The sequence below is a fragment of the Henckelia pumila genome, chromosome 3 (assembly GCF_033568475.1).
Source record: "Henckelia pumila isolate YLH828 chromosome 3, ASM3356847v2, whole genome shotgun sequence".
Taxonomy (NCBI): domain Eukaryota; kingdom Viridiplantae; phylum Streptophyta; class Magnoliopsida; order Lamiales; family Gesneriaceae; genus Henckelia; species Henckelia pumila.
Genome location: NC_133122.1, coordinates 193,137,387 through 193,281,106, shown reverse-complemented (window position 1 = coordinate 193,281,106; position 143,720 = coordinate 193,137,387). Strand labels below are relative to the sequence as shown.

The 143,720-nt window shown below is 35.5% G+C and overlaps 13 protein-coding genes across 19 annotated transcripts in view; 7 read left to right on the top strand and 6 right to left on the bottom strand.

Annotated features, from left to right (window-relative positions):
• Positions 1-12,573: 12,573 nt before the first annotated feature.
• On the bottom strand, positions 12,574-13,836 carry LOC140890259 (probable receptor-like protein kinase At4g10390). The gene is made up of 6 exons (XM_073298019.1): positions 13,777-13,836; positions 13,524-13,691; positions 13,281-13,410; positions 13,048-13,169; positions 12,855-12,957; positions 12,574-12,641 (listed from the first exon to the last, which is right to left on the bottom strand). The coding sequence occupies exons 1-6, from the start codon at positions 13,834-13,836 to the stop codon at positions 12,574-12,576; spliced, it is 651 nt and encodes a 216-aa protein (XP_073154120.1).
• A 32,040-nt stretch (positions 13,837-45,876) lies between these two features.
• On the top strand, positions 45,877-51,325 carry LOC140890431 (probable serine/threonine-protein kinase PBL6). Of its 3 annotated transcripts, none has more exons than XM_073298206.1 (9): positions 45,877-45,990; positions 46,200-46,428; positions 46,503-46,647; positions 46,857-46,993; positions 47,079-47,205; positions 48,103-49,380; positions 49,713-49,830; positions 49,909-50,032; positions 51,033-51,325. In XM_073298206.1, the coding sequence occupies exons 2-6, from the start codon at positions 46,222-46,224 to the stop codon at positions 48,495-48,497; spliced, it is 1,011 nt and encodes a 336-aa protein (XP_073154307.1). In that variant the 5' UTR covers positions 45,877-45,990; positions 46,200-46,221; the 3' UTR covers positions 48,498-49,380; positions 49,713-49,830; positions 49,909-50,032; positions 51,033-51,325. The 3 variants fall into 3 exon arrangements, with proteins under 3 accessions (XP_073154307.1, XP_073154306.1, XP_073154305.1); XM_073298205.1 differs by lacking the exon at positions 51,033-51,325 and adding an exon at positions 50,134-50,531; XM_073298204.1 differs by lacking the exon at positions 51,033-51,325 and having other exon boundaries at positions 49,909-50,532.
• A 3,923-nt stretch (positions 51,326-55,248) lies between these two features.
• Positions 55,249-72,045, top strand: LOC140890749 (uncharacterized). The gene is made up of 12 exons (XM_073298772.1): positions 55,249-55,584; positions 57,923-58,069; positions 58,224-58,338; positions 58,431-58,525; positions 58,701-58,804; positions 59,600-59,637; positions 61,476-61,711; positions 62,802-62,895; positions 62,985-63,175; positions 63,294-63,513; positions 70,502-70,669; positions 71,685-72,045. Exons 1-12 carry the CDS (start codon positions 55,384-55,386, stop codon positions 71,837-71,839), a joined length of 1,764 nt encoding a protein of 587 aa, XP_073154873.1. The 5' UTR covers positions 55,249-55,383; the 3' UTR covers positions 71,840-72,045.
• A 1,051-nt stretch (positions 72,046-73,096) lies between these two features.
• On the bottom strand, positions 73,097-73,771 carry LOC140890258 (agamous-like MADS-box protein AGL62). The gene has a single exon (XM_073298018.1). The coding sequence runs from the start codon at positions 73,769-73,771 to the stop codon at positions 73,097-73,099; it is 675 nt and encodes a 224-aa protein (XP_073154119.1).
• A 1,321-nt stretch (positions 73,772-75,092) lies between these two features.
• On the bottom strand, positions 75,093-81,641 carry LOC140890257 (kinesin-like protein KIN-14L). The gene is made up of 20 exons (XM_073298017.1): positions 81,528-81,641; positions 81,323-81,402; positions 80,788-80,945; positions 80,521-80,667; positions 80,187-80,424; positions 79,874-79,965; positions 79,710-79,781; positions 79,241-79,342; positions 78,968-79,042; positions 78,403-78,484; positions 78,132-78,227; positions 77,880-78,053; positions 77,698-77,804; positions 77,435-77,613; positions 77,192-77,356; positions 76,830-77,080; positions 76,557-76,720; positions 75,712-76,436; positions 75,448-75,623; positions 75,093-75,345 (listed from the first exon to the last, which is right to left on the bottom strand). The coding sequence occupies exons 2-20, from the start codon at positions 81,390-81,392 to the stop codon at positions 75,266-75,268; spliced, it is 3,153 nt and encodes a 1,050-aa protein (XP_073154118.1). The 5' UTR covers positions 81,393-81,402; positions 81,528-81,641; the 3' UTR covers positions 75,093-75,265.
• Positions 81,642-82,719: 1,078 nt separating this feature from the next.
• On the top strand, positions 82,720-84,489 carry LOC140892610 (zeatin O-glucosyltransferase-like). The gene has a single exon (XM_073301553.1). The coding sequence runs from the start codon at positions 83,004-83,006 to the stop codon at positions 84,387-84,389; it is 1,386 nt and encodes a 461-aa protein (XP_073157654.1). The 5' UTR covers positions 82,720-83,003; the 3' UTR covers positions 84,390-84,489.
• Positions 84,490-85,208: 719 nt separating this feature from the next.
• On the top strand, positions 85,209-89,515 carry LOC140891290 (uncharacterized). Of its 2 annotated transcripts, none has more exons than XM_073299715.1 (5): positions 85,209-85,366; positions 85,740-85,856; positions 86,617-86,651; positions 87,418-87,518; positions 89,019-89,515. In XM_073299715.1, exons 1-5 carry the CDS (start codon positions 85,290-85,292, stop codon positions 89,103-89,105), a joined length of 417 nt encoding a protein of 138 aa, XP_073155816.1. In that variant the 5' UTR covers positions 85,209-85,289; the 3' UTR covers positions 89,106-89,515. The 2 variants fall into 2 exon arrangements, with proteins under 2 accessions (XP_073155816.1, XP_073155814.1); XM_073299713.1 differs by having other exon boundaries at positions 85,209-85,459.
• Positions 89,516-90,003: 488 nt separating this feature from the next.
• On the bottom strand, positions 90,004-93,474 carry LOC140890928 (cytoplasmic tRNA 2-thiolation protein 2). Its single transcript, XM_073299100.1, has 7 exons — positions 93,083-93,474; positions 92,190-92,538; positions 92,019-92,105; positions 91,700-91,821; positions 91,508-91,586; positions 90,444-90,835; positions 90,004-90,299 (listed from the first exon to the last, which is right to left on the bottom strand). Exons 1-7 carry the CDS (start codon positions 93,430-93,432, stop codon positions 90,251-90,253), a joined length of 1,428 nt encoding a protein of 475 aa, XP_073155201.1. The 5' UTR covers positions 93,433-93,474; the 3' UTR covers positions 90,004-90,250.
• A 3,139-nt stretch (positions 93,475-96,613) lies between these two features.
• Positions 96,614-100,533, top strand: LOC140887407 (glucose-6-phosphate/phosphate translocator 1, chloroplastic-like). The gene is made up of 5 exons (XM_073294637.1): positions 96,614-97,583; positions 97,740-97,965; positions 98,500-98,722; positions 99,345-99,558; positions 100,088-100,533. The coding sequence occupies exons 1-5, from the start codon at positions 97,083-97,085 to the stop codon at positions 100,097-100,099; spliced, it is 1,176 nt and encodes a 391-aa protein (XP_073150738.1). The 5' UTR covers positions 96,614-97,082; the 3' UTR covers positions 100,100-100,533.
• Positions 100,534-118,246: 17,713 nt separating this feature from the next.
• Positions 118,247-126,571, top strand: LOC140890518 (protein disulfide isomerase-like 5-4). Its single transcript, XM_073298366.1, has 15 exons — positions 118,247-118,567; positions 120,278-120,368; positions 120,592-120,686; positions 121,527-121,584; positions 122,939-123,123; positions 123,252-123,309; positions 123,448-123,488; positions 123,649-123,723; positions 124,377-124,433; positions 124,712-124,778; positions 125,004-125,147; positions 125,239-125,463; positions 125,709-125,858; positions 125,951-126,028; positions 126,139-126,571. The coding sequence occupies exons 1-15, from the start codon at positions 118,527-118,529 to the stop codon at positions 126,214-126,216; spliced, it is 1,443 nt and encodes a 480-aa protein (XP_073154467.1). The 5' UTR covers positions 118,247-118,526; the 3' UTR covers positions 126,217-126,571.
• Positions 126,572-127,424: 853 nt separating this feature from the next.
• On the bottom strand, positions 127,425-129,011 carry LOC140890896 (protein translation factor SUI1 homolog). The gene is made up of 5 exons (XM_073299045.1): positions 128,880-129,011; positions 128,433-128,542; positions 128,016-128,221; positions 127,884-127,937; positions 127,425-127,662 (listed from the first exon to the last, which is right to left on the bottom strand). The coding sequence occupies exons 2-5, from the start codon at positions 128,467-128,469 to the stop codon at positions 127,618-127,620; spliced, it is 342 nt and encodes a 113-aa protein (XP_073155146.1). The 5' UTR covers positions 128,470-128,542; positions 128,880-129,011; the 3' UTR covers positions 127,425-127,617.
• A 1,173-nt stretch (positions 129,012-130,184) lies between these two features.
• LOC140891871 (uncharacterized) lies at positions 130,185-132,533 on the top strand. 2 transcript variants are annotated; one of them, XM_073300539.1, is made up of 3 exons: positions 130,185-130,313; positions 131,672-131,926; positions 132,031-132,533. In XM_073300539.1, exon 2 carries the CDS (start codon positions 131,675-131,677, stop codon positions 131,906-131,908), a length of 234 nt encoding a protein of 77 aa, XP_073156640.1. In that variant the 5' UTR covers positions 130,185-130,313; positions 131,672-131,674; the 3' UTR covers positions 131,909-131,926; positions 132,031-132,533. The 2 variants fall into 2 exon arrangements, with proteins under 2 accessions (XP_073156640.1, XP_073156639.1); XM_073300538.1 differs by having other exon boundaries at positions 131,672-132,531.
• Positions 132,534-139,162: 6,629 nt separating this feature from the next.
• The window catches only part of LOC140887596 (sm-like protein LSM5), a 9,432-nt gene continuing 4,874 nt past the window's right edge, over positions 139,163-143,720 (bottom strand). For 2 of the 3 annotated variants that reach the window (XM_073294941.1, XM_073294942.1), the window contains exons 5-9: positions 143,473-143,596; positions 141,803-141,875; positions 141,651-141,684; positions 141,024-141,075; positions 139,163-139,483 (exon numbers count right to left, since the gene is read on the bottom strand). In XM_073294941.1, coding sequence (XP_073151042.1) covers positions 141,652-141,684; positions 141,803-141,875; positions 143,473-143,596 — 230 coding nt within the window. In that variant the 3' untranslated portion in view covers positions 139,163-139,483; positions 141,024-141,075; position 141,651. The remainder of the gene's footprint in view (positions 139,484-141,023; positions 141,076-141,650; positions 141,685-141,802; positions 141,876-143,472; positions 143,597-143,720) is intronic. The other variant, XM_073294939.1, reaches the window with a different exon arrangement.

The window sequence follows — 143,720 nt, the reverse complement described above, 5'->3', positions numbered from 1 at the left end:
TTGGTGTCTCCATTGGGGGCACTATTGCTGCACTACTGCAAGGAGCCTCTGTCACAGAGGTGACAGGTATCTCTTGTGCAACCACTTCTGAAACATCTTGTGGATGACTTGGAGAGGTGAGAGCGGTCGTCACTGGAAAGGAGTGAGCAATCACAACTACTTCCGGTTGAGTGACTGCTTGGACTGCGGTGGAGGAGGGGTCGACCGATGAAGAGGCTGCCACACTCGATTTTAGAGCAGATGATTGAAAGAGGTCGGCAGTGATGAGATCGGTCAGAATCCCATCTGAAGAAGAAAAAGCATAGACGTCTTCCTCACCCTGATCTTGAGTGAGAAAGGTCTTCATCATCACTTGTCCTTCCAGCACATAAGCTTGTAAACAGGCTGCTGAAGCTGGTGTGTTGTCAATGTTGAGAGCTTGATAGTGCTGAAGCAGTTGAGTGATTTGACGTAGACTATCCTGTAGTCCAGTCAAAATCACAAAGTCATCGGCAGCGGTAGAACTCTTAGATTTGAAATTCTTGACACGCTCATTAATTAACAGAGATAGCAGGCTTCCTCGAAGCTTCAAGTCTATGAGCTGTCTTCTTCCCAAAGCCTCCACGATGTCTTTAGTATCAGCAAATAGAAGCATCTTTTGCTCAATAAGGTTTAGAGATTTCCATTTAGGAAATATTTGAGCCAGAGTCAGGTGTGTGCGGGAGTGATGCCATCTGTCAAAGCGTTGTAGGTGACGCTTGACAGTGCGGAGGACGTGTGAGATGATCAGATTGAGCTCTATCGTAGCTGCTGGTTGAGCCTTGGGTGTGTAGATCATCACACCTTTCCCTTTGTCTTTGGGATCAGCTAGAGTGACCTTAGGAGCTGATAAGGCACCTTCCCGGATTGTCACACCCTTTGTAGGATGAGGAGCAGTAGAAGCAGCAGCGGTAGTGGTCTCGACCGTTGGCAGGGTAGGAGCAAGGCCAGACAGAGACTTTAGCTTCTTGTGCTGCCTCTTCTTCTCGCCTGCAGGCATAGATGACACAGCTGCTTTGGATAGAGAAGGAGATGATTTGCTGAAAGCTTGAATCAGTGGAACATTCTCACGTGATTCATCTTCAGAGTCAGATTCGATGATCAGTTGGCGCTTGGCAGACTTTTTGGTGTCGACTGGTTTGGCCACGACCGGAACCGTTGAAAGCGGTTGTGGGATAGCAATAACCTTTGCGGTAGCGGGCAAGGTGTCGACCGCAGTCTCCTTTTTGTTCAGGAATTTGAGAATCGTGGACTTGTTGAGCCATTTGGTGGGATGCAGAGGCTCAGTTTTGGAGAAGTCCACTCCAAGGATGCTCAAAATGTGGCAAATTTGCAGAGCAAATCCCTCGGATTGCCCTTTGCCCCTGATCATTTCACATAGAATATTGAACAGAATGTCTGACCAGTTTATGTTGATCTTGGAGGCAATACACGCCATGTATTGAAATTTCTCCAGTGTCACTTTGTCGTAAGAACCAGCCTTGGCCAGAAGATTCTTGGCCACGATGTTGGTCAAGAGCCTGAATGGAGCTTTGAGAGATGTCTTCTGGGCCGGCAGTTTGATTGGAGCATCAGTGGTTGAGAACTCCTTCAACCAGTAAGAGCAGTTACCGTCTGGAAGATCCGTGCATTTTGTCAAACCCCTGGAGGGCAGATCAAAAGTGCTAGCGAAGAACTGCTGATTGAAAGAGTAGGCTTCTGTCTTGATCACGCATTTGATAGTCCCATGCTCGATTTGAGCGGTAGTGAAGAACTCCTTCAAAACAGGCAAATCGCAGATGGCACTGCATTCCAGAAATTTCTTCAGTCCAGAGGCTTCAAGCATGGTGAAGACCTCTGTAATTCCTGCATTGTTTGCCTTAACCACGGAGTCAAAGTTGATTGCCAGGCAGGTCTTCTGGATCGACATGATAGCTGTAGATAGGAACTAGAGCAGAAAGTAAGCAAAATCTAGAGAGTAATTCGATGGAGCGTTTAGTGCAATATGAAAGCTTTAGCAAATGTGAAAGGTTGATATACGAGTGTAAAGAGGTATATATAGGAACCTATGGGCCATAGGGTGACGTCATGAAAAAATGTTTTTGAAATTCAAAAAAAATTTGAAGAGAATAATCACCGCGCCCAATTAATGTCAACTGGTTCAAAGCACAAGGCTGCTAGTACTAAGCCTGTCAGACACTAGTTTAAGGCGGATGATATGCCACTATTTATGGCAATGTAAAAGCTAAGCTATTAATGTCATAATGGCAATTATTCCCCCTAAACACATGCATACAAACTCAGATCTACTAAGCCAAGAATATTTCGAAAATAAGAAAACTTAGCGTCCGGTAGAGGCTTGGTGAATATGTCTGCTGCTTGCTGATCGGTAGAGATGTATTCCAGCTTGATTTCTTTCTTTAAGACATGATCTCGGATAAAGTGATGCCTGACATCAATGTGCTTTGTCCTAGAGTGCATCACTGGATTGTGAGTGATGGCTATGGCACTTGTATTGTCACAGTAGATTGGAGCTTCACTCGACCGGATTCCATAATCCTTAAGCTGCTGTTGAATCCAAAGTATTTGAGCACAACAGCTGCCAGCAGCAAGGTATTCTGCTTCGGCGGTCGAGGTAGCAATTGATGTCTGCTTCTTACTTGACCACGAAATCAGTCTATCTCCAAGGAATTGACATGTGCCGCTTGTACTTTTGCGATCAATTCTACACCCTGCATAATCTGCATCTGAATAGCCAATAAGATTAAGATTTGAATCTTTGGGATACCAAAGACCCACATTAGTAGTTCCTTTAATATATTTAATGATTCGTTTGGCAGCAATGAAATGAGATTGCTTAGGTGCTGCTTGAAATCTAGCACATAGACAGACTGAATACATAATATCCGGTCGACTGGCAGTCAAATAAAGCAATGAGCCAATAAGGCCTCGATACATGGTTACCTCGACCGGAATTCCCCCTTCATCTTTATCAAGCTTGATTGATGTACTCATGGGGGTAGATGCAGTTGAGCATTGTTCCATTCCAAACTTCTTTACCAATTCCTTGGCATACTTGGACTGATTGATAAATATTCCAGTTTCAAGTTGCTTCACTTGAAGTCCAAGAAAGAAGTTTAGCTCGCCCATCATGCTCATTTCAAACATCTCCTGCATTAGCTTAGAGAACTTTGAGCACAACTTGGGGTTAGTTGACCCAAATATAATGTCATCAACATAAATTTGTACTAGTAACACATGATCACCTTTTACAAATTTAAACAGGGTCTTATCGACCGTTCCAATTTGGAAATCATGTTCCAGTAAAAATTTTAGTAATGTGTCATACCAAGCACGTGGTGCTTGTTTTAATCCATAAAGAGCTTTGTCAAGTTTATAGATATATTGAGGATGAGTAGGATTGACAAAACCTGGTGGTTGTTCAACGTACACCTCTTCTTGAAGTAGACCATTGAGGAATGCAGACTTGACATCCATTTGATAAACTTTAAAATCCTTAAAAGCTGCATAGGCAAGAAAGATGCGGATTGCTTCTAGTCTTGCAACTGGCGCGAAAGATTCCTCAAAGTCTATGCCTTCTTCTTGTCTAAATCCTTGAGCAACAAGTCGAGCTTTGTTACGCACAACAGTGCCATGTTCATCGAGCTTGTTACGAAACACCCATCTAGTTCCAATCACATTTTGATTTTCCGGTCGAGGAACTAGATGCCAAACATTGTTGCGGGTGAATTGATTCAGTTCTTCTTGCATTGCCTCGATCCAGCTGGCATCTGATAGGGCTTCATCTATCTTCTTGGGCTCTACCTGAGATATGAAAGCTGCATGCAAAAATTCATTAATCATTTGACCACGTGTTTTTCGAGGAGCAGAAGGGTCACCTATGACCAACCCAGGTGGATGATTTTTGTTCCACCTAAAATAATTCCCTAAAGGGTTGTCATCAATTGGTTGATGAACGTCCTCGTTTACTGGATCATCATTGGCAGGAGGATCGTTATCCACCGGTGGATCCACTTCTGGCCTTGTTTGATCACAAACGGTAGAGGGAGCTGGATCATCCTTCTTTGGAGGATATAGATCACTATCACTCTCTTCTTGTAGATTTGTGTTTTCCAATCTGTGACTCAGATCATTTATGCTCCCTTGAGTTTGTTCTGTACAAAGAGTAGATTCATCAAAAATAACATGAATGGTTTCCTCGACCGTTAGTGATCTTTGATTGAACACTCGATAAGCTCTGCTAACGGCTGAGTAACCAATAAAAGTTCCTTCGTCTGCTTTGGCATCGAAGGCTGTCAAATGGTTTTTGCCATTGTTGTGGATAAAGCATTTGCACCCAAAAATTTTGAAGTATGAAATATCAGGTTTTGTGCCATTCCAGATCTCATATGGAGTTTTGTTAAATCGTTTATTAATCATAGATCTGTTTTGAGTATAGCAAGCTGTGTTAACTGCTTCTGCCCAAAGCCTTTGAGAAACATTTGAATCAGCAATCATAGTTCTGGCTGCTTCTTTTAAAGTACGGTTCCTTCTTTCAGCCACCCCATTTTGCTGTGGGGATCTAGCAGCTGACAACTCATGCTTGATTCCCTGATCATCTAGATAAGTCATAAGAGTGGTGTTTAAAAATTCAGTCCCTCTATCACTCCTGATCCTATCTATCACAGTAGATTGTTCATTTTGCAAGCGTTTAAAAAGCTTAATCAGGTGAGGTGCAGTTTGATCTTTTGAAGAGAGAAAGATGACCCAAGTAAATCGAGAAAAGTCATCTATAACAACAAGAGCATATCTCATTCCCCCTAACCTTCTTACTGGTATAGGACCAAATAGGTCCATGTGAAGTAAGTCTAAACATTTGGAAGAAGACATACACCCTTTATTTTTAAAAGTTGCTCTCACCTGCTTTCCTAGTTGACAAGCAGGACAAACTTTGTCTTTTATAAAATCTCCTTCGGGCAGTCCAGAAACCAAATCATGCTTCCTCAAGTTAGAAATGGACTTAAAATTTAGATGATTTAATCGCTTATGCCACAGCCAATGTTTATCATGATGAGCAGTAAGACAAGTAGGTGAGGAAATATGTGAGCAAGACCAGTTTACCTTGTAGGTGTTTAGGTCTCGTACACCGGTCATAAGAGTCTCACCTTTGTCATTTTTTATGAGGCAAGTGTGTTTGTGAAACTCGACCGAATGATCATTGTCACATAGTTGACTAATACTTATCAAATTATAACATAGTTTGTCAACAAGTAACACATCTTTAATAATGATGTTACCATGGATAATCTTACCCTTACCCATGGTTTTACCTTTGGAGTTGTCTCCAAAGCTGATCTTTGGTCCTTTGCACACCACCACTTCTGTTAGAAGTTCTGGATTTCCTGTCATGTGTCGTGAACAACCGCTATCTAAATACCAGGTAGTGTCCTTGATAGAAGTGGTTTTCTCGCCTGTTTGGACTTTTAGTACCTGCAAAGGGTGAAGAACTTTTGGTACCCATATCTAGTAGGGTCCAGGTCGGATTAGCCCTTTCGGGACCCACACCTGGAACACCCTTACAGGTTTGCCTGTGTGTGTGTCCAGAAATCTGTGCGGTCGATAGGCAGTAAATGTGTGTGCTTGTGAGGTTGCTGTGTGCTGCTTGACTTTTTAATCTTTATCAGTTAGCCTGTACCTCTTTTGAACTGGCCTGCAATTAAAGTACTGGTAAGGCTTCTCCTTTGACCATCTTTTCTTAGAGTAGTTAGGCTCATTCCATGGCCTTTTGAAATTAGATTGGTTTCCCTTTCTTCTTTCATTAGGTTTAGGTTTGATCCAAGTTCCTCTTTGATTAGAGATCTGGGGATCCACATATCCCAGCCCTCTATGCTTAGAACTTCGTTCGTTAGATACTTTCTGATTTTTGTCAAAGCTGCACTTATCGTGTTCATATATCGTGCTGGACCTGACAAATCTTATTTTGTTAAGATTGCCTTTGTCCAGGCTTGACTGAATACAGGACTCCATAGACTGTTCATTTGTTCCAAACCCTAGACCGGTCTTATCATGTACCGGTCTTTGGATTTCTTGAATCTTGTCAATGGTTACAGAAGATTTATTCCAAGCCTTAATGGTTTCAAGTAGTTTTTTATTCTCAATCAAGGTAGCTTGGAATACTCTTTTCAAGGTGTCGTTCTCAGTAGCCAGCAGACTTAGCTTGACCTTAAGACCATCAAGCTCTTTTTGCTGCATGCAGCTTGATTCGCTTGACTTATCTTTTAGGTCGGCTCTTTTTGCCTTTACTTCCTCGAACTCCTTGGATAGTGCTTTGTATTCATTAGCCATTTCGTGTAAAGCAGTAACCAAATCACTGTGAGTAAATTCAGGTGAGCCAAAGTCAAATACCTCCTCAGCTTCTTCTTCGATGTCAGCCATAAGGCATTCCACCTTTTCATCGCTGTCATCTGAAGAGCTTCCGGTATTGGAGTTGTCGGAGTCAGACTCGGCCCACTTGCTTTTGCTTTCGTCTGCTACTAGAACCCTTTGGTCTCTTCCTTTTCTAAGGGTCCTCTTGTCCTCCTTGCCCCTTCTTCTTTTAGAAAATTGCTTCTGATCATTGCTCTTAGGCTTGGTGCACTCTGCAATGAAATGGCCTGGCTTGCCACAGTTAAAACAAGTAGGACCATCGTTTGTATGGTCCTATTTATGATAATTTTTAAATTTAGAATTGTTTTTACGCATAAATTTACCAAATTTCTTGACAAAGAGTGTCATGGCTTCATTGCTGATTTGCTCAGCTGATCTCTTTGGAGCTTCCTCGACCGGTGGACGTATCACGGTTGAGGTTAAGGCCTTGGTTGGTTGAGAGGTAGATGGTTCATCTTCTGTTCTCATGTTGAGCTCGAACTCGTAGGCTTTAAGATCTGCAAAGAGATCATGCAGTTCAATCTTGCTCAAGTCTTTCGACTCTCTCATGGCCACTGTCTTGATCTCCCATTCTTTGGGCAGAGCTCTCATAACCTTCACAGCAATTTCACGGTTAGTATAAGTTTTACCTAAAGCAATAAGATCACAAATGATACTACTGAACCGTTCATCAAATTCAGCCATGGTTTCCCCTGGCTTCATTTTGGCGTTGTCATATTTTTGAATGGCCAAGGTGAGCTTGTTTTCCTTTGTCTGGTCATTCCCTTCACACAGCTGAGTGAGCTTCTCCCAAATCTCCTTTGCTGTGGAACATGACTTGATTTTGCTGAACATATTCTTGTCCAGTGTTTTGTATAGGATGTCCCGGGCCACATTGTCAAGATTGGCCTTCTTTTTGTCCTCAGTGGTCCACTCAGCTCTTGGTTTCTCAATCATTTGTCCAGCACCATCGGCTAGAGCTGGGTTGACCTTCATAATTTTGATAGGACCGTCTGTTATGACATATAGCATGTCATCATCCTGTGCTGCAAGATGTGCCTGCATGCGAATTTTCCAATCATCATACTCTTCTTTAGAAAACATAGGAATTCTGTTGAAAGAAGTCATGATTTTAAAACTTTAGATCAACAGTTGAGAAAGGAACCCGCTTTGATACCACTTGTTGGGATCGGTTCAGAGGGTAGAGGGGGGGTGAATACACTCTGAAACTTTTCTTCTTCTTCTTTAAAATGATCAAGTGAGGTTTAGTTCACTTAATCTGTTTTCTCAACTTCTAAAACGTTTTGAACAACTTAAATAGTGCGGAACTAGTTCAGAGGTTTTAGTGATGCAAAGTTTATAAAGCAATGTATGAGCAGGATGTAAGATAAATGGCAGTAAAGGCTAAAGCACGATTTTATGGAAGTTCGAAGGCTTAATCCTTCTACGTCTCCCCTTCTTCCACTTAGGAAGGAATTCACTAGAAGACTTTGGTTATTACAACGTCTTGTAATACACCCACTTCAGACTTAGGACTTATCCAATGCCTAATCCGAAACTCCTAGATTTACACAGATAAGATTCTCAGTTCTTATCAGACTGGTGGAAGCTTTCAGAGCAGCTTCAAGTCTCTTCAACACTGAGTATAGTTGAGTTGAGCTTCTCAGACTGCAGAGCGGTCGAGAGGCTTGGAAACCCTAGGATGATCCTTGATGATCAGATACGTGAACTATAAGCGAGGGTTTATTTGAGCAGCAGATGAATGATCTTGTGAGTGTGCTCAAGTATATCAGATGAGGACTTCTGATATTACTCAAGTGATTGAAATGTCTCTCTTCGTTGTCTCGTATCACTTGTTGTTGTTCCTTTTTTGTTGTTATTGTTGTTGTTCACTTCTTGAGCAATCCTCCCTTTAAATAGGTCAATCATCAACGTCTTTATTTTGAACGTTCTGATGCTGCATTGAATGCACATTTAATGCTCATAAATGCATTGATGATTCTGCATGAGGATCGTACACTGCAGATAACTTCCAGGGTCCAAAACTGGAATAAACGGTCGAGTGCTTTATCTGCAGTCATTCTGTGTTTTTGCCATTTTGGTACAACCTGTTGTCTTGATTTGCAGGAGTCAACAAATCTTCTGATACGCCGGTTCTGCTTTTAATAAAGGATCCTGCAAAGAACATCTTGTCACAGGTACTTGTCTCGAGATATCTTGATAGGCAGTTGGCATTCTACCGGTAGGGATATTTGTCCTCTGCTGGTTTGAATAACCAGTCGATAGGCTTGAGACTTCAACCGGTCGAGAGACATAGGCGGTTGACAAGCTTCCGGTAGATGGATTTATCCTTGTGTCTTCAGCCGATCGAGAGCAAGGGCGGTTGACAAGCTTCCGGTAGAAGTTGTAGTAGATTCCTGAAATACAATGGTTGGCAGCACATTCCTATACAATGAGTTGTTGTTTGTTATCACCAAAATATCGGATTCAACAATCTTTCAACTCCTTCATCTATGTGTAAGCTAATCTGTAGGGAGCCTTAGATACTGGTACTGCACCTGGTACAAGATAAATGGAAAATTCGATCTCCCTATCTGGTGCTAGTCCAGAAATATCATCAGGAAACACTTTCGGAAACTCATTAGCCACTGTAACATCTGATAAATTTTGTGCTTTCAGAGAAGCCAATGATCGAACCTGTCTGTCACTCTGCACTGCCTGAAATGACAACTGCCCTCCCTGAGGTAGTCTAAATGTCACCAGTATTCTCCTGAAATCGATCAATACTCCATATCTGCTCAACCAGTCAATCCCCATAATAATATCAAAGTCTGGCATCGGTAGCATTATCAAATCAGTCGTCAGTGCATTACCCTGCAACTCTAGAATAATCTCTCTGAACACCCGATTAGTAAGTAGCTCTTCCCCTGATGGGACAGATACAATGTATCCTACCTGTGACTCCTCAAGAAATACTGATTGCCACCTCATGAATGACTCAGATACAAAAGAATGAGAAGCCCTTGAATCTAACAATGCAACAATAGACATGCCATCTAATAAGATCATATTTGTCATCTCTCTCATATATTCCAACAGACCACCATGACCAAACACACATGATGCCTCAATGCAAAAATGCAGTAGCTTTACTAAATAGTCACCTTTCTTACTTTACCTCGATGCATAAATCATTAAAACTTCATAATAAGTTAAAATAACTTGCAAACTTACAACTATGTCGTGAATCTGAACGAGTTTGGCGTGGCGTGAGTAGCGCAAATCCCCTGGACCATGCTCTGATACCAAGTTGTAACGTCCTCTAATTTATTAACTTAAAATAATAAATAATAAATTTGTGAACTACTTTTTTTAATGATAATAATAATAATAATAATAATAATAATAATAATAATAATAATAATAATAATAATAAACGGGGTATGAAATATCATGAATAAATGAAAACCACAATTTAAAAATAACTGGCAGAAATCCAGTATCTTTGCTAAACTAAAATATTCAAAAACTGCAAACGTTAAATAAACCTCTCAAGGCGTACTTAAAAATAATCTGGAAGTAAGGAAAAGTAACTGAAAAATAAATAAAATACTTTTATTGCTCAAAACCTCAACCAATTAAATACATAAACTGTTTTCTTAAAAACATTAAAATGCGGTAGCTGCATGGTTATGATTTGCACCGCCAGACGACCACCACCTCTCGCCAGACAACACCACCTATTCATCATTACTTGCATCGATAAATTCTAGTTAGCCTAATGGCTCAGCAAGAAATATTCGGATATAACAAACATATATAATTGTATAAAATTTTTTAAACTGCATTTTATACATCAACTTTAAATCTTAAAACCTTTAAAATTTCAAGCATGCACACAAGCACACAATCCTGATCTTTTACTTTTAAACATTCAATCACGTCGCAAAAGAGACATCTCAACCTTTACTTTATACCTCAACATATATCGAACACCTCGCAAAAGAATACATCTCAACACACTCCAAACACATCGCAAAAAAAAAAAACACCTAGACACATATCAAAAACATCGCAAAAGAATGCACCTTAAACTCATAAAAATTATTTCTTTCCTTTCGACCTGTGGCTCAGAAACTTTCCTCAACTTTACAAATGGTCGTTTGACCAAGCTTATACAAGGATATCCAGGCTGAAGGGGCATCATGACTCAAAGGTCTACATCCACACTCTGTCTACCTCATGATAGGGGCATCATGACCTGAGAACCTACATCCACACTTCGTCAACCTCAACCTCAATCGTAACTTTACAACAAGCCATAAAAATATTTTCCTCACCTTTATACCTCAACCTCAACTAAGGACAAACACGACAAAGAAATAAACACACACCAAATACACATACGCAAGAAAAATACACACACTCGACTGAAACCAAGAAAAACTGACACAAATACGGACTCGAATACGTCAAAAATATGGTTTACACAAACACACAGTACCCACTTACACACACCAATACACATACTACACACGCATAACATACACAAAACACATTCTGCACACACACACTATCATACGCACACACATACACCCCAAATACATGGATTGTCACGTTTACAGTACGTACGGATTAGAATATTTATCATATCATATCTAATATATATATTTATTTATTTGTGTAGATATGATATGATCAAATAAAAAGAATCATACGCCTACAAGGAAACATATTGGAGAAGGATTCTTGGTCTATTTATTGAGATATGCGTGCTCAAGGAAGAGGACCGAAATATAGAGAGACCGTGAGATTCTAAAGCTTCAACATACGTACGAAGAACTGCTGAAGCTTGTTCGGTCGTGATTGCTTGAAGCCGTGAAGAACACTCGAAGATAGTTGATCGAAGAGTGTCTTTGATTCACGTGTTGTTGGCTTCAAGATTTTCTTCTCCTTATTTCGTTTTTCATTATTCTATTTCATATAGAATGTTTTTAGGAGAAACTTTATTGTTTATTTTTTCACTTGTTTTGAGAAAAAGATTTTTACAATAATCACTAGTTTTAGGGTTTGTAAAACTCTTTAAAAGTTTTTCAAGTGAAGTTTTGCCCTGAGGCGCTGCAAGAGTATTTTATACTCTTGCTTAATTTATTTGAGTCTATTTATTTGGTTGCTTGGTTATTTTATTCACGCTTATATTATATTCCGCTGCAAATTACTCAAGGTGTTATAGTAGGTGTTGTCAACACCTTGTGACAACACCTCGACCAGTTTATGTGCAACCATTATTTCCTTGCATGTTTTCAGTCATGGTAAGCGTATGTCGATGTATCCATGATTTACATGGAAAGTGTCTTAAATTTAAAATACGTGATAATGACGACAATGAATGAGGTGTTTAAGGAATTTCGAACCTTCGAAATTCGTAATAATATTTTTTTTTTCAATAAAATTTATTTTAGTGAGTGTTAATTTAGAGTTTGTATTTACTATTTAATTGCAAGCTCAAATTTTCATATTATGTGATTTTTAATCGTTAAATATACAATACAATCCGTGAGATACTAGTATAAATTTAAAAAAAAAAAAAAAAAACAAGTTGTAACTAAAAAAATTAAATCTGCAAAATGATTAAAATAGTAAAGAGTCAAGAACTAGATGCGAAGATCAGGTAAATCGATCGGTTAATTAGGGCTTCTTCTAGCTACTTCGAATTAACAAACGGACATATGCATTGTATGTCAAAATTCCTAAATCTAGAAGTGTAACCATTGGGATCCTGACTACATATGTTTTCCGAACAGTGCATATGCTGTAATGACAATAGCTAGAAATTAAAGTTCTCCCTTAACTTTTTTATATCGATCGAATGCAAATAACTTACTAAGACCACTACTTTGACTTGAGTCCGGCTAACTTTGATGCAACATCGTTAATAGTCGGACGTTTATCTACGTAATCGTTGCTGCATTGGATTCCAAGTTTTACGAGTGTAATCCCATCGGCTTCACTGCATCCTGAATTAATGATGGATTTATGAACAACATGTTCATGACGCTGACTTCTTGCCTTCGTCGTGATGTGACGGTTATCTTCATTTTGCTCCTTTTTTTTGCACCGTCTTTTGTGTTGTGGTGATGCCTTTTTTGCAGATGTGGATCCAAATTTATTTTATTTCATAATAATCTGCAAAAGAATCACACCGAAACTGTAGACATCCGCAGCTGGTGTTCCGCTTCCTACATTACACACAAGGAACAAATACATTAATTGAAAATTTTCTTCTCAACTTTAGACTATCTAGCATGATTTGTGACACCAAATGACAACAATATTGTGTCTGGTAATTATTGAAATAATCAAATCTTTTGTGAAGTAAGAAAGAAACGATATGCTTTCATAAAAATTGTAACAGTGGTATATATATTATAATTTTTTGAAAATATCATTGCCTTTGAGTAATATTTCTTTTGCCGCGTAATATGGATTTACCGTCGGCAAGTCTTTTCCACCAATTTTAGCTGATCCGAAATCGCACAAGCAAACATTATATTCCTACAATTTCAACTCGGACATGATGATCATCGATGTCGATTAAACTTAAAGATTGTTGCATAATATGGTGTTACATTAAATAGTCCATACCTCATCTATCAATACATTGTCGGGTTTTATATCACCGACCACAAAATTTTTCGCTGAAATTTCTCCAATTGCTGCAGCGAGTTGTAAGAGTATTTTGTGCGCATACGGCCATCCGAGATTCCCTTTTGTCAATTATGTAAACATCAATAATTAGCTAGTTAACATTTACAAAACATAATTTATTGTATTAAAGTTGCATACTCAAATACCAACCGTATGATATATTTGCTTACCTTCAAGAACTTCTTCAAGATTTCTTGGAACGTAGTTTAAGATTAAACAAAACCTGTTATCATCATGGTATATTCCGAGCAACGATACGATATTTGGATGGTCAAAGTTGATGAGAGCCTCTCTTTCATTCTTTGCGGTTGAAATGATCAAGAAATATCAATTTAATTAGTTATAAACATTCTCCGTTAGTTCTCGATCGAATATTCTAACATGATGAAAAATAGATTCATATACGTACGTACCTCCCAATACATTTTGTATTCATCCATGTAGATTTTCACGGCGATATCTTTGTTGTTTAGTGTTCCTTTGTAGACTTTTGCATATTGTCCCTCACCAATGAGTTTATCAAACTCATTAGTCATTTCTTTGAGTTGTTCATAAGTAAAGATTCGAGGGTCATCTTTCCTCTAATTGGAAAAAAAAAAATCAGTTTCTGAAAAACAATAGTCGTTAGAAGGGAAGAATATATAGTTGAAATGTTATGAGCATGACCTGCTGTGTCTTTGAAGCTTTTGAACTTGAACCAGCTGCCTTCTTTGATTTAGTCTCCATGGTTGATAAATTTGTTTCCGTCTAGCATATTAATTAAAACACATAAAAAATTTAATATTGAAGTCAAGCCCGAAAATGAACTTGACTCACCCTATCTTTTTTCAATATTGTAACGAAATCAAACAAATTAGACACAAAAACACACCTTGTAAATGCAACTAAGCTTCACACTTCGAATCAATACACAAACATTTCCCAGTTGTAATCGAGCAAATATTGATCAATGCCTCAATCTTATCTCAAGAACCCAGAAACAAACAAGATCATTTAAACACCAAACAAGCATTAAACCATGCAAGAAGTATGAGCCAGATTTTACGTGGTTGGAAATCAATCTTTGATTGATGAAGATTCAAAATCCGATTACAAAATTTACACCAAGAAGATTACGAAGCTCTAATGAACTACACTCACTCCTTCTCTTCTTTTGTATCGTCTCTTGGCTTTCGATCGCAGCTCTCAATCTCTCTGATCTCGAATCAGTTCTCTTGTTCTTCCGTTAGGAACCAACTTTTAATAGACCCTCTTTACACAGCAGCTAGAGACTTCTCTTAACGGCTCTCACCAAGTGGGTTTTCTTGATTCTGCTTAGGCTTGGGCTGTAGTTTGGGTTTGTCCCTTGGCCACCGAAAACAGGCTTAGCTAGGGCCCAATCCATCAAATTTGAAGAAAACTGATCCAACAAACATCTTGGATCTGGACTCGACCAACTTCTTCAAGATTAAAACTAAGGAACACAGTGCATGATGATTGACTCTAAGGTTGTATTTTATAGAGCTTATAGAAATCACTTCTCAACTTTTCATTTTGTTAACGAGAAGTTGAGAAGTGTTTCCTATAAACTTTTACAAAACACTACTAAATATTGTCCTTAATTTACTTCACTACCCCCCTACCAATTTACTTAAATATAAAGGGTACTGCAATTAAGGTGATGGAACATGAGTTGGTAAGCAAAGGCATCATCTCTATGCATAATAGTCGTTTATTTTATGAATTTGATTAATATTCTGAGTTGTGTTTTATTTACATCTAAAAAATCAGAATATTATTGTTAACCAGCTTGTTTTGCAAAACTTAGTTTTAATTTAATTATGCGATAAGGCCACCTTTTGAACCCTGCTTTTGCCAGCATGACAGCAAGCCCACTAATGGTTGTTGGAAGGGTTGTTAGTTGCGGTTGTATTGCAACCGAGCAACTGGATTAGCTGGTTCCAAGATTGAAGAGGGAAAGCAAGGTGACTGGTTCTTCAAGGGTGCCATACTGCCATAAAGGTTGGGAAAGGCTTGAAGGATTGACAACTGAAATTACACAACACAACATATACAAAGAGGAGTTAATACTGAGAAGAAGACGCTCAACAAGCAGATAAAAGGCAGAAGATCGGAGATCAAGAATAGAAGCAAAGGTTTTGAGTTAAATCTTGTTGTAGTCTTGGAGAATTTCTGTAACTTGTATTGTACTTCAACTTGTGGTTCAATAAAGAAGATGTTGGGGTTTCTCTGTGGATGTAGACCATGCAAATGATCGAACCACGTAATTTGCTTGTGTTCTTTATTTCATGCTCTTCAATCTTAAGTGTTAATGCATTTGACTTGATGGATTTGAGAGTGAATTAAGAATCGGAGATCGAACAATGGCAAAGTATCAATCTGTGAATGCATAATCTTGATTGCATTGTGTTAGTGTGATCTTGAATTCATTGTTTGCATCTAAAAGTAGCGCCGTCCGTGGGAATCAACACGAATGGGAAAAGGAACAATGAAATTCGATATAGAGAAGTTCACAGGGAAAAATGATTTCTCTCTTTGGCACATTAAGATGCAGGCTATCCTACTCCAGCAGGAGTGGTTAGATGTACTGCAGAAAACAGAAGGGACATCTATTGAGTCTAAGGACAAGGATGACATGTTACAGAAAGCTCATAGTGCCATAATCTTGTGCCTAAAGTATGTAGAGAGACATGTGCTGATGCGGTATGGATCAAGCTTGAGAGCTTGTATATGATAATCTCTTGCCAACCGGCTGTATATGAAGCAAAGGCTATACTCTTTTGTCATAAGAGATGAAAAGGCCCTGGAAGACTAGATATAAGAATATACCAAGATTTTTTATGATCTAGAAAATATAGAAATAAAACTCGATGAGGAAGGCCTTGATTCTGTTGAATGCATTAACCAAGAAATATGAACACTTCAGAGATGCTTTGTTGTATGGAAGTGATCAGACGATCACCTTAGAAGAGGTAATGTCTGCTTTACAGCCAAAGGAACTCCAAAGAAAAACTAATGCTAGCTCAGAATCTCAAGGGGAAAGCCTTACCATCCGAGGTAGATCAGAAAAACAGTGTTCTAAAAGGTGGCGTCTAGGTGTCCATCGTCTCGCTTTCTTGCTAGGCTATGCCTCTAGGCGTTTTCCGCCTAGGCGCCGCCCAAACCGCCTAGAAGCCACCCAAGCCGCCTAGGCGGTTACTATTTTTTATAATAGAAAAATCAAAAATCAAAAACTAAAACAATAGAAGCGACGCAAGAAACAAACACAGAAAGAACGAGAAGTGCAGAAAAGAAAGTCAAGCAAAAAGTTAAATCTCATATTACATATAAAGACTTTATATCTATTAATATTTATGTTGTTGTTGTTGTTGTTGTTATTATTATTATTATTAAAATTTTATAAAAATTCCGTATAAAAACTGAAAAACATAAAACATAAAAATTATATTTTATAGTAAAACTCATAAATATACCTTATTTAGGTTTTATAAAAAAAAACCGCCTAGGACCCGCCTAGGCGCTAGGCGGTGGGTCGCCGTCTGCCTACCGGCTAGCGTTTTTTAGAACATTGCAGAAAATGGTTTCGAACGACAAGAAGTTCATGTCTAGATAAAGGAGTCAGAGGAGAAGTCATAGAAGGAACACTAGAAATTTGAAATGCTTTATATGCCATAAGGAAGGTCACTTAAAAAGGAATTGTTTGGAGAGAAAGATCAGACAAAATGACCCACCAAAAGAAGATGGATCAGTTGCTGTTGCCTCAGATGGAGATATGAATCAGCAAAGGTATCTGTGATATCCAATAAACTGAGTGGATATTAGACTCTGGCTGCTCTTTGCACATGTGTCCAACAAGATCATGATTCGAGGAAATAGAGGAAGCAGATCAAGGGGTGATACCATTGTTGGTATGTACTAGAACTCAAGAAGAATCTTATCTCTTGGCACCCTTGATGCAGAAATCCATTCCTTTAAATCAGAAAATGGACTACTGAAAGAGTGTACAGAGGGTCTATGGTAATAATGAAGGCAATTAAAGTAAATGTTCTATATATTATGAAGGGCATGGACGGATCTAATAGTGTAGTAAATTTTAAGTCTTGCATGCTTGTTGTTTTTGTTGGTCCCAGGTGCGGCATTACGAGATAGAAACTATAGAAATTGAAGAATAAATTAGACACCAAGATTTACGTGGAAAACCCCCAAAAGTATTAGGGTAAAAACCACGGGCAAGATCAAAAGATTCCACTATAATATTTGGAGAATTACAATCTCTCTCTGTGTTTCCAAAAAGACACTCACTTTTTTATACAGGAGAAAAACCTATCTCACAAATATATAGAAATAAAGAAGGGAAATGAAGAACACTCAAGAATCAGATAAGAGAACTTGAGAATGGGATGCAGAGAATGCTGAGGGAATAGCTCAATTTATAAAGCTAATCCCTCGGTGTGAACCTGCAAAGCAAATCAATTTTTAATTTGCTTTGCTACATTTGCTACACGTTTTTTCTTCATTCAACTTGTTGCCATTTGCCAACCACTCTATTTGACTTTTCAAACCTCAATTCAATGCCAATTGCCGACATTTCTCCCACTTGGAGATTTGATTGAGAATCAAGCACATCTTCACACATCATTTCAATCTTGCCATTCCCGCTGCTTACGTTCCTGCTAGGCCACTTGAGAATCTACACCACTCAAACTTCTCTGTGCTTACTGGCTTGGTCAGAAAATCAGCTATGTTATCCTTTGTATGGATCTTCTGCATATCCACACTTCCTTCCTCTACTACCTCTCGCACAAAGTGAAATTGTACTCCAATGTGTTTAGTCCTGGAATGAAAGGCTGGATTCCTTGCAATGTGCAAGGCACTCTGACTGTCACAAAACAGGGGAATCTTATCTTGTTTGTGCCCAAGCTCCTCCAATAACCTTTTAATCCATATTGCCTCCTTGCAAGCTTGAGTAGCTGTCATGTATTCTGCTTCCGTTGTAGATAACGCCACAACTGTTTGCAGTTTTGAAACCCAGCTGACTGCACCTCCTGCAACTGTAAACACATAACCAGTAGTTGATTTTTTTTTATCTGGATCACCTGCGTAATCTGAGTCCACATAGCCCCTGAGTGTAAAATCTGATCCTCCAAAACATAATGCAGCATCCGAGGTACCCTTAATGTATCTAAGGATCCTCTTAACCGTGCTCCAATGCTCTTGTCCAGGATTCGCCATATATCGACTGACTGCTCCCACTGCTTGTGCAATATCTGGTCTTGTACAAATCATGGCGAACATTAAACTTCCCACTGCTGATGCATACGGTACTCGAGACATCTCCATCTTCTCTGCTTCACTGCTAGGACACATCTCAGAAGATAACTTGAAGTTAATAGGAAGAGGGGTTGAAACTGGCTTACTATCTTGCATGTTGAAGCGTTGCAAGACTTTCTTCAAATAATTTTTCTGGGAAAGCCAAATCTTCCTGTTGCTTCTGTCTCGGTGAACTTGCATCCCTAGAATCTTGTTTGCTGGTCTCAAGTCCTTCATATCAAATTCCCTAGCCAACTGTGCCTTTAATTCTTGGACCCGATCTTTGTTGGGGCCTGCAACCAACATGTCGTCCATGTACAACAACAAAATGATATAATCATCATCACCAGACCTCTTGAAATACGTACAAGGGTCTGCACTGAGTCTGTTGTACCCAAGGCTCATGATATAGGAATCAAATCTCTTGTACCAACACCTCGGCGCCTGTTTGAGACCGTACAGAGATTTGTTCAACCTGCAAACCAAGTTCTCTTTGCCTTTTTCTGCAAAACCTTCTGGCTGGAGCATATAAATTTCTTCTTCAAGATCGCCATGAAGAAATGCCGTTTTCACATCTAGTTGTTCTAGATGTAGGTCAAACACCGCACACATTGCCAATACTATCCTGACTGTTGAAAGTCGAACCACAGGAGAAAATATCTCATTGAAGTCAATACCTTCTTTCTGAGCGTACCCTTTGACAACCAATCTTGCACGATACCGCTCCACCTGGTTATTTCCATCACGCTTGATCTTATAGACCCATCTGTTACCGATAGCTTTTCTCCCTCGTGGTAGTGTAACAAGATCCCAAGTTTTGTTTCTGTCCAATGCTTCCAATTCTTCCTGCATCGCTGTCATCCACAGGGATACATCCGAGCTTTGAGTAGCCTCATGGAAACTCGATGGCTCACCATCCTTTGTTAATAGACAATATGCAATGTTGCTTTCAGTGACATAATCTGAAAGCCAACCTGGTGGTCTTTTCTCTCGAGTTGACTGCCTCACTTTGGAAACCTCTGACTCAACTAGTTCTTGTACCTCGTGCTCTGGTACTGCTTCACAAGAAACTTGATTTTCGTCTGTATTATTTTCCACCTGAATGATAGTAGTTTCTGAATTCTGTGTGCCTTTGTCTCCCTTCACTTTATCTTCCTCGAAGATAACATCTCTGCTGATGATAAGCTTGTGGACAGTAGGATCCCACAAGCGAAACCCCTTTACTCCATCAGCATAGCCCAAGAAGATACACTTTCTGGATTTAGAATCCAATTTTGATCTTTCTTGCTCATTGTACATAACGTACACCGGACTTCCAAATGTATGTAATCGAGAATAATCAGCTGGCTTGCCAGTCCACACCTCCATCGGAGTTTTCAAATCAATCGCCACTGAAGGAGAACGATTGATGATGTAAGAAGCGGTTTTGACTGCTTCTGCCCAAAATGACTTTGGTAGACCCGCAGTACTCAACATAGCCCTTGTTCTGTCCAACAGAGTTCTGTTCATCCGCTCCGCCACTCCATTCTGCTGAGGCGTGTAAGCCGTCGTGAACTGTCTTTTGATTCCCTCATGCTGACAGAATGCATCAAATTCATCACTGGTATATTCTCCTCCATTGTCAGTCCTTAAACACTTGATTTTCTTATCAGAATCAAGTTCAACCCGCGCTTTGAAAACTTTGAAGACTTCGAAAACATCTGACTTCTTCTTGATTGGATACACCCAACATCTCCTAGAGAAATCATCAATAAACGAGACAAAGTATCTCGCTCCTCCTAGGGACACCACCGGTGCTTGCCAAACATCAGAATGAATCAGCTCCAATATACCTTTGCTTTTGGCAGTAGACGTGCCAAACTTCAATCTGTGTTGTTTACTGGTAACACAATGCTCACAAAAGGGTAGAGTCACTTTTGTAAGTCCCGGCAACAGCTTCCGTTCTGAGAGAATCTTCATTCCTCGTTCTGACATATGTCCAAGCTTTCTATGCCACAACACTGTTGATTCTTTCCCCGAACCAATTGATGCAACAGCTAGTTCCGCCTCTTTGTGTGTTTCCCCCAATAATACATACAGATTTGCATCAACCTTTTTCGCCTTCATAACCACAAGTGCGCCTTTCACAATCTTCATGATCCCTTTCTCGATACGGGTTTTGCACCCAATATCATCCAATTGCCCCAAAGACAAAAGATTCTTTGTTAGGCCCTTCACATGTCGTACCACCTGTATGGTGCGAATAGTACCATCAAACATTTTGATTTTAATGGTACCGACCCCAGCGATTTCCAATGCATGATCGTTTCCCATGAATACAGATCCTCCTGAGACTGGTTCATACTGGTCGAACCATTCTCTCCTTAACGTCATATGCCACGTCGCTCCTGAATCCATAATCCATGCATCACAAAATTTGTGTCTGCCTTCCGCAACAGTTGCTGCTACACTAAATAATATTTCACCACCGCCTGAAGTACTGGCCACATTTCCTTGAGATCCCTTTTCGATGCTCTTCGTACACTCTCTCTTGAAGTGCCCTTTACCGCCACATTTAAAGCAGTAAATATTTTTCTTCTTACTTCTCGACTTGGATCTACCATATCTGTGGCTCCCACTGGAGTCACGCTCCGTCAATCTTTCTCTAGTCATCGGTAAAGCCTCTGCTTGCTTCGACGTTGCCAACCTATCTTCCTTGTTCCTTCGACGACTCTCTTCTCCAAGAACCGCAGTTAAGACATCGTCAAAATTTAAATTATCCGAAAGAACATTGTTGGTAACATTGATGATGAGCTGATCGTATGAATCTGGTAGACTTTGAAGTAGAAGCTCCGCACGTTCTTTTTCCTCTATTTTATGCCCCATAGAGGTGAGCCGTGAAAATAGAGTATTCAGTGTATTGATATGGTCGGTCATTGATGATGATTCCGCCATCCGAAGAGTATAAAGCTTTCTCTTTAGGAAAATCTTGTTGTGTAGTGACTTGACCTCGTACAATTTTGTCAGAGTATCCCAAATAACTCTTGCGCTTTTTATTTCCGAGATACTTGATAAAACTTCATCCGCTATCGCCAAGTGCAAATTGGCAACAGCATTGTGATTCATCTCATTCCACTTTTGATCGTCCGTGACGTCCGCCGGTCTATCTCCAATAGCTGCCAAGCAACGCTCCTTTGTTAGAATTGCTTGCACCTTCAATTTCCACAGCAAAAAATTGCTCCCATTGAACTTTTCTATCTCGTATTTTGCCGACATCTTGACTACAAGAATCCTGCCTTATAAAATCTTCAAAAAATCTTTTCTGATGTGGAAGATCAGTCACAGCTGCAACCACAGAGCATACTCAGAATTTTAAGAAATTTTATGCCAAGGCTCTGATACCACTTGTTGGTCCCAGGTGCGGCATTACGAGATAGAAACTATAGAAATTGAAGAATAAATTAGACACCAAGATTTACGTGGAAAACCCCCAAAAGTATTAGGGTAAAAACCACGGGCAAGATCAAAAGATTCCACTATAATATTTGGAGAATTACAACCTCTCTCTGTGTTTCCAAAAAGACACTCACTTTTTTATACAGGAGAAAAACCTATCTCACAAATATATAGAAATAAAGAAGGGAAATGAAGAACACTCAAGAATCAGATAAGAGAACTTGAGAATGGGATGCAGAGAATGCTGAGGGAATAGCTCAATTTATAAAGCTAATCCCTCGGTGTGAACCTGCAAAGCAAATCAATTTTTAATTTGCTTTGCTACATTTGCTACACGTTTTTTCTTCATTCAACTTGTTGCCATTTGCCAACCACTCTATTTGACTTTTCAAACCTCAATTCAATGCCAATTGCCGACAGTTTTTTTAAAATTTTTCTATAAAATTCATCTTATGACTTCGGTCTCTCAAGTCTCAAATATAGATACAAACGAAATATATTTTTGTTTCAGATTAATTGTTAAAATTATAATAGTTGTGTGATATGAACGTATTAAAAAGTAATTTTTTTTTAGAGCGAAAAATATATTACTTGAATAATGAAATTATTCGTTTTTGCATCAAAATAAATTGTAGTGTTGGAAAAAAAAAATTGAGACTTATTTATTGTTGTATTACTCTAAATTTATGAAATTTTCAGATGAGTTTAATTCAAAATATATTATGAATAAAATTTATTATATTTTTTTATAATAATATATAATTTATTACTTTAGGTTCAAGCTCATCCTAACTCTAATTCCTAGATCTGTCCCTGATGAAGGGTGATACCATTGTTGGTACAACTGCAAATATAAGGTCAGAAAACATGACCAAGATATGGCATCTAAGGTTGGGTCAAGTGCCATTGCTGGTACAACTGCAAATATAAGGTCAAAAGACATGACCAAGATATGGCATCTAAGGTTGGGTCATGTGAGTGAGAGGACCCTGCAAGAACTATCCAAGCAGGGATTTTTAGGAGGTGACAAGATTCATACACTTGGACTTTGTGAAAGTTGTGTCTTAGGGAAGGCAAAGAGGGTATCATTTTACAAGGGGGAAGCACACTACTGAGCACTCCCTAGCCTATGAACACTCTGGCATTTGGTGTCCATCAAGGACGGAAACTCATGGAGGTGGTCGATACTTTATGACAATTATTGATGATTACTCCAATAGGTTATGGACATTCATTCCAAAGCGTCTAAGAGAGAAGTATTTTCATTTCCATTGAGATAAGTGACACGACAAAAGATTGCCACATCTTACAAGCTGAAGTAGATATGTTGATTGAACAAGGACATTTGAGAGACTTTGTTGTTAAAGATAACCAGCAGCAAGACGACGTGCAACCTGAAGATCTTTGGGAAGAACACATGTCCACTAGAGGAGCAATAGCAGCGATAACTATGGGTCCAGCTCGTGATGACATGACGAGTAGGAGAAAAGCTATGGGCATAGCACGAGAATGCAATGTGGTCCGAGAGGATTCCGTCGAGAACAAGAGTCCCAACAACTGAAACCCCATCGAATAAATTATGCGACGTATCGAAGCGGAATCGATGATGAAGATGTTCAATCGTGAACCGTTCAGCTACCAAAGTGCAAGACTGACAGAAAATTATCAATTTTTATCTTAGCTGTTTCATGTTTTCCCCAAATATTTTTCTTTGGCTGTATTTTTTTCAGGTTTTGCTCATACCCACAATGTAGACTCCATTATTACGAGTTCAATGAAAATTCTAGTTTGCATTATCAGTAAACCACCCAACGTGCATAATTATTAACTCTAATCTCCGATACTTAACTAAAAAGTTATAAACCCGTGAAATCAATAAAAGTTATCCATGCATAAAAAGGACAACCCGGTCCTGCAGGAAACCTAAACTAGCGACTTTGTAAGAGGTCAAGACAATAAATTAAGAGGGTGTTTGGCTAAACTTATTAAAAAGATTTTATAAGCTCTTAGAGCTTAAAAGTTGTTTTACGAGCTTATAAACTGTTATAACTTATTTTAAAAATAAGTTGTTAAAGTGTTTGGATAAACTTATTTTAAACAATTTAAAGATGTTGATATGTTTGGTATTATAAGATTTTTTTGTTGTCAAAATTACCAAAAAGAATATAATTCTATGAAAATAATGTTTCGAGTTATACATATACGAAAATAGTTTTAGAATAAAACTATATTAAAATACATAATTGTTTTAATATTTTACTTTAAAAAATTTTATGTGATTTGTAATTTTTAAAAAATAATATTTCACATTTAATGGATGGAGGATATAATGAAAATTTATGAAAATATTCAAGGATATTTTAGAAATAGAGAATATTAAAATAAGATCTTTTTGAAAAAATTATTTCCCCCTTACTTTTTTAAAAAGGGTTTATAAGCTGTCAAAGAGCTTATTTTTTTACATTTTATAAGATGTTTTTAACATTTTTTTCTAAAAAAAATTTGAGAGCTTAAAAACTCACTCCCGAACACCCTCTAAGTTAAGTATGAGATATCTTACCACCCAAGAGGTAGGTTTAGGACTCTCACCTCCGATACTTAACTAAAAAGTCATAGACACTTGAAATCAGTAAAAGTTATTCAAAACTTCACGGGAGACAAAACATCAAAGTCTGATCAACTACCAAATCTTATTGTGCTAAGCATCACGATTTACTCAAAAATCATAAAGATGCACATCAAATCATAGCAAGAGTTCATAAAAGGCAACCAGGTGAACACGTTTCTCTAGGAGAACCAATCAATTCAGGTAAAACCGTCGTACCAACAAGAAAACCACCACCCCAAGAGGTTTGGCTGGAAGGAGCTACCCTAACAGGTGGAGAAGAGATTAACTACCCTAGAAAATAGAATGCGTCGACTCCAAGGGTTTAGTGTCACCATGGTTAGCAAAAACGGGAACCGAACCCAATTTCGTCCCATTCCCAGCCCCTAGCCCAACCACACCCGTAACCCAATCCCAAGCCCAACCAACTCAGAACCCAAATCCAGAACCAAATCCGATCCACCACACCCAATCCCATCTGACAACCCTAACCCAAACCAATACCCATACCCTGTACAGCCCAAGAACTGTGAACAGAAATCCATGCCATCTCCCACCCGCGACGAGACTCGGACACCGATCACCATCTTCTACCAGCTGCAAGACTCAGACATTGCTGCACCATTCCCATTTCTGCAGCACCCACCCGGGAACAACCCAATCATGACAACCGACGCAAAAACAGAAAAAAAAAATCCCAGTGGGTTCAAAACTCTAAATCGAGCCTTAGAAGCAGCGTCGTCGCCACAACCCTCGAAAAAATCCAGCAACCATCGCCACCACCCCTCGTGCGAATCCAGCAACCCAAAGAAATTACACAGCCCACACCATGCCTTAAGTCCATCTTACCCAAATCAAAAACCCATCACTCAAATAGCATACTTTTACAAAGATAAAACTAAAGGGTGAAACTCAGAATCGAGTACTGAGCACATTATTTCGAGCCCGGTGTAGCATTGTCGGAGAACCTTCCCGAGTTTCTCTCCGCAATATGCATATCCAACTATCCCAGCAAGAATGAGCACAATAATAATAATAATAATAATAATAATAATAATAATCGAGTTTCTCTTCGCAATACGCGGAACAAAAGCATATCCAACTATCCAAGCAAGAATGAGCACAATAAATTCTCAAAAAAAAAAAAATGAATGAGCACAATAAAATAAAATAATAATAATAATTAATTTAATAATAACGCAAGTGGCGATGCATGCATACACGTGGTGGGCAAGAACAAAGTGACAAGAAGGAGAACGGCAAGAAAAGGATGAGGGAACAAGTGTTTTACCCGGCGTGGCGGCGAGGATATCGGGGTTGGTAGGGTATATTGGTAGGACCCTTATCTATAAAGGTCCATCGTGTGTGTAACCTAACCAGATAAAATAAAGACTACTGGCCTACACTTTTTTATGTACCGTTCAACTTTTAATGGGTTAATTTATGCTACACCGGGAGTGTTTCTCTCCCAATTTCAATACTATTAGATCACGTGGAACTTTTATATTTTTATGAAAATTGACATATGTGTTGATGATTCAATGTTTAATATTTTACAACATCATAGGAAGAGAATACTCCAGATATAGCATAGAATAACCCTCTCAATCACCTTCAACAGTTTAAAGTCGATCATCTTATAATAGTGATATATATAGATATTAATTAAGGGTCATTAAAAGATAAGTCGGTAGGGCACACAAAATTAATCCATATATTTGGGAGGTCCCTATCTCATGTATCTAAAAATGAATGGATATATATCTATTTATATATTTAAACACAAAAAAGTCACTAAATAGTAACTTCATGTTTTCCAATTAAACTTCAATACTATATAAAAAAACAATTAATAATAATAATAAAATTATTGTGGAGAACATTAATTTTTTACAACTATTTGACACATATTCCAAAACAAAACGAATGAATGTTTAGAATTTTGCATAGACGTAAACCTGGCCAAGGGCCGGGTTGGGCCCGGAATCGGCCCGTGGTCAACGGGTCGGATAACCGGGTCGACGGGTCCAACCCGGAACCGGGACCGGATCGGCCACTAGGTTGGACCCTTTGGAAAATCGTCAACCCGGCGGGTTGGAACCGTCCAACCCGGCGTGTTGGACACGTGGCGCCCATCGGGGCGCCTAGATGATCCAACGGCCACTTGGATCACTCAACGGCCACGATTTTGTGGCCGTTGAAACCCGGCCGACCCGGCGGGTCAGCCCGGGCCACCCGCCGGGTCTACCGAAAATTTTTTTTAAAAAAAAAAAACTACTTTTTATGATTTTATCTATAAATATCCCCAACCTTCTTTCATTTTGTTTACATAATTCTCTCTTGAACTCTTAATTCTCTCTATTCTCAATTCCTTTTAATTTCTTGAATTATCAAAAATATCAAGTTTCGATTATTGGTTTATTGTAAATTGTTGATTTATTTTCATATTTATACAATTACAAATGTCCGGAGCGGGATCAAGTCATAGGGGTGACAAAGGAAAAGGAAAGGAAAAAAGCATCATACCACTCGAGGTCGAGTATCCTCAATTCAATGTCGATGGCTTTGATCTTGAATATTCCGATGATGAAATTCAAGAAATTCGACAAGAGGCGCAACAAAGACAACAAGTTGAACAACCACCACCACCACGTCATCATGCAAGTCAAGAAAGTATGAACGATCTGGCGGCCTCTCAAAGACAAACTCGAGCGATGCCTCGCCCGACATCCGATATCTTCACCAAACATTTCGATAAGGTGACGCTTCCCTCCGGTGATTTGCAAGCCAAATGCAAATATTGTTCAAAATGTTACAAATTTAAACAAGGAGGTGGTTATGGAACTTTGACGCGGCATATCGAGAAAAATCATCCGGTGGAAATTGGTATTGATCGTGGTCAAACTTAAATTCCGGCATTCTCTTCTCAATCGGGTAATGAATCTCAACTATTTAAATATAACGAAGCTAGATTTAGAGAAGAAACGGCTAAATTTTGTGCGGTTGAACAACTTTCTTTTAGTTTTAGCGATAAATTATCTTTTGAAAATTGGTTTTCTACAAGTGCAAATCTTTCTATTAGACGTATTCCAAGAAATAGTCTCACACACACAATGAAAAAGTTAGTCGTTGATCAAAAGAAAGAATTAATTAAGGAATTGTATAGTTTGAATAATAAAGTTTTTTTGTGTTCCGATATTTGGAGTGATCGTTGGCAAAGTTGTTCATATATGGGTATTACATGTCATTGGATTGATAATAATTGGAACATTCAAAAAAGGTTGCTTGCATATAGATGTTTCAACGAATCACACACGGCACAAAATATTTCGCAACTTATATTTGTTATTTTAGAAGAATATGGTCTAACTACCAAAGTTTTTTCAATGTCTTTTGATAATGCTAGTGCAAATACTTCTAGTATTAGTGAGCTTATTGAAATATGTAAACCATCACTAGGTGGCGAATTTTTTCATATTAGATGCACATGTCATATTTTAAATTTGTGTGTTCAAGATGATCTAAAAATTTTAGGCATACATATTCAACCAATTAGGAACGTTATTCATTATTTATGGACGCATCCTCAAGTTATGAAGCAATAGGGAAAATTTTGTAGAGTAAATGGTATGAAGCCTAAACGGTTTGCACGAGATGTTCCAACTCGTTGGAATTCAACATATAAATTGTTATTATCCTCTTTTGAATATAAAGATTTATTATGTACATTTTTTCATCAATTTGTTCAAACTCGTGATATTTATTTGTTTTCAAATCAATGGAACATATGCACTAGTATTTGTGAAATTTTAAAAGTTTTTAATGATGCTAGTAACCAATTATCCAGTGTTTATTACCCTACTTCACATTTAGTTTTAACACATTGTTGCAACATTGCTTGTATTTTTCATGAACATGTTAAATCTAATTATAGTGATTTATTTCAATGTATTCTCGTTATGAAAGCAAAATGGAAAAAATATTTTTTGCTCATTCCTGAAATTTTTTTATGTGCTTTTGTTTTAGATTCTAGACTTAAATTAGATGGCTTAAGTGACATGTTAACATTATATTATGAATCTTTGGAGCCTATTGCGTAAACGATTCCTTATATCTCATTGATTTTGTTTAATATCAAAACTCATTTACTTGATATTTATAATGAATATAACATCAAATATGGTGGACAAATTGTTTCACATGAATCACAATCCACTGCAACTAGTAATGTTACTTCTAAACTTACTAAAACACTATTTTTATTAAGGGAACGGACGAAACGTCCACGAGGATCCTCAAGTTCCAGTCAAGAAATTGAGAATTATTTTATCACTACTTTTGATTTTAGTGATACAGATGAGGAAAACTTCGACATTTTGAGATGGTGGTCGCAAAAAACACAAATATATCCAATTTTGGCTATAATGGCAAAAGAAATTCTAGCTTGTCCGGTTTCAACAGTTGCAGTGGAACAAACATTTAGTATTGGAGAAAATACATTGGACGAGAGACGTTTTAGCTTAAGGTCGGAAAATTTGGAAGCCTAATGTTTGCTCAATGATTGGTGACCGGCTAAATCGGTGTGATAAATATCTACTGGCAAGCGCACCAGGTCAAGTAATAGTAAAGTGGACTAAGAGTCCAAGTATCGATCCCACAGGGACTGCAGTCAATTATCAAGAATTAATTATTTAGCCTAATCTAGATAAAATATTAAAGAGCAATTTGAATTAAATAAAATAAGAATTAAAATAAAAACTTCTTAAGAAAAAAGAATTAAAAATAACTGAAGATAAAAATAAATAAAACAAAGACAACCAAGACACACGTAGGTACCGAACAAATCATGTAACAAGTAGTCGATTCAGGACTCAGATTTAATCTTAAATTACGGGAATTATCCTATCTTGTTCAAAGGACTATTTCTAGAACAATCAAACCTATTCAAATATTGATGAACTAATCTTTCATAATTCTAATCAAATTTGAATGCATTAAATATTTATGAAAATTCAGTTTACACCCAAACCGCATAATGAAACCAGATTCTATTTCTAGTCGGTTTTACAATATGTTGATTATCAAAGCGATCAAAATCAAAACCTCCTCTGTCGACTTGAAATCGATTAACATGCAAGCAAACAGTTGATCAGACTATTCACAAGACAAATATAAATCTGACAATCAATAAAATAAAATCAATCCTGAAAAATCCCAAACAAACATCCAAGTTTTCTATATAAATTTGTTCGGCTCAATCACGTCGTCTTGGTTGAAAATAAACTACTCAATAATTAAAAAATAATTCAAAAATAAAAATAAAAAGAAGAAAAGAAAAGGAAGAGAAAAGAATTCTCCCAAGCCTTGTAGCCGCCTCCTCTTGCGTTGTCTACGCTCTGGAGCTTCCGAAAACCCCCAAAAATATGTTATATCTTGTATATATATGGTCCGGGACGCCTACCAGTTAATTTTCTCTCCAAAATAGGACTTTCGGAGCATAAATCACCCCAGAACACGCGCGCGCGCACAGGAGAAGCCTTGCGCGCGCGCAGAACATAAAAACAAAGTCCTGTACGTCGAACTCGCGCGCGCGCAAGCTTGACTCTCGTGCGCGCGCAGCAATTAAAAACAGCACCGAGCGACGATTTTCAAAAATTCATTTCTCGAGATCTAGCCGTCGGATTGAGCTGAAATTTGGACAGCAGCTTCAAAGCATCTTGATATTTAATCTGACCAGTGGAGAACGGATTTGGAGTTCTCTAAAATTAAATATGATTTTTTGAACAAAGCTAGTCCGTAATTCACTCTTCAAAAATATATTTTCCTACAAAATTAACCCAAAGAGTGAAATACACACACATGCACTAAAACACATAAAAATAATATGAATGCACACAAAATAGACATAAAAATAATATGAAATAATGCATACAAAATGCACTTATCAACACCCCCATACTTAAACCTTGCTCGCCCTCGAGCAAGACATGCAAAAACAAAATGCAAACAAAAACATGAGTAAGGACGATTCATAAATGTGCAACGCCTCCGACAAGTTCAATCACAAAACAAAATCACCGACATGCTCTCAACTTTTCATAATACACCTTCGGTTTAACGTGAACGTGTGTGTGTGAAATGTCATTCCAGTTTTATGCAACTTAGATCGAATTCGTTTCAAAACTGCTTAGCAACCTATGACAATTTAGTGCAAGTTTCACTCTTCAAGTGCTCATTCCTTCCAACGACCTCTAGACTAAACTCACCTCCCTTGAGATAATAAATTACACACCTCCGGATTTTGCACCCGGTATTGCTTTAGCCCCAATAATTACCCGCTGACTTAGCTACAACTGGATAGGATATGAAAAATCATTCTATTTTTTCTTTCTAATCCCCTCGTCTATAGCCAGGATGGAGCATCAATCCCATTTAATCCGCATACTTAGCCTTAAATTTAATTTTTATAGGATTTTAATCCTTTCAAGGCCCGGATGGAATTGTATATAAATTTTTTTTATTTTGTTGCGCCCAAGATCATAAGTGTCTTACTAGAGTCTCATCAAAATTCATAGACACAATCAAGATCCACAAACCACCTATTGACGTGTAATGGTCAAACAGACAGAAACTTCATCAAATCTTTTGCTACAATTTTTTATGGGCCAGTCTAGGAATTTATTTGGTTAATTAAGTTAATGAGTTTAAATATTTTTATTTAGGCCCAGTTAATGCTTAGGAATTTATTTGTGTTAAAATACTACTTTTGGGCTTAGTTTAAGTTAATGAGCTTAAATGTTTTTATTTAGGCCCATTTATGATTAAGGATTTTTATTTAAGAATTAATTAGCAATTAGGCTTGTAATTAGTAATGGGCCGCATTAAGATTTTATGGGCTTAGAGTGAGTGATCAGCAGTCTGGACCAACCCATGAAAATTTACTAAGTCCTAAATATATATTTAATTTATTTTATGCATGAAAGTTATTTTTAAGTATAAGTATTTTTATTATGAAAATTAATTAAATATATATTACGGACATCTTTTTAGTGCATGAATACATGAAATATTCAGTTATATATGGTCATGATTAAGAGTTTATCAATAAAATATTTTTATGATGAGAGTTGAAGTGGTGTGACAGCACAGTTCAGAGGTGGTTTACCACCAGCACAGTTCAGGAGGTAGTTTACAACCGGCATAGAGGTGACTTGTCACCGCCACGTACGTTGGTTTAAGAGATTAGTCGATCAGTCGACACAGATTTAGTCACACTCACGGATATAACCATAGACTGTTTAGAAAGTAACATGCTCAACTATATTCAATAAGCTCAGTATGTTCAGTTATGATTATGTTCAGTCAGATACCCATGATATTTTTTATCATGCATGCATGTTCATGTACGTATATGTATTAGTATGATTATGTGTTTGCATGATTTTAAACCTTGTCAGCATGTGATAAAACATGTTGGGCATCTAGGTTCATACGCTTATATGGTGCAGGTGATTATGACGATTCATATGTAGCTCCTACCGGTGGTGAGAGCATATGAGTTCACTGGCAGTGGACCTCGTGACCGTCGCCTTAGAGTTTTTATCATGCTTTGAGTTATTTTACCAGGGTTTTAAACAAGTTTCATATTATTTATGTTTTTCAGTGGTTGCGATTAATATTTGATTTATGGTTAATTCAGTACGCAGGAATTATGAATTTTCAGTATAGACATTGTGTTTTAGTCCTGCATGACGCAATATTTTTATTAAATAATTGTTTATTATTTTGTTAAGTTATTTATAAAAGTTTTTTTTATTTAATAGTTTATTTTAAAAAGTTTATACATATATGTATGTGCATATATGTATAGTTAACATTTAGTTTAAAAAAGAAAAAAAATCGCATTTTATTAGTCAGAGTTGTTTCACCTTGCCGGTTCACTATAAATATGCAAATATTCGGGAGTATGACGAGAACACTGACCCCAAGGAGCACTTGTCCCGATTTGAGAATGTGGGCTCCCAGGTGAGAGCAAGCCGCGGAACGCACCCAGTCCATTACATACGGCTCCTTTATGTAATGGACTGGGTGCGTCCCGCGGCTTGCTCTCACCCGGGGGCCCATGTCCAACTCATGGTCTTTCCACTCCTGGCAGTGGGTTTCTTGCCCTCAGGTGAGAGCAAGCACGCAACGCGTGCACAGGAGTACTAGTATGCATATAAATTAATTCTTTTTTTTTGTGTAAGATATGATTTTTTTGTGCATGAAATAATTTATATTAAATATAATAAGATAATATCAAAAAATATAATATAATAAGATTTGAGTAATTTTGTTATTAATTTATTATTATTTATTTATTTAAAATAATTATGATACTTGTATCGTGAGAAATTATTGGATATAAAAATTAGTATGATATACTACAAAAATTAATTATTATATGTGTCTCAAACTTAATAATAACTAGCTATCAATGCACATGCGATGCATGTGCAATATAGTAAAAAAATATATGTAAATAAAAAATTGAGCAAGTTTAGAAATAAAGAAATATATCAATAAGTGAAAATATATTGATAAGTCATTCTTTTAAATTTTAAATTGAATGTGATAATGGATTCTATTAGAGAGAAATTTTGAAATAGAACTTTTTGTCCTTTTATCTATAGAAATGAGTTATTATCTTTTTACTTTTATATGAGTAATTTGACTTTGGTGTCATATGAACGGACCAATTCGGTTAATATAGGTGCCTCAAGTTTTATATATAGTATATATATATATATATATAATATGGATAATTCCCAAATTGGTACTTAATTCTAGGACCCGATCTTGATTTGGTCCTTCGTTTTTTCATCAACCCAATTTAATCCTCTGTTTTTCATCGTGTTTCTGCAATTAGTCCATTCATCCAATTAAACATTAAAACTAACGTTCACCTCATCTTTTGATTATATTTACTCCCAAGTCTTTTCAGCTTCCCCTCCATCTTCACCATCTTGTCGCTTTCAGTATCACTATCACAACAGCGATAGAGGACGCCGGCGAGTAGAGGTATCAAAATGGGCCAGCGGAGCGGGCGGCCCACAACCCGTCTCAACCCATCATTAGACGGGTCGGGGCTGGCCCGCCCACCTTTTATGCGGGTTGGGAAAACACCAACCCAACCCACCTATTTTAGGTGGCGGGGCAGGCCAACCCGAAGAGCTTACGTGTAAATTGGTGGATTTTTGCGGGTTAACCCGCAACCCACCACAACCCACCATTAGGCGGGACGACCCCCCTTTTAGGCGGGTTGAAAATTTCTAACCCAACCAACCAATTTTTTATGGCGGGACGAGTCAACCCGACGGGCCTAACCCATTTTAACACCTTTACCGGCGAGAAGTATCCAACAACGTCCCCGCCAAATTCCCTTTTACCACCCATCCATTTCAAATTTGTCCTGCTCAAAAACCCAGACGACGGTGTTCGCCTCCCGTTGGCCTTTGCTCTTCTTTCCAATCCACATATCGTCCACTGCACTCTCAGAGATGGCGCCTGGCGCTGCTGTAACTGTCAAAGAAATCGTGGTTCTCCCTGTAGAATCTAAAAGAAGAGAACTTGGGGCGAGCGAGATTGTGTTAGAACCTAATGGGGGGAGGGGAGGATTAGGTTCTTTGGCAACTTTAGCAATTTAAAGCGATTATACTAAACGCAAGCGGAAGACTAGTAAAGCAATCAAATATAAAGCGGTAAATAAATGCGTAAAGTAAATAAAGCAGTAAAAGAGAGATAGGAATTGTTTATGGAAGTTCGATGATAAATCGTCTACGTCTCCCCTTCTTGGTTAAGTACGATTAACCAAGGATCCACTAGCACTCGAACACTTGGCCTTGATGGCTCCAAGGATAGCCTTTACAACTCAACACGATCACCGCGCCGATACAAATCGAACACTTGGCCTTAATGGCTCCAAGGATAGCCTCAACAAAAACACTTGGCTTCACACTCAAGTGTTTACAACAATCTCACAATACACTTGGATTCACACTAAGTGTTTACAACAATAGCACAACCAACTCACAAACTATTTTCACAAATAACTCTCAAATATTGATTGAGCACTTTGGTAGAGAGAATATTGCTTGCAAATGAGAGAAGAAATGAGTTGGGATGTCTCTAAATGGTCTTGGAAAGCCTCTATTTATAGTTGGCAAAGATTTGAATTTGAATTTGTGTGCTTGGAGCGTTTATTGGGAAGCCAAGGAGTAGAGACAAAGTGTAGGCGCCGCTGCCTTCTTTTTCCATCACTGAGCAGATTTTGTGGAAAAATCATATCTCTCAATCTAACCGTTGGATTGAGCTCAAATTTGGACAGTCGCTTGAAAACATCTCAATATTCAATCTGAACGGTGGAGATTGAATTTGAAAGAATAAAACACGTCCAGTAAATCTCGGAAGTCGCAAAATCACGTTCTCACTTTTGTTCTGAGCATTACTTTTCAAAAATTCGAATCTTACAATCCATCCGTTGGATTGGTCTGAAATTAACACACAATCTTTGTAACATCCTGATATTGATCGTGATTGGTGGAGATTGGATTTGGATGCTTCCATTGATTCCAGTAGTCTTCTGAATCCGATACTTCAGCAGTTAGCTCCTTGCAGAAATAGCTACTGTTCAACATATTTGCAAAAATCATAACTCCATATCCAGCCTTTGGATTGATTTGAAATTTGGATACAGACTTTAAAACATCATGGAAATCCATGTGATCGGTGGAGATCGGATTTTAATAACCGAAGCATTCCCAGTTATTTTCTGAAGTTGAGTCTTCATAGTTCATTCCTTGCAGAAGTAAGTACTGTGCAGCTTTGTTAAAAAACTCATATCTCCATATCCAGCCGTTGGATTGCTATGAAATTTGGAGAGAAGCTTGAGAACATCCTGATATTGATTTTCACTGTTGGAGATCTGATTTGGATGACCGGAAAGTGCCCGGTGAATTTTGAAAGTTTCTGCTTTATAATATTGGCTTGTCCTTGTCCATTTCTTTTACAACTTCAAAGTAACTTCCAAGAATTTGATTGTTAATATGATCTAATCTGAAAAGTCTCACTTTAAATGGTTAGTAACAATTAACCGAGTTTTGTAATCATCAAAACATAATAATATGAGATTTGTTAATGCATTAAAAACATTAATCTCATAACACGAGATTTGTATGCGTTTAAGGCGTAACAATCTCCCCCTTTTTGATGATCACAAAACTTGGTTAAATAGGAGAAATAAATGTACAATATTAAATAAATAATTTAAATTTGCACAATATAATTGCATGAATAAAACTCCTCCTAAATTAAACAATTAGTTAAGAAGAGTTTGTTTATCAAATAACCAATTTTTTTTATTCTCTATGCATTTAAGCAAACTAACTCTCCCCCTTAGTTAAAGTATTTAACCAAACTAATTCTTCCCCTTTTTGTGATAATCAAAAAGACTGGAAAAGTATGCAAAAACATGAGAATTGAAATATTATTTCTAAAATGCAACACATAAATTTCACATAAATAACAAAATATGAGCATATAATATTGAATAAATACAATTAATTTGTATTATCCAAAATTAAGTTGCTCGAATTTTATATTAAGCTCCCCCTTAATATGTCATTATCTTTAGAATATGTCAACAAGTGATTACAACTCAATCATGCCAAGTTCACCACGCAAACGAATAAAAGTATTTTCATCTGGTGGTTTTGTAAAAATATCGGCAATTTGATTAGTTGTGTCAACATATTGAAGTTCAACTTCATTTCGTTCGATGTGGTCACGAATAAAATGATGACGAATGTCAATATGTTTGGTGCGCGAATGTTGAATCGGATTCTTTGTAAGATATATGGCGCTAGTGTTGTCACAGAAAATAGGGATTTTTGAAAAAGAGACGCCATAGTCGAGCAATTGATGCTTCATCCAAAGAATTTGCGCACAACAACTACCAGCAGCCATATATTCGGCTTCGGTCGTTGACAACGCAACACAATTTTGTTTCTTTGAAAACCAAGAAACTAAACAGTTTCCTAAAAAGAAACAAGTTCCACTAGTACTTTTCCTATCCACCTTATATCCACCAAAGTTGGCATCGCAATAAGCTTTTAAATCAAAGAAAGAATTTTTCGAATACCACAAGCCGAGATTTGGAGTATTTGAAAGATATTTGAAAATGCGTTTTAAGGCAAACAAATGTGATTCCTTTGGACATGATTGAAATCGTGCACACAAGCAAACACTAAACATAATGTCTGGTCTACTAGCAGTAGCATATAATAAGGAGCCAATCATACTACGAAAGGAAGATTGATCTACAGTTTTACCATTTTCATCCTTGTCGAGTCTGATTGCTGTGCTCATCGGTGTGGATGATGATTTTGTGTTCTCCATTCCAAACTTCTTTAGAATCTCCTTGATGTATTTGCTTTGGTTCACAAAGAACTCATCCTTGCACTGTTAGATTTGTAATCCGAGGAAATAGTTAAGTTCCCCCATCATACTCATCTCGAAGTGTTCCTGCATCAACTTAGAGAATTCTTGACAAAGAGTTTCATTAGTAGAACCAAAAATTATGTCATCAACATAAATTTGCACAATTAATAAATCATCTTTGTCATGTTTGGTAAACAAAGTAATATCAATCTTTCCTCTTGAAAAATCATTTGAAATAAGGAAAGTTGATAGTTTTTCATACCAAGCTCGAGGAGCTTGTTTCAAACCATACAAAGCTTTGTTTAGTCTATACACATGATCAGGTAATAATGCATCAACAAAGCCATCAGGTTGCTCAATATAAACCTCTTCTTTCAATTCACCATTAAGAAAGGCACTTTTGACATCCATTTGAAATAACTTAAAATTTCTAGAGCAAGCAAAAGCGAGTAGCATGCGAATGGATTCTAGTCTAGCAACAGGAGCATAAGTTTCATCATAATCTATGCCTTCTTCTTATCCTTTAGCAACAAGCCTAGCTTTATTTCTAGTGATAGTGTCATGCTCATCAAGTTTATTTCTAAACACCCATTTAGTGCCAATGATAGATCTATCATGCGGCCTAGGAACAAGAATCCAAACATCATTGCGTTTAAACTCATTCAACTCATCTTGCATCGCAATTATCCATGCATCATCTAACAAAGCATCATCTATGCATTTAGGTTCAACATGCGAAACAAAGGCAAGATGATTACAAATATTATTAAGAGAAGAACGAGTGGCTACTCCCTTCGAAGGACTTCCGATGATAAGATCCATTGGGTGATCTTTGTGAAGCGTCCACTCTTTCGGATGTGGTGTTTCCTCAATGGAAACATCTATATCATTTAGGCTTGAGAAAGCCAACTCTTCTTCGAGTAATTCTACATCATCAATGTTAGTGCGAACAATAGTAGACATAGATTCATCAAAATTAACATGCATAGATTCTTCAACAAGTAAAGTGCGTTTATTAAAAACTCTAAAGGCCTTACTAGAGGTAGAATATCCGAGAAAGATACCTTTGTCGGATTTGGCATCAAATTTGCCAAGGTTGTCCTTACCATTGTTATGTATGTAGCATTTGGAACCGAAAGCTCGAAAGTAAGAAATGTTAGGCTTTCTCCCTCTCCATAATTCATATGGAGTTTTCTTGAGAATTGGCCTTATTGATACGCGATTGATAATGTAACAGGCAGTGTTCATTGCTTCAGCCCAAAAATATTTTGGTAGAGAATGCTCACATATCATGGTCCTCGCAATCTCCACAAGTGTCCTATTTTTCCTCTCAACGACCCCGTTTTGTTGAGGAGTCCTAGGACAAAAAAAATTATGACCGATGCCTTTCTCTTCACAAAAGTTTGAAAAACTCTCATTTTGAAATTCAGTTCCGTGGTCACTACGGATCTGCTTTATTGAAAGATTTTTCTCATTCTCAACACGTTTCACAAAAGTTTTAAAATAATCAAAGGCATCATTTTTGTGGGCTAAAAACAATGTCCACGTGAATCGTGAGAAATCATCCACAATGACAAATGCATAAAGCTTTCCTCCTAGGCCAGAGTTCCTCGATGGACCACATAGATCTAGGTGAAGAAGTTCAAGGGGCATAGAAGTAGATATAAAATTTTTGCTTTTAAAAGATTTTCTTGTGTGTTTGCCAAGTTGACACGCATCACAAACAGAATCAAGTTTCAAATCAAGTTTTGGCATACCAACGACTAAGTCAAGTTTTTAAAGTTTTTCGATGGTACTAGGACCAACATGACCCAATCGTCTATGCCAAAGAATGTTGTCATCAACATTCACGGATACAAGGCTTTTTATATTTGATAAAGATAAATTATTTAAAGAGACCTTGTAAACGTTCTCACTTCTATATCCTTTGAAATTTATGGATTTGTCACTAATAAATGATACAGTGCAGTGTTGGGGAGTGAATTTGACTTCATAACCTCTATCGCACAATTGACTTATGCTTAGTAGATTATGCTTAAGTCCTTTCACTAGGAGTACATCATCAATTAGACAAGAATTAGATATACCTATTGAGCTGATGCCTTCAATTACTCCTTTGTTGTTGTCTCCAAAGGTGACAGTCCCCTTCTCCTTTGGTTTGATTGATTGAAGAAGATCCTTGTTCCCCGTCATATGTCTAGAACATCCACTGTCTAGATACCATATGCTAGGGAGAGCATTTTTCTTGTTTTCCTGAAAATAATTGATTTTGGTACCCTTTAGTTCTTTTGGGTCCACAATGTTAGAAAAGAGAGATACAAAATAGACTTCTAAGAGTTCAGTCTCTCATAGCAACATCATCGCCACTTTCCAAGAGTGCTCCCAGTAGTAGGTAGGGCATATGGCCACTTTAAAAACCTATTTCCTTGGACAGAGCAACGTTCAACAGGGAGACCAGCCGCAAGTCAAGGCATTTTTAAGCCGGTCTATATTGAACTCCCTTAGATTGTGATCTCATAATGCCAACTAATGAGTTGTTAAGTACTCTTAGGCCTCCATTTCATATAGCTCTTTTGAACATATTGATATTTCAATGATCTGCATTTATTTCTAACATGACCAGATTTGCAACAATAAGAACAAGTAGGGGTTGATCTCATTTTAGCTTTAGCTATTAGACTAGCAAAGTCTATAGACTTTTTACCATAGCCTATTCCTCCCTTATCAAAGCTACATTTCTGCATGCTAAGTAGGTTGTTCAATTTATTGCTACTCACATTGAATTTATCGAAAGATTTTTCTAAGTGATCTAAGTCATCCTTAAGTCTAAGGTTATCATGCTCCTTAGTTTCTAATTCCTTTTTAAGATTTCTATTCTCTTTTCTAAGAACCTTAACCATATCAAACATATCTTTATAAGCAAGTAAGAGTTCATCGTAAGTAGGTACCTCGTCATCGTCGTCAGAGACGATGTCATCACTTTTAGCCATTAAGCAGAGGTTTGCTTCCTCGTCGTCGTCGTCGCTATCACTCCAGGTAGCTAGTAGGGCTTTCTTCTTTCCTTTGTCCACTTTCTTCTTGAGTGGGCATTCATTGGCGTAGTGACCTTGTTGTTGACAGTTGTAGCAGGTCACTTCTTTCTCAGGTTTCTTGTCCTTTTTGAATTTGTTTCCTCGCATGAATTTCTTGAATTTTCTTGCGAAGAGAGCCATGTCATCATCGTCATCTTCTTCGACTTGTGTAGTCAAGGCTATCCCTTTGTGCTTGACATCTTCTTTCTTTGATTCTTTTCTTGTGGACACTTCTAACTCATGGGTTTTTAGGGTCCCATGTAGTTGATCAAGATCATAGGCGGCAGTGTCCCCTTTGTTGGATTCGATGATGGCGGTTCTCTTTGCATCCCATTCTTTTGGTAGGGCACGAAGAGCTCTCCTCCAAACTTGCTTGGTAGGATATTGTTCTCCCAATTGTGCTAACTCATTGATGATTTGAGTAAGCCTTCGGAACATGGTGTCAACATCTTCGTTGGATTCCATCTCAAATGTTTCGTATTTGAGTTGGAGTAAGTCGATCTTTGTTTCTTTCACTTGGTTGGTGCCTTCGTGACATATCTCTAGCTTGTCCCATATCTCTTTAGCAGATGAGCACATCGATATCCGGTTGTACTCGTTCATATCTAAGGAACAATGCAAGATATTCATAGCTTTAGCATTTTGCGAAATTAATTTCATGTCCTCTTTTGAAAAGTCATCCATTCCCTTAGGAATTTTAACCCCATCAACTATTTTCATAGGTGTATAGGGACCTTTCACCGTCACTTTCCATAGGTCATAGTCTACGGATTGGATATATAGGGGCATACGATTTTTCCAATACCCGTAGTTTATGCCATTGAAAAGAGAAGGACGATTAGTAGATTGCCCTTGAGCATAATCACTTGCTAGGTTTGCCATAAAAAGGTTTTGAAAAGTATTTTCAAATGGCTCTGATACCACTTGTTAGAACCTAATGGGGGGGGATTAGGTTCTTTGGCAAATTTAGCAATTTAAAGCGATTATACTAAACTCAAGCAGAAGACTAGTAAAGCAATCAAATATAAAGCGGTAAATAAATGCGTAAAGTAAATAAAGCAGTAAAAGAGAGATAGGAATTGTTTATGGAAGTTCGACGATAAATCGTCTACGTCTCCCCTTCTTGGTTAAGTACGATTAACCAAGGATCCACTAGCACTCGAACACTTGGCCTTGATGGCTCCAAGGATAGCCTTTACAACTCAACACGATCACCGCACCGATACAACTCGAACACTTGGCCTTAATGGCTCCAAGGATAGCCTCAACAAAAACACTTGGCTTCACACTCAAGTGTTTACAACAATCTCACAATACACTTGGCTTCACACTAAGTGTTTACAACAATAGCACAACCAACTCACAAACTATTTTCACAAATAACTCTCAAATATTGATTGAGCACTTTGGTAGAGAGAATATTGCTTGCAAATGAGAGAAGAAATGAGTTGGGATGTCTCTAAATGGTCTTGGCAAGCCTCTATTTATAGTTGGCAAAGATTTGAATTTGAATTTGTGTGCTTGGAGCGTTTATTGGGAAGCCAAGGAGTAGAGACAAAGTATAGGCGCCGCTGCCTTCTTTTTACATCACTGAGCAGATTTTGTGGAAAAATCATATCTCTCAATCTAACCGTTGGATTGAGCTCAAATTTGGACAGTCGCTTGAAAACATCTCAATATTTAATCTGAACGGTGGAGATTGAATTTGAAAGAATCAAACACGTCCAGTAAATCTCGGAAGTCGCAAAATCACGTTCTCGCTTTTGTTCTGAGCATTACTTTTCAAAAATTTGAATCTCACAATACATCCGTTGGATTGGCCTAAAATTAACACACAATCTTTGTAACATCTTGATATTGATCGTGATTGGTGGAGATTGGATTTGGATACCTCCATTGATTCCAGTAGTCTTCTGAATCCGATACTTCAGCAGTTAGCTCCTTGCAGAAATAGCTACTGTTCAACATATTTGCAAAAATCATAACTCCATATCCAGCCGTTGGATTGATTTGAAATTTGGATACAGACTTTAAAACATCATGGAAATTCATGTGATCGGTGGAGATCGGATTTTAATAACCGAAGCATTCCCAGTTATTTTCTGAAGTTGAGTCTTCATAGTTCATTCCTTGCAGAAGTAAGTACTGTGCAGCTTTGTTAAAAAACTCATATCTCCATATCCAGCCGTTGGATTGCTATGAAATTTGGAGAGAAGCTTGAAAACATCCTGATCTTGATTTTCACTGTTGGAGATCTGATTTGGATGACCAGAAAGTGCCCGAATTTTGCAAGTTTCTGCTTTATAATATTGGCTTGTCCTTGTCCATTTCTTTTACAACTTCAAAGTAACTTCCAAGAATTTGATTGTTAATATGATCTAATCTGCAAAGTCTCACTTTAAATGGTTAGTAACAATTAACCTAGTTTTGTAATCATCAAAACATAGTAATATGAGATTTGTTAATGCATTAAAAACATTAATCTCATAACACGAGATTTGTATGCGTTTAAGGCGTAACAGATTGTAAGGGACGTCGAGAACCGTGGTCAGGGATGGCGTCTTGGTGATCAACGACATTCGGCACGGTGGAAGCTCCAAGAATTTGGCCTCCGAATTGTGTAGAGCTATGAGAGGTGTGTAGGGTCGAGGCTTTCCGAGCTCCTCCTCCCATTTGAACGGCACAGACACCGACGTCTACAATGGTGGAGTCGTCGTACCTAGAAAACCATGGAATGTTCGAAAGCAAAAATATATCAATATTAAACTTAAAGGAGCATCACTGATTACTTTCATTTCATCTTGTTTACTATAGCTGAGCTGTGATGTGAGACCTCGGTTTCAAACAACTAATCTCGGGATTAAACAACAATAAGGCATACAATAAACCAAGTCCGAACAATAAAAGTTTTTTTTTTTAAATAGCCTGCGCCCGCGCGAGATGCACCCTCGCGCGCGCCAGGCCAACCCAACAGGGCCTCGGGTGAAGGCTCGCGCCCACGCGCGCGGGCCAACAAACTCGAGCCCCTCGAGTACCCCGCGCGCACAGGAGGTACCACCTCGCCCGCGCGCGGTAGGCTTGGGCAGAAATGCTCAAGCTAAAACAAAAGGGGTTCCGCGCTGCTAATACACAAATCAAACATGCTTTCAAAAAGCCTAAGATCAACAAGAATCTAAATCAATAAAAAACCAACATACTTCGATTTTAGATTACAATCTGAATGCAAACAATTCGAATAGCAAACACAACAAGTTCGAGTTCTAACATGTTTCAATCTTAAACTAGATAGACATGCTGACACGATTTCTAGACCGAGTCTCACTACTAGATCTCCCTCTTGATGTTAACCAGGTCTTCGCTGACTTGGTCCTGCCCCACCTGTTGCCAAGTACACATACAAAACAAAGCAACAGCCGGATAACCGGTGAGAATGATAATCCCAGTAAAAGCAACATAACAAGTAATACAACAGTAAACATGCTTTCAAGACAACAACGTAATCAATAACAATGAAATGAAATGCATGTCTTTAAATCGGGATATCAAATCTGATAAACGAGGGATTGCTGCTGTGCTTTTGGGATCCCGAGGATGAGATCACGTAACGACTCACCGACTCTCCCAATCGAGGTGGTGCCACGTATCCCACTCCTCTAGAATTTGAGCAACCATAATGAGTATGCTAGCACTAGACGAATTACTACAACCTAGGCCACTCAATCATAGTTCTCAAATGTCTAAACAAAAAGGGGCGGTTCTGCCCGCTGAAATCAAAGGAGGCTCAAGATGAATGCATAACAGAAACATAAACAAAATCCACATAACAAAACTCAATCAATCAACAAAATACAAGTTCCACATGCTAGAACAAGTATCGATGCAATATGTGATTTAAAAAGGAAAACTCGAGAACCAACAGTCCCGAGTATGCTATCCTGCTACGATGACTGCTTTTACCTTTCAAGGCAGTAGTTCCAACTTCTGGGAAGCTATAACAAAAGATTGTATCAATGTCTAACCAATCTAAACAACAACAAGGCTCAAGGTAATTCTCTATACCGTTCTTCGTCCAAAACTCTGAAACGAACAAAATGCTGTTAACTCTGGGCTTGACAAACTCCAAACGAATTTGTTCAGATAAAAAACAAAGATCAATAACCATGATCAACTTACAAGCCAAGTTCAACAACTCAAAAACGGTTCGAAATCCCAAAACTCAAACCGACGGCATAACGGCTATAAACTGAACAACCAGAAACACAGACAGCAGTTCAATACCGACAACAACTCGATTCAATGCTAATACAACAACAACAACGCAATCCAAACAAATCTCAAAACTCACATTTTCGAAAATGGCTTCCAAAAATCATAACAATTCCGAACGTCGCTCTATTTCAAAACCGACAGATAATAAACGATCAGAACTCTGTCGAGAACAACATACTTGAATCTAGAACGATTCTAACAACATCAAAAAACTAGAATGTACACGATCGTAGAAAAACTTACGATAGAACGAAGCTCTCGCAGCAGTGATCGCTAATCTGCCTTAAGAAATAAATTCCAACGGCCGAATCGAACTCGGACTGAAATCCCAAAGCTCAAAAGCTCAAAAATGGCGTCTACAATGGAGGAGGCGTGCTTGAGGAAGGAGGAGAAGGAATGACTTAGTCAAACCTAGACAAGATAATATATAAAATCCAATATTTGCGTTTTAGTCCCTGAAATTTCCAAAATTTACAAAAAGGACCCTGATCAAAATCAAATCGGCTCGTGAACTCTGTAATCTCCGATTAACTCAAATAAACTCATTTAAGATAAAAACGGGGCGTTACAGGTGAGGTGAGTGAGGAGTGGGGGGACATTTTATTCATCAATAGAAGCTTTTGTGTGAGAAATACACTAGAATCTTCCATGCCTTTGTGGATTCGCTTTGGTTGAGGCGTTTTAACCTGGGAGTTGGGGGACATAAGCAATGAACATTTGTTTCGATTAGGTATACAACCTTTACGGAAATTGATGAAGATAAGGTGACAGATTGGAGAGGTGAGAAGTAAAAATCTTGAATGGGTTCAACTAGAGCCGTCAAAACGGATCGGGTCTATCTGGTCAGCCCGTCCTCTCATGAAAAATTGACGGGTTGAATTGGAGTTTTACTGGCCCGTTTGGTGGCGGGCCTAAACGGGCCAACTCAAAAGGACCGCGGGTTGGGGCAGGCGGCCCGCCTGTTTTTTTAAAAAAATAAAATTTTTATTTTTTTAATTATAAACATAAAAATATTTATTTTTAAATAATGTGATTTTAAAATTTTAAAACTAGTATTTAATATATTTTTAATATCTTACATTATTATTTTTTATGGTTAAATATTTATTTATATTATTCATATTATTTGAAAATGTGATTTTTTATTCAAAATATAATAGTTAACATCAAAATTTTACAGATTTGTTTGATTGTAACATTTATTATTTGTTATTATGTAACATTGTTCATATATATTTTTCAATCTCAATTACTAATATATTTTTAAAATTTTGGCGGGTTGGCCCACCTAACCCGTAACCTGCGGCATGGTGGGTTGGGGTTTTTATGGCCCCTTTGAAGGCGGGCCTAAACGGGTTGCGATTCATGGCGGGGCGAGGCAAGGCGGGCCGGCCTGTAAGGTAAAGTCAGTTAGTTCTAACGCTTAATTGGATGGAGGGACCAATTGTGAAAACACCGTGGAAAACATAAGATGAAATTGGATCGACGAAAAAACGGAGAACTAAATCATGAATGGGTCCTAAAACGAGGGACCAAATTGAAAATTATCCATATATATATATATATATATATATATTGATTGATATAAAATCGTATTGTTTTCTTCAGAAAATATTTATCTACGAAAGTAATCCCCCAAATTCCTGACGCTGAGGCTCGAAAGACAGCCCTGAACCCTGGTAACATAGAAGGCGGGTGAGCTGTTGCAAGCAGGTAAGCCTTCTTTGAGTACTGCCGGATTTCCTTTGCTCAAGAATCTTCAATTTCGTTCTTCTATTTTGATGGAAAGTTCAATTCTTGAAACCCTACACTAGATTATCGAATTGGTAATTTGTTGGTGGGGCTAACTGCTTTAAATTTAGAATTTCAAAATTGTGTTTTGGATATACTATTATCTTCATATTTATATTCTGGTGCTTCAGCAAAACCGAAATTGGCTAAAGTATGAATCCACTCAGCCCAGTTTCTTACAATTTGTTGAGTAAGTGGACTGATTACTTCAGCGAGAGCAAATACATCGGCCGTTTCCAGGGTGGCAAGTTTTATCGTATGGTATTTGAGTGGCCTACTACAGAACATTATGTGGCGAAAATATGGGAAACTCCAGAAGCACATGCTTGTTTTTCTCGAAAAAATTTACTAAAGTTAGCGGTATGTTGTCTTATGTAATGAATAGATTTGAGATATTTGTATTGTGCTTCATGTTTGTAATTTTATTTGTGTAGGATGAAATCATTTTGTTGCGCCATGAAAGGATGCTTCGTCATCCGGGCATGGTAAGAATGTATAGATTCTGTATTGATGGTGAACATGTTGGTGCAATGTATGAGCTCCAGGCTTCTGACTCTGTGCATAACCTCATTCCAAAAGGTATAAAAAAAAATTATTCTATATTTATGAGTTAGTAGTAGCCCACCATCTGCATCTCGTGCTAGCTTTACTAAAGAACATATCATTTTTTGGCATCCTATGAATCAAGCTCTACAGTTTTAGAATGAATATTTGTCCTACAGTTGAGTGCTTGTTGATTTGAATGAATGTCATCTCTGTAGTTTACCTTAACCCTTTTTAATCTGTAGATTCTTTTACCTGGCTGCAAAGGATCAAGGTTGCCCTTGGAATTGCTAGCCTCCTCAAATTTTTGCATACCAGATATTCACAGTATTCACCTATCATAATTCACAATCTCGATGCTGCTCATATATTGCTTGATGAGGTGCATTTTGGATTGCTCTCTTCTCTTCAAAATATTTATGCTAGTGCGTAATATCAATCAATAAAGTATTTCACTTGTTTTGTAGAATGGTTATCCGCGTTTATGTGATTTTGGCATGATCACTGGTGGAATTTTTTCTAATAGGACGGTTGGTAAAAATGATCAAGTCCATGGATGTTATGGTTACATTGACCCCTCTGCTGAGGAGAAAGGTATTTCGGTTTCATATGGTACTTTCTCTACTAATGCCCTAGAATTTATTCTAGTTTGCAGCTCTGATCTTCAACAATTTACTTATCATGTCCGTAGAGAATTGAGTTTGAAAATTTTGATTGATCTATAATCTTGCTTGAATACACACAGAGATTAACGAACTGGGAATTGAGAGTTCGAATGTTATTTTTTAAACGAAGAAAGCTAGCATCTGTCTGGAACCTCCATTTTTTGTCCAGGGAATATTTACTTGATAGTCACAGCTTTTTGGTGCAAGGATCCATCAATATGGATGGATGACCTAATTTGGTGTTAATTGGAGGCAGATTGCATATAAAATAGAACTATTGCTTTCGATAAAAATAACTCTAAATTGAGACATTGTAAGAAAAAATTGTGCTTTCCAAATAGGAATGTCAGTGCTGTTGTGATTGTTTCATTGTTCAAGCCTTGAGTTGAGTCGCTGGAGTCAACTAGTGTAATATGGTTGAGGGATCAGTTATTCAGTAATACATTTTTAATGTGCTAAGAGAAAAAAAACTTTAACTTCACGAGTGTTAAAGACTCCTTTTCGATTATGTGTAGCACATCCGGCATCAAGGGTCCAAATTTAGGATGAGGTCCTGCGTTCGAAACTAAATTGTGACATTCTTCCCCCAACTCAAAAAAAAGTGTTCAGCTTCCAGATTGCCTTACCTAGTTGCACTCTCCACGTTCTTCTGATTTATAATCATAGTTTTGGTGGTCTCTGAAGCGCTTGCCTTGCTCTTAAGCGAGCAAGGTGAGTGCTTTCGACAACTATGTGTATAATGCCACAGGATCATTGTTTAACCTGTTAGGTCATGAATTTTACAACCGAGATTTATTTTTTTATTTTTTTTTGCATTTTCTCATAGGTGATTGGTCGGATAAACAAGACGTCTTTGCCTATGGGGTTATACTGCTAGGTTTGATAACCAAGAGAATTCACACGGAGGAAGACCGGCAAGCCCATTTACCTTCTGTTCATGAATGGGCACGGAGAGAGCATGAAGCCAGTCAATCAGATAGTGACATGAAAGCATTCAAGCGTTCACTTGTCCATGAAAGTTTGACAAATGATCCTGATTTTGATTCCGATGACGGGGTGGAGATCACGGCCATGGCAATGAAATGCATGCATGTATGCGCTTTGGATCGCCCATCCATGAAGCAAGTTTTGATGTCTCTGTTCACACTTCCGGTTGTCAAGAAGCATGCTCCTTTTCTAGGAGCGAACAAACCGCTCCACCATTTGAAAACTGGTTCTTGAGTTCCTTGCATTTGGTTTCCATTGGTTATTTATAGCAGAAAAAATATCTTGATACATACAAGAATCTAAGTTGTTTCTCTCGTGGTCGCAATCAGTATCTGCATTAGGAAGCCCAAGGATAACGTTATTATAGTTCGTCCCATTGTTATGTTTGGTACCATCTTTTTTCATGTTATTGTGCTATTATTTTGTTTTATAAAAGTTAGATAGGTTATTGGATGTATTTAAAATTGAATTCATGCATTTTTCTGTTTTCCCAATGAAGAGAAAAACACTTGGTATACGATACGAAATCTTTAAAAAGGAATATGGATATTGTTTTTGCGCTTTTTCACATTTATTAATTTTACCACTATATTTCATAGAGATAAATTTTAAATATCAATAGATTTCTACGGAACTTTTTAGTTTTTAAACTCTACAAAAATAATTTAGTTTTAAACTCTACTTTTATGGAATTTTTCAGCTAAGAAGATATATATATACATAAACCCGACTATGGCGTGGAACTCTGTTTTCTCAGTGATATTAATTGCGTCTTTCAATTTTTGCATCTATTTTTCTATTGTCATATTTTCTGGAAATTGATGTTTCAACAAATTTTGTCTCCTTGTGAGTATAATTTTCATTTTTGTAAACTAGCTTACACTTTACTTCTTGGACAGTTGGGCTGACTGGAAGACCGGCGAAAAGCACATTTCATATTTGATATTTCTATTGTCTAACAGATGACTAATGTCTTGCTTTTACAGGATGAGCTGGCTTTACTTGGCCACCACACAATAACAGATAACATTGTGCGAATACTGCTTTGATGGTGAACATCTTGGCATTGTTTGTGAGCTCAAGGCGCTTGATTGTCTCTATAACCTCATTCCGGAAGGTACCTTACTATTTACTTCTCTTTTTTGAAGTAGTAACTTTTTTGGTCGAGTTTCTCTGTATGAGATGATTGGCACAAACTTAATGTGTGCAAATTAAGAGAAAGAAGAGCAAAACATGTATCTATTTTACTTGGTCACAAACTGAGTTGATGCTCAGTAATTTCAGGAATCTTTGTTTTGTCTGTGCTTTGGTAAAGTTAAAATTATGTTGCATCTGGTGTGAGATGTCAATTAATGGTCAATGTTGTTGTTGCTGATCGATATGCTAAGAGGGTGGGTTTTTTTTGCACTTATTAATTATATGGCTGCTAAGCATGTGTGTTTTCTGTAGATGGTTTTACTTGGCTTCAAAGAATCAAAGTTCTTCTCAAATTTTTACATGCTGGAAATCCGAAATTCAATACATACATTGTTCGCAATCTGGATGCGCCCATATAATGCTTGAGGAGGTTTTTCCTTGATTAGTCAATTCTAGTATTATGGCATAAAGTTGTCTGTCAGTTGAAATTTATTCACTTCCCATGCAGGACTATAACCCAAAATTATGTGATTTTGGTATGATCACTGGTGGGATATTTCCAGACAGAATAAAGATAAAGGAGGAGCTCAATGGGTGTTGGGGTTATGTCGACACGCATGGAGCGATCCGAGGTATGCCATCCATTGTATTCTTAGATTTTCTGTGGTAAAGATCAAAACTGTAGCTTTGTTCTGGGACACTAAACTGTCATGGTGCACTGCTGGTTCTGTAGTATGTTTTTCTTAAAAAAATTGGCCAAAAATCACTTGTACTCGACACGTTGCTTCCGCAAAGTCCGGAGTATCAATAAGTCCTTATACGTTCCCTTGGGAGATCTTCAATGGGTTGTTCCTACGTCACAAAACAAAGTCAGAGGAGCCGGGAGGGTTTTCGGCGAAGGCATTTCGACGCTCAAGTCAGTTATTACTCAAGAAATAATAATCGAGAGTAGAGCGATATAGTGCTAAAGAAAGTATGTACCTTAATAATGAGGTGACTTGAGCTATTTATAGATGTTTGGATAGCTTTATGGGCTTAAGCCTCGTATGGGCTTTTGTAAAAATCAGGGTTTGCTCGAATTAAATATATATTATATTTAATTAAGCTTGGGCCTTAAAAATATTCGGAGTGGACTTTTATGATTGGGCTCAGGTCCAGTTGAATTATTAGGTGTAACCTATCATGTTTATTGATTTTTCTACCTAATTTTCAAGTTATTTTTTCATTAAAAAAAAAGGTACTCGTGAATCAGGCTAAACATGTTAACAAACCATTAAACTTGACATTAGGCTATTGGTTTGGAATTCGTAGCTGACTTCCATGACCAAAGTAGATTAGTTTGTTATCAAATAAAACACCAATATATGATCTTATTCTCAGCACAACATTTAGCTCCTACCTAGCAGTTAATACCACAGAATTGTCAGGTTTCATTGTTGATTTGCAATGAGATGTGCTCTTTAAATGGTCACGCGGACGAGATGTGTTTTGCATTTGGCACTATACTTTTGAGCTTGATTTTTAAAAGAGTTTTTACTGAAGAAGAAGAAAGGCTATCGCATGCACCAAATGTCAATGATTGGTCGCTTGTCCACCAAAGTTTATCAGCTAAAAGTGATTTTGATCCTCTAGATGGTCGTAGAATTACTGCCCTGGGTATACAGTGCCTCAACGATCCTGGCGATTCCCGACCTACCATGAAGCAAGTTGTGAAGAGACTGCTGAAACTCAAAGCAGTCGAGCGGAATGCTGAGTTTCAGGGAGTAAACATAATGCATTCCCCGCTAGAAAATGGCAGCCGAAGTCGGTACACTATTACGTAGGGCTGGGTTGTGTAGATTTATTATGATAGTATTGGTAGATTCTGGTATAGCATTGTATTGATTCTGGACTATTAATGTCTAGAAATCTGACACGAAAAACCCAGAAAACTAACACTAATAGCCCAGCCCATGAAGTTCAAAATATGTTCGCGCCATCACAAGATGAGATCCATTACAACATGGTATTATTGGATGTTGTGGTTATATAGATTCATGTGCTGTCCACCTAAAAATCAAAAGATAAATCGTTGTGGGCCATTAAATCGTCAGTACTTGGCTAAAACTTTATGAATTATCATTTGATAAATTTTTAAAATAATATTTTTTTTGGTCTTTACTTGGTCAAACGGCTGGTTTAAATTTATGTTTTCGTCAAAATGTAAAGTTAATAATTCTTTAAGGGGCATTTGGGGACATGAGTTTAAAATTATGTGATTTGGATTTCAATTATAGTTTTATTATTTAAAATAAAAATAGATGGCATATTAAGGTAGCGTTTGAAAAACCTTTTAAAAGCACTTCTCTCACACATTACTTATTTACACATTAATAATACAAAATAAAATAAATTTTATATGATAGAATTATTGATTGGTTTTAAACTCCATTTTAATTAACATAAATACTATGGAGACATTTTATCAGAGGTAAATTTGAATTTTATAATTTTACTTCTCTAAACAATAAAAATATATTACTATTTTCATTTTAAATAACAAAAACACTTGAAATCCGTTATTAATCCAATAATTATAACGACGTAATTCAAATTTGAATAATCGCATAACATACATGACAAAAAATAAAAATTAACATATAATTTTATGATATAATTGATAAAATTATTTATAAGTTATTATATTTTTTAAAAAAATTAAATTTACACAACCGCAAAATGTTTTAATTTTGTTACATTAGTGTGTATGTATATAGATTAAATAATAATTTAAATTTAAAACAAATAAATTCATGACTTCCATAAATAAACTAAAAAATCTTTCAAATTAAAGTTATTATTTATGTCAAATTATTATTATTTCAAATAAATCATCGAAAATGATAATATATATTAAAAATAAAAATTCATGTAATTGTCTTAAAAATTTACAAATATCTATAAAACATCCTGCGAAAGGTTTACAAAAAATCAATAGAAGTCTATTTGTAAATCCGTGAAATTCTATAAAAGTCAATAAAAATCCATCAATTACACATTAATCTATCATTTTAAAACTCTGGATTGAATACATCCCTAAAAATTATTAACATACCTAAGATTATCTAACAAATACGATTCTATTGTTGTTTGTTTTTTTATTTCTAGTAGGATTTCACCTTCAACTTTTATCCTTTCATTTCCAACTTTTCTCATTGTATCTCCTTGGACTAGACAAAGACTTCGTTTTTTTACTAGCTATGACTTCGGTATAAGTAAAAATATATATAAACTTCAAGTGTGTCTACTTTGGTAATTAATTATTTATTACTTTGGTTGATATATGAGTAATACAAAAAACATCTATCAATACGCGTTATGCGAAACAAAGGACAATATTAAGAGTCAATCATCATGCACCATGTATAAGCAAGAATTCAAAGCATGTATAGAAATAGACCGGGTTGTTTGAACCGAAATGTGCGAGAAGTCACTCTTCATACGGCTTTTTAATTTTTTCTTTGGAATAATGAAAAGTTCACACAACATATTCTCTTCTTTTTTTTTCTGGGATTTTTTTTTTTACTCAAGTGCTCATATCTCTAATATAACATCATTAATAGTAAGAAATTTATATTCGAAGTCATTTGTACACTTAGTTACTATTATTTAGGTAGTGTTTGCAACCTTTAAAAATAAATTGCAAACACTACCTTAGAGTGTCATTTCATCTTATTCGCTGCATCCTAAATTAATGATAGGGTTGTGAACATTATCCGTTCTTTTTATGTTATGGCGCCGTAAATACATTTTAAAAAAATATATATATAAGTATTTTATTTTCTTGAGCGTCTTCCCCGTATTTCAATAATTGGAGGAGGGCTATTTAATTTAGAAAAGAAAACATATAATAAAGGGCCATTATACAAAAAATTTCTTCGATCATTTGCCTATATATGAATGCTAAAATAATTAGAATTTTCTAATTGAGAAACAAATTCTCATACAAATGTTAAAATTCGAAAGCAAATGTATTATTTGAATATATATATATATAGAGTTCTTTTAAGGTGCCCAACACTATATGTCCACTTCATGCACACCATGTACAATTAATGAGTTGACCGGTACAATAGATGAGTTGACTTATACATGGTGGGCATATAGTGTTGAGCACTATAAAAAACTTTATATATATATATATATATATATATATATATATACCATTGATGAAAAATTCTTTTGCCGTATAATATCGATCTACTGTTGGTAAAAATTTTCTTTCAACTTTTTGTTGATCCAAAAATCTCACACACACACACAAGCGTTGTATCCATGCAATTGCATAACTTGGTGGTGATGTTAATAAAATTCAAATGATGTTTGGTGACATTAAATGGATCACCGACCAAAAATCTTATGCAAAAGTTTCTCGAATTGTTGAAATCAGTCGCAAGAGTATTTGTATGAATGATATCGTACAAGTTTAAATTTTTTAAAAAACAAAAAAATAAAAATAAAAACATACAAGACATCCATTTGTAAAAGTATCATGCAATAAGTTTGATCACCTATATGTAGTCAATTTTAAATAGATATAAATCAAGGGAACGTCATTTTTCTACATCAGCTATAAAAGAAAATCAAAGCTCAATAATAAGATGATAAAAGGAAATGTCGTGACAATGATATCAACTAGCAAGGGTGCAGATGAACCAATAGTAGTAGTATAAAAATTTGAGTATTCGAGCTAGTTAAAGATCGAAAAATATACCATGTATAATATAGTAAATTTAAAAATTATGTTTAAAATACTAACTGATCTATATCAACTATATTGAATAACCAAAATACAAAATTAATTGGTCAAATTAACTATTGAAACAAATATATTCTATATTACTAGTGAAAAATGCACACGCTTTGCGTGTGTGAAAGAGAAGTTTTTTTTATACATAATTTTTTAAAAAATGTAAATCATGGAGTTAGTGGAAAGTTTTTAGTAGAACGGTGGATAGAAAAAAGTTATTGTGAAGAAAAAGGGTAAAACGGGAAGAAAAGATGATGCTCTCATATAATTAGGGTAAAATGGGAAGAAAAAAAGGATAAAACTAACATTTTTCAATTTGAAAAAACAACGTTTTCTTCCCATAGGCCACGTTCTGATATCACCCTTTTCCCACATTGTTTATTTTGACATTAACATTTTATTAAATCAAAATCAAATTTTAAGTTATCTTCCTTCTATGCGCTTTTGGTAGAACTAATACGAGTTAGGAGATTTTTTATCCTTTTTCACAATATCTACATTATTCTTTGATGAATTAATATGTTCTTCCAATGCGTTGTGTTTCATAAATTTGTAATTTCATAACTTATTCTTTTATTTTTTAATTTGTTCTCTTTTCTTTAATTGTTTGTATGTTATGTTGATTTAGTATTCAAAATGTTTAATTAATGCACGCATGAGTTTGTTATTGATTTATGATTGTTTTCCATCTATATGCATGTTGGTAGGTTAATTCAAAACTTCCAATTTCAATATAAAGGTAGGTTTGGCGAAGGTTTTTATCCTTTTTTAATCAATATGCTACTGTTTTAAGAACGATAAAATTATAAGTAAATAAATATATTTTTTTTGTTTTAGATTTCTGACAATTCCTATAAATCTGTATTTTATAGATTAGAATTTAATGGATGCCTTTGCATAGAATAGACTTAAATGTTGAATAAGATAAACGAGTTTTGAAAATTTCAATTTTATTGAGAACGAGTTTTGAAATAAATAATGAGGTTTTTTTTTTAGTATTATTATAATATAATTATAATTATAATATAAAAAATTACACTTCATGCAACACTGCATCTACAATCTATCATTTATAAAATACTCTCTCGCAATCCCTAACCCCAACACGTTGATCCCCCGTACCCGGCCAAATCTTCCGCCGCCTTCGTCTCTCCGGCGCCGATTAGGGTGCGCCAACGCGAACCAACAAGGGATATGGCGCCGCCGGCAACTAACGGTGGTGAAGAAAGAAGGCAGCCGCAGCAACAGCAGCAGCCCGGCGCCAGCCAGATGCTGACGGGGATAATCAGGATAGCAGTATTTTGGTACTTCGCGTCCAAGTTCTTCGGACCTAAGCAATCTCCCATTCAATCCTCTAATCAAATCTCCAATCTCTTTCACAAAGCCGAACCTTTGGTATGTTGTTTTTTCCCCTCTTATCATATATTTTTGCCGGCCGGGCGAATATGTATGAGAATAAAAAATATTCCATTTAGTACGCTTGCAGATTCTATAGTGTTGTGCTGTATCTTTGATTCCGAAGGCTTTATACCTTTACCGGGTGCCCCACCTATTTGTTCTCCTGAATCATAGTTTAGGTGTACAGCGTTCCTGCTCACGGACGAGATAACTTATAGATGTATCTGTGTTATCAAACACAGTAAGAGTCCATATGTATTAGTTCCTTATGTTTCTCAGCTTGGAAAATAACTGAAAGAATTTAGTATATCTATTTTTGAAATGAATTGGAAGGAATCTGGGGCGGCCACCAAGTTAATGAATTAGGTATAATGGTTAATGGGTTTTAATCCATCTAGTGAAACATATCCAAGGGTTTGTGGGAAGAAATTATTCTGAACTAACAGTTCAAAGAATTCGTGGCCTGAAATTTTTGTATTAGAATGATTGTTAGCAGACTGAATTTTTTTGCTAGCATCATACCTGAAACGAGTTATCAATTGACAAAAACCCTACATAAATTTTTTTCGAACTGATTCATGGAACATTAACATTTGCCAACCTTTGACAAATGGTAACTTCTGAAATCTGATATTTCTCCATACTTTTAAAGAGAAGTGTTTGCCTAGACTATATCTTTAAGATGGAGCCGTGAGAAGAGAGATTGTGGGTGTTAAGTAGTTACATGAAGGATTTGAATATTTCATTTGTTTGACATAATGGTAACAAAAAAAATATAGCCATGCCATTAATGCTTTCGATAGAAGTAGGCCTGGCATTTAGCAAATAGACGATGAATGCAACTTTTCGTTAGCGCGATGAATTGTCCAGTGGATTTTTTTTATAAAATTTTTGATAAGAAACAATATTATATTAATTAGGAAAACTATTAATTACAATAGGCGGACAAGTGATCCGGTAACAATAAAAGTCTAATCATGACCCCACTCATATAAACAAAAGACAAAACTCAATCTCTTAATAAATCTGAGATTGAGACATTCTCAAATTTTACGTGAGACCCAATCCAAGTAGATATTCGAATTTTGATATTTTCCTATCAATCTACTCTTGAATGTTGTCGAAAATTCTTCTATTCCTCACCAACCACAAGGACCAACATATGCCATGAACCGCCACTATCCAAAAAATTCTGCCCATCTTGCCAAGAAGATGTCCAAGATCTATAGTGAATAATTCTTGTGTTGATCTTGGAATCACCCAAACCAACCTCATCTCTGACAAAGCTCTAGCCCACAACCCACTTGTAAAAGTACAATGAATCAACACGTGGTCCTGCGTCTCCCTCTCTTTCCGACACAGCACAAACCAACTTGGGCACAGAGCACATCTGGGCCACCTCTTTTGCATCATCTCCGAAGTCGTTAACTTGCCCAATATCATTGTCCAGTGGAAAATGTATCACCTGAGGCCCAAGGGTTAAACTTGTGTAGTTGTGCAAAGAACCTTATTTGGATTTGCACGCACATAAGCGGAGATATTCTCAAAGAAAAAAATGGTAGTTTGGAAGTGTCATTTTACCCGACCACTGTCTCTCTATTGGAGTTATACTTGTCACAATAGAACAAAATTAAATTACAAAGGGTCGGTGAGGCTCTCTTCTGCTAATCATGGGCACTAAACAATCAACGATATTGGTTTCCAAATGTCATCTATGATGAACTTATCAAGTAACTTAGTAAATGGGAATAACCTTCCTGAGAGTTGGTGTGCTTTTGGTCATGTGGATTTGTTTTGTAGTGGGCATTTTTAATCTGTTAAAAATTTTATTTGGAAACAGAAAGTGAATTATTATTCTAGAACTGAATCACTGAAATTAAATGTCACTTTTAGTTCCAATTTTTGGCTCAATCGATGTTTAAACCTCAGAGACGGATGGGTACCTCATAATTCTGCTATGGAGGAACAGACACACGATTAGTAGCATGTATAATGTTCTTTATGTTTCATATTTTGTTAGATCCTTCAAGAAAGCAATTTAAGATCTGAAGAAAATTGGAATGCTCTTTTAATTTTTTTATACATGTTTTCCTCGCCCCTGTATGGGAGAAAACATGTAAGAAATGCACACTACGGTCAGCTTTCTTATTTGAGCACAGTAGAAAAGTTGGCATTCTCATAGATAAAGTCATAAAGATGATATTTATAGCGAGAAAAACTAGTAGTTTTAGCTAAGGCGATACTGTCTTCAAATTTTTTGTAGCTTGAGATTTGACCTTCGCTTTGGATTTCAGCGATTTTTTTCTTCAATTGTTTCCCTTGTTCTTGTTTTCAGGATATGTGGTTATACCTTTCGGCTGAGGAAAAATTCAATGATTTTGGCAGTGAAGGAAGCCTTATCTGGCATGAGACGAATGTACCATATGCAGTTTGGAGTGCAGAAAGTGTCAGAACTCTATCATTGAAGTATTATCCTTCCGAGGTGATGGTTAAATTGCTGCTGACATAATTTGTTTTTAGAGCCGCTCATTTACTGTTTGTGGATTTTAGATGTTCGTTGGTGCTTTCACAATCATTATGTTTCTTATTCATTCTTTTCGCGGGATTAACTTGTACAATCTCACTTTTTTCCTTAGGCTCTAAAGAATAATGGCACTCTTTTTGCTCACGTTTTCTTTGCTAGATCTGGCTATCCGCCAGATCCCAATGATCCCGAGTACCAGCCATTTGCTACTTTTGGGCGAACCCACTGTGAGATAATCCTTACTTTTCTTGTTATTATGATTACAGGATATGGTCGTGTGACTTGTGTGTGGGTATCTAAAGCTTCTTTTTGTATATAGCTGTCGTGATGTATTTACCCAAGTCGAAAGCTGACAAAAGGAAGAGTCTGTTGGGGAACTCAGAAAGCTCAACTGATGATAAAACATTGTCCGAGGTACCAATAGTTATTTATTGTTTACGTGATGTTTAAGAAATTTTTAATCTTCATGCTAGTGTGTTCTTTGTCTGAATATTAAAATGTTTTTACATGGAATTATTTTCTAAACTTAATTTTGGAGACTTTGTGTGACATATCTTGCTATATAAATTTATTAATATATTTGTTTTAGGCAATAGAAAAATCTCAAGGCGAAGAGAAAGGGGATGTAGCAGTTGAATGGATCTCGTACTGGAAGCCTAATATTACGATAAATTTGGTCGATGATTTTACTAGGTATACTTATCCCTATTTTTCATTTGGTAGATTATGTTGATTTTTTAATTTACGCTAATACAATATCCCTGAATTTCATCAACACTTTATGCTCTCAGTGACATGGCACCAGATATGATGTTTTTCAAACCAAAGCGGTTTTGGATCAGCCATATTGGAAACTTTAGCCAAAATTTATGTGCTTTCCACACACACACATACATGAAGGGGTTTGAGATTTGGGGGGTGGGGGGTGGGCATTGTAGCTCTCCATTGTTTAAGGAGAGTTAATCTGAGTGGCTTAGTGCGTAAGCAATTGTCTATAACAAAATATACGAATAATGGTGGTTTCAGTGGAGTATAAAAATGTTTGAAGCCATATCGCGGATGCATTTACTTTACAATCATATTTTGTTATAACGAATTTGTAACATACAATGTCATTCCTTTAAGGTATTTATTTGACACAGTTTTACATATTCTGATAGTTTTCTTCGCATATTGGTAGTTCAGCTGCTATGGAAACCGACATAAAATTATTGTTGCGAAAAATCATTTTCCCTACAGTAGGATTTTAGCTAGGAGCAATTGTTTGTGGAGCTTCCGCTGCAATTTTAGCATTTGTGATTTGTTAGCATCATGCCACAAGTATAATGAAGTAAAATTTCTTCTTGAATCTGATGTCACTTTAGATAGCCCGGGGTTCCGTGGGTTTGCCATGTTTGGTTGCAGTTGTGGTGGTGCAGGTGTTCCATGATTTCCCCTCTGTATTAGCTGCATCTGTGTCAACTTTTCTTATTTTCGTTTTTTTTGCAGGTATTCTGAGAATGCAGTTCCCCCAAATATCGCTCCTTGTATCCTTGATTGTCATGTTTAATATTGTCAGTCATGGGTTGTGTGGTCGCCCGTTGGCTTATACTTTTTATCTCTTCTTTTTGTTTCAAAGTGCTCCAGGTTAACTTTTCTATTAAAATAAACCTTAATAGTTGAAATTATTCTTTTACAGAATTATCCCTTGCATACAAAGCTGCTATTTTGAGAATAATTGATATCTATGTTATGTTTACTTGTGTCCATTTTTTATTTGAGTTGCAACTTTAATGGACCAAACTCATTTGTGTGGTGGTCCAAGATTTGGACCAAACTAATATTGGTATTTTAGATCAAAAAATATTTTAGATAATTTTTTAACTGGTTCTTATTGGAAGAAAATGTCTGCCTTAAAACAACCCCTTGTTCATGAGTAGATTGGCTCAAATGTTAATCGGTAGTGCGACAATCAACTGAACAATGAAACCAGATGTGATATAAGATAGGAAAGGTCACAAACTGTGTGTGTTTCCAGGTGAAATCAAAACAGGTATAAAATTACTTCCTCTATGCAAGCCAGAATAGGAACAGGCTGATGTTCAACCCTAGTTTCTTTTTATATGATTGGTGCATATCCTTTTAAACTCTGTTGACTGATCTCTTGAAAATGGCCTTTAGAGAATTTATCAGACTCGGATGGTTAGTGTTCATATTGATTTTTTTGGAAAATAATTTCCATATCTCAATTCGTTTTACCTCTCTAAGCATCACTATTATGCTTGACGTGTCGTCTTTCTGCGCTTCCTTTTGTTTTGTCGCAATGCAAAAACTCTTGACCAACCACCTTTTTGCTGTTAATGCTTGTTTCCTATTGCTGGTATTGGTTTGTGAAAGAGTTGAATTCTTTTTCATTGTTTCATTTTATCAATTTATCATTTCGTTGGATCAACTCAAACTTTTAAATGTCAGTGGCTTAGGTATTTAATCACATTCAACTTTGCTGATAATGAAGCTTTTTCTTTGTCAAAGTAAGAATGTAAACCATGCCGAAGAAAGTCCATCTTTGACCTTTTCTTATCTTAATTTGCTGTGAACCTGCTAAAACTAGTTCCTTTCTTTCTTTTCAGGGAGGCTAGGCACTAAGTCCGCAGGCTAAATTATAATAATATTCTTGTGATAGACGTGGTAACGGCTTATGAACCTGTTTAAGTAGAATCTACCTATTTAACTATCACTAATCATGGGACAATCACTTGTTTTCTATACTATCAGTTAGATTTAAGACTACCGAGTTACCATGGGTCTAACCTAAAATTAACTTTTTCCACTGCATAAATTACTTTCCACTCATTTCGTCTGAGTGCACATTTGTCCAATGTACCTTTTTTTTTTAAAAAAATGCAACTATTCTATTTGATCCAGTTTATGCAACATGCCATGTATGATGATTGTCCTTTAAATTTATTAGAAATTTGGCTGGCGTAAATCACAATCTAAATGTTTGGCCATCTTCAAAGACGATTTTCATTTGAAATTCCATTAATCGTTTATTATGGTTTGCCTGATTTATTAAATGTCTTCTAGGCTTTGACAATCATTTTTAATATTTTGCTTAGTTTTTTCTCCTTTTCTGGTTAGAAATGCATTTTAAAAACATAAATTGGTTTTGAGTAAATTATTAAGTCCACCATTTGCTTGCCTCAGTTTTCCAATTCTATAACTTAATGGTTATTCTTGAGCATGCAATCCATTCCAACCTTTTATTGTGAGTTTTTTTCTATCTTTATTTCTGTGCATTTTTTGTCAGGCGGTTTTCATCTGTTTGTGGATCACAGTACAGGATGCTGAAGCTTTATTCAATATTTCTTGACTTAATTTTAAGATATGAACATTGAGCCTACCACTGGAAACTACTATCCTACCATCTACTTCAACAACTTTTGGCTACTTAGAGATAAGCTTATACCAATCAATGAGACTGTTCATGAGTTACCATTGAATTTGGAGGTGGGTCCGATAAGCATGACAAAATGGCAAATATTCCTACAGATAGATCAGTCATTCCAACTTCATAGGAGTTATGGAAGCATGATTGAAGGTGAAGCTGATGAACTTAAGGTACGATCATATTCTCCATTGTACAGCTTATACTCAACTTGAGATTCGTTCTGAGTTTCTAGATTAGCTCTGCCCTAGTGTAAGTGCTACGGAAGAATATGTTTTCCTGCAGCATAACACTCATTCTTGTAGTAATGATCGTTGTAAATTGTATAATATAATTGGAGACTCAAATGTAAGGTTGTTAATTGGAAAAATAAATCTTTGGTTTGGCTAACGACATTCGAATGTGGAAGGGATTTTTTCTAGAGAAGAAATGAAGGCATTTTTTCTAGAGAAGAAATGAAGGCATCTTATGCTTGTAATGACCAAGGGGTTGTAAGACCAAAGATGAGAAGCTATCTAATATACAATGGACTAGTTTTCCTTTGAACAAGCAGCTTTGACAGCTGAACAGTTTTCATGCTTGCAAGTATTCTTTATGGTTGCGGTTAGATTATAGAGGATTTGGATTTGGATAAGGAAGGACTTGAAATGATTCCATATCGGGATTAATTTTAAATCCACCTCAATGACTCAAAAAATAACTAATCGGGATTTGAAATGGATTGTCATGTGAATTTACCCAAACAAACCAATGGATGCTACTATGGAATCATGGATGAAATCCTTAGCTTCAAATCCATCAATCCAAAGGCTGTCTAAATGATTTAGGTGGACTTGCTTTATCTAAATTTTTTCTGAAGATTTCTCGTATCAGTTTTTTCCCAGTTCCATGCTCTTGAAAATGATGGTGGTGTATATACGGTGTTCTTTATTGTACATGATGTTTCTGTATTTTCCCAAGGGTTGATGAAGTAAAATTTGGTGGAGATCATATCTGTTTTGATATTTATGCTTAATTCCAAACTTTTGAATGTGCATGTATTAGGAAAATATACAAAGCTTCCTGGAAGCTAACCCTAACAAGACAGTAATTATGAATTTTTCCATCTAGGACAAAACCTTGTTGCTTTCACGAAATTCGATAATTTCTACGAACTTTTTGTTAATATTGCCATTTCCTATGATCAAATTCCAAAGCTATTTCACCTCTAAGTTTTTAGTTATTGATGGAAAGTAAGTTTGTAATTCACGTGGCTTTCAACAGAGAGTATTCCTGGAAGGAAATCCATACCTTCTTGCTGTTACCATGGTTGTTTCAGTTCTGCACTCCTTATTTGACTTCTTGGCATTCAAGAATGGTAATACGTTTATAACTGCATTATATTCCCTATTTTAGAAATAAACTTGCTGTTGTACCCAGAGTTGAAACATTTTGGATTCTTTGCAGATATTCAGTTTTGGAATAAAAACAAGTCCATGGAGGGATTATCGGCAAAATCTGTTGTTGTGAACTTCTTTTGTCAGCTAATTGTGTTCCTCTATCTGCTTGACAATGAAACTTCATGGATGATACTTGCAAGTTCTGGTATTGGCTGCTGCATCGAGTTTTGGAAAATTGGGAAAGCCATGCATATTGAGGTTTTTTAATGTGTTAAAGTGCTAACTGGACTTTATCTTTATCGAGATTTGGATAACTATTATTTTTAGTTGTGATTGTACTTGACCTACCATATTTGAGACTTTTTTTTTCTTCTAGATTGATAGATCTGGTAGGATACCGATGCTGAAGTTCCGTGACCGCGAGTCATATGCCACAAACAAGACAAAGGAATATGATGATCTTGCCATGAAGTACTTGTCATATGTTCTCTTCTTTCTGGTTGCCTGTTCCTCTGTTTACTCTTTGATGTATGAACGCCACAGAAGTTGGTACTCTTGGATCCTGTCATCATTTACTAGCTGTGTCTACATGTTTGGTAAACATCTCGATCATTTATTTCTTTTTTTCCCATTATCCTTCGCTGCTTCAAGTTAGTATTTATGTTTGATTTTACAATTAATTTTGGAGTGTGTTTTGGGTTTTGTTAATCTAAATATTTACGCAAGTTTGAAAATATTCTTGCTCGAAGCATGCCACTGATTATGTCATAACATTCGTGTTTGAGCTTCTATCAAAACATATTTTCACGCTAATTTGATCAATTTTGATTATATTGTTGGATTCACAAACTGAAAGTTTGAAATTTGGACTTTCGACAAGTGTTGTACTGCCCATTGTTTTGAATGAGGAGCAAATACAAATAATGAGCTCGACAGGAGAACATTGGTGTGATATTGCTCTTATGGAATGAGTTTATATTCATCTCTTTTCGTGTTGAGTCAACCGCATAACTCCTATTAATGGTGTCAACTAATTAGATTGTAGCTTATTCGCGAGAACTCCCAACCGATCGTAATCGCTCTTCCTACTTCCTTTCTTCTCTTCCGACCTCACTCCCATGGCCGGCGAGAGCTCCGGGGAAGGTTGAGCCTTCGACCTTCTCTCTCTTCTCTCTCCTTTTTTCCTTTCCGTAACCCTAGATCTGCCGTTATTTTCTCACGATAAACCTTTTTTCATGGCCACACTTCAGCCGCCTCCTTTTCCGATTCCGATGGCCGGCGCTGGTGGAGGTTGAAGCTGACCCGCTATCCCTGGCCTAACCCTAGTTTTGCCGCTGCTTTCTTCTCTTGTTTTCTACGGATCCTGCCCTTGCACATTTCATTCTATTTTCCCTTCGTTTAAACTCTTCGTCGGCCGGCACCGATTCCCGGCGGGGACGACCGAAGCCTATCTTTATCCTACAGTTTCGATTCCTGGCCTTTTCCTTTTCTTTTTTAACCTTCTTCTCAGCTTCTGTCCGCTACTTAGATTACGTAAGGTTGGGTGGTGGCCAATATGGTGAAGAGAGAGGAACCCAGACACTTTAGGGCGAAATATTATGAACGACAGTTTGCCAAGGTGGTTGAAGAGGTGAGAATTGAACAGAAACTGTTTTTAATTAGGAGGGGCTTGAGGGGAAGCTCAATTTGTCTGACGGAAAGAACGAGGAATGCAAGCTATATGCTGGAGTTAGATTTGGACAGTGCTAAGTGGCTTCGGTCGACTATTGGGGATTATATCATTAATCCCAAGGACTGTCCAGTGTTCAACAGAATTAGGGGTAAGGATGCGGTAATCTCTGTGCACAAATATGTCAATGGTAGAGGTAGCTTTCTGGAGGTGACTAAATACGCTCAAAGGGGGTTCAAGCAGCGCATTATTGTACCTAGCGGATATGCAGGGTGGGGGTGGAAATGCTTGGCCTACCACTTGTTCAGATTTGCCCGGAATAGGAATGTTAACGAAGCCCAGCCTAGAGAAAACAGGAATCGGGTTGGGGAGTTTGCGCATAATGGTAAAGTCATATCGAAGAACATTGACACTGATTCGAGGAGCATGGACGCCAAGGATAATTTCCGTCCCTGTCTAGTTAAAGATTGGAAGGGAGCTATTATTATAACTAAGGCAAGGGTTAATATCTCGTGGGAGTTGGTGCGTACTGTTTTGGGTAAAGCTGTTAAGAGGCAGATTGCGATTTTTCCGTTTCAAGCAAATAAAGCAGTGTGGTGGCCTATTAATGAGGAAGAGGCAGCCCTTTACTTGACAAGGAAGAGGTGCTTCTTCGATAGGAGGGTTACAGTGTCTTTTGAGGCTTGGAGGCTTGAGATCAATAGGGAAGAGGAGGTGTTTGATTGTTGTTGCAGCTGGGTGAGAATTTCAGGAATTCCATGGGACTTATGGACGACAGATCTCTTTAAAGTAGTGGGAGAGCAATGTGGAGGGTTGTTGGATATTAGCGAGGATACTATTCTGCTTAAAGACCTGTCTGCCGCCAAAATCAAAGTTGTAGGTCTTGTCGGTGGATTCATAAATAGCTTCATGCAGATTCAGACAACTCGTGGCCCCTTGGTTGTCCGTATTGCCATAGATTCGGTCAATTTAGCAGCATACGATGTATACGAGAAACGGTCTTATGCCCAGGTTGTGATTGAAGGGAAGACGATGTTGGCTGGTTGGGGCGGTTCGAAGAAGCCAGTGGCTGTTGGGAGCGGGATTGGGCTTGTATCCGAAGTGGCTCAGTGCGTGAGGCAAGAAGATAAAATTGATTCAAAGGCGAGGGAAGTGGGGAAGACTTATGGCCATACTCGGATCGTTGATGGTATGGAAGTTTTCGTCAATTCGGGACAGGGCATTTTCAAAAATAAAGACGAGGAGAGTTGCTTTGGTAATAGATCTTGCGGTTCGGAACCTTTGTTCGGAGGTCGACAGGTTAAGATTCTAAAAAGGATTTGTCCTAAAGGGGTTGGGGAGTTCAAAAGAGGAGTTATCCAGTCTTCGGCGGAGAGGGAGGGGGCTTTGGCAGAAACCTCTAGTCAAGGGGAGAAGAGCAGCAGGTTAGGAGCAAAGAATTTGGAGTTCGTGTACAGCCGTAGGAAATCAAAAAAACAAATTGATCTTCCTAGGGGGCAAGTGGTAAGGGGGAACGCACAGCCTTTCGAGACGGAAGAATTTGGAACGTGGGAGGATCAGGCTTTAAAGGAATTGACAGGGTTGGCCTCGGAGCAGGATTATGAGTCTTTGGAACCGGAAAGTCCGTTTTCAGCAAGCTCGGATGCTTCAGCACCGTCTTCTTTGGGGATGGAGGACATTGGGGGCCTTTTCGCATCTTCTCCGAGCGAGGTACAATTCTCTTCTAAAATTCCCCCGTTAGATCAAACTTCTTCTTCTTCTTTTTCCTTCGTTCCAGTGTTGATTTTGTCTGAGGGAGGGTTAGAGGGGGGGTTAGGGGAGGGGAGACAGCCACTGTTTGGAGAAAAGCCAGGTTTGTCAAAGAATGTTGTCCATGGTTTTGAGCACGTAAGATGCAATTTGGGGGCTGGACTTGAATTGGTACCGCGAATGGTGGATTTGGAGAGTGGTGAGGCTTGTCTTTTGGAAATGGGAGTCCGGAAGGTGGATCTCCTGGTTGAGGGTTTTAAAGTTAGTTAATTAATGAAAATTTGCTCCTGGAATATTAGAGGTGGAGGATCGAGCAATCGAAGAGGTCTTATTCGAGCTATGTTGAGGAAAGAAAGACCAGATTTGGTGGTACTTCAGGAAATCAAAAGAGGGGTGGTGGATAGAAGATTTATTGCCAGTTTGTGGAAATCAAGGTTTGTGGAGTGGGTCACTTTACCGGCTATTGGTCGATCAGGAGGTATTGTGGTTATGTGGGATCCAAGAGTAGTCTCGGTCAAGGACAATCTGATTGGGGAATTCTCGGTTTCGGTTTGTATTGAGAAAGATAGTGACATCAAATGGTGGTTTACTGCGGTGTATGGCCCTTGTAACCCAAGGTTGAGACAGAATTTTTGGGATGAATTGGCCGGTTTAAGTGTTTTATGTGGGGAGAAATGGTGTCTAGGAGGGGATTTCAATGTAGTGAGGTCTTTAAGTGAAAAATTGAATAGCACATCTATAACAACGAGCATGAATTGTTTTGACTCTCTGATACAGGAACTGGAGCTGGTTGACCCGCCTTTGTTGAACGCGAAATTCACTTGGTCTAATTTGAGGGCGGATCCTATTTGCTGCAGATTAGACAGATTCTTATTTTTGGGAGGGTGGACGGAGGTCTACCCCTTTTATAGACAGACTGTTCTTCCTCGATTGACTTCGGACCATTTTCCAGTTATTCTTGACACGGAGAAAATCAAGTGGGGACCATCTCCTTTTCGTTTTGAGAATGTGTGGCTAAAAGACACAAGCTTCAAATCCTCTATCGCCTCATGGTGGAACAATGCAACATTTCAAGGTTGGGAAGGGTACAAATTTATGCAGAAACTTAAAGCCATCAAATGTGACATTAAAAGGTGGAACGTAGAGAGCTTCGGGCTGGTGGAAGTCAAATGCGCTGATTTGAAGGAAAAAATCAAAAGACTAGACGAGTTGGAAAGTGAGGGATTAGGATCAGAGGAGGTGGCCTTCGACAGGAAGGAAGCCAAATGTGCCCTGGAAGAATTGGTGTGTCGAAGGAATCAGATTGACAATCAAAAAGCAAAGGTGAAGTGGGTAAGAGAAGGGGACAACAATACTAAGTTTTTTCATTCTCTCTTGAATCAGCGGAAGAGTAAGGCTACAATCAACAAGGTGGAAAGAGATGATGGGACAGTTACTAATGATGAAAACCAAATAGAAACAATCATAGTGAAGTTTTTCAAAGATTTGTACGGCAAATCAGAGGTGATGGGGTGGGGTATTGAGGGAGTGGAATGGTGCCCTATTGATGAGGAGATGGCCTTAGAGATGGAGAAACCGTTTTCCGAGGAGGAGGTTAAGAAAGCAGTGTTTGATTGCGACGGTTGCAAGGCTCCGGGACCGGATGGATTTAAATGGCATTTTTTCAGGGGTGTTGGGATATTGTTAAAGGAGACTTGCTGATGGTGTTTAATGAATTCTTTGAAGGGGTGTTATCAATGGCATCACGAATGAAACTTACATTTGTCTAATACCAAAGAAGCAAGAGTCCATAAAGGTGAAAGATTTTAGGCCTATCAGCCTCACTACTAGTTTGTACAAGATAATAGTCAAGGTCCTTTCTGCTAGACTAAAGAAATGTTTGTCTTCCACAATAGCAGAGTCTCAGAATGCTTTCATAGAAGGGCGACACATTCTTGATTGTTGCCTTATAGCGAACGAGATTGTAGAGGAGGGGAGGGGGAAGAAACAGAAGGGTTTGGTCTTCAAGGTTGATTTCGAAAAAGCTTACGACAATGTGGATTGGAATTTTCTGGACTTTGTCCTACTGAAGAAGGGGTTTGGAAATAGATGGAGAAAATGGATCAAAGGTTGTGTCTCGAGTGTTTCTTTTTCGGTTATGATCAATGGGATGCCTAGGGGCAAATTTCGAGGTCATAAAGGGCTCAGGCAAGGGGATTCGTTATCACCATTCCTGTTTAATTTGGTGGTTGATGTGTTGGGAAGACTGATTGATAAGGCTAAATCTAGGAATCTCATACGGGGATTGGAGGTGGGTAGAGATAAAGTAGAAATATCTCATATTCAATTCGCGGACGACACTCTGTTTTTTGTTAAAGAAGAGGGTCATCTTCGGTTTCTGGTAGAAGTGATCAGAGTTTTTTGCGACGTGTCAGGTTTAAGAATTAATTTGGAGAAGAGTGCCCTGTTAGGCATCAATTGTGTAGAGGAAACAGTGGAAGAGTTATCACGACAGATTGGGTGCAGCAGGGAGAATTGGCCCATTAAATATTTGGGGGTTCCGCTGGGAGGGAATCCATTACAAGCTTCATTTTGGGAACCAGTTTTAACTAAGCTATCCAAGAAATTGGCTAGTTGGAAGAAGGCGTTTCTATCAAAAGGGGGACGGTTAACTTTGATCGCTGCAGTTCTGAATGCGATGCCGACATATTTCATGTCTTTATTCCGAGTACCCAAGGGCATAGCGGACGAGATGGAGAAGATAATGAGGAATTTTCTGTGGAATGGGGCTGATGGCGACCGACATTGTCATTTGGTTGCTTGGGAGCAGGTATGCAAGCCCAAAGAGAGAGGGGGGCTGGGCATTGGGAATATTTGTTTGAGAAATAGGGCTTTGTTGGGGAAATGGTGGTGGAGGTTTTTGGTTGAGGATGAAACGGTGTGGAAAAGAGTCATACGGAGTAAATACGGGCTACAAGAGAATGGATGGGATGCGGGGTTAGCAAAGAATTTCACTTTCAGATGTCCATGGAAATTTATTTCTCGATCTTATTTGGCTTTTCAACAATTAGTGAGGACAGTGGTTAAAGGGGGGAATAGGGTCAGGTTTTGGGAAGATAGGTGGTGGGGGGACTCTTCCTTTCGGGATTTGTTCCCATCTTTGTTTCAGATTTCGTCGGTTCATAATCAACCTATTTCCTCTTTTGCAGTCTTTGAATTTCATTCAGCTTCTCTTTCATGGGATTTGCATCTTAGAAGGGTGTTGAGGGACAATGAGGTAGATGAGCTAAATGCTTTGTTAGGAGTCTTAGATAGGGTGAGTTTGGCTCAAAGGGTGGAAGACATAAAAGTGTGGGAAGGTGATTCCTCAGGTATCTTTTCAGTCAAGTCTTTCTTCGAGTCCTTCTTTCCAAGTAGCGTCTTCCCAGCTTTTTCATTATTCAATGCTATTTGGAAGGCCCCGGTTCCAACTAAGGTTCAAGTTTTCTCTTGGACCGCAGTGTTGGGCAAGGTGCCGACCTCGGATATGATGCAAAGAAGGTGGCCCACTTGTGCTCTTTGCCCCAATTGGTGTGTGCTGTGTCGAAATGAAAGGGAAACGCAAGATCACTTGTTAATTCATTGTTCTTTCACGAGTGGGCTTTGGGCGCGGGCCTTGACAGAGATGAGGTTGGTTTGGGCAGCTCCAAGATCAACGCAAGACTTATTTGCTATTGATCTCGGTCAACCCTTGGGCAAAAAAGGGTTAATATTTTGGAGGGTTATCGTTCACGCCGTCTGTTGGTTAGTGTGGTTGGAGAGAAATAGAAGAATTTTTGAAGATGCCGAAGAATCGGTCGATGAATGCTGGGAAAGGATCAAAATTTTAGTTTCATCGTGGATAGGATCTCTTGTTCTTTTTCAGAATGTTTCCATCTCGGATTTATTACGAGACTGGGCGTTTGCTTTTTGTTAATAGGGATAGGCTCTTGAAAATTAGGATCTTGTTAGCCTCTAGGCGAGGGCGGATCACTTATCCGCTTTCTGTACTTAATCCTTTTATTTTAATTTTTATAAAATGTTTCTTATCCAAAAAAAAAAAGATTGTAGCTTACAAAGTGACATTTGACGATCAGATTTCCCCGTTTTGTTATAATTACTGGATAGACCCTTTAATTTGTAACCATTCCTCACTTTCTTTGGTGCAGGTTTTATAATGATGTGCCCTCAGTTGTTCATCAATTATAAGCTGAAGTCTGTTGCCCATTTACCTTGGAGGCAGATGACATATAAATTTCTGAATACAATCATTGATGATCTTTTTGCATTTGTCATTAAAATGCCAACCCTGCATCGTCTTTCTGTCTTCCGTGATGGTGAGTATAATACCCTATTTCTAAAGCTTAAAAATGGGGCATTGATGGATTCTTGAGTTACAGTTACTAACTGCACTAATAAAATTTTTATAATAAATTGCCACTGTCGAAGGATATATATATAATATATTACAGGAAGTAACTCCACTCCCAGTATGTGTAAATATGGAGCTTTTCATTCAAGTTAGTTGAAGATGGGAAGAGATTCGGATGAAATTTGATTAAAGCTTAGGAGGTCAATATTTAGTGCATGTGTAGATTCAGTGTGGTGCTGAAACAATAAAAAATAATGATTAAATGTTAGAACAGAATGAGGTTTAAGTTTGACAAGTCTGTTAACTTTCAAAACAGAAGTACCACAAGTCTGTAAAGGGTGATTTATGTACTGGATAATACCTTGAGAGTGAAAACAATTTAGTCAGGTCGAATACTTATCACAGTTGAAAGAGACTTCACTGGAATGATTTTTGAAGAGAGAAGACAAGAGCTACGATTAAGGTTTAGTACATTTAAATAAAACACACGAATTTGATCCTCTTCAGTCCAAACCTCGGACACCTTCATCTGAAGGACAATAAAATGAATGGTAAAGCTTAGTTGCACTCGAGAATGATAAAGTTCACAAATGCATTCTTCTAGTCTGTGCAAATGTGGAATCTGAAATGTATGGATTGCCAACTTGTTGAATTGTTAAACCATGCCTGATACAAATTATATGTGATATAAAAAAACACAAGGAGAAGAAATTTTCGTTTGCGTGCTTTTGAACTTAACAAGAAAACGACATTGATATACATCCTGAGGTGGGTATGGTGATCAAATGGCCTGTTATTTGGTGTTTAAGAAAATTTCCCTTGTTCCAAAATTGTACTGGGAGGCGTTGTTCCCTATTTCACTACAGTTCCATGTTATCGGCTGTGTTTGTTATTGTTGGTGTACAGAATGGTATTCTTGCTTATTCATCTGTAAGTTTTTTTTTGGTCTGCACATTGACCACCATAATTTGTCTCTGCAGATGTTATATTTTTCATCTATGTCTATCAAAGATGGGCTTATCCGGTTGACAAGAAACGAGTTAACGAATTTGGTTTTGCTGGGGAAGATGATAAGACGTTAGTTGGTACAACCGATGGTGCTGAACAGACGGAAGAGGAGAAGAAAACGAACTGAGCTATTGGTGATGAGGAAGTGTAGAACACCGGGCAGTATAGTTATTAGATTCTCGTACCTTCTATTTTGTTCACGCTGCTGCTCAAGGGATTTTGACATTAACTGAGTGTCCGTGGTATTAGTTGCTTTTTCCCTTCATTGCATTTTACTCAAACTTTCACCCCCCCCCCCCCCTCCCCCCCCCTCTTTAATTAACAATTGTCATATACTCAAGTGGCTTTGGTTTTTCTGTTGACAATATATCATTTTGATTATGAACTCTTTTGCATGTAACATGATATAAAGTTAAGATCATGCGTGTATTTCCACACGGATAAGTTATTGATCTCGGGATTAGTCGGGAAAATAGAACAATGATATATAATAAATATATATATAAATTTAATATTAGTTATTGTTAATTAGTATTATTACAATTGGCCGGGGGAGGGGTTTATTGGTGGGGTGAATTTGGCTTAAAATCTGTCACGTTTTTTCTTATGATTCAATATGTACTTTTCCGAAATGTTCTTTTGATTCAAGCTCTCTTTAATGCATATAAGGCTCTTTGTGTAGTAGAAACGACATATAATTCATTCTTCACAATTTTGAAGATTTTATCTCCAATTAAAATTTATTTTTAATCTAATAGACATTAAGTTTGGTCATCTGAATAAAATTCATGTCTTATTGCAAAGTTTTTACCACAATTTAAGACATTTCTCTCCATTCATTGGTTTATCAATTATTTTTGTTCTTTTTTGAACTATAGTTGTGTAGTTTGATATCCTAATTTTAGGCCTTTGGTACTAGATAGGCTATAAACCATCCACACTTTCTCGATTAGTTTTATATGCAATGTGGTGACTTTTTTCGAAATTTTCGGGATCTTCCGAGCTCTTTTGGTAAAACTAGTTTATCATATAATTTTATGATAATCCAACCATCTATATATAGCTCTAGCATTAACCTTATTTTCGCATTTTGACTTTCTCAAAAGTTTTTGCTTCGTATCCAACATTCAACAAGCTATATATCAAAAACGAGCTTTACGCATAGATGAATATTTGAAACTAATATAAGACTATATATAATCATATAGCCATATATATTATTGTAGTACTTAATTAGTAAATCATAAGTTAAACGAAAAAGAAAATCAATTTATATTTCATCAAAGCACATTTATTATAAACTGTAATTGAAAAAGCAACCATATAATCAAATATATAACAAGCACTAGCGAGTTACTAGCTTAGACAAAATTACCAAAGTACGTCAAAAAAAACCATGACAATATCCAAAATTGTTGTTACCAACAAAACCATTCGAACCCACAAAAACTTGGCCAGGCTTGATCTCGTACTGATCAAAAACCCCGGTGCCGGCCTCGTTCCCGCCCCCGTCCGGCCCCAACAGCATAGAAGAATTTGCCACTTCAGACATGACCTTAGCAACTTGGCCACCGATGTTCTTCTTCAACTCTTGAATGGCATCCCGCAACTGCTCCAATTCATGCAATCCTAGCTTATCAACAGGACCCTCCCACCAGTAGTGATTTTGATTCGATTTCCTCATTTGATCCAAAGCCTCACCCCTTTTCCTCTCCATTTCCAGTTCATTCAGAATCTGTCCCAACTGCAAGTTCAGTTCACGCACCGTCACATTCCTTTGAGCCTCCATGAGATGAAACGGCGGGTTCGGAGCCGCGTTAGGGCTCAGGTTCAAGAACCTCTCCACGATGAGTTCGACGTTCGGGTGCCCGAAAGAGAAGACTTTTCCAGCTGGAGAGAATACTATGATTGCAATCTCGACTCCACAAAGTGTGCAAAGCTCACTAGCCTTCTTGAATAGCCCGGACCGACGTTTCGAAAACGTGACTTGTAAGTGATTCTTGACCTCTATTTTCGCAATCTTGATCTTTTGTCTGCCCATGCTTGGCTTCTTGGCCATGATGATGATATGTATGTATTGCTAGGAAGAAAAGAATGGTGAATATGATTTATTGTTATGAAGAAAAAGTTTTGGTTTCAAGAAGATCCTAACATGGATATTTATAGGGGACTTGATCTTTATTTTGATTAAATGTGAGATCAGTTTCTTTCTTTCTTTTGGTCTTGAATGTTACAATGATATGGGAGTTAGCAAATCATTATATTTAATTGATGGATTTTTTCATGTTAATGGTTAAATAACTATGATTTAATACTGTATTATTGATTACTTCAGGAAATGAATTAAGAGAAGAAGAAACGTACGTATGTACAACATTTATAATTTGATTACGATTAATTCGATATTATAAGTTTTTATACGTTTACCAATATATGAAGTTTAATTCTAGATTAAATTAAAAGCTAGGTCAACTGGATAATAGGTCTCTTGTGAGACGGTATCATGTATCTATGATTTTAGAAAGGTCAGTTTGGTTCATATTTTTAGTGAAAAATAAAACAATATTTTTATGGGACGAGTAGAAATGAAAATGTTTCTCATAAAATTGATGAGCGAGATGATATGAATGAGTTTTTGTCCTGATATTATAAATACGTGTCATTAATTTAAAAATAATGGCATCCAAACAATGTTTTATATGAGATGCATTTTTAATTAATTGATTGATTTAGGATAATTACTTAATTGACGGTTTAGGTAAATTAATATATAAAATGTCAAATTTGGAGATATCCATCTTTCCACATGAATCACATAATACCAAATCTATATAAAAAGAGATTATCAGAAGTCAAAAGCAATCAATAATTCAATTTAAAACATGATATTGTTTTATGTGTAAATTCTCTGGATTGTCACAAAGCTAACGATGAAAACGTTTTCCACTCGATCATTAATTAATGAGATGGATTTTGGAATACATATGATCATAAAGTTTATTTGTGATATCTCTATGTTTTAATTTTCATCGTAAAGTTGATGTTGATATTATTATTATTATTATTATTATTATTATTATTATTATTAAACTACAGCTCACCTGATGAACAAAATGCAAAACATTCCTCGCTGGGCGAGCATCAAGTAAATATTCAACGGTGCTAAAGAATATCGATCCGTTCATGGTTAATATCAATCAATCATACAAAGGCATTATTATATAATAATTCGGATACATTATAGAAAGCAAAACATTCCTCAGCTAGTGGCATGTATCATACAATTTAATTTAAGCTTCTTGGAGGTGGGATTGGATCAATTTATATTCAATATTTCAACTTTTAGCTGTTGAATAACTTGGGATGAGACTGATGTACATGCGTGTATTTTTTGGTCCAACAAACATCCACAAAAAAAAAAAAACAAAATGTAGTTTATTGATCACGTGACACTTGAGGTTGGAAACATTTCCATATCAGTTTCCATTTCATGTCTTTGTCGATGTTGATTCATCCAAGTTCTGCAAAAACTAGTTTACCCTGCAAAAGAAACCTATAGCCAACGTTTTGTTTGCTTTTCCGAAGCTCGAATTTGAGGGGGTGGAGTCTTGGCATTCCTACTTTCATTTCCATCTGCATAAAGGTGAAGAGTAATAAATGCTAGACATATGGGCGTTCAGATCACAGTTAGTATGGATTTACCAGTGTAAAAGATGATGTGCTATTTTCACTTACAAGAGTTGACTGAAACACCTCTTAGTGAATTTCTCCTAGAACTTTCGGGTGGTTGAATGCTGGTTAATGACTGTCTCCTGATGACCCTTGCACTAGATGGAACCGGAGATTTTGCATCATGTTTGATGCTAGTTGTATTCAATGGCGATGTTACTTCAGTTTGTTTCGGTTGGTTCCTGTAATTCGAATAATATACAAAAGTCCTCAGTTTGCATAACGCTCAACATAATATGGAACTATTCTATGCTGGGGAAATAGGTCTACCTCTTCTCTGACCCATGAATCAATTTTCCAATAGAAAGCAGAGATTTCTTTATTTGGGATCCTTTCCCACGAGCATCACTGATTGAACAAGGAGAAAGTTCATTTTGCATCACTCGGTGGGCTCCATTTCTGGAACTTGAGTGAGGTTCAGGAGTTTTGGGAAGTTGAAAAGATGGCCGAACATTTGCTGTATCAATTCTTAGCACTCCACTTCTTAGGGAAGAAGTTGGACTCCTGAGAGCCCTCCTAGGGGATAAGTCCAACAAAGATCCATTGGCTTTCTTTTGTTTTGGGGACTTTGCAACCAACTTTTCATCTCCGCGCTGACTGTAGTTTTGTGAGTATGTTGGTGTTGTAGGCTTGCTTGATGCTGCTTTTGGTGATTTCATCTGATCCAAATCTTTCTGCGCATTTCTTGGCCCTTCAAGACTTAATCTTCGAGAATGAGGCTTCCTGGACTTTCCATCTTCAATGTGACTGTAGTATTGTGAGCATGTTACATCAGGTGTTGTGGGCGGCTTGCTCATCAGTTTTGGTGATCTTAGCTCTTGAAGATCTTTTTTCTGGACATTTCTTGGCCCTTCAATGCTTAATCTTCTGGTACATGGTGGTGGTGTCCGCTCTGCCATTTGTTTAGACAATGGTGATCTTACTGCCTCCTTTGGTTTAGTAGTCCGAGGTGTTCGTAATTCCTTGTTGGCCAATGCTTTCCTGAGGTTCTCAATCTATACAAATTGAGGCAATAAGACTTTGTTTCGACAGCTGATAGGTGCAAGATAATTTATGCCACACACCACCATTATCTGATACATTCTTAATTAGAAGCCAGTTAAAGATCTATGTACCTGCAATTTGAGATCTAATACTTCACAGCTTTCTTTATTTGCACGCACAGCACCAAGTTCTACTGTTGAAACCCTCTGAGCAAACTTTAAAGTACTCATCGTCTCTCCAAAAGAATCTCCCTCTGGGCTCACATGAGCAAACATCAATGTTTTTGCATTTCCTCCTGCCATGAAACTACCATAAGCCTACTACGAAAATAACGAGTTTAAAGAGCAAAATCTTCCTTTCTGAAACAAAAAGAACAGATTTATTATAAGCCACGATTTATATACCTAACGAGTTCTGCAGAAGTAAAGTGAGCTTGCTATCTCTATATGGAATATAAGAATTCTTTTGTGCCAAAGCTGTGATAACATCTTCGAAACACGAAAGAGATTTATTTATATACTGAGTCTCTTTGAGTGTGTCACCAGTAACTTCTGACTTGTTAACCTGTTCACTGCCTGCGAGATCCACCAAGTGGAGGCAACTATTAAGTGTGCTTCCAGATATATCTGTTCCATGCACATGTATAGTAAGTACACTACAAGAAACAAAAAGAAAAGGTTCTGTTAGTTTCATTAAACGTTGAAAATTGGAAAACAAGGAAATAAGGGTGGTTTTAACAGTCTAAATTGTAATCGTTGAATTTTACCTGTGTGAACAACTATTTCGAAAGTTAACGGCAGTGGAACCAACTGTACGGTTCACTTCGCCGAGTTTCATTAGATTGATGACATCACTCAAGGATTTCACAGTATGCAATGAAGCGTCGGGCAGAGCCAATCCATTGTTAATGACACAACTCTGGATCTCTAATGTACTAATCAATTAAGGAAAAAAATTCACAAAAATGAAAAGTTGATAATTGAAAGCAGAGTTGTCTGTGAAAGGATATTTAGTAGTGGAGGAATCTTCCACAAGAAGGTCATGAACTTGTTCGTTATATATCTCGACCATCTGTACTTGAATCTCATATTTTATTATGTCCTTTCTTTGGTCAGATAATTCCAAAAGATCACTAAGAGCTGAGTAGCTGATTCCCACCTCCTTGGTTGATCCACTGGAAGAACCACACTGTCAATGGACATTTTTCAAAGTGAATAAAGATAAATATAGATTTGTTTGCTTAGATGGCTTGATACAATAGAAAAAACTTACCATAGTATGTGTTTTTCCCGATCCAGTTTGACCATAAGCGAAAATGCAGACATTGTAACCATCCATCACAGAAGTAATAAGAGGTTGAATGTCCCTGTACACCTCATCTGAGAAGTTAAAGAATATATATCAGCAAAATATTTAAGAGAGCAACTTCGAGTATGTAATTAAATGTGGATTACCTTGAGTAGATGTTGGACCAAAAACACGATTAAACTGGAAAGTTCTCATTCCATCTTTGTGGGGTTTCGTTGGGTCAACAACAACTAGAAAGCCATCTTTACCAACGAAATCTATAATGTTTTGTGCTTCAGCATTATATATAGGCCTAATCCTGCAGTAAACTCGAATATTTCCTGGGAAAAAAAATTATTTCTGAAAAGGAGAGATTGGCTACAGTCAAGCAGGTCTAAATGAATCACATAATAACAAACCTTTTAGCTCCTGCACCATATTGTATAGATTCCTGTTCTCTTTTACAACCTTATGATAAGCAAGGGCATCAGTAGTCATCTCAAGCACATGATTTCCTGCAAACCGTAAAAATGCCCACCGCAACATGAAATAAGAGATCGAGTCACGTCTTGTCATTACTAAACAGTTCCCCAGAAAGCGCTTTTGTTAATATTTTGTTTCATCCCATTGCTAGACCAAAAGCACAAAGGTACAATAAAAACTATTGACCATCTCAGGGAAGAATCTCACCAAGTTGTTTTAAATCACTTTGAAGCTGCGATTGCAGGCTCTGAAACTCTTGCTTGGCATTTTCCAACAACAATTTAACATTCTGCAATACAAAAAAAAAAAAAAAAAAAAAAACTACTCCATGACGTTAAGTTTTACAAGCTGAAGATTATAGTACACATGCTTTGTAACAAACTGAATCTTCTGTTAAATGTGATTGAGAAAAAAAAAAAAACGAAAGTTCATTGTGATTGCAGTAGCCAAATCTTCTGACCCTTGTTGCCGTGTATTCAAGGTGGATATTTCCTAGATATGCACAAACATCCCTCACAAAGTAATTTCTTCAAGTTTAACAATCAAGGAAATGTGAAAATCAAAACAACTTATAGCATAGCCATAAAAGATAGGCACCAATGATTAATGTCATCAAGAAAATCACAAAACATCTTAAAAGTTGCATATCCCAGGATGCGTACAACAAACACATTATTAAGTACCTCACTTACCCTGCATTAATAGGCTTACCAATGCATAATTACTTTGTCATAATAACAAAAACAGAAACAAAATTGAACAAAAGACTTACCGAAAGTTTCTTTTCCTGCTGCATAACTAGATTCCAGTGGTTGCAGTTACCCTTCTTCAAGCATGCTCTGCAACACTGTACAGCATACATGTTGTTATTCTTATGCCACAATATGTATTATCATTTCAGCTTCCGAAACATACATATAAGCAAAGTAATATACCAAATAATTGTATAGAACATTAAGAAAATTCCATGACGTAGTCAAGTGTTGTCATCCAGCTAAATCAAGGGAATTAATCATTTGCAATCAATTTTACTGGCAGAAAATACCTTTCTTTTCTCTAGATTCGACAAATTTGCATGGGGAACAACTGATGAATGCTTCAGTGAGAGGATTCTTTCTCTTAAGTGATCCAACAAAGCCGATTTAAACTGTTTATGGACACAAGGAAGCCACAGTTGTCAACTTACATTTAAGTAATAAATAGAAAGTATGTAGAATATGTTCACACTTTACTGCTTTCATCCAAAATTTATATGGCAGTGCCAGCAGAATTAAGAAGGAATACTATTTCTACAATAAGGGTTCCCACAATTGATAAGAACGTTGTATAACTACAACAATGGCCAGTGATTTCCATATTTTGTACTATTGAAAGTTGCTTAATATGAAAATGCTAAAAGTCTGATGGCACAAATTTTAAGGCATGCATGTTATTGTATACCCAAGACAGAAATATAGCTCCACATAAAAATAAAGATATGGCTTTCATGTCTTTCCAACATCAACATGACTCACCTTTGGGAATGTTCTCTGCAGCTGCTCGTCCAAGCAACTCCATAGGATCTTACCGAACAATTTGACTGACTTCTATATATATAATCAATAGTGAAATGTGAACAAAATTGTGCTTTTATAATTCTTTTCAAGAAACGCGTGACATAGAAAGGTATAGTATATACCGCATTTCCAACATGAAAACAAGCAAGCTGATTGCTGTCCATGTTCTCTTTTGTGTCAGTCATTCTTTCAACAAAGACCTTGATAATTTTATCTGAAAAATGAATAGTTCAATTGTGGATATAGAACACGGGGAAAAACTGCTAGATACATTCAATCGAATTAGCATCCACCGACATGCTTGATTCCCAAATATTTACGGCGTCAATTTATCTTTTTTTCAAAACCAGAATAAATGTTAACCTCATTACCCATTGGTAATGTAGTAGGATACATGTGAAACTTCTTAACCAGGGCGTAAACTGATAAAGCTACCTTCAAGATTCTTCATTTCATTTTCTGTTTGCACTGATTTGTGGTTCCCTTCTAACATGTCTAATCGCCTGGAACTGTCGTAGGTAAACATGCCAGGGGATCGTGCATGTATCCCCGTGGAATGCATGACCAGAGGAGATCTTGGTGGCTTATAAAGTCCATTGCCTCCAGTCATTTGCTTCCATTCATGGTAATCCTTTAGTGCCAAGATGCAATCAACAACCTTAGTTGACGATCCCTTTTCCAAGTCCTAACCAAATTTAACACAAAATTGATCACATGATTTACCCATTTCATATTTATTTTGATTCAATAAAAGGGATTTCCATTTTACCCTTTCGAAAATTGAAGCTTCAAAAACAGGAAGCTTGAGCTCTTGCAAGGTGACTAAGAAGTTTCGAATATTCTCAAAGTATTGATAAGCTGGCAATGGTTGGGAATCCCATGGGAATGACTGGGAAGTGTAGTGTGCTTCTATAATCTGCAACATTTTATTCGGAATTGCAACTTTAAATTAGTCCTTATCGATTACACGTGGACGAAATGAACTATCTTATTATACATGGAAACATACGCATCCATTCCTTAGCATAAATGTTACCTTTGGAACAGAACCAGGTTGGATTTTGTTAATTATGTTGCAGAGAATTAAACCATTTCTCAAGCACGAAATGAACATTTGCTCGGATGGCTTGTCAGGTATTCCAAGGGGCCCCACAAGGCAATCAAGCCAATGGGTAGCTTGATATCGTCTCAAAGCTATGAATTAATTGAGTTATCATGAAAACATAATTAGCTCTCCAGATAAGGAATTACTCTTTTAAGACATTAAAGCACAATCACACACACAGGAAACAGAGCGTGTTTAAATTTCCAAAAACTAATGCCTAAAAGAATGATTTGAGAACAAAAGCACTTCTTTTCTCGTTCCATTATAATGAAATAACAAACCAGAAATTTGAAATAAATGAAACACACGAACATCTACACCAACATATTCCCTGTTTCTGGAATCTTGATACGAATAATACACAAGATGACCAAAGAATTCCACGAAGAAACAAACAAATTACCCATGCATGCGTCATTTTTTCAAGAATCTTTTTCAAGAATCAACAACTGATATATTAATATACCTGCTTCTTCATCTGTTCTTGATCCAAAGTTCAACATATCCACTCTCTGCATTCTCGTCAAGTCCACCATTATCCGAAACCTTAAAAAATCATTGATAAAAAAACAAAAAAAAAAACCCCATTAACTATTCTCGATCACGTATAAACTTCAGTGTATGCAAGTATACTATAACATAATCAATGAAGAAAATATATATGAACATACTTGCAAGATATTCTTCTACAACTGCGACTGGAATATATGGAAAGAATGCAATGCCTAAAAAAGTTTCCTTATATGCATCAGAGAAAGAGAGTAATCTCCATTGTTATAGTGGACTGACTGCGGACTTGGTTAATTTGTTGGGTTAAAAAATAAATGTGTATTTATTATTATTAATTCAGGCTTGGATCCGAATCTGGAGGCTCCGGGAATGTAACGGTAATTTCCGTTTATTTGAATTCAAATTTGCTGTACATCTGGGCCGCTTGGGCTCTAGCATTATTTGGGCTTGTTAGTTTTTTTTAATGGTATTTGGGCTTGTTAGTTATTATGCGTTATATATGTCCAAGAATTTGAAGCTGCTTCCAAATATTATTATTATTATCATTTTTTTTTGTTGTGGTCGAGTGAGTGTTTTCTTTTGCGAGAATACTTCACGGATTTATATATCCATGAGATATATCATATTTACGATAATAAAATAATATTTTTGACATAATCAAATCGAATAAAAAATTCGTCACACAGAATTAACTTGTATCAAATTCTAATAACTGAACATGTAATCTAATTTTTACATTTCTTTAAGCATGCGACTCCCACGGAGGTTGAGCCTTAAAAAAATCTCAGGTCAATGCATCGGTAAGTATTATATATAATCTGGATAGCTTTGATACTTTTAAATTACATATTGATTGATTTTGTTGTAATCTTATTTTGAATGAAATCGTATGATGGGGAAAGAGTTGGAAGGATTGGGTTTTAATGAATTGCAAAACTTAGAGAATCAACTTATCGATTGAGACTCGTTAATACAAAGACTTATACTCCACCGAATGTAACACATCCAATGAAGCATAGTCGCACTTCATCGTGTACCTGCATTTGTCTTTGGAAACAGGTGCAAATATTAAAATATCCAAAATATAAACCGATGAGATAGGGAGAATACGGTAGATTTAAACCTAGCATATGATTATTATCTCATCTAATGTCTCATGATTACTATATCATTAATTATATTTATGTGTAAAAATAAGAACCATTAAATGTATAAACTTAAGAGTAAGATCTCATGAAGAATACAAGGAAAGAAAATAATAGTATAAATTAACCCTCTCGACTATTACAATTTACAAGGTAGAGAGACGATGATTACTAAGATACAATAAAAGAAAGAACCGAAAAGGATAATTATTATTTGTGTTTTTTTAGAGGAAAAGGATAATTGTTGTAATCACCTAAAGATGAAGACCGTGGGGAATCATGGAACAATCAATTTTACATCTACAATAAAAACAATAAAAGGAAACAAATAACTCATTGGTATTCAGAATCATTTTCCCTTTATATCTCTATTATTGGCTTTTGTCCCTCATCTCCGACTCCGAGGTTTGGGTTGAATATATATATGTGTGTGTGGGAATGAAGAAGTGATAGAGGAGCATTTGTAGAGATAATAGTTTTCCAATATCATCAATGAAGCCTGCCCAAGTTAGTGTGGTAATGTTGCCACTACCGGCGCAGAGCCATCTGAACCAGCTGCTTCAGCTCTCAGCCCACATAGCTTCCGCCGGCCTCCCGGTTCACTTTCTTGGCTCCGCCACCCATAACCGCCAGGCCCAACTCCGCTTCGGCCATGGCCTCGAGCCTAAAAGTACCTTCCACCAGATGATACACTTCCATGATCTCCCAACCCCACCAATAGCTGCTGTTGATCCTGATCCTAATGCACCGGACAAATTACCGGTCCACATGTCGGCGGCGACTTCCGCCTACCTGAGCCTACGCGGGCCGGTGGCCGAGTTGGTGCTGGAGATGTCTCTGAATACAACGAGGGTGGTGGTAATATATGACAGGTTGATGATTGAGGTGATTCGGGATGCTGTCTCCATTCCGAACGCGGAGTTTTACGGGTTCAATTGCATCTCTGTTTTCAGCTTGTTCTTGGTACTTTGGGAAGCGATGGGAAAACCATTTGAAGTGGAGGGGGAACTCAAGAAAGTGACTTCTGTCAAGGAGTTTCTCTCAGAAGGACTCGTTAACTTCATAGCTTCGAAGTCTGAGCTTTTCGATGGAAGGGCTGGGGACATACATAATACTAGTAGATTGATTGAGGGTCCATACATGGATCTGCTTTCTAGGCAAGAGATTAGTGGGGGTAAGAAACAATGGGCTATTAGACCATCCATTTCTCCAAGATCTACGGAAGGAGGCGGAAGCAGGCATACTTGCTTGGATTGGCTGGATAAACAAGCTCCAAGATCCGTGATATATGTATCTTTTGGAACAACTACTTCATTTTCTGATGAAGAAGCTATGGAGTTTGCAATCGGGCTGGAGCAGAGCAAACAGAAGTTTGTTTGGGTGCTCCGAGATGCAGACAAAGCTGATATCTTTGCTGGTGGGGAAGCTAGAAAGATTGGTCTGCCAAAAGGGTTCGAAGAAAAAGTGAAAGAAAATGGGCTGGTGTTGAGATATTGGGTTCCTCAAAAGGAGATTCTTGCGCATAAGTCGATAGGTGGATTCATGAGTCACTGTGGGTGGAATTCTTGCTACGAGAGTATCGCTGCGGGGGTGCCTGTGGCAGCATGGCCGATTCATTCGGATCAACCGATGAATGCTTTGTTCTTAACAGAAGTTCTGAAGATAGGATTTACGGTGGGGAAATGGGAAGAAAGAAAGGAGATGGTTAAAGCTGAGAGGATCAAGAATGTGGTGGAGAGATTGATGGCATCAGAAGAAGGAGATGAGATGAGAAGAAGAGCTCAGGTGTTGAGCGCTGCAATTGTTGAATCGACGGCGGCGGACGGCGGCGAAAGCGGCCGGGAATTTGATGAATTTATTTCTCATATTAGTAGGTGATATGTAATGTTGTGTGGGTGTTCATGCTTTTGTTTTTTTTCCTAGCTACTGTCATCTCGAACCTGTGGCTTTGATGTAATGCAATAAAGTGCATATTTTTGGCTAAACAAGGTTTTAGAACTCCCCAATGCAAGTGCGTTTGATTTAATTACGGAAGTAAATTAAAGAAAATCACTTATTTTTTAATTTAGGTTTGTATTTTTTAAAAAAAAACACTTATTTAAATTCAAATAAGTATTTCTTTTAAAAGACATAAATTTAGGCTTTTTTGGTTTATGTTTATTATGTTTTTATTTAAAAAATCATTTTCACAACATTTATTCAAATGTTAAAACTATTTCTGTTTTTTTAAATAAAAATATTTTAAAAAGCTGAACTTATTTAAGCGTTTTTTTTAAACCAACAATTTTTATATCCAAACTAATAATACAATAAATTAGCTTTTCATATCTCGCGCACTTGCAATGTCATATTACATATGAATTGAGGACACAACACAAAAGGATGAATAGTTTTGGGAAACGTTGTTATGAGAGAGATTTTATGACATATTTTTTGTCATTTGTGATGTTTGGAAAACATTAATGAGATGTCATTATGAAACATGTTATGTTGTCGGGGCATGATTCCTATATGTCAGTGACTCAGTGTTATAATAGAATTAGGGTAAAATTGACCTGATTGGGCCTTTATGGTTCGACTTGGGCTTCAAATGGGGCCTTTTGGCCCAGTAACAATCTGTCAATATGCTGCCCATCTTTCTAATAATGCACTTGAAAAAATTTTGTTTGCCTCTTTTGTGGTTTGATTGTCAGAAAATGTAAAGCCCAATAAATAATCTTTCGAGTTGAATCTTTATCATTTGACCGATCCCCAACCGGAACTAGCTACCGCCGGAAGATGGCGGCAAGACAAAGAGTGGCGGCGGCGCTACCGACGCTGATGCAAGCTTTACGGAAAGAAGCACCGCCGCGAAGGTATCCGTTACCATCACTGCGAAGAGCTTTCTCCATTTATGATCAGATAAATCTAATCGATAATATACCCGAAGACCAGCTCCGATTCCAAGAGTAATCCTTCTACCACTAATCATCTGTCTTTGGCTGCATGCTTATTTATTTCGTGTTTAATGTTCAAAAGACCCTGGTATTTGGCGCTGGAAAGATGGAGGCAAAATTTGAACTTTTGATGTATGATAGCTTGGAATCATCATATCCTTACAAAATTCAGTTCATTTGATTAAAGATAACTGCTTTTCATCTCATCGATAAGTCTGTTACCGTTTATATTGGCATTTAGAACGAGGTACTAATTCCTTCTGTCTTTTTGTGGTTTCTTGTGGTTTCACAGAATTGATGATTCTGGATTCAAAGTTAATGGGGTCAAGTATGAAGGTAGCTTGATTTGTATGGGGAACTTTGTAATGTCTTGGACCCCAAAGAAATTCTCGGATATCACCGCTGAAAGGTACTTTTTCTTTCTAAATTCCCTTCAACACATGTTTTATTTTTTGGTGTTGGTTTTAGGGTTTGGAGAGCTTCTAGGAATTATTTCTAGGCTTGTCCATTTGGAAAAACTGAGAAGTACTTACTTGAAGTTCTTCCAAACAATGCCTTAGTTTCTTAAAGATGAGTAGCTGCATCTGTTCTCATTTACACTCTGAAGTTGTCTTGTCGATTGAATTAGAATTTTGAGTTTTGGATGGTTTTGATAGTGTCAAATGATTATGCTTATCATAACATCCAGTTCTATTGGACATGTTTTTCCGTACATGTGCCTTTCATATGGAAAAGTTCCATGCCTAAAAGCAGGATAGTTTATCTTTTATTGAACCTTATCAATTCTACGGAGGTGGATTGTCTAATTGGAAACTGTCTCTCTGTTTCTTGAGAGATAACTGTTAAATTGTGTTGTCTGAAAAAAGAAAAAGGATGTTTCTTAATATTGATGAGTTTAATTAATAGATATTGAATTTTCTGTCCGCTATTATGTGCTGTAAACCAAGGGTTGTTTTCTCAATTATTCTTAGTGCTTGAAATTCTATATTTAGTTTTCGTAACTCAGCAATGGAGTTTTATGTCTTAAGTGTTGGTAAACATTGGATTTCACAGCTGCACTAGATGAAACTCCTATTCAAATCACACTATCCATGATAATAAGTGTTTTAGTTTGTGTTCTTTCAAACTCAGTTTTCGTGATGACCTAGTTTTCTGTGATTTTTCCACAGTTTGTCTATTTTCCAGACTGTGCAGCCAACACCAGGTGAGAAATCTTACAGTAGTTTTTCGTTAAGATGAATGTAAGTCTTACAATAATTTGTCAGTTTCGATATGCATTAATGCATGTTAGAAATGACTTTTAAGGCAATTCGTGAATGAATTAGTTACTAAATCTAAATAACACAAGTTTGTGCTGAGCAAATTTTAAATGTCGTATTAGCTCCAATAATTAAGGCTGTGATACCTGTAGAATGGAAACTAATCAACTATGATACGATTGCATCACAAATCGAAGGTGAACTACAATATATGTGTCTAACTGCTCTGGCGACTGGCTGCAAGTCTTTTAGCTCCAACTGTCGTCTTCCTTGGCTGCAATTGACTGAAAATTCAAATGAAATAAAATAGATTTGACAGATTTTCAATTGTGTATCTACTCAGATTTTCCATTGTGGGCCAATTCAGTTGGTAAAATGTGCCTCTCGTTAATGAATCTCCTGAGAATGAGTTGGTATCACTAGGGAGATGTGATGGGGTCAGGATGATTGGTTAATGCAAGCAAAATCAGCCAAAAAGCACTTGGAACTGGTTAATAGCATGTGTTTGAACCTTTGCCGCGGTAGATTCAAATATTTGCATTTGACTAGCCTGAAGAAATTATAATTATAATTTATATGTCATTGCTACTCTTTGTGTTCATATTGTTTATGATATGCACGGAACCGGTACTATAAGCTCTTCATGTGCAATATACATTGATATTTATGTTCCTGGTCTGTATACTATTTTTTTTGGTCATTTTATCTCAGATATTTTGATTCTTGGATGTGGAAGGCACATTCAACCAATTGATCCTAAACTTCGTAGCTTTATCCGTTCTACTGGCATGAAATTAGAAGCGGTTGACTCAGTAAGTACTATCTCTTCCTGTCATAAACGATTCGGTTTCCTTCTTTTTCTTGATTTTATATATTTTGATTTACAATACTTGGTGTGATCCCATTCAAGAACAATCTGATTTAACCCAATGGTATCATCTATTTAGACTATTTTGTATGATTTAAAAGGGCGCTTATTGGATTTGCGAGGTACACTAGTTTGGACGATGAAATAAAGATAGATCGTATTTGGGTTAGAGAGGTTGTTTTGAATAATGATTTTGGAGGAATGAACTCTGGACCCCATTAATTAAGGATTTGAAATTCTTTGCCTTGGTAAAAAGTGAGCTAACATATAGTTAGAAGGATTTCAAGTCCATGAATTTGCAAGCCAAACTCATTCAGTGGATTTGATCTTAATTGGAGTCTTATGTTCCCAAATCTTTCTATCCAAACACAGTCTGAGGGGCTTGCCCTTTTGGTAGTCGGTAATCTTTGCCCCATGCCGGGAGATCTATAGTAACCATTAACCAAGCAAACGATATTCAGTAGTGGGGCATGTAGCAGCAAGAAGCAAAAGCAAGTAACAGATATGGGCAGAATGGACTTGAATCATTCCTGATGTTTTTAATTTGAGGTGTAAAAAATATGTGAACACCTTATTTAAGTTAAAGTATATATTAGAACCACCATATTTAGAATGGAAAAGGATGTATGGAGGTGAGAATGTATTGAAGAGCCTTTCCAAACTGTTTGATTGAGTTGATTGCAACCACGCATATGAGTAGATTTAAGGAGGTGAAGTGTTTCATTCGTAAAGTTGCTAGAAGGATTTGATGAAGGCGATTGTTATTTTGGTAGGTCCAACATCAATCATTTGAGAAAATTTTGAGATAGTCGATAGTGATATCAGCAGTATATATATTTAGAAGAAGATTGAGTCCAAAAGTAATTTATCACGAATTATTGAAGGTCACCAAAATAATTTGGGGATCATTAATGAGATTTTTCCAAATACTGAACAATTAAATATAGAGATTTATGTTGCCACTCAACAAATTATAACTAAGATTTGTACGATAACTGATGCAAGTAAATGAAATTTGTAAGCAGATTTCGTGTTTTGTATTTTTCAAAAAATACACTTATATTTGGCTGAATTATCAAATCGAAGAAATAAATTATATAAAAGTTAAGTTGATGTGACACATTCAAGTTTGTTGAGTATAGATTTATAGTACAATAGCTTGTATAGTATACCGGTTTTGAGGGAAAAAAACCCAACGAGTGACCGATTTTTAGATGAGAATGAATAAATTGTAGATGCAATTGGTATATCACCAAACTAGTTTATTTGGATCCTCTCATTTATTATGTAGTAGCGGATAGTGGATATTTTTGTGCTTTTCGTGTGCTTGCTACATGCATACTGTAGCTGCAGCTTGATTTGGTTGGATAATAATTGGAGTCTGTTCTTTGTTTCTCTCGTATTCAGATTTGCCTAACATCTTATTTTGTTCTTGTAAATGTAGAGAAATGCTGCCTCAACTTACAATATATTGAATGAAGAAGGAAGAATAGTAGCCGCAGCTCTTCTTCCATATGGAGTTATTTCTTGAAGCTTCACTGTGTAAGTTATACGTCCCCAGGATCGAAAAATAGTTCAAGTTCTTTTCTTTGGAAAGACATTGATCAGTTCTTTTAGTGGGCCTTGTTCTGTCAGTTCAGATAAGTCAAATTAAGAGTTTGAGATCTGAGATATGTGTGGAGATTTTTGGGGAATATTTGACGGTTGTCTTAGGTATCATCGACATCATGAATATCGATCTTGTGTACGCCTGTAGACGGTAAACAAAGAATTTTGTCTAGTACATTTGTATAGTAGGTAGTATTCTAATTTGCGGTAGTAAAGCACTCCAACACTCCTCTCTCTCGTTGTTAACTGGCATTTTTTCTGTCTTTGTTCTAAATTTTTGGATTTTTTTGTGTCTTTGACTCTTTGTTCTAAATTTTTGGAGTTAAATGCAATGTCCCATGAATTTAAATGTTGATAGAATATTCATAATGATTCTAAGTTGTATTTGGTAATCAGAAGTCTTGTGGAATGCTTCAGAACATACTTTTATTCTCTCTTGATTTCTTTTTTAAAAAAAAATTGTAGTGATATAGCCATATCTTCTCTCAGAACCTCGCTTATAAATGTCATTTGGAACATATGGCGATTAAAACCACAAGGGAAGTGAGCGACCTAAATGTTCTGTGCTTTTCTTAGATAGACGTTTTTTTTTTATTTGTATATATATTATATGATCTTTTGTTTCTTTAAAAAGAATTAGATAGAAGTATTTGACATATGTCAAATTATTTGATTTTCATAGATAATTTTTAAGTTTTGATTCTAAATTATGTCAACTGCAGATGCATTTGAAATTTGAAATCGATCATAATTATAAGTATTTATGCAAAGTCTGAACCTAGAAGTAATAATTTGAAATTAACTAAATCAATGCATTTTTCATTAATGGATTTTAAGATGGTCCAAAATTGCAGTCACAAAAAATCTATAACTAAGGATGGTCCAAAATTTCCAAGCACTGCGGGGCTTTCAACTAACAAAAGGGGAGGAAAAACCCCGATTTCACATAATCGGGAAACTGCCACATCAAATGATACATTTCTAATAAACAACTTGGTCAATCCAGCCACCTATCCAAATGCTTTTGCCGTAGTGAAACCGTCGAATGCTAACGGAAAAATCATAGCTTCAGGCCTCTTCATCACAATCTGACAACAAACAATCTTGAATCTGTTCCCTGGGGAGAAAAAACAGAACACACAAGCCCAATCTTGTGAGCCAAGTTCTCTTTCCTCTGAGTAATTCTAAACTAATTCAAGAGAGAAGTATTGATTTTTTAACAGAATAAATCATGCAACCAAAGCCAGGTACGAAATGTCACCTCAAGCATTTCTGGTTGTTATCGTTATGCTTGACTAGGGAAGTCATTGACTGCGGCAGGAGCGAATGAAAATGCTCCAAAGACAAGGGATCCTTAGGAAGGATCTGATACTGGCAACTTGGGCATGTGCCCAGTAGAATTTCTGTTATTGATCCTGCATCTACGAAGCCGTTCAAAGCTGTAACATCAGATTTCATAAGCGGGCTGCGGCAAATTAAGCAGAAAGACTCTGGTGGAAGGGATTCATTAAGCTTTAGGTTGTATTTTTTATGCCTCCTCTGAGAAGCCAACTGACCCTTACGGTCATCCACTTCTGGAACCGTATTAAAACAGAAAGGTGTAAGCTTCCCTGCCGTCCGTACAATTGTGCTTTCTCGCGAAGGATTTTCCTCCTGATAAATAAATGAGTAAAGTGAAAACATAGGTCTGAAACCAATTACATATTTAAAGCAGACACATTTAACTGAAATGAACCGTGTCACCTCACTAGAACATGAAACTGGATGGCTAAGTATATTCGTACCTCAAAGAACATATATTATTTGGGGAGAAACCAAGAACTTACCATGATCAACTGAAAAAAATCCGATTGTTTGCTTGGTTTTCACAAGATAATCCAAAATGACGTATAAATTATTCTCAAAGTCAACATTTATGGAGCACTACAGGACGATTTGGGCAAATCAGTCTCTTTCAGCAGGTCAAGGGTTGGATCATCAAATTTGCAAGGCTTTATAAGTTTTCATTCATGAAAAGTGCCCATTCATAACTTTGGGGGCTTAGGAGTGCTCAATCTCCACAACTGGTGATCTATTGCTTCTACCATTTGGAATCATTAGAAAACAAAAGGTATTTGTAGGGGCAGTGGATAGTATCAAATCTATCCAAAAATTATTACTATTTAATAACTTCAATATAAACTCAAGTTTTAAGTACTGTTTCTCGAAAAAAAATATACATATATAAACTTAAGTAATGTCATGATTATTACCAGTGAGTCAGTGACTAGTGGGAAAAAGGCTGCTCCTAGATCCTAGCAAAATGAGCATCAACTTGATACCTACCTGTAGTAATTTGACAAATGCAGATATCAATCCATTGATGCCACAACGAGGTTGACTCAATGCTTCCAGAATCTTTAAACTGTCCCAACGAGAAAGAGCAGTACCGTTGTGATCCAGTTATTTCATTATCAATAAGAAGGAAACAAAATGCATTCAGAGGGTGAAGCTCTCCTCGCCATGTATGCAACATACCTGTCCAAGCTGCATAACATATTCATCTCTTCATAAAGGCAGTCGCGTAGGGGAAGCACCACGGGTATTTCCCATCTTGCATCAGCATACTGGATGTCTGCAGCTAAAGAGAAACCCTGACCCTGACAATAAGAAATTTTCGACATCTTTTAAATATTTTCCATTCTAGCAAGCCTCATATGTTCCAAGATTTCCCTTTGCTTACTATACACTGAACATTCAACAAGAGGATACCTATTTCAAATAAATCAATTTATTATAATTTTAAATGTTACTTCATTACAGTTAAGTCTTTTGGTGGGGACAGTTAGGGACATGCCTTGACGGTTGCTTCAAGGACATGACACGCTATCCTTGATGTGCACGTTCCTAGCACAATTTTGGTGTATCCATTCTCCATGGCAATCTGCATAGAGAATACAGCACGCTGAAATCTCAGTATCCATCACATAATCGGATGCTAAATTATGCACTCAATAAAGTACCAAACCTTTTGCAAAGATAGCATGCGCAGATGCTCCAAAAAATCTTCTTTCCCAGTGACATCATCGATGGCAGTAATTAGCTCTGTCAACTTGGCTCTCCCAGCAGCACAATTAGGTGAAAATATCATTTCTGTTGGAACAAAATGGAACTGTTTTGCTGGTGGAGCTAAGCTTGCCACAGTAAGGCTCATCTCATTAATTGCTCTGTCAAAATCATTTGAAGGGAAAGCAAAAGAGGCTCTTTCATCTATAAAAGCGACCCCAACCCCAAAAACCGGTAACGACCTATCTCTACTCGCATCAAAATTCTTCTGCGCTTTTTGTTGCATTTTGTGAACAAATTCAAGAGCCACCCTGAAGATGAATGGACACACTATCATTACAATCAGAACCCTGATCAAAGAGTGGTCTCTTATATCTTTGCAAAACATATAGACAGTTCATCTAAAGCACCTGGAATCAAAGAACTTTTGTGTTTGTAACACATGCATCAACCCATCCGATGAAATACACACACACACACACGACACACTCCAAGATAATCCCCACATTTTGGAGTTGCTCGAAAGACAGTTGAACCAGACAGGTGACAAGTGGGCAGTAAATCAACAAAAAGTTTCACACTTTTAAGTACAAGTTTCCTCACAGGCGCCCTCGTCTAAATTCTCGGTACCATCTACTTACACCTAAAAATAATACACACACACACATACATATGCTTCAAATTCCATGAAACCTACACCATTTTTAAAAAAAATAGAATTAGAGTTATGCGCACCACCACAAATACAAAGTCTTCAATGTGCTCAAACTTGACCTGAACTCTTATTTGGAAAGATGGAAACGGGTCTGACAAACTAGAACATATGTTTAACACACAAATATGCTAAATAAATACCTAGAGGAGGCGCCACCAGAAAATGCGACCAGAATATTATCGGATGGCAAAATCATAGCATTCGATGTGACTGCAAACCGAAACTTCCCGAACAAATTTCCTCGGAAGCAATCGATACAGAATCTTCCAACATCTCCACCACCGGCGATGGATGGGAACGAAGGCGAGATGGTTTCGTTAACCTTGCATTTGATGCAACGGGCGTTGCAGTCGGTGGATGGTTCAGAATCGCCGCAACCTGGCGAGGCGCTATTAGACGTTTCACCGTTTTGTGTCGCCGGCCGCCAGTCTTCGTCTTCGCCGCCGACACCATTACAACCTGATTTGCAGTAGCCTGAATTGCACGCCATTTTTCTTCTTGGTCAGAGGGGGTTGGAGGGTTGCGAGTCAAAGTTAACTCATGTTAGTGAAAGGATAAATAATATTTGAATAAGTAATATATTGTAATATAAAATAAATAAAAAATTATAATTAATATAGTATTTGATTTGATTTATAGATTATAGTTTATTTGATTTGATTGATTGAATTTTATATTAAAAATATAAATTATTATTTTGTTTTTTTTGAGAATAAATAAAATATGAATAATTTTATTTATAAGAGTAATATAGTAATTTAAATTCAATGAATTGATTGATGTAAAATAAATAATTAATAGATGGATAAATAATATGACGAAAAGAACAAATGATATGATATGGTAAGTTGTACAAGTACTAATTGTACTTGTACTAAACGGTACCTTAAAAAGTAAAAAATATTAAATATACGTTATAATTTTTTTTTTATCAAATATACGTTATAATTTTATAACGTTGTTCATGATAAATTTCATAATAATAATAAAAAAACAACCGGTGAGAAGGATTTTCAACCTGATTTTGCTACAAATTATATCACGTTTTGTTGGTTATTTTTTAGATCTTTAATCGATGGAGTAAAATATCTGAGATAAAATGACAAAACAAATAGTTCACAAGAATGTAAATATCAATATTAACACAAGAAGAGCTTATAGTTGGTATCTGGTTCCCTTGCATGCCATAAACATTGATACAATATGAATGCAAAGAGAAGCAATATTATTTAAATGATTATAAATTATAATTGAGCTGAATAAAATTTATGTTTCTGGTATTATTTGCATCATTTTTCGAACGTCAGTTTGAATTGGACGGTATGAGTTAAGACTTGAGAACAATAATCTAATATGTCCGACGTGATGATCAAATCCACGTAAGCGCAAATACACAATGAGTTCCTGTGTTAGCTATTTCATAGTCGTCCTAGTTTTCCAAATTTGGTTAACCAAAATTACGGTAGAAGCTCCATGTATTCCATGTATTGAGTTATCAATAATTATCTTGGTAACAAGGCTAAACAATATCTTAAAAACGCATCTTATGAATTTCTGGCTATTGAAAAATGGGGTTGGCATCGTGCCTAACTCATTATATTCCATTTGGAGCTTCTTCTTTTCTTTTTTTTTTTTTTTAATTTAATCTTCACAATGGTCTCGTAAGATACTTGCATAAATTTCTTGAAGCTCATTGTACAAATATCAATGTTGCGAAAATTTCTTGCTAATATATCCCAATCGCAAATAGCAATTCGATTCGATACAAGGAGAAAAATTCACCAACATGTTATATACAAAAATCCCCTAACAGAAATCGACAAGGACCGCATAGATAAGATTTATGCTTTAAAAAAAATACATTTGTTTTTTCTCTCCAACAATTGTTTTAGAAGGCATATCCAAATATAAGTCAAAGGATATTCCACGTGATATGAGATTACTAAATATTTAGCGGTAAATGATTTGTAATCTATCTGGCATCAAGATCTCAAATTTGAGATGAAAGGTCAAATTCAATATTCAATTATAACAATATTATTTCTCAATAAAAAAATAAAGACGGTTATTTATTTTTTAATTCTTATTTATGTTTAAAAGATGACCATTGTAGTTTTCCACAAAATCAATTTTTTTAACCATATATACTGTTTATTTCAACTCGTCGACTACACAGCTGAATCCACAAACATATTTTTCAGTTTTTGGACAGCAAGATCATGGCAAATTATAAAACAAGAGATATCGCATGTGCAGATATTAAAATATGGAAAATACTGAGGAACACAATTATAGCTTTTTGGGAACTGCTTTTTATTTGTGGATTCAGCTGTGTAGTCGACGAGTTGAAATAAACAGTATATATGGTTAAAAAAATTGATTTTGTGGAAAACTACAATGGTCATCTATATATATATACAATTTTGCTATTTTGCCCATCCACCGTGCCCATCTAATGTGCCCACCATGAGGTGGCACTCAACTATTGGATGTGATGAATTGTGCGTCCAATAGTTGAATGCCACCTCATGGTGGGCACATTAGGTGGGCACAGTGGATGGGCAGGATAGCAAAACTATATATATATATATATTAAAGTAAACTGAAATTTGTTGCCAAGTTTACTTGGATATTTAATTTATTCAAAACTCGTATTTATTTGTCTAGTCTTAATTCAACAAACTTTCTCAAAAAAAAAAAAAGGAATTTGAATATTCAGATCTTAAAAAAAAGTCTATTTTGGCTGGTGTTCGAGAAAATATGTTTTTTCAACGGGTTTTTAACTTTTTTGAGGTATGGAAAGGTAGATTTGAATTTTGAATATATAATTAGAATTCCAAATTCTATCTCTCTTTTTAAAATGTTCAAATTCAGCGAACTAGAACCCCCCCATTTTCACGCAATTTCAATTAGTTCAGCTAAATCAGGCGTCATTTGTCAAATTTATTTATATAATATTTTCCAGAAGGGTAAAATATTTTGCATTAATTTCTCTATGTCAAAATCCCACGGAATCTTTTATATTTAAATGAAAAAAATTACAAGCATTGATTGTATATTAATATATTATATTTAGTGAGATCGCAGGTTCTAGTAGCTTTTAGATTCCAAATATGAAACACCTATTAATAATTTTAATCCCAATAAAATAAAATAAAATAAAATGATAACATTGACATTTTAGCATTAATCGTTCATCAACCAACAACGAAACATTTCACTTTATAATTTAAAAGTGAATCAAATGAACAACCTAAAAATACAAAGTTAAACCAATTTTTTTTAATAGTAATACAACAAATTATATTATAAGATGTAATGAACTTATTATGCGCACAATTTTTGTTCATGTGATAAAAGAAGAGTAGATTCGTGGGAGGAAGGTTGTGGGTGAAACGAGTTGATCCGTTCATGTATATTTTTGATTAAAAAAATAATGTTTTTCAGATGTGAGATCAAAATTTTACAAAAGTTTTTATGCACTAAAAACAACATGTCGAATTTTAGATGAAGTCTCGACTTAGAAATCAATCAATTTTACCTTTTATTAAATCTATCGCAACCTAAAAATAAGAATAAAAACTTAATTACAATTCCTATTATTATGAATAGTAACTCCAATTACTCAAATCTCTCTTGCTTACAAGTTACAACGCCGACTAATAATTATTTATTAACCAAGGCAACGAAAAGGGATCAAAGCACGCGCTGATCTGCTACTCCCCTTTTCTCCAACCAACAAAAAACCCAAAAAGCGATCGATTTCTTCTCGAATCGAAACTCAAATATTTTACACATTCATTCCCCGTGATTTGCTTTCTTTTCTTTTGTGGTTTTTCTTTTTTGGGTTCTTAAGGAATCGGGTATATTTAGTGATTTGTTAACGTTTGCAGACACGTACGAATAGTTTGTTCAGGCTCTTTCTCGCGTAGAAGAGCCGTCAACAACTGTGTCTATTCTGGCTTTTGGCACCATTGAAGCTTCAACAAAGTTTTCAATAAACCCGTGTATACAGACAAGACTTCTTGAAATTGTCGGCTTCGTTCGTGTCAAAGAACATCAAGATTTTCGCCTGAGACTTTTTTTATACTTATAAAATATAATTTTATTTTTTTTTGCTTTTCTGCTAGTGGTACTACTATGATCTCTTCTCTGAAGCAGCCAACTTTGTCAATCCATGGCCAGGATTTTCTTCATCCCAGGAGAAAATTTCTTGCCCAGAACTCGCCGGTGTTGCCTTCTCTTCCGGCGGGTACAACTGGCCGGAGCTCCTTCCTTTCCCTCTCCAAACCGCTTCATGTATCAAAGGTGGAGTCTTTTTCCATTGACAGTAAGAAGGAGCGATCCTTGATCACGGGCAAGGCTTACGAAGCTGACAGATCGGAGCCGATTATCGAGTCGCAGGCGGCGCCGTCTGAGGCTTCTAGGAGATTGAAGATCGGAATTTACTTCGCCACGTGGTGGGGTTTGAATGTGATCTTCAATATATATAACAAAAAAGTGCTCAATGCGTATCCGTTTCCTTGGTTAACTTCGACGCTGTCTTTGGCCGCCGGGTCTCTCATAATGCTGATTTCTTGGGCTTTGAGGATTGCGGAAGCTCCAAAGACTGATCTTGATTTTTGGAAGACCCTTTTTCCGGTAAAAATCTTAGGGTTTTTCTTTCTGTGATCTGGTTACATCTGGTCAAAATTTCCTTTCCGGGTCATCATTTTCTTGTTAATATTTGAATTCTGTGTCTGTTTTGTAAATTTATCTCTTAAAGATCGAAGCTTTAAATGTTCTTGGTGGTATTAGGTAGCTGTTGCACACACAATTGGGCATGTTGCTGCTACTGTGAGCATGTCGAAGGTGGCAGTTTCTTTTACTCACATAATCAAGAGCGGTGAACCTGCTTTTAGTGTTTTGGTTTCAAGATTCATCTTGGGGGAGACATTTCCGCCCTCAGTTTATCTGTCCCTTCTTCCGATCATCGGCGGTTGCGGTCTTGCTGCCCTCACTGAACTGAACTTTAACATGACCGGTAATTATAAGAACCTTAGCTAAACCTGTCTCCGTCGCTTATCTTTCTTCTGTAATGTTGAGTTTCAACTTGGTGGTTTTTTTAGTAGTTTGTGCTGTGTATTTGGATCTCTATCTAATTTTCCACGTAGAAGATTTTCACAAAAGCTGTTTATGAACGTCAAGTTATTGATGAAATTTTTAGGTCATCAGATCTCATTTCACTCACTCATTAGATCATGGATTAGGTTGGAGGATGATGTGTCTGTATCAAATTGTTTCTCAGTTTATTAATGAAGTATTATTACATGTAACATAACTTTTATATGTTCATGAAAAAATTGGATGTCAATTCATAATTGTAACTGTAAGTATGATAGCCACCTTGCTATATCTGTTAAATCAATATCCTCCAGAGGCACATGAACTTGTTCAAGTAATCGAGTATTTGGTAGCTTTTGGTTTTGATGAAAATATGCTAGAATTATGTGGGTGAAAATGGAAGCTTGGTGTTGCTTTCTTACGACTTTAAGTGGTTGTTTTCTGTCGAAATCAGGTTTCATGGGGGCCATGATCTCCAATTTGGCGTTCGTTTTCCGTAATATATTTTCAAAGAAGGGAATGAAGGGAAAGTCTGTTAGCGGAATGAACTATTATGCTTGCTTATCTATGCTCTCTCTCTTAATTCTCACTCCATTTGCTATTGCTGTGGAGGGACCACAGATGTGGGCACTTGGATTTGAAAAGGCTGTGTCTCAAATTGGACCCCAGATCGTTTGGTATGACATTACACCTACATTTTACTTACCTTTATGTTTTCTTGTGCTTGGAATGCATCATTCCATGTGGATAATGTAAGATTACACATTGGATTGGGAAAAAGATTGAAATCTATGTATTATTTTTCATATATGTAAGTTTTGTCCCCTCGAAATATATTTATGTAGTGTTATCTTATAAATTTCTGGGTCCATGTTGGTTTGTTACTCTAGTTTTGGACGTTGAATTCATTTTCATTTTCCCATAAATATGAATCCAATTATATTTTACCTTTCTTAGAGAAGCCAATATGAAATTCATGCTTTGTGCAGTTACTTAATTCAGCGCCGTGGTTTTAATTATCGTAAAACTAAGTGGAAGTGTCAGTTATATCAAATGGTGTTCTATACATGTGGATGTTATATGTAATGAAATTTCGTAGTTGAATTATTGTGAGAATACTTAGTTGAGTGAAATAGAACTTATTGGACTAACAAAGTTTTTGAAATTCCTCAAGGCTTAGTCTCTGTGTTGGGTTTTTGGGAAACAAATTTGGAATTATGTACCTACTTTGTCAAATTGACTTGTTTCATATTTGTTTCTACTTTGTTAATATTTTGTGTGGTTGATATTTGCGCACAGGTGGATGGCGGCTCAGAGTGTATTCTACCACCTCTACAACCAGGTGTCATACATGTCACTGGATGAGATATCTCCTTTGACCTTTAGTATCGGCAACACTATGAAGCGTATTTCGGTGATCGTCGCCTCTATCATTATTTTCCAGACACCAATACAACCAGTCAATGCTCTTGGAGCTGCAATTGCGATTTTTGGGACGTTCTTGTATTCTCAGGTAGTTTGCCAACTCTTCTTGGATAATGAAATTTGTTATCTGGTGATAATTGAATTGCAAAATGACAGTGACATGACCATTGACTAATAAAAACCAAGATCCAGTTAGCTCAGGAGTGATCTTTTCATGTTGCTCCGTCCTCGGTAAAAGCAACATTTTCACGAGTGCGATTTTTTACCATGCCATGTGATCTAGATTCTGCACTGCTGTTGTTCTATCATCTATGCATGAGTTGTGAAAACCATACTAGCCTATCAAATCATAACTCAAAACTATATAACTTCAGTTTGATAATTGATCAGATATAGATCGATGCATTCCCTTGTTTCTCACCTCACTAATCCTCTTGATAGTGGTTGATAATCATTATGATCTTTAACTCTGGAACTTGATAATCACTCTTTTGCGCAAACTGACGAGTTTATATGGCCAACGAAAACCATGAACTAGAAAGTCTATATAACCATGAACTAGAAAGTCTATATAACCTTCACTTTTGCGCAAACTGACGAGTTTATGCATTCTACAGGCAAAGAAGTAAGAATGTGAAAGTAGGAATTCAGTACCACTGAGTGTAGCATAAGTGGATAGGAGCAGTCAAGATCGGAGCTTGAAGGTCGACTTTAAGATGTGTTTGGTCTACTACATATGGCCAACCATATTGAATATAGTTGGGCACCGGCTTTACCTTGTAGATAGTGGTATCGAGTAATGAAAACGTTTTCGTGTAACATGGATGAGTTATTCGGTTTGTTTCGTGCCTCTTAAGGCACAGAATTGTACCAATAAATGATGGGAAAACTCTTGTACGCCCATTAAAGGGACTTCGTTGTCAATGACAAAGATCATCCAAATAATGCTTTCGCATTCGGCACCTGGTATATTCAAGAATCTTTGCTTTCTCTACAGCAGCAGGCAGAGTCTCTCTGTATATACGGTACGAGGGGCTTATTTATCTGTGGTACTGTTACCTTTTCCGTTTGATTCTGTGCTAATCCATTTCATGCTGGTTTGAAACATCTATAAACATCATGTTTTTGGAAACTTGGACCAAACACCCCGAATCCCGATAAAGTCGAAAAACACATAAAAAGGCTTGGAGATATAAGAGTAACCATCAAAATTCAAGTGAATTTCAAATATTCCACACGAAAGAAAGCTGCGAGTTGAAAACGAGGGCGGGCGGCAACCAGATAACAGAACCAAAAAAAATAACTTTCGTGTTTTAGGAAAAAAGAAGTTGAAACAGTTGAGGGATGGTGGAAATATGATTTAAAGAGATGAGTAGACTAAAAATAGAGCAAAGAATAGCATAGCAGAGGGCAAAGAGAACATATGAAGCACCAGAGGGAGAAGAAAGGATAGCGAGGAAAGCTTGGAGATAATAGCTTCATCTTTTGTGGACTTGGTCACCTTGTGGCTAAATGCACTTCTCTATATTCTTAAATATTTGCTTGCCTGTGGTAAAGCTTTTGGTTATTTAGCTGTGATAATATAGACTTGTTCGAACATCTATTTATATTTTTTAAAAAAAAACAAGAAAAAAAATCCCACCATCTTCTTACCTCGAAATAAAAGATGTATTACTAAAGAAATAAAAAATAAAAAAATTATTTACACAAATATAATATTTTCATAAGCAATTTCATTTGGCCTTGGAATAGGTAAAATAGACCTAGTTCAATCTTTCAATCTTTTTTTTTAAATAAAATTTTTTTATCTCGATTCAGTCTCAAATGTTTCGATATTCACAGTTTAATCCCAAACGTTTCAAAAAAATTCTCAAATTGATCATACTGTCGATTTCATGGTTAAAATTAATGGGAGAAAATGCTCGGTTTAGTTTTAAATGTTAACTCAGTCCCTTTCTCGGTTTGATCTTAAATGTTTTTCTGATTTACTTTAAATGTTTACAAATTTTGACAGATTTTAAGGATTGATATATCTCGGTTTGATCTCAAATGTTTTGCCGCTTCTGATTTACTTTAAATGTTTACAAATTTTGACAGATTTTAAGAATTGCTATATCTATCGTACCATTAAATTGACGTACCATTAAATTGACGGAACGATTAATTCGATCAAATATAAACACCTAGGAGTTAGGAATAAACCGAAAACAACTAAATATTTGAAACCAAACCGAGAAAGAAACATACATCTGAAATTGAATCGGGTCTTTCCTATATAATATGCATCACAACATTACAATGTAAATATATCTGAATATAAGACCACTTTTCAAAATTTTCTATTTATTTATTTAATATTATAATAATAATTATAACACTGTCGATAAGATAAGTAGAAATCATTTATAAATTGTTGGATTTCCTTCTCCAACCTAGCGTTATTTTGAGCGCAAGGTTGGTGAATTTTTTTTATTATAATATATATTAAGATTATTTATAATATAATATAATTATATTATTATGTATATTTTTAACTATTTATTTTATAAGTTTTATTTATTTAATAAATAACTAAATTTATGTTTCGACATTTAAATAAATAAAATTAAATATTTTTAATATATTCTGAAAATATATTTAATTAAAAGTTTTAATTAATTAATATTTCTAATGAATATCTATATAAAAATTATTATTTTAGATATTATTGATATTTTAATTATTGTGTTTAAAAATATTCTGTAGAATAAATTAGTTGTCATAAATAAAATAATATAGAATATTTTGAGAATATTTAATTGAGTTGAAGATGAGTTTTATATTTGATGTAAAAATTACACTAGTTTGAAGTTAGTGCTACCAGTATTTTCATAATCGGACCGGTGATTGAACCGGTTTACTTAAAAAAATGGTCCAACCGGTCGGACCGTTTTAACCGGACGGTCGAACCGAAAAATCGTTTATATAATTTAATATAATAAATAATATATTTTGGAATTTTAAAAACTCAAAAATTATATAAATAGATATAAAATATATATTTAACATAGTTTAAAAGCTAAATAAATATGTAAATATATTTAAAATATCAATTATAGTTATAAATTATTTAAATAATAAATTATTTATTTTTTAAAAAACCAATAATTATTTAAAAAAATTTTAAATGAAGTATAAATTTCAAATAATATTGTATTTATATATAAAAATATTAAATCTAAGGTTTAAAAATAAAAAAATTTAAATTTTCAAAATAAAAAAATAAAAAAAATTCGAAAAACCGGTTGAACCGGTTTTCCGGTTCTTGGCCGGTCCAATCGGTTCTTGATCGGTTTTGACCGGTTCTGACCGGTTGGACCGGTTTTCCGATTTTTTGGGTCGGACCGGACCGGTTCCCGGTCGAACCGGCCGGTCCGGTTCCGAAAACACTGAGTGCTACACCAATATAGTGTAATGGATTAGAGACGATCTTAATATGTAATAAATAATTACCCAGTTATTAAAAGATCATGACAATAATATACATGATAATTTCGCTAAAATATATTTCAAATCTGACTACACCGAAATAATAAACTCCTCATTCTATATAAATTATTCAATTCGAACTTGATATTAACATGATGAATAAGAAGTTTGTGCACCGACCCCCATTTTTTTTTCCCCACTGAGATTTGTGCACCGACTTACGAGTTCTTTGTTGTTATTATTTTTTGACGGCTGTTCTTTGTTGTTGTTATTAATTTTTTATATGCGAAGAATATATTATATAGCCATATTTATTTAAGATTATAATAATTAAAGTAAAACTAATAAAATAATAACTTCATGACAAACATAAAATAATCACTCGGAATATTAAAAACTCAACACGAGCTCCACACGTTTGTATTCATATGTTAGATTTACATCTTAAAATTAAAGGACATTGTTAACAAAGATTTCATTCGTGCTTGAAATCATATAATTCAGAGTTTAATTCAAGTCGAATTCGAGCTCATATTATTTTATTCAATGGTTTTCGAGCTTGACTCGAAAGTATGTTCAAATATTTTAAATTGAACTCGAACGCGATCCATTTAAATAAAACTAAAAAATTGTACGTGCGTTGCACGTGACACGTTATAATAATTTTATTAGTTGATTGCTTAGCTTTTTTAATTAAGTGTTATATATTTTACTATCAATTTCAAACTTTGGTTATTGAAAGGGCCCGTGTCCTGATTTAATATTTAATGATCAAACAACCAGGATTAATTAATGTAAACAGCGAAAACGAGTTAAAAATTTGCATTTGGGCCTACAGAAATTTCGGCGTGACCTATTCGTAAATAGGACATCCCAAAAACCTGTACAACACAACCAGCAATATATACTCGAAAATAGAGTCACAACTCCAATTTACAAACCTATAGCCGCACTGGCCAGGACTAAACACATGCAGAGCCGGCAAGGCTCGATCACACAAATAACAATTCAAAACAAGGTCCAAAACTATTTATACAGATACACAGGGCATCACCCCGGCAAATATAAAACTCGCTAAACTGATATATATACATATATCTGGGAACTCGACTCCACGCTCGCCTCACTGGGTACCACTAGATGACGCTCCACCAGATGCGTCAAATCCCCCTGGATAACCTGCTATGGAATCACAAACAACCACAGCATAAAAAGAAAACAGGGGTCGGACCCCAGTACGACGAACAATAAAAATTACGACAAATATAACTGACATGAATAAAATCAAGTACAATGCAATGAAATGCAATGTAATGCGTGACAGGTATCAATGAAATAAGGGATACCAAAAGGAGTCCAAATAATCGTATCACAATAAACTCAGTGGCCACCCGTGCCAGGAACGCAGCAGACCTCGAATCATCACTGCTAATCCATACACGTAGCATCGGAGGGTGACAGGAGCGACCCGTCCAGCCTCATGCTGTCATCAAGAGTGTCGTACGTAGCATCGGAGGGCAACAGGAGCTACCTGTCCATGCCTCATGCTATCTCAGGAGTGCACTAACACAATGTCACTCGCTCCATGATGACTCAATACATCTCAAGAGATCAATATCAATAGCAATCAAAGGAGTCAAGGCTCAACGTGCTATGTAAACTTGTAAATGAGTGAATGAAATCATATAATCCACGTAAGCACATAAAACACATTATCACTCATTACAAAATACTTAATATCATTACATGATATTATAGGCGTCGTAATATAAACAGCTCATACGTACCTCAACCGACACTTAATTACCAAAGAAATATCTCAAGTATTTCTCGGATATTCCAATCCCAAATTTTCAGAATCTGTAATTTCAGAAAAATTGCTCATAAATCCTAAAATTCATATTTAATATTAAAACATCCTATCAATGACCAAATATCAAATATACGACTCTAAAAGTCAAAATACCCCAAGTAGAACAATCTGAATTTTCCGAAAATTCCTACAAATTTTGAAAATTCGCATTTATATTTTCTAGAGCATCTAAACACTCAATTAATGAATAATCAACACTTAAATTCGAAAATCCCCAATATAAAAAATCTGGAAATTCGAAATAAATCCCAAATAAATTCTGAAAAATATCGAATACCTTCAATCGACTTCGATATAATACCTACAAACAATAATAAATCAAATATCAATTATCGGACATCAATTGAATCAAAATTCCCAAAATTCGAAACCCTAAATTCAAAATTATACCTCAAAGCTTGGAATTAAAGGGTTAAACAACTAACACAACCTACCCCTAAACTCCGGCGACGATCGGCGGCGGCGAACGACGGCGGCTGGTGCGACGGGTTTTCGGAAATTTCAATAAAAATATGAAATATGGGTACCGAAAGATAGCTCTCGTCGCGAGGATTCCGGAACTATATTTACTTTCGAAAATCGATAACCGACGGAAAAGTTACGGCGATTTGAAGCGATAGGAAAATTTTGGAAAAAAAAAGAACAAGGAATCGGGAAAGCTGAGAAGATGACGATGATGAATACCGAGGAGAGAAAAATAGAATATATATCCGTATATAGTAATTAGATATGTATTGGTTTAATGTGTGTCTTATTTTATTCATTCGGGGTTAAAACTTGACCCGGTTTGAGTTATTTCAACTCCTGTGTGATTTATAAATCAAATATGCAATTTAATATCGTCTATAAACCGATATTTATAAATACATATTTTTAACACACAAATTAATTAATAGAGTAAAATCGGGTCCTTACATTTCTCCCCCTCTAAAAAGAAGATTTCGTCCTCGAAATTAAACACACATCAAACTTATATACAAAGTGGTTAAACATCTACCACTGATAGTACATAGGAAAATTAGAGTACATAAGTCACCACATTGTCAAACAAATGAGGCCATTATTGACGCATTCGAGACTCCAATTCCCATGTAGCTTCTTCTCTCCCATGTCTACTTCATTCCACCATAACCAAAGGAATCGTCTTGTTCCTCAGTTGCTTTTCTTTACGATCAAGAATCTGCACTGGATATTCAACATAACTAAGGGAACTATCCAACTCCACATCAACAGCCCTCAAGATATGAGAAGGATCTGGTTCATACTTCCGCAGCATAGATACGTGAAATACATCATGTATCGCAGACAAACTCTGCGGCAAGTTCAAACGATACGCTAAAATACCAATCTTCTCAATAATCTCGTATGGACCGATATAACGAGGAGCTAATTTCCCTTTACGCCCAAATCTCATAGTACCACGAAATGGTGATACTTTCAAGAAAACAAAATCGCCAACCTGAAATTCTAAAGGTCTACGTCTGTTATTAGCATAGCTGGCTTGACGATCTTGGGCTGCTTTCATTCTTTTCCTGATCAGTTCAACTTTTTATTTCATCTCTTGAATAAACTCTGGTCCTGACAATTGTCGTTCTCCTACTTCTTCCCAACATATCGGAGATCTACATTTTCTGCCATACAAGGCTTCAAATAGTGCCATCCCGATAGATACTTGGTAACTGTTATTGTAAGAGAATTCCACCAAAGCTAAAGATTCTTGCCAACCACCACTAAAATCCATCACAACAGCTCGTAATAAATCTTCAAGTGTCTGAATAGTCCTTTCAGATTGACCATCTGTCTGTGGATGATAGGCAGTACTCATGGCCAATTTAGAACCCAAAGCTGATTGCAAACTAGACCAAAACTTAGAAGTAAATCTGGGATCACGGTCTGATACTATAGTAACTGGCACACCATGCAATCGCACTATCTGATCAATGTACATTTTCGCCATTTTCGTATATGTCCAAGTACGATCATATGGAATAAAATGGGCAGATTTAGACAATCTATCCACAATAACCCAAATGGCATCACAACCACGATTAGATCGAGGTAGGTGTGTCACGAAATCCATAGTAATGTGTTCCCAATTCCACTGTGGTACTTCAAGACTAAGTAACATACCACCTGGTCTCATTCTTTCAGCCTTAACTTGTTGACACGTCAAACACTTAGTCACAAAATCAGAAATATCATTCTTCATACCTTCCCACCAGTAATGGGCTTTCAAGATATGATACATCTTTCTAATTCCAGGATGTACACTATGTCGACTACAATGAGCTTCTCGTAGTATATCGTCTTTCACATCTATCAAATTCGGAACCACAAGTCTACCATTATAACGCAAACATCCATCAGAAGCAACAAGAAATTTCCCTGACTGACCAGCTGGAGTTAATTCTTTCAAGTGATGAATATATGGATCAGTCTTTTGTGCTGCTTTGATTTTCGAAATTATTCGTGGTTCAACTTGAATAGATGAAACTATGAAATGATTACCTTTAGCTCGATAAGTCCATCCTGAAGTTCTCAAATGCTCATGAACTTTAGAAATAGTTAACGATGCCAACATCTTAGTATGAACTTTTCTGCTCAAAGCATCTGCAACTTGATTCACGTTTCCTGGCTGGTATTGAATATCACAGTCAAAATCCTTAAGCAGTTCCAGCCATCGACGTTGTCTCATATTCAAATCAGACTGTGTGAATAAATATTTCAGACTCTTATGATCGGAATAAATCACAAACTGTTCACCGTACAGATAATGACGCCATATTTTCAATGCATGCACAATGGCAGCCAATTCTAAATCATGAACTGGATAACGAGTCTCATGTGGTTTCAATTGACGAGATGCATACGCAATCACGCGTCCATTTTGCATAAAAACACAACCCAGTCCATTCAAAGAAGCATCTGTACAGACAACAAATCCATCTGAGCCTGAAGGTAATGCTAGTACTGGAGCCGTAGTCAATTTCTCTTTCAAAGTCTGAAAACTAGCTTCACATTCCTCAGTCCACACAAAACGTCGATCTTTTTGCGTTAATATAGTCATAGGCCTAGCTATTTCAGAAAATCCCTTGATGAAACGCCTATAATATCCAGCCAAACCCAAAAAACTACGAATCTCAGAGACATTGGTTGGTCTGGACCAATTAAGAACAACTTCAATTTTACTAGGATCGACAGATACTCCTTGTGCTGATATCACATGTCCTAGAAATAATACTCTGTCCAGCCAAAATTCACACTTCGAAAACTTAGCATATAATTGTGATGTTCTGAGTTTCTGAAGTACTAATGTCATATGTTCTTTATGCTCCTTTCTTGACTTAGAATAAATCAAAATGTCATCAATGAAAACGATAACAAATCGATCTATGAATTCCCGAAACACACGATTCATTAAATCCATAAAAACCGCTGGAGCATTAGTCAACCCGAAAGGCACAACTAAGAATTCATAATGTCCGTAACGCGTTCGAAATGCTGTCTTGGAAACATCTTCCTCTCGAACTCGAAGTTGATGATATCCGGAACGAAGATCAATTTTAGAATATACAGATGTACCCTGCAACTGATCAAACAAGTCATCAATTCGTGGCAAAGGATACTTATTCTTCACAGTAGCCTGATTCAATTGCCGATAATCGATGCACATTCTCATCGTTCCGTCTTTCTTCTTCACAAACAAGACTGGAGCACCCCAAGGTGATACACTTGGTCTAATATAACCTTTTTCCAGCAAATCTTGCAATTGCGTCTTGAGTTCTTTCAATTCTGCTGGAGCTAATCGATATGGGGCTCGAAAAATAGGACTTGTCCCTGGCATTAATTCAATACTAAGATCTATTTCCCTTTGAGGCGGAAAACCCGGAATCTCATCAGGAAATACATCAGGAAAATCCTTAACGACAGGAATATCTGAAACTTTCAATTTCTCTTCCTTCGTTGCATCAAGAGCATAAATCATAAATCCTTCATTTCCTATCGACAATAATCTAAACATTTCCATTGCCGATACTAATGGAATGCAAGATTGTGAATCACTACCATAAAAATTCCACTTATTGCCATAATACGGTCTAAATCCACAATGCCATGAAAACAATCAACAGTAGCTCTATAAATCATCAGTGTATCCATACCCAAGATACAGTCAAAATCAGACATAGCTAGTTTGATTATATTGGTTATCATGATCTTATCCTCAAATCTAATCACACAATTCAAAACTATCTCATTAGACATCAAGAAAACACCAGCAGGAGTAGCAACAGACACAGTATCCAATAACGGAGTAAAAGCAATCTCATGCTCATCAGCAAATGTAACAGATAAAAATGAATGAGATGCTCCTGTGTCTATCAAGATACGTGCAGGATACTCAAAAATATAACAAATACCTGCAATAACTCCCCCAGGTGCATCTTGTGCCTGATCCTGAGTCATAGCATGGACTTGAGCCTGCCGTGAACCTGGAAAACGCTGCTGACTCTGAGGAGATGGATACCTAGGCTGCTGAGTGGACTGTACTGGAATATAAGGCTGTGTAGGAGCAAACTATGGTACAGGAGCATATGGTCTGAATGATGGTCGTCCAGGAAACTGGCCAAACTGTTGTGGCTGAAATTGCTGTCTTCCAGCATTTGGGCATACTCGAGACGAATGTCCAGCCTGCCCACAAGTATAACAAGTTCCTGGAAATCCTGTACAATGTGCACTCAAATGATTACCACCACATCTGTCACAGTACACTCTCCCAAACGATCCAACTGAACTTCCACCACGACTACCACTGGAACTGTAGGAACTAGACTGTGGTTTCTTTTTAAATGGCTTCCTTCTAGCTTTAAACCAAGGCCTTTTCGCTTGCTGAGAAAATTGCGTAGGCTGATATGAAGGTAAACCCATTGGTGTCTGTGAACTGCTTCCAGCTCCTTGAGGAACAGATGCTGGGATTGATTGTGGTTCATCCCTGAGTAGACTTGCTTCAATTTTCTTGGCCTTTTCTACTGCTTTTATATAAGTAGATGGAGTTCCAGTAGTTACCAACGTATGGATCGTTCGTGTAAGCCCCTTCAGAAAATGTGAAAGCTTTGATCGATCATTCTTTGCAACATGTGGGACATAAGGCAAAAGAGCAGAAAATTGAGAAGCATACTCAGCAACAGATTTATTTCCTTGCACCAACAGATTAAATTCATCTTCTTTAGCAGAATAATAAGATGGTGGTGCATATTCTTGTGCAAACTGCTTACAAAATACTTCCCATGTGATCTTTTCACCAGAATCAGAAAGTGTTTCTGCTGTCGTTTCCCACCACAGTTGCGCTCGGTCTTTCAGCTGAAAAGGAACTAACTTCAGTCGAATGTCATCAGGATATTCTAGTCCATTAAACATATTGTTGAGACTTTTCAACCAACTAGCAGCTTTCTCACTTCCTTCATTGCCAAAGAACTTTTGCGGACGCAACTCCTGAAATTGAGAAATTATTAATCGTATTCCTCCCATTTTCTCAGTCAATTGGGCTACTGGATCAGCCTCAGCCTGAACAGCTTTTCCTTTGTCAGGATTCACCTGTGGTTGTTGTTCCATCTCTAATTCCACATCTTTTGGAGGCTGAACAGCTGGTCGACCACGTCTTCCCCTGACAATATCATCAAGATTTCTAACATTTTTCGCTGCAGACTCTTCTACAACTTCCTTCCCTTTTCTACCTCTTCCTCCTGGTGCCATTCTACAAGACACAAGGATTTAAATACAGGCAAAAATATCTTAACAAACAGAAAACTATGATAGAAACTCAGAGTTCTAATAGAATTCATAAATTAATTTTAAAGCCAAGAACTACTGGTTCTAACAAATACGTTCAAAAATAAACACCACAAGTAAGTCACGTAAGAACAAGTAGTCACACACATACGCAACCATTTTGGTAGTGTCTAAACTCGAGTGTCCTAGACTCTAGTTCGAGCATATCCCAGTATACGCTCTGATACCAAATGAAAGGGCCCGTGTCCTGATTTAATATTTAATGATCAAACAACCAGGATTAATTAATGTAAACAGCGAAAACGAGTTAAAAATTTGCATTTGGGCCTACAGAAATTTCGACATGACCTATTCGTAAATAGGACATCCCAAAAACCTGTACAACACAACCAGCAATATATACTCGAAAATAGAGTCACAACTCCAATTTACAAACCTATAGCCGCACTGGCCAGGACTAAACACATGCAGAGCCGGCAAGGCTCGATCACACAAATAACAATTCAAAACAAGGTCCAAAACTATTTATACAGATACACAGGGCATCACCCCGGCAAATATAAAACTCGCTAAACTGATATATATACATATATCTGGGAACTCGACTCCACGCTCGCCTCACTGGGTACCACTAGATGACGCTCCACCAGATGCGTCAAATCCCCCTGGATAACCTGCTATGGAATCACAAACAACCACAGCATAAAAAGAAAACAGGGGTCGGACCCCAGTACGACGAACTATAAAAATTACGACAAATATAACTGACATGAATAAAATCAAGTACAATGCAATGAAATGCAATGTAATGCGTGACAGATATCAATGAAATAAGGGATACCAAAAGGAGTCCAAATAATCGTATCACAATAAACTCAGTGGCAACCCGTGCCAGGAACGCAGCAGACCTCGAATCATCACTGCTAATCCATACACGTAGCATCGGAGGGTGACAGGAGCGACCCGTCCAGCCTCATGCTGTCATCAGGAGTGTCGTACGTAGCATCGGAGGGCAACAGGAGCTACCTGTCCATGCCTCATGCTATCTCAGGAGTGCACTAACACAATGTCACTCGCTCCATGATGACTCAATACATCTCAAGAGATCAATATCAATAGCAATCAAAGGAGTCAAGGCTCAACGTGCTATGTAAACTTGTAAATGAGTGAATGAAATCATATAATCCACGTAAGCACATAAAACACATTATCACTCATTACAAAATACTTAATATCATTACATGATATTATAGGCGTCGTAATATAAACAGCTCATACGTACCTCAACCGACACTTAATTACCACAGAAATATCTCAAGTATTTCTCGGATATTCCAATCCCAAATTTTCAGAATCTGTAATTTCAGAAAAATTGCTCATAAATCCTAAAATTCATATTTAATATTAAAACATCCTATCAATGACCAAATATCAAATATACGACTCTAAAAGTCAAAATACCCCAAGTAGAACAATCTGAATTTTCCGAAAATTCCTACAAATTTTGAAAATTCGCATTTATATTTTCTAGAGCATCTAAACACTCAATTAATGAATAATCAACACTTAAATTCGAAAATCCCCAATATAAAAAATCTGGAAATTCGAAATAAATCCCAAATAAATTCTGAAAAATATCGAATACCTTCAATCGACTTCGATATAATACCTACAAACAATAATAAATCAAATATCAATTATCGGACATCAATTGAATCAAAATTCCCAAAATTCGAAACCCTAAATTCAAAATTATACCTCAAAGCTTGGAATTAAAGGGTTAAACAACTAACACAACCTACCCCTAAACTCCGGCGACGATCGGCGGCGGCGAACGACGGCGGCTGGTGCGACGGGTTTTTGGAAATTTCAATAAAAATATGAAATATGGATACCGAAAGATAGCTCTCGTTGCGAGGATTCCGGAACTATATTTACTTTCGAAAATCGATAACCGACGGAAAAGTTACGGCAATTTGAAGCGATAGGAAAATTTTGGAAAAGAAAAGAACAAGGAATCGGGAAAGCTGAGAAGATGACGATGATGAATACCGAGGAGAGAGAAATAGAATATATATCCGTATATAGTAATTAGATATGTATTGGTTTAATGTGTGTCTTATTTTATTCATTCGGGGTTAAAACTTGACCCGGTTTGAGTTATTTCAACTCCTGTGTGATTTATAAATCAAATATGCAATTTAATATCGTCTATAAACCGATATTTATAAATACATATTTTTAACACACAAATTAATTAATAGAGTAAAATCGGGTCCTTACAGTTATAATGATTTGATCTCTAATTATTATTGAAGTGAGAACATTATGTCTTTATTTTTTTCTCTTTACGATCGATTTGTGGTATCTAATCGATGTTTTTATGTTTTATACCTTGGATTTAATTTATTTTTTTAATTAATGACTTTAAAACAATAACATATGTTATATATTTGTCGAGAAATGTAAAAAAATACATTGATTTTTTTATAAACCGTAAGACTGAGCGTTTGTATTTTATTAAAAGCTATATATAGTTGATATATAATTGTGCAATTCAAATATTTTAATATGTGTAACCGTTCAAACACTACATTTTGATTGTTTTACATAACAAAGAGATAATTATTGTACCCAATAATCTTCTTCCCAATAATTATGCTCGCAATCAATGTGAATCGAAGTCATGACCTTCACTTTGATACATATTGTATGGCCGAATGCTTATTGCATTTTCAATAATTATAGTCATTGGTAACAATACTAATCCAATATTTTAAATTATGTTGTATCTCAAACATCATGTTTCGATTGTTCTTCTCAGTATGAATAGTTATTGCACTTCAACAAAAGTAATATCTGTTAAATAATAATTTTACTTCTATTGATTTGTAAGTTAAAACAGTAATTTATTTGAAAGTTAAAACAATAATTTATTTGAAAGAAAATAATTTTTTTAGTTCCATTAATACATCACATTTTGATTTTTAGTCAATTGATTTGTCAAATTTAAGTTTTAATACACTAACTTTTAATTTTGACTATTTTTAATCCAATTGTTGACGTGACATCTACTAAGTCAAAAAATTTTTAAATTGCATCATTATTATAATGCCCATGTCAGTATTTTTCGATGCAAAATAAAGCATTTTTAAGTGTCACCACAACAATTAGGTATAAATAGATTAAAATAAAATTTAGTATACAAAAAACAAATTTTGAAAACTTAGTGACCAAAACCTAAAATTTAAAAAGTTAGTGAAAAATAATATTAATTTTTTAATTTAAAAGTTTTAGTTGTAGATAAAATTTGATCTTCTATGAATAAAGTGCATCTAAATCATATATATTTTTTTACGTCTGATAAAACATGATGTCTATATGATTTGCTTTGATTTTCAAGTTTTTTGCTCATGCATAATACATTTACAATTTTGTGTATATTTTCTAGCGTATTGAATAACTTTGTTTCGTTAGCTTTAAAAATCAAATTTAATATACATTGAATAATATTTAGCATATAAAATAATTAATGTCCTAACAAAAATACAATACAAAATAAATTTTTCTAACATAAACTCTTATGTTAAAGTATTAACAAATTTATGCCAAATAATTAATTTAGTCATACAATTATTTATTTAATTAATGGTAAACATAATTGTTTCATAATTTTGTCATAATCTTATTTTAAAATCAAAAATATTAATATGTAAATGTCTCTTTTTTTTTCTTTTTTTTGAAAAATCATATACATATAATATGCAATAATCAAGGTAAACTTTTTTTATTTCTTCAAATCTTGTAATATTTTTTTCAGTAAACTATCATAGTTAGATTACATAGTCATCACCATTAGTTTTATAATATTATTTCTACAATCTAGAATACCAAAAATTTTAGTTAGATTACTAAATTTAAAAAAAAATAAACGAATTAAAACGAATTGATTGGATAAAATATGAGAATATCTTTCATTTATATGTGAAATATAGTCTCAATTATTTATGATCTGATTTACTTGTCTTGAACCAGATGACTAAGTTAATGATTCAATTTATTTTTTTCGCGAAACTATAATGACCGAAATATTATGTTAAAAAGTTTAGAAGACTAAAACATATATAGGGATGATGATAAATGTTGAAAGTAAGTTGTAAAATTAATATATATTTTTTAGATTAAAATAACTTTCAATTAATAAAACTTTAACTTTAGAACATGAATTAAATATTAATAATTAATTCACATAAATAAATAAATAGACATAAAATTAAATACTCGTTGAAAAGCTACAAAATGACATAAAATAACCTTGAAAATGACAAAAAGTTAGTCATTAAATGAAATAAAATAAATACAAAACTGTAAATTCATAACTAAATAACCTCTTTTATATAGATTAATATTATATTATAATGTAGTTCAAACATTAACATGAAATTTGGTTATAATTATATATTTTTTAATTTGGACAAAAAAATATCAGTGTTGATTACATTTTAGTTCAACACTAAAATATTTTTAATCCCAAATTTTTTTTAAAGGATTACATAGTTAGTTATCACCATTATTTTTGTAGTCCCCCCTCTTAAAAAATGGAATTCCAAATATTTTTGTTAGCTTACCAAATGCAAAAAATAAACTAATTGATTGAATAAAAAAGGGTAATACATTTCTAATACAAGTGAAATAAAATCTCGATTTATGATATGATTTTATTTATTTTGAACAAGTCGATAAAAGTTAATAACTCGATTGAAATTTTTTGTTTTCTAAAAGTTTAATACTAAATTATGTTAAAAATTTAAAAGACTAAAAACATAGCGATGAAGATAAAACTTGAAAGTAAGGTAAAAAAATTAATAAATTTTTTAGATTTATAGACAAATAAAAAATATAGCTTTCAATTGATAAAACTTTCGTTTCGAACATGAATTAAATATTAGCAATTAATTTTATCTACAATAAATACATAGATATATACAAATTAAATACTCGTTGAACAAAACTATACAATGAATAAAAAACTTCAAAAACCTTAAAAATGACAAAACTAATTATTAAATTCATAAATAAAGAGCTACTTTTATATATATATAGATATAGATATATATATATATTGATATAGATATAGATAAATTTTAAGTTATATATATATATATATATTATTAATAATAATAAGTATTATACTATAGTTCAAACATCAACATGAATATTTGTTTACCTTCGATTCGATAAAAAGCATAAATGTTGTTGATTACACTTTTAGTTTATCACTGAAATATTTTTGGTCCCTAAAGTTTTCTAAGATATTACTTAGTTAGACATCATTGTTAATTTTATATTTATTCTTCCTAAAAACAGGAATACAAGAAATTTTAGTTAAATTACCAAATTCCAAAAAATAAACTAATTGATTGAATAATGTATGAGATACGTTTTCTATATAAGTAGAATACAATATCGATTTATGATTATGATATGATTCTACTTGTTTTGAATAAGATGATTAAAATTAATGATTTGATTTAATTTGTTATTTGTTTAAAAGTTTAATAATCAAAATATTATGTTAGAAGAATGAAGACTAAAAGCATAGCGTTGAAGATAAATGTTGAAAATAATTTCACAAAATTAATAAATTTCTTTGATGTAGAGAAAATTTTTTTTAATATAGCTTTCAATTAATAAAACTTTAATTTTAGGACATAGGTTAAATATTAACAATTATGTTTACTTAGAATAAATAAATAGATACAAATTAAATACTCACTAAATAAAACTACAAAATGACAAAAAAAATCTCAAAACACCTTGAAAATTTCAAAAAAAAAAACCATTAAATGAAATAAAATTGAGGATATAAATAAAAAATAATTTTAGGATATGAATTAAATATTAGCAATTAATTTTACCTATAATAAATAAATAGTCATAATTAAATACTCATTGAATAAAACTACAAAATGACATAAAAAAAATTCAAAAAGTATTTGGAATGACAAAAAATTAACCATTAAGTGAAATAAATTGAGAATAAAAATAAAACTTTAATTTTAGGACATGAATTAGAATAAATAAATAGTGACGTGCACATTAAATACGCATTGAATAAATTTATAGAATGACCTCAAAAACCTCAAAAAGTCTTGGAAATGACAAAAAATTAACTATGAAATGAATTAAAATGATGATAAAAATGTAAATTAACAACTAAACTTTAATTTTAGGGCATGAATTAAATATTAACAATTAATTTTACCTAGAATAAATAAATAGTGACAAATTAAATATGCATTGAATAAATCTATAGAATGACATAAAAAAACCTCAAAAAATGACCATGTCCTTCCATCGCATCCCTCCTCAGCCCGTAGCATGGGCTCGTACAGCATGGTTCGACGGGCATCACACTCATGACCTTCCCACTCCTGGCAGTGGGTTTTTGCCCTCCCAGGAATAAAACATTGCACCTCCAGGCTTAAGGACTTAAATCAATATGTCATTAACGTATAAGTAACAAACGAGCAGACGGTATTTATAGTACAAATAATAATTACAAAAAAAAAAAAAAAAAGAGATAAACAATAGATAAAGTAAGATATAAATAATAATGTTAAATTTTTGTTTAGGTAAATGATAGCAGTTATTATTATAATAAAAATATGTCTACGAATCTAATTTGTAAAAATTTGAATTCAGTCTAGTCAAAGCAAACTTTAAAAACAAAATTCGAAACTAATCATCGCAAAAGAAAATGGGGAACAAATAGAAGAAAGATAAGTGACTAAGAATTAATTAATTTATAAAATCATAAAATACAATACTAAAATAAAGGAAAGTTCAATATGTACATGTAAATAATAATAGTTTATTAAAAAAACACAAACCAAAATACAATAACAATCTTCGAATAATAATAATTATAATAAATTATAATAAAAAAAATACACAAACCAAAAATACAGTGACAATCTACGAATAATAATAATAATAATAGTTATCATGAGGATAATGTGTTAATTTGTAAATTTAAGAATTCAATCTACTCAAAGAAAAATGTTAATTTAAATCTTTTCTTAAACAAGTAAAAGCAAAAAAAAAATTAAAAAAAATTAAAAATATAAGATATATGGGTAAGCGATAGTGTGTGTTTATCTATCAAACTCTTAATTCAAATTCAATGTAGAAAAAACAAAATACAAAACTTATATAACTAAAAAAATTGAAATTCATGAACCATAATTAGTGAAGCAGACCTTGTGACAAAAAGCTGATACTACAGTGGGTCGCCTGCCGTGGATTGTTGAAAGTTTAATGGAAGATGTATGACCAATTAATATAGGAAAATTATATAACCAAGTCAATAAGAAATAATAATTAATGAAACGAATTTAAATGTATTGGAATTCCAAGAATGGAGAATAAGCCGTATTAATTGGGCAGACATAGGAAATATGCTTGGAACTTTATTATGGAAGCTAAAAGGAATTATGCAATTACGTGTATAATCTCAAAAACCAAAATAAATATGTGCAAATTATTATATAAAATGGTGAAAATGTAAATTAACAATGATACGTGCTGCTTTTATATATATATATATAGATTAGAAATTTCCAAATTTGCAAAACTTTATTTTATTTTTACTCGAATCAATTTGGTTCGCCAGTATCGGTAAACTGCCATTGGCAATCCAGCTGAACACACCGCACACAGCTGCATTCACTCCACAGCAAAACGAAGCCGAAGCGCTTCGGAAGGGGAAAACAAATATTATAGTGCAGAATACATAATGGATATGTTTTGATTTTTGTATTGAATTAAATCCATTAATATATACAAGAGTATAACCGACGCATTCCACAGATCTGTAATTATCGAGAATCGTCAGAGATCACTTTGTTTTCCTCCAGGGGTTAATCATGGTCTCCACGAGTAAAATAAAATCTGTGGATTTCTACAGGTCAGCTGCCGTTTTTCTTATTTGCATTCGGCGTTTTTTTTTTATTTCGGACGAATTTCGCGTTACGTTTCATTTGTTTATCGTGTACGAGTGATTTGTAGTTTTATGTTTGATCATTCTCAGTCGTATAACTTAGAAATTGTAGATATAATGTAGCATTCTGTTAGTATTTTTGCTTCTGATTGTTTTGGCTTATGCGACCAATTGAGTGTAGGATATCTGCTAGGCCATCCTGCAAATGGAGTTAAACGGACCCTTTTGCTCTGATTATTGATCAGCCGATAGAGTTCAATTGATTCTGTATGGGTAATTTTCTTGTGAAAAATAGATATAGGGAGCAGGGAGGTGGTAGTTCCTCCCAAATGAGAAAAAATGTACTTATTTATGTAAATTTTTGAGAAGTTCAAGTTTCACCCGTCATGATTCAAGGTTTTGTCCTGAATGGGTGATATTTGCAATCTGTTGGTGGAGCGGGTTTCAAAAGTAAACATTATCTCTGCAAAATATTAAATGATTGGGTGTTCTCTTATTTTGGTTTGGTATTCAATTGAAAGTTGATTAGATCCGTGTTTTATTATTGTTGTTTCGGTAATAGTTTTTATATGGGTTAAGTAGCTTGACCCGTTACTTCTGGATATCCTAATTGAAGACTGTGCTGTTTTTCCCTGTTAGATATCTCTGGATTATCTAGAGTAAATATTTTCTCATATTCTTATTATGCATAATATCGTTCCTGTATGAATGCCTTCAACATTAATGATTTGTTTGCTTGCTGCTCTGTCCTGTATGTTTGCAAGCTAAAACTCATCCAATGACAGTTCTTGAGAATGTTTGGTGTAGAGATCATAACATCAGCTGTAGAAATCATCTTCTAATTGATTTGCAATATATTATAAGCCAAATAGTTACATGAGATGGAACATTTATGGCTGTCTTATGTAGTCCACAACTGAGTGGAATTCCAGATTTCCCTCTGATACTTTGTGCTAGTTGGTACTCAGAATGACCTGTGGTATGAAAAGCAGTAGAAACCTCGTTTTCCCTAACTACCAGCGGGATTTTCATCTGTCATGGCTTGGTTTTTGCAGAATATCAAATTCCTAGAAACCTAGGTATTTTTTTCATTGACAGGATGTTGAGAAATAACTATTGCATATCGAATTACAATCCCAAATTCTAACTTCTCACCTAATGTATTATAATTTATAAAGATTTTCCAGATTACTGTAATGTGGATGTTCAAACTTCAAAGTCACTAGTCCGGTTGAGATGTTTTAATGGAAAGCTTAAAAATGTGTTCAGCATGTCTGTTAACCATATTCCCATAACTCTATGTGTATCTATATACTATATGTTAAGTAAGAGCACATTAGTTGGTCTCTCATGACATACAAAAATACCCCTTCCCCTTAATTCCATTATTTATTGAATGATTTCAATTGCAATTCAATTCAATAAAATAAAACCTCAAATATCAACTTTAAAAATTACTAACCTCATTATATTTCACACAAAAAAGTTATTTTATATAAACATATGTTTTATATATAAATTAATTTTGTGCACTGATTGCGTGCAAAAATTTGCTAATACATGTAATGATTTGTCATGATAGTGGGTTCTAGTGAGATAAACTGAAATGAGTAAATTGCCAGGTAATTTAATTGTTGTGCAGACATATTTTACCCTTTTTGTTATATATACATGCAGGAAAATTCCCAGAGACTTGACCGAGGCATCATTATCAGGTGCTGGACTGTCAATTATAGCAGCATTTTGCATGATGCTCTTATTTGGAATGGTAAGAATATGGGTTGGTAAATGATTGTAGAATCGTTCATAAACTGATAGAGAGAACAAATGCTTGTATTTTCGTTGGTCTATTGTCCAGCACAGTTTGCTTTAATGTCTTTTCTTTTCCTTACCATTCTGTAGTGATGCATTTTATCAGTGGTTGATTGATACCACTCTTATCAGCTCTGCATAGTAAAATATCCTCCTCGCGTTTTGTGATATTTTCGTAGGAACTGAATGATTATTTGCGAGTGAGCACCTCTACAGCAGTTGTTGTTGATAAGAGCTCTGATGGGGACTTTTTACGAATTGACTTTAATATAAGGTAAAATTATGTGCAAATTATTATTATTTTTTTAATACAATTAGGGGCTGGAGTTTCCTGGCTATTTGATCTCGATCTCGAGACACTGTTGGCGTTTTTTTCTCAGTAAATTACATGTTACCATTTGGGTGTTGATTGTTTCTATCCTATTTTGTACCATTTGATATTTCAGTTTGTAAGGTAAAAACAAATGTTCAACTTCTACTTCTCTTAGAGGTAGCAATTTTTATGAAATATAGAAGTCTGAACTATTTTTTCTTTAGTTTCTGTTTTATTTTTTCAAATATGAAAAATTCATCAAGGGAGCCAGTTGGCTACTTCAACAGAATTATTTGTTCTGACGTTTCATCATTGATAGCTCTCTAGAAGCATTAACATCATCAGCTGTTGCAGTACAAGAATTGTTTTTACCAAATTAAGAATCCATTTTAGTCAAAAAGTAGCATTTATATTCTTCTTGCATAACAGCTATTGCTGCTGTCAAGGCTAACGCTTATTTATTTAATTCCTTTTCAATTGCAGAAGATTTCGCATAACACACTTTAAGCAACCACACTGATGAGTATGAATTATTTTGGATCTTATAATCTCTATTCCTGATTTTTGTGGTTGGTTTTGTTGTGCTCCTAGATTTTGATGTGCTAGCTTGAGGGTGCATAAATTCCATTTGGCCTTCTGAGGACCATAATATGTCTACTATTTGTGGGTCATTCTCTACTTTTGGGAGAGTTGTTAGATTCTTTTATTTTCCATTTTTCCCTGAATTGTATCTGCAACGTTGCATTTTATATGAATTTTCCTTGGTTTTTTTTCTGACGACTTGTTATGATTTTCATGTAGTTTTCCAGCATTGTCATGTGAATTTGCATCTGTTGATGTTAGTGATGTCTTGGGAACAGTAAGTTACATTATTGATTTCTTAAGCGTTTTCTTTGGAGTTTTGATAACTTTATGCAGATTACACTTAATTTTGCGTTTGTTCTAAATTCAATTAGGATGAATGACTTGTTCAGATAACTTTCTTTTAGACTCAATTGGAAGTCTGCACATTAATCAGTGTGTTGATCTTATCGGTGTGGTGCACTTGTGTGTTCATAACTGGCGTCTATTTTTTTTGTCTTTTGCTGCTAAAATATTAACATTACGGTAAAAAGGATTATTGTGATTCTCATTCAAAATTTCTCTAAGTTTTGAATTCTGCACTGCAAAACGGATGGTTTGCCAGAAGTGGCTGGGATCTTTGATTTGGACTCGTAAGACATTTACTGAGACTGTAGATGATTTTATCGGGAGTCAGTTGGACAATATTCCTTCCTCGCCTCAAAACTCCCTATGTTGGAGTAACCCCGTGCTACTCCTGCTATATAGCTGATTAGCTGTGGCCTTAATTTACAATAAAATGACTAGCAACGGCCTGAGAAGTTGAAGAAATTATTCTAATAAATGATCAGGGTTTTGAGTTTTTTCAAGTATTTTAAGTTTTGATTGCTTTCATGTCTTTTAGACTTTTAGTTAGTTTTTTAAGTAGAAATTTGAGAAACATATGGATGCTCAGGCTATATGTAGCTTTTCCTTTCTAGCATCCGTTTTATAAAACTATACAATTAGAGTTTGTTTCGAGATAAATGAGAAGTGTATTAGGTCTATTTTAGGAGCACTGACATTTTTGTCTCTTGGTTTTGTGTACGGAGAAACAGTTATTTACCTTTTGAGTGAAAACATGGAGTGAGTGGTTCTTTGGAGTTTCAGAAATTTTTTATTTATGAAATTACTTAAAATGGTTTTACTTTATGAATTGATAGTTTTGCTGATATATCCTTTTCAATTTAATAAAATCACTAAAGTATTTTTATTTATTAATATTTTATTTAAATAATGTACTGAAAAATAATAATTAAATTCAGGGATATTTAATCTTAAATGTGTAAGGTAAAAAATTGGTGATCTTGTTAAAAAGCGAATTGTTAAAACCTAGGACATTTTGTCTTGGAGAAGTACTATATAGAAACCTCCTAAAAGTACAATTATAGGATCCTACTTATGTTCCAGTCTATTATTTCTCTAGAAATAGATAATCCTAAACTGACAGACTTGTTAAATTGTTTGCAGAGAAACAAAAAAATATATGTACTATGTTGTGGCCTTCCTGAAGAGGGCCATCAAATTATTTGCTTCTTTTTAAAGCTTTTGGATTTTATGTTTAAATTATTTGTTCATCGTTTGAATGTGCTGAACTGACCTCTTTTTTACAGAATAGGTTGAACATAACAAAGACCGTCCACAAGTACTCAATAGATTCCAAACTAAATCCTACTGGCTCTGAATTTCGGTCTGGACCTATTTCAAATTCAGTTAAACATGACGATGATGTTGACGAAGAGTACGGGGAAGGTTCTGTTTCACTAAATGCACGCAATTTTGATAGAATTTCCCATCAGTAAGTAAAATTTAGTTGACTTTTATTTCTGTATTTCAGATTCATGTTATAATCTTTTAAATTAAAACTCTCTTGGGTGGTTATCCTTTCTTCTGAAGTTCTCATGGCATTCTTTTTTTTTACTGTAGGCATGCTATATTGGTGGTAAATTTTTTTGCTCCGTGGTGCTACTGGAGCAACCGCCTGGTATTCCGACTCTTCTTAATGTTTTGGCAGCCTTAAATTGTGATCTTCAACATTTGGAACTTCACATTGACAGTCGGTCAATATGATGGTGGATACTTCAAATTTTCTCACAATTGTGTCCCACCCTGTTTGTTGCAGAAACCTTCATGGGAGAAAGCTGCCAAAATAATTAAAGAAAGGTGCGCAATCCTGCATCCTGTTGCTCTGGCAATTTCAATTTTTTTTTCCTTGTAAACCTGTGTCTATGCAAAACATTATATTCTGAGATTGCAATGAGACTCGTTGTCGTAGTATTTTCATATCAAAATGCTGAGAGGAAGCTTCTTTTTTCTTTTGTAGATATGACCCAGAAATTGATGGGCGTATTATCATGGGGAAAGTTGATTGCACTGAAGAAATCGATCTCTGTAGGAGGTACTTGCTAGATAAATGTTCAATTTCTTACTATGTGTCATTACGAGGAGTTCTACTGTGACTATTTGGTTACTCACTAGGCTATCTCTGAGCATGTACTATTTTATTGATAGATGTGTTTCCTTGTAATTTCAGCATGCATTAGACTATTTTTTCTTTATGCTTCCTAACAGTAGGACTGTGTTTTGGCACCCACTGTGGTGTAGTCTGTTGTGCCTGTTTCCTTGGACCATTGTTGCGTGACTTTAGTACATTTCTTTATGTAATATTGTAATATTGCACCCTGAGATCCCATGTTATATAGGTAGTGATGCAGCAATTCACCATGAGATTCCATGTTATCTCTTCATTCTGATCACATCATTTATTGTTTATCTTAAGTAATTTGCTTCTGTTCCATTCTTTATGGTGGTTATGAAAACTTCTCACGTTGAGAAAATCTTTTGACATTTGTTGGTTGCGATAGATATTCTAGCTTGTCATATTTCACGTGCAATTTTAGGTTGCATTATTCCCTTCTTTGTGGAGTTTTCATGCAATCTCAACGATCCAACTTCTAGAGGCAACTAGTCACATGTTCCTATGGTTGCACTTGTACATTTAGATTCCGTTCATCTTTTCTTCCCTCAGTAGTCCTCTTTGGAAATATGCAGGAATCATATACAAGGGTATCCATCAATTCGCATCTTTCGTAAAGGGAGCGATGTAAAGTAAGTTATTGTCTCTTTTATTTTTGTTCTCCATTGGATGCTTTCTAGAGTACTTTCAGGTATGTTCATTCCTAGAATCCAGTTAACATCTTGAATAACAAATCAGATTTTCTTTTATCATGAAAACTATTCTTCCTTCACATCTTTTTATTCCTTGGTTAATCTTACCATATTTTGTGAAATTCGCAGTTGAATACTTTTTCTATTAGTTTTTAATCATCTAATGTCATATTTAAATAACTCGGTATTGTTGGTTTCTTCCCTTTTTTTGGGCACAGAGAAGATCATGGTCATCATGATCATGAATCATATTATGGTGATCGGGATACAGATACTCTAGTTAAGGTGAGAAAGCTCACAGCTTTAGCTGGTAAAAGATTTTCATCAATGTGAATAATGTGAATTCAGTGAATAAGGTAGATCAGAGTACAACTTGTGCCTGCAAAAAAAATTAATTGCCAAATTCTCAGCATGGGATGAGAGAACAAGACGTTTTGGTTGCTTGGTTAATATATTAATGAGCTTAATTATTCTCCTAAAAGAAATTGAAGTGAAATTTGTTCCCTGCAGACAATGGAAGATTTGGTGGCACCTATTTCTTTGCAGTTACAAAATGCGTCAGAGCATTCATCATCTGAGACGAAAAATGATACAAAAAGGCCTGCACCTGTAGCCGGAGGATGTAGAATTGAGGGTTTTGTACGTGTGAAGAAGGTGACAGTACATGTTCGCTGATGGTTTAACACATTAACGCATTTCACAATCACATGCATGTGTAATCTTTAGCTTCCTTCCGGCTTTGCAGGTTCCAGGAAATCTTGTCATATCTGCTCGTTCAGCTGCCCATTCTTTTGATGCTTCTCAGATGAACATGTCGCATGTCATTACCCATTTTTCTTTCGGTAAACTGATCTCTCCAAGGGTAATGAATGATCTCAAGAGAATGTGGCCATATCTTGGTGGAAGCTATGACAGATTAAATGGCCTATCATATATCAGTAATCCGAGTGATTCAAATGCAAATGTGACTGTGAGTTCCTCTTTAGCCGTGATCTTTTTATTCCCTACCGTAGATTGTTAATGATTTCTCAGTGTGCCACTGTAATATACTTGGGATCCCGTACACATCTTTCTTCAGGATGATTTTCTTGTGTGGTAGCAGTAAAAACCAAACCACCATCATTTTTCTGTAATCTCGATCCTTGAAAACCATTTAACCACTCAGTTACGGATAAAAAATACAATCAATTCATTTACTTTCGTGCATATATGCAGATTGAGCATTATCTTCAAGTTGTGAAAAGTGAGGTGATGACTAGATCTTATAAATTGGTTGAGGAGTATGAATACACAGCCCACAGTAGTTTGGTTCACAGTCTTGATATCCCCGTGGCAAAATTTCATTATGAACCATCACCAATGCAGGTATTAAACCAGTCTACACAAACTTTCATTTTAATGCCAGTACTCTAACGGTCTCTCATTGTTTCACCATTTACTTTTCCTCTAAATATTAGGTCTTAATAACTGAAGATTCGAAGTCCTTTTCACACTTCCTTACAAATGTCTGCGCTATCATCGGAGGTGTTTTTACGGTTGGTGTCAAATTTCGCCTCTACCTCTTTTCGTACTCGTTTCCTTTTTGAGTCACATCTTGTTTTTTCATTATCTGTGAGACTCTAGCTTTATATTCGCTTGTTTTCAGGTTGCCGGAATCTTGGACTCGATTCTGCACAACACATTCAAGCTGATGAAAAAAGTTGAACTGGGGAAGAATTTTTGATCGGAAAGTCTAAACTAGTGAATGTGAAAAAAGACGATCAATTTCTGTCCACTCACACATCCTTTAGTTGAGACGCAGAGATAAATTAAATCGATTACATTTCCTGCGTTGACATTTTTGATGAAAGATAAGAATTAAGTTTCGTCGTTGATGTGGTTGTTCTTATGGAAAATACATATTTTAGCTCATATACCGCCCTCTCTGGTAAGGATTGTTCATATGGAAAATACATATTTTAGCTCATATACTGCCCTCTCTGGTAAGGAGATATTTCTCAGCTGGTGAAATGTGAAGTTTCTTTCCATTAGATAGATCATAGAAGCGGGATAGTGGGATTCATCAATGTTTTTGCTTCAGATGAGTATTTGGGGGTTTAATCTAAAGCCACCATGAACATCCTTGTATTATCTTCATCATCAAATCTATAATTTCCACAAAATATGTAAAACCCATATATCCTTTTGTGGATCCAAGTATTCACACTATCCGGATGTTGGTTAGCACTTGCAATATGATAGATGGCAAAAGATGAGGCAAATACGAGGGAAAAATGACGGTATAATTCTTGAGAGTTGAGATGATCAAATTTTATGAAATGTTATAAGAATTTAGGTTTCTTCTGAAATATAAACTTAATAAGATTAGTTTAAGGTCATGATTAATCATGACAAGTCTCATATATTTTCCATCATTTTTTTTAGAGATCAATTCGAAGCCCTTGGTCTTAGTTCTGGCTTTGAAACCAAAATCGAAAATTGTTTTGGTTTTGGTTCTTCAACTCTGGAAATCAAATCAAAACCCTTGGTCTCAAATCTGTCTTTGAAACAAAATCCAATAAGCTTTCAATCCATAGTTCGAAGGAAATTACTTCGAGTTAGTGGATTTCTTACTAGTAAATTTTTTGAAAACATCTTACATTCAACGGATGTAAAGAAGAACATAGAGGAACATATTCATTAAGCATGTCGTTTGTAATCATCCAAATTTCGAATCATTTGTTCTATCGCTGAATCTCCCTAAAAAAAAGTATACTATTGTCCAGCATGTAAACAAGTAGCTACTGCTACACCTGCTCAATGATAGACCTTAGAGCTTCCAACTATCATTTTTGCAACGCTCGCCCCTTGCGATTTTCTAGAACCTCATACGTATATCATATATGATTAAATGTCATGTTCAAGTGCTTGCAGTAAACGTAGCATCCAAAATAAGAATGTCGTGGTTGACAACCATTAAAACTGAAGAAAGTACCAGCACCATGAGACGCTTGAAACGAAATATAGACGTCAATTGACAATACACATATGATTGACTTGGTTAACAAGAGTTATGGATATTGGATATCATCTTGAACACTGACATAATATCCAACAGCCACAACACAGTGATGGATGCTGCAGCTCAGAAACCATGAATCTTTATATGCTCTTTTTTCACGATCCCAGCCTGTTTTCGAAGCAAAAAAATTAAACTATTAAGTATCGAAGCACACAAACTTCAGAAGTGCAAACTTTAGCATATCCTTTTACATGAGAAAGACCCATACAAATAGTGCCTACCAGCTACCTTTCTTTCATTTCCCATATTTAATACCGACATTTTCGTTTTTGACAAATTCTTTTACATAAATGTAGATGTTATCATGAAATCGATGAGCAAGCAATCACCTGAATCAGAAAGGAAGAAACATTCTTCCGCTGATCACCTTGGAGTTGAATAACCTTCACAAACAAAATCGGGGAATAAATATAAAGGCGGTTAAAGGGAAGGAATGGGAGAACCATTGAAATCAACAAAACCTGGCCTAGTTCAGGGTCCTGAACAACGGTTCCATTGCAGCAGAAGTCTTTCTTAAGATCCTTCAGAATTTTGTTATAGCTGAACTCTTTCTTCAATCCCTGCACAGTTGTTAGGCTCTTCCGACCATTCCGCTGCTGTACTCGAACATGAACGTAGTCCTTTGTCCCAGCACCAGAATTCTCAGCATTTGCATCAGCAAAAGGATCTGACATCACACAAAAAACACGGTAAGTCCGTTCCAAAGATCTCTGATCTTCACCTCATTCCTCTATAATTTAATGAGTTGTATTGTATGCTTATTCGCAATCTTTATCTACTCTAATCCCACTTTTCAACATTTAAATCAAAATCAAGAAAAATAAGCCAAATAGAATAGTTTCACCAATCAATCAAAATAGATATGTGGAGCAGCATACCAAAAGCAGCAGGAGTCTGGGTGTCAAAATCAGACATGAAACTTGGTTGATGTAGCAAATGTGAAAAAAGAACACTGGAACTTCCACAAACTAAATTCAAATTCCCAAACCTGAGATATACAAAGAAAAAAACATATACCAACCATTAGCCAACAGAGCCATCTCACAGCCAAATGAAGATCTGGGAAAGCTAAATGATTCTTGACAGACGACATGGCAAATTGAAGGCATCAATAATCTGACACCCGAAATTCAAGAAAACAGGATTCACAGGTGCTTGAAACATCCGTTTTGATATATTAAAACAGTAATCAAAAAACATAAAAATCATCGGCGCATTATACCCAAATTTTTTTTGAAAAAAATAAAAATTGGTTAACATAACAAGATCAAAAAACAAAAGTTTCCATCGAATTCTCAAACATTCGATCTGATAGAGAGGGGTACCTTATCGGAAAATTCAATCGAGCTCCGAGACGACAATCGAGAGGAGAAGGTCAAATAGTTGGAATGATCGAGGAAGGGAGAAGATATTATTATATATCGGATGTGTTGCTTTCGAAAAAAACAAATTTTTTTATTTTTAAAAAAACAATTAATTAACTACTTATTTAAACAAATTACTACTATAACCATTAATTCCGAAACGTACTTTTAAAAAATACATACATGCAAATTTACAATGATCCCCACACAATATTTCAAAACATGAGGACATGTGTGGAACGTTAGGAGTTAATAATATATGATATTTTTTTTTAAATGATTTTAGAAATCTCAAGATTTTAGTGACCAGTGACCGCAATGAGGTGCATTTTGTTTAGTTGATTTGATACACTTTATCTCTTTGGGTTTTCATTACCAGTTGTATTCTGTTGGTTTGCGTTGTAAATTTAGTTTAAGTTTTTGTTGCCTTACTGCTTTGCTTAAGTATATTGCATTCTTAGGAATTTAACTAGTAGGTGATTCGGGCAGTGTCGCTACATTTATGGTATCAGATCATGCATGGTATTTTGGAACTTATTATGTCTTCTTGGATTTTGATGTGTGTTACTACTTTTCAGATGACCGATAGAGACGATGAGAGCTACTGCGGTGTGGGCTGCTGGGGTGACGAGGATTCTCATAGATATCTCCGTGGACACTGCCATCATTTCGAGGGTCGCCGTCGTTTTGATATGCATAAGTTCTTGTTGATAGGGTCGAAGCCTTTGGTGGAAGGTCAAACTTTGGAAACTACTGAGGATTAGCTTGATCGTAAGGAGAGTTGATTGCGTGCCTTTGTCTGTTCCAAGGAGCAGAAGATGAAGTGCAATAATTTTTCTATTGGAATGTCGTGTCCGCAAGTGGTGGAGACCCGCGTATGCCCTGTTGATCCAAGAGCAAGGTCGGGTTTTGTGGGCTGATTTATGCAGGGCTTTCATGAAGCTGCATTTTCCTTCGGCTCTCCGCTAGGCAAAGTCAATTGATATACTTAATTTGAAGCATGAGTCCATGTCTATCGATGAATACCAGTAAAATTTTATCGATCTATTACAGTATTTTCCACATATTGGGGTCAATTCTGAGACCAAAAATATGACTTCTTCTTCCACCGACGAACGTACGGTACAAAAAGGAAAATTCTATCCTGAATCAGTTTGAAAATTTTGCATATTTTTTGGCCCGGGGCAATGAGAAATATTTTACATGAAAATTTTAAATTTAATTATTCTGATATTTTTTAAAGCATTGGTACCCGACTCATATTATATAGTATATATACTATAAAAGAAAAGGAATAAGAAAAAGAAAAAAATATCAAAACAAAGTTTGGAGGACGACACTTTATTCAGAAAAAAAGAAGATCCAAAGCCAATTTGTATTCCCCAATTTGACAAGGTTAGCTGAAATTTACTCCGATTATGTCAGATGTGTTTTTGTTTTTCAATTCATGGATCTGATATCCCATTAACTCATTGCGAAGATTGCCATTTTGCCCCGAAACTTGGGAAGAAAAACCCTAAATTGGAGTTTTTTCCACCGATCCAGTCATCTTCTTCTTTTTTACATTCTTTTGTTCGCTTTTTTTGTTTTGTGTTTTGAATTGGGTTTCTAAGCAGCTTGTTTTCCTGTCAATATCAGTTAGAAGCTCAGGTTTGAATTGGGTCTTTAAGTAGCTTGTATCTTATAAGGTCTAGCTATTGTGGTTCGAATTGAGAAATGAGAATGCTCTAAAATTTTGGTTTTCAAGGGTTATAAAGCAAAGTTTGTAACATCTGCCAAAAGAACCTGAAAGATGGGTATCTCACAACATTCTTTTCCTTCCGTTTTTCTTGCTGAAATCGGTCATATTTTTTTTCAAAATCCTAATATCCTCCGTACCCCCAACCAATCGACTAAAGGATCTGCTCTCTCCCCTTCAGTTCATGTGACAAACATTATTAGATTTTTACATTATTCTGCTGATAAAGCAATTCATTTCTTTGATGTATTTTAAGCTCTTAAATCCATCAAAGTGTTAAAATAGTCCCAATTTAAGAGTAAGTTGTGAAATATGCCTTACCTCTGCCAGATTTGAAGTGATTTTTGAATTAAATGCTGAATAGAGTATTTTTTAAATGGCCGCAACTAAGTGCTGAAGTTCCTATGTCAATTTCATCTAGTTTCGTCTTCTTTTGAACTTATGGCCTTGCTTTTACATGTCATAGTGCAACCATTATGAATGAAGTAAGCCTTGTCTTATGCCTGTTGCGTCTTGTCTTGGATCCATTTGCTAGATGCACGTTCATTATTTAGCAAGTATGATCTTCATTTTAATTGTTCTTTTATGCTATTTGGATCTCATATGATAGAGAGAGATGACATAAAAGTGATGAAGATTCTTGATCTTCTTCTTTGAGGCTTGGACCTCTTTCGGTCTTGTTTATGGATGGATATTGAAATATCCATTCAAATGTGTTACCGCATCTTCTACCGACTGCTGTTGGTTTATCAGACTATGTCCCTGTACTTGAACATTTTAACTATTATTCATCAACTCTATGTTGAAGAGTAGCTCAAGTTGTTATAACTCTGGTTGAGTAAATCACAATCATCTCTATTTACTCCTCTGATATCGAACTACCCCATACGTGAACAGAATCATCATGCATTTCGCTTTCTAAAATGCGTTCATCCAATTATTTTAAGAAAACATGACAATTTTATTCACATTAGCAGGAATTTTGAAAATAGAATTTATATATCACATGCTGCAGGAAATGGGGCTGTGGACGCTGCTGGAAGGTTGCCTGCTTCTTGCAAATGCACTGGCCATTTTAAATGAGGATCGATTCCTTGCCCGCAGAGGATGGAGCTTCCAAGAGTATTCAGGGGTTAAGAGAAATTCATTCAAGGGGCAGATTCTTGGTCTCATATATGCAACCCAATACTTACGAGTTCCTCTTATACTTCTCAATCTACTCTGCATTGTTTTAAAACTAGTATCTGGCTGATTTCCCTCTTGCAGCAAGGTTCACATCATTTCTTTTCTTTATCATTTTTCGTGGGTTGCTCGGTTCAGAACTTCTATGTGGGCATTAATTCTATGACTTAAAATGTGAATTTTGTGTCGTAGATTCAAGCTTTGTTTGGTCAGATTTATGGGATGATGGAGTGATTGATATCCCCGGATGACAATGGAACTTAGGATAGCCAAAGAGGTTGGGATATTTGTAGTTTCTGCTTAAACAAATAAACAAGAACCTGTAATGTATTTCGGCTTTGTGGTTCTGGTTTGTGATTGAAGGGTGGATGAAACTAAGGTTCATTTTACTTCCTATTCAAGTTACGAAATGAAGATTAGCCTAGCCGTTCAGGTTCTTAAAATGAAATGTCAAAAAGCTGTTGCTTGAGCTTGTTTCGCAGCATTACTTCCTTGGAATTTATGTTCGGGTCATTTCGATATAATAATAGAGTAAAGTTGTGAAAGGTGTAGTAAAATGTCTTAATGTTGGGATACGAAAAAGAGAGCAAAATATATTTGGTTGCAATTGGAAGGATGGGTTCCGAATGTATTTTTATTGTTTATATAAGTAAGATTATAAGTTTCAATGACATGTTTATATAGTATTTTATTTTAATTATAATGGATTTTTATTTCGCTCAATAACAGTGTCATTTGAAATTTATTCTACTTTGTCATTACTTGTGTTAAACGAATAAGATTTGGATTTAAGCTTCAATTTATTGTTTCATTTAGAAAATAAAATTAAAATAAAAATCTATGAATTTTGAATCCATTAACTCAAATGCAGCCTGAGAGAAAGAAGAAAAACAGTGGGAAGTTTTTTTTTCTTTTTTCACTTCAGTAAGAAAACCGAACAAAAATTATTGTATTTATGTTTTAAAATTGTATATGTGTATATATATGAATGTATACACGGCTACAGACACCCAAATAGAGTTAATAAACCTGGCACTTTTTACAATCTGTTTGCAAATAAAAATTGGCGAGTGGATTTGTTTTGGGTGTGACAGGCACGCGAGTACCAAAATATGAAAAAAAATACATGCAAATAATATAATCCAACTTCTAAAACAAAAGAATGTGAGCTTCGATTCAATTTTTGGTCTCAGTTTCTTTGGTTAAGCGTCGAAAATTGAGAAACTATAGAAGCATGAAAATTTAAGATAAAACATTTAATAATAGTAATCAAAATTAACTTGCCATTATAAATTAAATATGGACAAAATTTACAATAAGAACATAGAATGAGTGTTGGAAAGCAAGAGGGACTATGAAAATAATACTAGAAAATATATACCGAGAATTCAAAAATAAAAGACAAAAATTCGAAAAATTGAAATTTGCAGAATTTTGCTATAAAACTTGAGAGAATATTGAGTTGTTGATTGATTGTTTAGTGTGTGTGAGAAAGAGAGAGTCGTTTTTGTTTTCCTTCCTTCTTTTTAATCTGAAAGTTCATTCAAGTGTCATCTCACAAATTTAGCAACATGAGCCACATTACTTCTCCACTTTCGTTTGACTTGGTCTGCTACGGTAACTTTTCATTCCTGGCCTACATTTAAAATATTATGATGACTTGCTTTAACTATTCTTCGAGCTGATGCGGCAACCCACTTGCTCCACTAAATGTCCCACTTTCTTGCAATTTTATTGACCTAGTCTTATTATCTTCTTTGTCTCTGATTAGTTTTTCGAGATGGTTCTTTGACTACCCAACCCACTCCACTAACTTGAAACTTCTTTCACCTGGTCTCCTCCTTTATCCTTGCTTAGGCCATTTCCAACCACAAACACCATTTTGGTGCAAATTTTGCACTAAAATAGTGCAATTTCTGCACCAAACACAATATCCATTTCCAACTCATTTACATCAAATCTTACACCAAAAGAAATATTTTCGTCATATATATATTAATTAATTTTATTCAACATATTTTTACAAACTATATAATTAATTTTGCGATTATAAAAAAATATTTTATCGTTAATAAATATTTTTTACATATTATATAAATAATATTTCAATTAATTAAAAAATATTTTATAAAATTATTGATTAGGTTTATCATCAATCATGAATAAAATCGATAAAGATATATCTATATATATTCATGTAGAATATTGATATAAAATCTAAAGATTTATCAATATTTCTGCAGAATATTGATACAAGATTTAGTATATATCAAATTTTTTTGAAGAATATTGATGAAAAATAGAAGATACATAATATTCTCAAAAATATTGATTTAAACTTTATCAATATTCTTGAATATTGAACTAATATGCAAAGTCTATTGATATATATCATGAATGATATTGATATGATATATAAGATTTGATCGTATTTTGGAAGAATATTGATCAATGATTTAAAATTTGTTAATATTTCCGAAGAATAATAAACGTAGTACTCCCAATATATTTATCAAAATTCTTGAAGAATATTGTTTGAGATCAAAATTTTGTCAATATATTTTGTCAATATTTTTGAAAAATATTGATCTATAATTAACAATAGATTAGTAAATAAAAAGCGATTAATATTGAAAGTCGTCTGATTGATGTGATTCATTCCCTAAAGTGAATGAACATAGTTTATATGTTGTGTCATGTGTTGATTAAATTTTCAAGGAATATGATTTTTTTTATTTCACTAGAAGTGGAATATATAAAGATTACAAAATATCGGCATGAATATTTAGAAACTATATGTTTCAAGTATTCTAAAAAAAAATCATACCTGTAGTACGATAAATAAATAAAAAATATCGTAAAAAAATATTGTACTAGATGTACATTGATTTCTCATATCCCTATTTACAGAATAACGTACCTGAAGTACGTTAAAAGATTTTACAGGTTTCAATGAAATAAATTTGTGAGGCCATTGTTACATACCCAAAATAATATTTCCATCCTAACCTAAATGGATTTATTAAATGATTCAGAAGATCATTAAGGTTTTGTCATTTCAAATAAATACTAATTCACCCGCAGTGAACTAAGATATAAGGACTCAAATGATTCGATATTTATATTCAACATATGAGGTATAAGAAGTTACTAAATCGTACATGAAGTACGTTAAAAGGATCTCTATCAAACATGATACATAATTTGTGGAGAAAATTGATTACTACCCAAATTATGTTTTTAAAATAACTTAACATAGATGTATTAAATATCCAAAAGATCATTTGGTTATCATGAAAAATGACGTGTTTGATAGTATTTGAGTTTTTTGAATCCAAAGACAATATTCACTCAATATAGTATGTCATTATAAAATTGCTCTAGAAAAGTTAATATACATTTCTTGAAGAAAAAATGACATTATTGTTAATAATGAATATTGTTATTATGTCTCATAGATAAATATAATATCAAGACATTTGATCTATAGTAGATATCAAAATAAAATTGAGTGGTACACAAACTCAATTTCTCGAAAATAGTATTGTATCAATGTCAGTATGATAAAATAGACATCACAATAAACCAAAAGGTTATTGACATTTTAATTTACTGATATTGTAAACATGAAGTTTATTAATATCGTAAATAAAATTTTGTTGATGTCATAGACTTAAATTTGGTATCGCAAACTAGAAGATTACATACCAATTAAACTTATTGATACAAATACTTTCATAGTGTGGCATATTTGATTGGTTTTGACATCCCAATTATATAATAAATTATTGATAGTATACAAGGGTATTATCCAATTAACCAGAAGTTCTTTGATTGATAAATAAGATGATTCTTGAACCAAAGAACTAGAGGATTCTAACATTAATTCAAGAATTCTTATGTGTTAATAGTATAGCTATAAATAGTTCAATTGGGACCGAATCCCTATATTTTTTGGAATGAAAAGTAATTATAAACGTGTGTCCACGACTCGCAACCTGATGTTTGCGAATATATTTTCAGAATATACAATCAGTAAAAATGGTTTAGTTGATTAATTATCAAATGCCTCCAATCAACTAATAGACTATAGATTTTGAAAATAATGCGTCATATTTTGGGATGTGATATGTTGCCTGCATCAAATATTGTAAATATTATTCCAACTAATTATTATTAATTTTGACTTTGAGCCAAGTTTTATGGGTTAAAAGTTATTGATTGTGCGTTAAATGCACTACAAGAAATCTCCCGAAGAGACTGAAGACATGTTGGAAATACTTTGATTCTTATGATTCAATATTTCGAATAAAAAAAAATGAGATTTTTATGACGCGATTTCTCAATTGTTGTTTAAGTTAAGCAATGTTTTCCAACATTGAGGGGAGGAACATATAAGCTATATATATATATATATATATATATATATATATATATCATTGAGAATGTATTGTCTTTAAACTATAAAATGAACCCGATGTTCAGATTTTAGTTTTAAAATACATTGTCTGATGTAATGAGATATATTAGCTATTGTAATTGTTCCAGTTGAACAATTTTTGTTTTCTCGCTTTCTAATTGGTTTTAAATCTAAACCAATAACCCCTACTCAAAAGAATGGAAAAATAACTAAAATTCCAAATTAAGGAGGCTGATCGTCTTGAAGAGATCATGACATAAATAATAGTAAAACCCAAGAAGAGGTTCATGTATCTGAAAATTATGATATCAATGTCTTTGTAGGACCATCTTACTTGCAAGTAATTTTGAAATACGCCAGAAGCTTGGTCTACCAATTAGTTCAAAGATATTATATCTTGAGAGAAAAAGATATAAGAAACAAACAGATCAAAAACTCCAGAAGAAGTGATTTGAAAAATGACCGATCAAATAAAATAAAGATAACATTATTCTTGAAGAATATTTATGAAATCTCAGTATGATATCAATGAGTTTTCGAACGACAAAGGGATGTGAATATCATAAAATGTAAATCTCTCTTGTAGCATGAAGTTTTTCATAAATATTTGAAGTTTACTATGAGAAACTAGTTATATTGTCATGGTTGTGTTGACTAAGTATTTATATGATTCGAAAAATATCTGAAAGATTTTAAGTGTCAAATCAAATTATATTCAACCTTCATGACTATATTTTTGATAAAGCTACATAAGTCAATAAATGGATTAAAAATAACAATAATCCAGACACATGTGATACAATCGGCTTAGTACTTCAGAAGAGTTTACTAAAACTGTCAAATATTTGAAATATAAATATGAGATGAAAACTTGCAATATATGAAGTTTTCTTTTGAGCAATATATCCGATATTTCCCAGAAGGAATATATGTTAATTAGTCATAGTACACAACAAAGTACTAAAATACATTTATATTGATATATTATATCCATTAATGAATGTTTGATCATTTAAATGATCAAAAGATTTTTAGTCCTGAAGTACTTTATATAAGCATCAATCGAAGATAATGTGGCGAATCTTTTCATATGGGCATTGTCGATATCAATCTTTGAGAAAAAAAAAGGATTCAATATCGGGCAACGACTTAAAGATTTCAACTTATGCTTGCAACAGGGGGAACAATTCTTATGACTTGTTTATGATTTTTCCCAAGTGGAATTTTATAACAAGGTTTTTGATGAGGCAGTCAACAAGAAGCAAAAGATGTCGTACTCTTTTTCCTTCACTGGATTTTTATCCAATTAGGTTTTCTCTAGTAAGGTTTTAACGAGGCACATCCGTTTTCAAGAAACTTCCAAGAAGAAATATCAATTGTTGTACTCTTTTTCCTTCGCTCAGGTTTTTATCCCACTGGGTTTTACTGACAAGGTTTTAATGAGGCAACACTTGGCTTTCCATGAAGTTCCCAAGCAACCATCTTGCCAAACGAAAATAATCATATAAGGAGGGGTGTTATGATATGATTTTGAATATAGATGATTATCAAGATAGATTTTTGGTTAAGATAGATATCTCAATCTTATCTATCTATAAATTTGTATCTTGTAATTGTATCCTATAAATAGGGTTCTCAGTTATAAATGAAATAGTTCTGAGTGAAACTTACTTTTTTCTCTATTCTCTTCTCCTCTCTCTTTCATTATTAAATTTATAACATTAATTATATTGAATTTTTTGGAGAGCAAATAAACTAATTACTTTTCTGTTAACAAAAAAAGAGCAATAACTCTTTCTTTGCCAACGTAATATAGCAGCTACTACTTTGAAAATAATCAAGCAAAACAAATATGTCGGCTAAATCCTCAAAGAGATCATGGAAATAGAAAAATATCATCCATGGTCTTCAAACTTGCAAAATTCCGCTGATTTGTTTTTTCCGCAAATTCGAACTATATTATTCACATGTATGTAATATTTTTAGTTGGTTACTTTGATCTTCAAAAGCCATAATCTAATTTCAATTTTATGGGAGATTTTGAGACGTGAGTTTTAGTTTTATAGCTTTGGAACAAAAATAAGTTAATGGAGAAGAAGACAAGTTCATGTGTATTTGATGTGATTAAACGGGGGTACAAATGTAAAATTGTTGTCCTAGGGAGTAAAAATAAATCAAATGTGTTTGTCACGGAGGGAGAGCAGTATAAAAACATTCATATGGGGACTGAATTATGCAAATGGATTTTATCCCAAAAATCAAGTTACATGTTTAATTGTTTATTAAAAAAAGTGATATATGGCGTAAAAAATTCGCATGGTCAAAACAGTCCACGACACATGCTGGCTCTCAAAAAATTATTGATTCAATTCGTTGTTTTATATGGCGAGATGGGCCGGCCTAATAGAACAAGCCAATTTTATATTGAATTTGGTTGAACCCGGGGCCAAGGCAGCATGAACGATTCAGATCAATCTGCAGATCAAATCATTTAATCTGCAGATTGATTCTAGCCATTCGGGTAGCAATCCTAAGGGCAGCATCGACCGAACCCGAACCCGGACAAATCAACCCATGCTTTGACGGGTGATCAAATATGTCAACACAATTCATTTATTTTAGAGACACTTAATTAAGAATATTTGTGTGCTCTTCCATTATTCCTATTGTGAAACACCAACATTTGGCAAAAATTTTAATTTCTCCACATGTATATACGAAACGAATTTATTGCCTTTATATGAAAGCTACATAAAATTTTCATTTTTTTAAACGCCGACTGTGGCATCCTCTATTTTCTTTATCATTTAAAATCATATAATCTAAAATAATAAAAATGCTGACTATTTTTTTTTAAAATAAATAAATGTGGAAGGGATGGAACATAAAATAAATAAATAAATCTTTAAACTAAAAATAATAGAATAAATTACTGTAGTGCAAAAATCAAGAACAAAAGCTTAACAATGCACTGGAAAATATTCAAGCATAAAAATAATCTTAATATTCAACACTTGCATAAATAATCAAAAGCTCGTAAAAGCTTCAACATAAACATTCAGGACAAATTCTGACACATTAAAAGCTCCAAAAATATTTAACTTCCAACATAATAAAAATTCATAATTCGTTTTTTTCTAAAATCGCGAAAACATCAAGGTCTTAGATAGACGCCTTCTCGAAGCCACCGTCCTCGCCAGACTGCACCTCTTTAATTTTCCTCACCTGCACCGATAAAGTCTAGTGAGCCCCTAATGGCTCAACAAGTAATACCGGATATAACAAATACATAAATATAAACTTCAAACCTTTCTTTCAACTTTTAAAAATTTAGCACCTCATTAATTTCACATATAAGCATATGTGCACACAAGCACACAATCCACATCTTTCTTTTAAAAATTTACTTGAGACTTTTTACACAATACATTAAACTTTCACACCTCAAACGTCTCAAACACTTTCTTTTAAAATTTATACCTTTACTCTTGACACTTCAAACATTAACACCTTATACTTTTTCTTTACACCACAACATAAACATCAAAACATTAACACCTCAAAACCTTTTCTTTTCTTTCGACCCGTGGAGCCGTAACTTTTCTTTTCTTTCATAATGGTCACTCGATCAAGCTTATACAAGGATGGGGCCTTATCCAACACGTCGTCATTTTTAGTGGCGGGACATTATGACCCGAATGCCTTATCCAATAGGTCGTCAACCTCATTTGAGGGGCATTATGACCCGAAGGCCTTATCCAACACGCCGTCAACCTCAATCGTAACTTCACCACAAGCCATAAAATATTTATCACTTTTTTTCTTATCCTCAAGACTCAACACAACACACACAAAAAATATCCAAACACATACCAACTCGCACAAAAACAGCGCATAAACCCACCCAAACTCACGCACACCCCAAGACCCCCACTCACGCACACACTGACACACATCCCAACACACTCATTAAAAAATCACAAACCCACATACACACAACTACACTACCCCACAAATAAAATAAACAAATCACATGCACACAATTAAAATTACCAACACACACTCACGCATATACACTCACATGCACACACACACACAATCACATACACACACACACGCACACCCCCTTCGAATACTTACATACATAATTTATACGGGTACTGTACGCGTATACGTACAGTATACTTGTACAGTAACCGTATATGAACAGTAAAAAATACGGATACACGCACTGTTTCACCTTCAAACACACACATGCATTAAATCTTTCGTACCCACATATATATCATCAAATCATGGCTAGATCATCAAAAATACATCAAAACACCTTTGAAAAATATATGGCTTTATAGATACGTCAAGAAACGGATATTTACTTGTCTTTCACCGAGGAACGGAGGGTTTGAAAGCGATTCGGAGGTTGGAGATAGGCCGGAACACGATCGGAACACCAAAAAGAATCAAAGATGGAGAACCCTAGCCACAGCCGCCCCTCTCTTTCTCACGCTTCTACCTCTCCCTTTCTCCTAATTTCTTTTACACGCTAACTCCTTTCTTTTGTTTTGGGTTTAATTAAAATCCCTACCCGGCCCAATAACTAGAGTTTATTATTCATTCTACCAACCCAGTCCATATAATATAAAGTTTTCCCTACAAATTAAATTCTAATAATTTTAAGGTCTAGTCTATTCCCTAAAGAATTTAAATAAATTTATTTTACTGACTAGCCCAAATGCCCAAAAATCAATAAAATAATTTCTTATACCTTTTATCGTGTCCGGGTATCTCTTCATCTGAATGCCTCCAAACATCGTCCTCTAAAATTTAAAAACTCAAAAATACGTCAAGCATTAGAAATAAAATAATTTAAATCTAACACGCAAAATCTAAACTTTAAAATTCTAACAAACAAGAAAATTAAACATTTTAATATCATGCATGTGATCAGGTCGGTCACTTAATTTTCGGGGCGTTACACCGACTTACGCCCGATTGTAAAAACAAGAAATGGTATAGGCTAGAACCAGTTCGAGAGAACAAGGCCAAGTTCAACCGATGGCAAACTTCCAGTGCCAGTCCGCCAGAAAAGGCTAGAGGCCTTTCAGGACGGTTTACACCGTCTATAGTCATAATATAAATTTCAAATATCGCACTTTTACGTGCTGTCTCTGAATGATGAATGCAGCACCACTTCAGCGGTGAAACAGAAGGTAAAATACATAGACCTCGAAAATAGATGGCATTTATGCGCCTCTTTTTCAAGTAAAACTCAGCATCATACACTCATTACTGATACATCTCGGTATTTCTCAAGCCAGAAATTAAATTACTCCCCCCAAACACTGATTTCACTAATCGGAATGTTGAAAAGTTAAAGATTGGAGGTGCGTACCTCATTCTGGGTCCGGGGAGCCACCAGGAACCAGCTGCGTTAGGTAAAATGATTGTTAGCTTTGACTCCAAAGATTCTTTAATAGGCAATACAAAATGAACTGAGCTAAATTTGAGTCGCAGAGACAATTGCAGTAGTTTTGTTTTACTTACTATAGCAATGTTGTTTCCGTTTAGCAATATTTGATCAAGTTTCGTGATTCGACGCCCTTCAGAAGTGATCTCACTGAAGGAAACACAAAAAGCTTAAAATATGATCGACATACATGTAAAATTAAAAATAGCAAATTGTACAAAAGTCGAAGCTCTGAAAAGCTGATCGGTAGTAGGGTGCGAGTTTTCAATTTGGAGTCTTGGACATGATTGATGTTGTAGAATCGGAAATGGTACTGAAGGATGCAATAAAAGAAAAAATAATGGTTTGCTACACATGATGCAATAAAAGCAAAAATAATGGCTTGCTACACATCATACTGAACCTTAGAAACTACTAGAATGAGATAAATCACTTAGCATAGCATGTATACAACATTTCAAGGCAAAAAAAAAAAAGATAAAAATATCCTGTGTTTGGTTCATGCTTCATACCATCCACCCATTAACATATAATATATATGGTCCACTTTTTAAGAAATCTTGAGCAATTGTACGGCATAATCATAAAATTCGAGATAATAAGAACATATTTGTGCACCAATTTTCGGTAAGAATAGCATACGTAAAACATTTCAAGGAAAAACTTGTATCAGGACCTTCAGGAAAAATATCCACCTCAAAAGATTAAAAGATAAAAATTTATATACTAATGAAGCATAAACAAAATCAAATAAAACAGTCCTTAAGTGCAATAATCATCCAGAATCAGGCCCTAATCAACCACGATTCACTAAATTTACTGCACTCATCATATTTCTCCAAAGTTCATTTAACAAAAAAGAGATAAAAATGTATTTTTACCAATAAGAGAACTAAATTCACATAGGCAAACAGACGGATTTTGCACAAATCACCACAAAAAATGAGAACTAATATTTCTTGTTTGCACATGTCACTAAACAACAACTCGAGGCTGAGTCACCACACTGTGGAAACAGACCAAAAATGCCATCACTTCAATTCAGGTCATTGCCTCGGCATGAAGCCATAGCTTTGGCGAGTTTATGTAATCTTTCAACTGCACCTTAGATTTATGTTGTGAGAGTAAACCTAAATGAAAAATGAAAGATAATAACACTTCATTTTTGGATGTAGACTGGACATATCTCATTTTTACTGTCGTTCAATAATTTACAGAGTAAATATAAGATTATTCATGATGATATTCTTTCCGATATTCAGATTGTACCAACTACCAAATAACCCAGATTTCAACCATATAAATGTCATGTGTTCCACCTTATTCTTGGATTTTACGACAACTATGAACCTTACTTTGGCTTGTGCTTCCAATAACAATACGATAAACTATGCGAGTCAAAAACTATCTTCATAAACTGATTATCCATATTGAGCAAACAAACATTGATGCATTTATTCGATATCCCAAAACCAAAGACACCACTGCAGTAAAAAGAAAGAAGTGTGACTTTCGTCGAACATAAGTACAAGAATAACAATCATAAGCAAGGTTTGGATGAAGGGAAAAAAAATTCAACTCTAAATAATTGTATGAAATCTGAAGTGTTGCATCTATTTAAATCATGGGATGTTCCAGAAAATAATCTTAATTCTATAAATACCTCCATTCATAAACAAATCAAACACGAGCACATAAAAAGAAAAAAAAAGACACGAGGGAAATCAATTTTCAGTCAGAAACTTACTACTCTGTTACATCTTCCAACACCATGTTAACATAGACATCAAATCCTCGGAGAGTACCCACCAACTCCTTGTCGCCCTTCATTATAACCCAAATTTTCGACCCAATGCAACGGTCAATCAGCTCTGCAGGACAAATATATAAGAAAATAACAAAAAAACATAAAAATTCTCAGGTAAAGCGATCGAACCCAGACATTTCCATCAACAAATTTTCAGCATAAGTGGAAAAATTAACACCCACATGGTT

Bases quoted from the DNA above. Each gene is read 5' to 3' on its own strand.
- LOC140890259 (XM_073298019.1), bottom strand. From the start codon at position 13,836: ATGGAGACTAAATCAAAGAAGGCAGCTGGTTCAAGTTCAAAAGCTTCA. The intron at 13,692-13,776 runs GTCATGCTCATA...TTTTCCAATTAG, and splicing joins AAGCTTCAAAGACACAGCAG to AGGAAAGATGACCCTCGAAT. The intron at 12,642-12,854 runs GCAATGATATTT...TGTGTAATGTAG, and splicing joins AAAAGAAATATTACTCAAAG to GAAGCGGAACACCAGCTGCG.
- LOC140890431 (XM_073298206.1), top strand. From the start codon at position 46,222: ATGAATCCACTCAGCCCAGTTTCTTACAATTTGTTGAGTAAGTGGACT. The intron at 46,429-46,502 runs GTATGTTGTCTT...TTATTTGTGTAG, and splicing joins AAAATTTACTAAAGTTAGCG to GATGAAATCATTTTGTTGCG. The intron at 47,206-48,102 runs GTATTTCGGTTT...ATTTTCTCATAG, and splicing joins CCCCTCTGCTGAGGAGAAAG to GTGATTGGTCGGATAAACAA.
- LOC140890749 (XM_073298772.1), top strand. From the start codon at position 55,384: ATGGCGCCGCCGGCAACTAACGGTGGTGAAGAAAGAAGGCAGCCGCAG. The intron at 58,339-58,430 runs GTGAGATAATCC...TTTTGTATATAG, and splicing joins TACTTTTGGGCGAACCCACT to CTGTCGTGATGTATTTACCC. The intron at 58,805-59,599 runs GTATACTTATCC...TTTTTTTTGCAG, and splicing joins TTGGTCGATGATTTTACTAG to GTATTCTGAGAATGCAGTTC.
- LOC140890258 (XM_073298018.1), bottom strand. From the start codon at position 73,771: ATGGCCAAGAAGCCAAGCATGGGCAGACAAAAGATCAAGATTGCGAAA.
- LOC140890257 (XM_073298017.1), bottom strand. From the start codon at position 81,392: ATGGTGGACTTGACGAGAATGCAGAGAGTGGATATGTTGAACTTTGGA. The intron at 79,043-79,240 runs GTATTTTCTGCC...TATGCTGTACAG, and splicing joins CGAATCTAGAGAAAAGAAAG to TGTTGCAGAGCATGCTTGAA. The intron at 77,357-77,434 runs ATATCCTTTCAC...ATTGATTAGTAC, and splicing joins GAAGATTCCTCCACTACTAA to ATTAGAGATCCAGAGTTGTG.
- LOC140892610 (XM_073301553.1), top strand. From the start codon at position 83,004: ATGAAGCCTGCCCAAGTTAGTGTGGTAATGTTGCCACTACCGGCGCAG.
- LOC140891290 (XM_073299713.1), top strand. From the start codon at position 85,290: ATGGCGGCAAGACAAAGAGTGGCGGCGGCGCTACCGACGCTGATGCAA. The intron at 85,857-86,616 runs GTACTTTTTCTT...ATTTTTCCACAG, and splicing joins TCGGATATCACCGCTGAAAG to TTTGTCTATTTTCCAGACTG. The intron at 86,652-87,417 runs GTGAGAAATCTT...ATTTTATCTCAG, and splicing joins GACTGTGCAGCCAACACCAG to ATATTTTGATTCTTGGATGT.
- LOC140890928 (XM_073299100.1), bottom strand. From the start codon at position 93,432: ATGGCGTGCAATTCAGGCTACTGCAAATCAGGTTGTAATGGTGTCGGC. The intron at 90,836-91,507 runs GTAGGTATCAAG...TTTATTTATCAG, and splicing joins CATTTGTCAAATTACTACAG to GAGGAAAATCCTTCGCGAGA. The intron at 90,300-90,443 runs GTGACATTTCGT...TTTTCTCCCCAG, and splicing joins AACAACCAGAAATGCTTGAG to GGAACAGATTCAAGATTGTT.
- LOC140887407 (XM_073294637.1), top strand. From the start codon at position 97,083: ATGATCTCTTCTCTGAAGCAGCCAACTTTGTCAATCCATGGCCAGGAT. The intron at 97,584-97,739 runs GTAAAAATCTTA...TGGTGGTATTAG, and splicing joins TTTGGAAGACCCTTTTTCCG to GTAGCTGTTGCACACACAAT. The intron at 97,966-98,499 runs GTAATTATAAGA...TGTCGAAATCAG, and splicing joins ACTGAACTTTAACATGACCG to GTTTCATGGGGGCCATGATC.
- LOC140890518 (XM_073298366.1), top strand. From the start codon at position 118,527: ATGGTCTCCACGAGTAAAATAAAATCTGTGGATTTCTACAG. The intron at 118,568-120,277 runs GTCAGCTGCCGT...ATATACATGCAG, and splicing joins AAATCTGTGGATTTCTACAG to GAAAATTCCCAGAGACTTGA. The intron at 123,724-124,376 runs GTACTTGCTAGA...GGAAATATGCAG, and splicing joins GAAATCGATCTCTGTAGGAG to GAATCATATACAAGGGTATC.
- LOC140890896 (XM_073299045.1), bottom strand. From the start codon at position 128,469: ATGTCTGATTTTGACACCCAGACTCCTGCTGCTTTTG. The intron at 128,222-128,432 runs GTATGCTGCTCC...GTGTGATGTCAG, and splicing joins CCAGACTCCTGCTGCTTTTG to ATCCTTTTGCTGATGCAAAT. The intron at 127,663-127,883 runs GTGATTGCTTGC...CTTCGAAAACAG, and splicing joins TTTCTTCCTTTCTGATTCAG to GCTGGGATCGTGAAAAAAGA.
- LOC140891871 (XM_073300539.1), top strand. From the start codon at position 131,675: ATGGGGCTGTGGACGCTGCTGGAAGGTTGCCTGCTTCTTGCAAATGCA.